Source organism: Schistosoma mansoni, chromosome 2 (genome assembly GCF_000237925.1).
Source record: "Schistosoma mansoni strain Puerto Rico chromosome 2, complete genome".
NCBI classification, from domain to species: Eukaryota; Metazoa; Platyhelminthes; class Trematoda; order Strigeidida; family Schistosomatidae; genus Schistosoma; species Schistosoma mansoni.
In genome coordinates, this window is record NC_031496.1 from 16,937,825 (window position 1) to 17,082,003 (window position 144,179).

Here is a 144,179-nt window from a genome sequence, read left to right on the forward strand (position 1 = left end):
GTTCTGATGCTCCTCTTCATATGCTTGTTTGCTTCCATGTATTCAGCTTGTGCCTTGGTTTTCTCTGTTCTTGTTCGGCTGATATTGATTCCTACCTTCTTGTTCCTCCTGGTAGGAGATCAGTGCCCGAAAATTCAGTCGACGAAAACGTTATTCTCAACAGTAGGTCTATGATGTTGTTGAACAAAAATGGAGATAGTGAACATCCTTGTCGGACACCACTTGATGTTGCAAAATCAGATGACAGTTTGCTATAAGCTCTGACTCGACTGGGTAAAGAGCCTTCACAAGTTTTATGTACTTCCGAGGCACACCTTTGAATGACAGACACTGCCACAGAACCTCTCGGTATACAGAGTCAAGTACTGCTTTTAAGTCAAGAATAATTATCATTGTCGAATACCGATAGGCATGTCTTAATTTTGAAATCCGAAAAACTGAGTAAGTAATCGATACAGTCACTACCAGGTCTGAAGTCAGCCTGACTTTTTCGCATTTGCAATTCACGAGTCTTTGTTAGGCGCCCGATAATTATTGAGGCTAGTGTTTTAGATGCTATATCAGTCAAACTAATCCCTTTATGGTTATCACAGGATGATTTTGACCCTTTCTTATATATTGGGACAACCAGTGGTTGTGACTAGTCAAATGAGATTACGTCGAACTCCCAGAGTTTAAATAAAATATTAATCAACCTAATCGCTAAAATTAGACCATCATATTTAGAGACCTTTAGAGTTAATCCATCTACACCAGCTGCTCTTCCTCATCTCAGATTACCTATAGCTCTTTGAACTTCAATTCGATTCGGAGGTCCCATTTCAATGTTCCATTCAGGCCATCTTAGAATGGTGGGTAACTCTAGAGTAGCGGAAGACCACCCATCGTTCTAAACGTCTGGGCTGAGAGCAGATAAGAGTGTCGTCTTTTTCCGAAATTGTCTCGCTTACACTTGACTTCTTAATTCCGCTTTCTTTTATTAGTCTAAAGAGCTGTCTTGTGTTATCTACAGACGCTGTGTTTTCCACCTCTTTTGATTTCGTTGCCCACCACTGCTCACGGTCGTTCCCTAGACTTTTGGTTAATCTAGGTCTGATTCGTTTTCGTTCTTCATCGTGTTCAGAGCCTGATGGGATGAGTTTTCGAGAATCCATCAGTGAAATAGACTTGGAATAAATCCATTAGTTTTTTGTAACCCTTTGACTTAAATTACTGAGAGATGTCACTGCTGTTTCAACAGTTGTTCGTATACCTTTCCAAGCAACATCTGGGTCAGCCTTGTTTTTTAGAACTACCCAAGTGTGACCCCAGTTGTTCCTGGACTCTACTCTTGACTTTCTTGTCGCTCAGTTCAACAGAGGTTACTGAAAATTAAGAACAATATTATTAATGACATTAAAGAACCTGACGTGAGCAATACAATTGAGACGGGAAGGCTATAATTAAGAAATGTAAAGTATGGAATAACAGTATGTTCAGAACTTAGAGGAAGATAAAGAACTGTTATCACTACAATCGGGTTTGGTCCATGATGTTTAGTTTCCAACCACATTATAACTATAGCGAATCAGTCAACTAGAAAGTGTAGATGACTTGGAACAGCTCTTCAACTCTATGGCCTGATTACGTACCTCTATTTGGTTCCATCCGTTGAGCCTGCATTTATGCTCTCTAGGAGGAAGAAACCAGTTAGATTTTCCAATATATAATTGTAATACATGTAGTCCAATCTGATTATTATGGTTACGGTTAGTAGGCAATCACTTTATAGAAACCATAGTAGTAAAAATGGTTTTGATAATCGGAGTTTCAACTGAAATTAAAATTGTTTCTCTAAATAACAAACAAGTGAATATGTTACAAAAAGGCTGTCAGGTCAACGAAATTTCAATTTTCTCAGCAATATATTTAGATGGCGAGCCAGAGGTTGGCATTGCCAGATACTAGACATGTAGCTTAGGTCTCAGATTTGCGTTAGATCAACAAAAATGTAGAGAAATAAAGTCCAACAAGACTATCAATCACAGTAACATGTAGATGCCCATAGTTAACTATAACGTTAATATATTGGTTTATGTGAATTTTCGTTAGATATACTGCCTTAAATTCGCGGAAATATCTATTGTTGATCACTATTCTTGTTTGAAGGTCTTTGAGACATCGATAAACAGTGTTTTCCAGAAGGAAATTTGTCCGAAAAGGTTACTAATGCCAAACACTTAAATTGTTTACTGTTATTAATAACGAAATTGAACAGCCAATAATTTTTTGTTCTAATAAAAGCAACATCGTTGTTGGAGTACAGATACATCCAGTAGATATTTACTAAACAAGATGAAATGGACATCTAAAGCGTCACTAGTAATCACTACTTCATCAACCCTTCAATGTTGTTCGTAGAACTTAAGCGAGATCGGGAATTTGTTTCAAAACATCATATTACGTAATATATGATAAAGTTCAAAATAGTTAGGTTCATTCGATTTTGCTGAAATCTAGTCAGTAACTTAAAATAAGTTTGAGATTACCGTGGCGAAATATATAAAACCCGTATCAAGAAGGTAGTTACCATAGTTGAGGTGACATTAGCGGAATACAAAGCTTCACTGCTTGAATGCTAAACAGACGTTAAATTACAATAAGTTTTATTTGAGTCACGACTGAATTATCTTTCACAATTTCACCAGCATATCATCTCAACAATGTTCAAGCTAGACAGATGTAAATAAATACTCAATATTTATTCATCATGGTATTCGTAAAGTCAATTAGTATGGTTCATGTATATGGGCTATATTTTATGGATATCTTAACAGTGCTATTGAAGTAATAACTTGATACAGTGTGACCACTAAATGTTATCATTATCATTACTAGTCGTCAAAGAAAACCGCAAAATGATTACTTCATAATATCATCACATAGAAAACATTTTATACTAGTCAACAGATGAAAAACTTACTCAAAAGACAGAATTGTGCCTACACATCAATTTCTGAGATAAAGCCCTCATTAACAATAAGGTTTCTGACCCCTTTCTCCAATTTATGAAACCCAACGATGTAGGCCTGGATAGTAGGATACTTAAATTCATGTATCTTACTAAAGGATCATTTTAGAGAATAATCAGCACTAATGAAAGAAGCCAAAACTTATAACGCTGAAAATAAGGAGAATGAGATCTTTATGAGCAAATAAAAGGGCATCTTATCTACGTCCAAAGCAAAACAAATTACTGTTTCAAGTGGTCAGTTAGAAATTAGATCTGTACTTTGCATATCGTATGTTGCACTATAAATAGATTGTTTTCACTAAAGTTTTACTCATCTTAATTTATTAGGCTCTCACGGTTTTAATAAAGCAATCGTATAATATAGAAGGGAAAGGAAAACCATATCCTAAGATCTTTTCCATGGTTGAAGTGTGTACTATAAATTTTAAAAGTTTGAATACAGGATCTAATTAGCTTAAAAGGATGTGGATTACTATGCTTCTTAGACCGCCTTGCAGCTCCATGCAAACTGATACAAATTGCTCAAAACTGAATTCTGATTGGCTACTTTCAAACCACCAATCGGACAAGAGGAAAAGGATTTGGATTTCTCCTTATGAATTATGGAACCTAAAAATAGCTAAAACAAGGTTATTTTAAAAGTTTCATAAATTCACTGAAAAAATGAACAAAACTAAGAAGTTAAATTTAAACGTAATTTTTGTAGCCCCTCTGTTATTATCATTATTATTACTACCTTGTAATACAACACATATTCAAAAAAACATTTCTCAAAGTTCATCTACGTGCCAATTACAACTAGAATGTATCGGAGCTAGTTCATCTGGATATGGTCGTGTACGCATACCTGTTCGATCAGCTCGAGGGCCAGCTGGACCAACAGGGGAACAAGGAAATCCTGGACCACCAGGTCCTCGCGGAGAAACAAGTAAGTTAAAAGAACGTTTAATGATGTGCTATTAAATTATCCATGAAAGTGAACTGCAATTTGAACGCCTAGATCTCAAAGCAAATATTATAGGAAACACTGAGATATGTCGCATCTCCTATGTTTTTAAAACCGACACTTCAAAAAAAGTTATCTTTTCCTTGCTTTGACGCCTTTACCAGCCAATTTTTAAACCATGCATCTAAGAAAAAGTATAAATTTTAAACGCTGATTATCCTGGTGATGATTTAATAGATTTACAACCGAAATTTCAGTCTTTATACATGAACTTGCAAAAATATAATGTTAGACGGTTTTCTTCATATTTATAAGTGTCTGGAGCTTCACAGAAGAAACTATAGTCACTTTTTCTGGAGATTGATCCAGTTTAAAAATCACGCCTGAATTCTGATAAAAACAATATAAAAATATGAATAACGATTGTTTGTAAACAACGTTTCAATATGTGTTAGTTGAAGACATACAATATTTAGTAACTTAAACTAGTGATTATACCGAAAATTAGTGAATTTCATCCATCAATGAGAACTGAACTGATATCATATTAGCTATCACTCAGTAATGAATCAGAGTGACTTAATTTTACATGCCGCAATCTACAGTAAAACAGAAAAGTATTCTATTATTTAGTAAATTTATCAAGAATGCTCAAACACTCTTAAGTATGGAACATAAAAGTCTGTGAAAATGAAGAGATGTTGCATAATTTAATCAACTAATAAAAATCTATCAAAGTTTCAAATGTTTAATGTAGGTTGTTTTATAGCTTAAGAGGTCATAGGAACTATTCAGTGTAGAAATGTAAACGGTAAGTGTCTTCTTTACAAAAAATAGAAACCCAGATTGATATAATGAATGGCACTTACGATTTATTAAGTTAGAAAGAGTGCTAGGGTCGAAGTGTAACATGGAATTGATCATGACTTCTGTACACAGAAATCAAGTGTGGATTGGAAAAAATATCACCTTGGGCTACCTTAATATGTATTTATCAGTTTAACTGCTTTTGTGTAGACAAGTTTTGCCATACAAAGCGTTCACTTGACAAAAGACTATTCTAGCACGATAGTGCGTGTATATTTAAACGGGACTTCAAGTCAATCACTACCCCATTCCTCAAACATATAGTTAGTTCTGATTACGTGCGACTGTCAAAATCATCGTTCAAGACTATCTACAAAAGAAATGTCTAAAGAACATGTAAATCAGTGATTTATGGACAGCTGTAGCCTTAATAATCGCAAGGTCGAAAGGAACATTTTCTTCATTAAATTGTCTACAATTCTTTTACGACTCAATCGGCTTATTTCATTATTTGATACAGATAAATTTAAAACAGTACAGTGTCACACATTATCAAGAAATTCTTTATCGTTAGCCACTGGAATATATCCGCGACCGTAGCCGCTACCTTGGTATAGTTGTCAGGCTTACCTATCGTTATGACTAAATCGAGCTGTATTGGCCGAAATACATGGTCCTTTATGTCCAGCAATCCCAGGCACATCGTCTGGAAAACGGTAAAACTAAAGGCAGCAACTCAAGGTCTGAGGATGAAGTCGTACTGCAGACCCATAGTTCTATTTCATGAAGACTGACAAAATGAAGAGTCTTTTGACCGCCTTAAGCAACAATGCAATTATGTTTAGGATGCAATTCATGACATCTAATTGAAAGATGTTACTTCAGCATTAGCTTGCGTCATCTGAAATAATGATAGGAAGTGAAATAGTTGAACGCACAGACCACTTTGCTCATCTTGGAAGTCTCATCAGTGCTGATGGTCTGGTGTCCAATCAAATCTCAGCACAGATTTAGAAGGCTTGATTGGGTTTTGGCAACTCTAGTCACTTGTGGTGTTGGAAAAATATTCGTCTTTCAAATGCAGGAAAACTTATCAGTTTGCTCCGTTCTACTTTAACCATTTGAAACACGGCCATTAAGAGTAGAGAACATTCGTAGGTTACTGGTACTTGATCATAGTTATCTTCCGGTAAGCAATGTTTGGGCTAGGAACAGGGTACTAGGTAAGGGTGGGAAGTCGATCGAAGAGATAGCAAACCTTGATCAACTGAGGCGTTTGGGATATATGTTGCGTATACCATTCATCACGTACCTTGACGGGCGATGCTATGTAGTATAGGAGTAGGATGGGAGAAAGCCATGGGAGGTCAAACCAAAACTCATAATCTGTCCACAAAGTCATTGACAGGTGAACTATGCAATTGGAACAGATGTAGACTTCCTGGTTGCGATCCGCGTGATTGTAGTAACCAGTGGTTACAGACGTTGAATGACACAGCTGAAAATCGTTTGCAATGGCTCAGATGCACCCATTCTGCGTCTTCCCCCAAATTCTGAGATTCTAAATTCCCCATAACTTCTTTTGTATTTCTGTGTTATGAATTTGTACATCTTAATTTGTATCCTCGACACTTAATCTTTTCTATCGCCACTGGTACTGTTACGATCCTTACTATTCTGGAACTTTCCCTACCTATTCCATCCTACTGTACTAATCGAGCATGATAACTTGAACCAATGTACACGAATGCCTGGCTCTACATTGCATTTGACTGATTTTAATAACTGAATTAAATCAGAAAAATTATCAGTAATCGTCACAATAAACGATATACGTCAGGGCAGCTGAAAAGTATACGTTTTCTTAAAGTCATAGACAAGTGTTATTAATGAGCATCACAGGATCTTATCAAGTGTTTCTGTTGGGATGACGCTGCAATTTTCTCGCAAGCGACATGACAAGCTCGTGGGTCATCAAGGAGCATTTCAACCAATCAGCGATTAATTAGAAGTTATGTGAAGTTATTTTACTAAAATAATGAAAATAGAAAAGTCACATGTGGAGATCCTGATTGGCTGATTAATACACTGCTACTATGTTTAGCAGTATTCTAGAACTTTCAGTAAAAACTCAAGGACTCTTAAATTACTATAAAATCCCTATATTTTCTGTACATAAAGGAACCCTGTAGTAAAGCGCTTCCCACACACTTTGTGCCTTTTCTCTGGTCTTCAAGTCGGTGTATAGTTCTAGCTCGGGGGTCACGAAACTAGCTTAGGATCTGAATAAAGCGCTCAACTTACAAGACGTAACAGTTTCCTATTATTTAACACCATAATCAATAATTATATAAAAATCGGTCTAGGTATTCACATATTTTATTTCTTTTATAAGACTACTCTTAACACTAATTTAATTACTAGAATTAAACTACAAAGATAGAGTTAATGGGAATCATAGAATAAAATATTGACTTCATTATCTACTAAATAAACTTGATTGTAGAAATATTTAATGAATTCTGTCTTGAAATTTGATTGGTTGTTATTTAGTTTTCATTAACGACTATAAAGTTAATTATTAGTTTAAAAGTACAATAGACAAAAATGTTAATTAGCTTAAATGAAGCCTCTTATTTATATGTATATTTCATAACTCGTTGTTACCTTAGTGACTCGAAATTTATTAATGCAAACTAGGCTAGTATATTGTTGAAATTGCATAGTTAGTTATTCCACACAAATATATGTATTTAATTCTTGGTTCCTTCAAGATCTTTTGTACAAAATTTAGTTTGTAAATAATTAAACATTATCTTGCTAAATTATAGCAATCAATTTAGATGAATAAGCATCAATATTGTTACTATAAACCAGTAGTTGAAATTGGGTAATTTTTCTAAAAATAATGAAAATAATTTTTTATATATAGTTGAGATCATGAGTCAATTCAAGCTAGACCACCATGGAAAACCTGGAAGCACTGAACAGCCGTTTCGTCCTATTGTGGGACTCCTTAGCAGTGTGCGTCCACGATCCCGCCTCGCAAGATTCGAACTCAGGACCTACCAGTCTCGCACCAGAGCACTATATCGATAGACCACTGAGCCGACACATCCAACTGTGTTAATGTCTAACTTCAACTAATCCACGAATTTGAGCAACCATTTCAGCAATGTCTTCAATAAGTTGATATCTTCCAACAGATCTTGTTGAACTCCACTGGTTACTGCTTCTCATTAGAACTGTAGGAAATACCTCATGAAGCCAGTCACTAGTGAGCATATGATAAGGGGGTTTTCTGTGGAGATTTTAAGTAATTTTTACGTATAGTTGAAATCATGAGTCAATTGAAGCTAGACCACCGTAGAAAACGTGGAAGCAACAATGTAATTGTTAAGTGATTTAAATTGACTGCTTACTCTTTACTATGTTCCTAAGGTCTATATCAACATAAGTTGTAAGTATTGTACTATCAAATGATATCATATCAAAACCGGTCTCATTTTTTTCAACTGAAATTTACCAAAAATCTTTATTTCTTTTGTCATTTTTTCCACAGAACGGAAATATTTAGTTTTTATATTGAACTTTTTTTTCACATCTGTAAAACTTTGTCTTTTTTGATTTAAAACAAACTTTTAAGTATTATTGAAGAAAAAAAAAGAGACGAAAAAGAAAGTTAATCACGCGAAGAAAACATAATCATTCCCGGTTGAACATTAAATTTGACACAAGTACATGGTTATAAAGTGTAGAGATAATAATAATAATAATAATATTGAATAAAAGATTCTCCTTCGAGATAAACTGTAAAGCTTAAGAAAATCATCTTTTTTTTCTGTCTCAGTCTAAAAAAAAGGTTTACAAATAAAAACTTGTTTATTCATCCCTATCAATATGCGCATAACTAGATTGGTTGACTATTTGTTGTACAATCACTGATCTTATCAATAACAATATTTATAGGTTAAATAAATGTTCTAGTAAAACAGAATTGTATTTCTTACTTCTATAGTATAGAAATGCATTTGTATACATTTACATACATGCAAAATGTACACACAATATATATATATATATATATATATATATTTAAATGTTATGTATGATTTACCACTATGAGATAAACAATAAAAAATGACAAATTTTGACTAATGCTTTTGTTTCGTGTTAGAAACTATCAAATTCTAAGTTGAAAAGAGCAGAAGATAAATGCACACACATACACATATACATATTTACTATTTTCATTGGAAATAAACTTAATTTCATTGTATGAGATAAATTTTTCGGATAAAATTCACTTCTCTGACTTATTTTTTTAATATTTATAATTGTCAACTTCCCCCTTCTTTTTGAAACGAACAAAGTTATACGAAAGGAATTGATGTACAAATAATCAAAATCAGGGTATAATTAATATATTTATTCTTATTGTCAAGTTAAAACAATAAGATAATCTACTAGGCAGACTATGTGGTTAATATGATGAAATATTGAAGATAGATTTCAATAAGGAACAATATCAACTGGAGAACTTTTTAAAAAAATTAGTAAAAATGGATAGCTGTTTTGGTTCTGATTTGAGATCTATCTTTAGCTTAAACTGATAAATCCAGACTGGATCGAAGTTGATATCTCCATGTTACGCGGAGAGCGAATTATCTGCAGATAACTGATTTGAATCGACAACTGCATCTCTGTGCTAATGTGGTATGGCAACTCGAACTGATGTACGTACGTACGCAGTTCTACGTTGTGACTGACTGAGATGACTGATTTAGTGACTATGTTCTTAACTTGTGACAGTGAGGTCATGACATGATTTGGTTATTACCTCACTGTTTATATTCTTGAACTCCACTAATCAAAAACTTGTTATTATGACTTAAGAAATCTTCTTGCACGTAACTAATTAGAGGGGACACAATTGTTGTTTGGTATGGGGGTTTGCGAAGATAAGCTAATTCTGAGGATGTTTTTCATTAGCGATACAAAAACTCTTATAAGTTTTAAGCTTCGTATAAACTAAATTATTTTTTTCACTAATCTAAGTGGGATGTGTTAGCAGTTTCAGATGAACAAAATCCAACTAAATAAGGTGCTAATTACAGTAGATTACCTAATTCAATTAAAGAACCACATCAATAAACTATGGTAGCAGTTTTTTTCAAAAAATAAACCTATTTCAATGATAAATAAATGGTGATAGTTACTAAATATTTTAGACATGGTACGTGCAGTATCGAAACAGTTTCTAAATCTTTCAACCAGAATAAAAAACATTCGAATAATCCGGCTATTTGAACAGTAATAAGACATTTATGATTTACTTTAACCTGTACATATATTCTAATAGTCGACTGTTTTATTGTAATGGTGAAATTAGGAATGCAAGATAAACTCCATAGTTTTCATCTTCGAATTATGAATGAAATACTCAATTTCAAGCATTTCACTTTGAATAAAGGAAGAACAGAGATCATAGCAGAGTTATCTTCAGTTGCTTAAAACCTATTTTTTTTAAGGTCAATAAACGATGTAAATTTGCCAGGAGTTCATGTGTATTTAACTCAATCAAAACGACTTAAGTTCATGTTATTGGTCAAGAAATAAGTTATAAATTTGAAGTTAGGTTTTTATCAAAATTTCGATGAGTGCTTTGCATAATTCACATAACTTAATACTGTTTAGTGCTATAATTACCTTAGTAAGTGTGAGTGATCAGTTATTGGAGTAGTAATACTTCCACAATATAAGGACCAGTTAAAATCTGGATATACTGATACACAGAACAAAATATCGATTAAAAAAATATACACATTCTTTCTTAGTAGTTGCACTAATCTAGAAGCACACGACACTTTATTATTGAACATGACTGTTATCACTAATCCACACAATCACTCGAAGATACTAATGAACACACCTTTAGTGTCAAATACCACAAACAAGAGTTAACATTCACCGCTTATGCATTAAATGAATTCGATTATGTTTCACTAATTTCCGTCTAAGATTGATAGATCATTCAGTTGTCGTGGATATTGGGTTATTTTTGGTGAAGAAATCAAGATTACGACTCATATTGTTGAGATAAATAATTCAATTGTAATACGTAGTGCTTTCCAATCAACATTAACGAGCAGTACATAGTAGAATTTACACAACATATGCTCTTAAAGTACTATATCAAAATATCATAAAACTTATCACCTACATGACTACTTTCTCCGAAATCCTCTCGTAAAGTATCGTCTATTATCACCACTCCAACAAACTTTGGGATTTATGAAGTATTCACCAGTTCCGTAGTCTATATAGACCTTTTGCATGTGGTTTCTTACACTATATAATTATGAAATCTGTAACTAAGCTTCTAAATTTCAATGGTTTCTCGATCGGTATCAATTCTTAAAATAAATCAACTTGAATTAAACATTAGCAACCTCATAACAAAATAGCTATCGCCCCGAAATTCAGACGTACTACAAGCATAAAATTGAGACTCATAACACGATTTTATTTTCATATTGATAGTTTATTTATCAGCTTTTTCGCCTGTAGTCATCAGTTAAGAAATAACGAATTCAGTAATCACCGAAAGGTCACCAAATTGCAGCTAAATAGAAACGGGATTCAGATGGCTGAAAGAAGCTAAGATATCACATAATCTCAGTTCATTCTGTATATCGCAATTCACTGATAGAATAAACTAGACTTTGAACGTACTGCCAATCGTCAAGTGTTCGTAATAACTAGAAAATTGGTGATAGCTCGGAGATCAGGTTACATGCCATTTAATGAAGCAGCTAGAAGAGTTACTGTCATGTGTTTCAGACCATAATTAATTCTCCGTACTTAGCAAATTACTATTTGGATATCAATTTATCTGGGTTTCAAAGTGATATTTTATGTGCAAATCAGCGATCCACAACATTTTGGCACCCAAGGTTCGGGAACAAATGATTTTCGAGTTTCAGAAATACGTTAAGATAGCCTACATCGAAGTACGTAGAGCGGAACCCCGAACCGTGTTTAAACAGTTGAAAGTTCAATATTCACATCACAAAATCTGTAGATTTGCGGCGAAGCAAATCATACATATACATAAGGCTAAAGAAGACTGAAAACATGACTAACTGGTTATATTACATGAAGTTCATCACATAAAATTAGATTTTAAAGTAATTAGTCTTACATTTATAAATGATTGATTTTCTAAAATCTGGATTCCTCTTTCGGCTTTTATGTTCAGAAAAGAGGGCTAGTACGATTTCGAGTAATTCGGTGAAGGCTATTGCGGTTTCTATAGAGAGGATAATTGAAATATTCTATAAACGTTGAGTAACAAATCTTTGGAATATATAATTTTTAAAGTTCAGAAATTTTAACAATATACTAGTTATCTATCATTTATAACCCAGTTTAATTACTATTTATCATATGTAACTCTTGTCTGTCTTCAAATAAACTTTTTTTAATATATTCAGGCAGGTGTACGATTACTGCAAAATGGTAAAGTTGTGTTACTTTCATGGTGTGAAAGTACGTTTTGGGCAACTGTAACTAATCAAGCTATTATTCAATTAAATAAAAATGATCAAATATGGTTGGAATGTAGAGATGAAGCTTATCGTTTACATGGACATATGTATAGCAGCCTATCTGGTTATCTTCTTTATCCTCATGACATATAATCGTGACAAAAATGTTGAACCCAATATGACAATCTTTCTTTTCTTCTATGTATAACTTCTGTTTAGTTAAACGTTAACTATTCAAATAATTAATCAGTAGTATGATCTACAATCTTTTATTACATACTTATGTAATAAATTTTTGTTACTACATAATAACTATACTTTTATTGGACTCATTTTTTTGATAACAAATAAAATGAGTACATTAATCGACAGACAAGTCATTAAAGCATTAAACAGAATAATCAAGCGATAATACTACAAAGATGTGAGTCTTATGAATACATTGAATAGAAATAAGTCTAGTATTTTTATGTTTTGTATCAGTCGAATATAAAATCATTTAAGCAGCTGTGTAACATCTTCAGTTAGATAACCGAGAGATCTATAATTTCACTCAAAAACTTTTGCAACTATTAGAGTAGAAAGCAGAGTACTCAAAATATTTGAAGTTCATATACCTATTTTTCAGGGGTAAATAAAATCCACAGGAAAACTACACTATAACGAGAAGTCAATCAGTGTAAAGATAGCGACTTTAGATATTTTGGACAAAATTTAAAAGTAGTGCCAATTTGTATCCAACTCATAAAAAACTTTGTAAAAAGTACCTTTCTTTATTGCACACAATTTAGAATTGATGCCATCAACAGTGAAAATGTCATGATGACGAAAAGGAACTACAAAAAGTGCTTAACCCTGATACAGATATTATCTGGAAAATAATTTTAACAATGATTGGTTCCTTCCTCTTAGTCTGAATTAAACTCAGTCATTACTGATGTACTGAATGACAAACACTCCTAAATCATGTAAACTGATTGGTGAAATAGTTAAGAATTTTATTTATCAAGTAGTAATCTCATAACAACATTTCAACGATCTTTCAATGATTCTGTACATAAATATTGCGATAGTGGGAAAATACATATGCGTGAATTGAAAGTCATGGACGTAAACTGGTCTTTTTCAAATGAATGAGTTATATGACGATAGAATTTCGATTTTGACAGCCTGTTTACTCATGAGTATATAGTCTTTATGCTATTTTTAGAGTTAGCCAAAGTCGTCAGTATCGTATACTTTCATTATGTATACAAAATAGTTTCAAGTTGATTTATTTAACATCCTTTAAATGAACAAAACAACCTCCTTTAATGAAAGTAATCATTGTCAACATATGAAATAAAGTAAATGATAGATATTTATTAAACTGTTTCTTATTTTAAGCAAACATTAAAAGTGACGGTTGAAATACAAAGTATTCTTAGATTCGTCAGTATGAGGTTGAATTCTTTTAAGTATGATCAAATCATTAATCTATGACTGCCTTCATTATACAATCATTGACAGTAATTATTAATGTTGCTACGGTAATAAACTTCAGAGTGGGATATAAGAACTAAAGACGTTTAATACTTGTTATCTACCATAGGAAAGTGTAGACAATTCAGTAAACTGGATTGTGTTAATATACTTTAGTAAATTATTGAATAAAATAATAGGATCTAAAACAAAGTACATATAAATAATTATCTTATATTGATGGATAAATAGCTGGAAACATTGAATACAAGCATATGTTAGAAAGTGAAGACATACAATTGCACGACTAAAACTCCCAAAAACAATCTTTTACAATCCTTAACACTTTTACATTAGACAGGTAATGACAATTCGTCGGTGAAAAATCTTTCTATGAATAAGCGGATATTTGAATACTTAAAAAAAAGAGAATGTGACTGATAAAAAAGGTGGAAATTGTTTAACCTTGTTTATACACAAATTAGGAAGCAAAGGATGTTATTTAGACAATTTTTACTTTTTTTATATCAGATTGTGATGATAAACACCACAAAGGAAAAAACAACACGGTTTACAATCCCTACAGGATAACACGACGTGTCAACCACCACATCATTAATGGTTGAATGAAGGCAATCAGAAGTAGTAAATATAATCGGCGTTTATTACACTCAGATGGATATGCTTCAACATGTGGAAGAATTTTGAGTTTGAGGCTTCTTATCTGAAAATAGTAAAAAGGAAAAACAAAAAACAGGGTAAATTTACAAACTGCAACAGTCATCGGTATAGAATGAACAATATAAAATGAGTACCTAGAAAAAATATAATCGTAGATTAGTATTTGGTGTTCTCTAACTTTGATACTCCATTATGAACCATTTATTTTTAAGCTTAGTGGACTATTTACTTACACCTGTTAGGTTCCGTGGAGCACTGACTACCAAGAAATTCTACAGCTAACTCTGTCCTGAGCTCTGCTTCTCAATTTTTGTCAATTGCTATTCATTTCCTTCGTATCAACCTCAGATTGCCAGAGCAATGTGTTCTTTGATCTGCATCTTTTCCTTTTACCTTGAAGATAACGAGCTATGGCTAGTTCTGTTTGATTATTTCCTCAGTGTATATTCTATCCACCTTCACCTTCCTAATTTACTCTTGAAATAAAAGCCGATTTGTTCTCTGTCATAGTAGATCGTTGCTAATGATGTTTGAACAACGAACATGGAGTATCTTGCATAGATAATTGTTTACAGATGGCTGTACTCTTTTGATGATGGTTGTAGTAATTCTCCACGTTTTAGATCCGCACAATAGAACTTTCTTGAAATATGTAGTAAAAATTATAAATTCAGTTTTGACTGACAGTTCTTCTCAGTCCTAGAAAAAATCATTTGGCAGATTAACTATCACTAAATCCATATAGAACTGAAGTATGTTTAGGTTGTATAAGTGTTTGAAGGTTAATAACTGAACTCTCAGTCAGTCAATCAAACGTAAAGTAGAACTGACACAAGTGCATCAGTCCAAGTTGCCGTACTGTATGGGTACAACTAGATAGAATTGTCAAGAACAATACCAAAGTATTAAAAGTAATACTAGTATTAGTGCTTATAGAAAAAATTAGGGATAAAAGATACGATTCTAGAAAATATGAAATTGTGGGATGACAAAAAATTTAAGATGGTTCAGAAATTTAAAATTTAAGGATAGACGAAGAGTGAAAGCATCTCAGCCTTGTTACCTCAAGTCTTTAACGATTGCTTTCGATAACCTTGTGGACCCCCACTATATAGTCTGCACCTGTCTACACTACAATCAGTCGCTTCACTGACTAACTTCATGACTTGGTTTGGCCATCTTCACATTTCTTTTACATTACTTCGACTACAGCCAGAATTTCACGTTAAGGTAGGTGGTTCAGCATACATAATATGTATTCCAATCATTTCAATTGATGAAGATTCGCTATTTCACCAACAGATTTCCCATTCTTAACTAGTACCCTACGCCTAACATCAGCACTGGTCGCTCCGTAGCTCAGACATACACGAACAATGCTTCAGAGATACTTATGACCAAATACCAATAACCAACGTATATTCTCTATTTTGAAGACCATTTTTCACAGCCACAAATTAAAACAAAACGAACTGTTGACCGGTATACTTATCCTCTACTTGGGAGATGAATATCTCGCCGACGCTAAAAGCGGCCCAAGTTGAAAAAAATATAACAGAAACTTCTGAACCCGTGGCGAGATTTCATCGGGCACCAACCCAAGATAAGTTGAGTGATCTACACCCTCAACCACTTTGCTTCTAATCGCTTGATGCAGACTAGTCCTAAAACAATATCTTGCATTTAGTGGGGGAGAGAAACGCATCCACAATGTGCTTGAATTTTCGCTCAAGTTCGTCAGAAGACTATGTATTTCATATTTGGCTTTTGAGAACTGAGCGTTTTTAAATTGATTAAACACATAAAATGACGCATTCACTTGGAAATTCAAAAACCGTAGTTTTAGCTTTGTTAGTTTCTTCTAAGTGAGCCGATATCGTGCAGCAATAGTAAACGATGCATACACATACCTTGTCCTATGGCATGTGTAAAAGGTTTGCCTAGCACTCATTTATATGGATTTACAAGTTGTGAATCTTCCGATGTATACACCATGCTAATGACATCACTAGATACTGTTATACAAAATCTCAAGAACAACGCATCGTGACGGTTAGGAGAAGTAATTTCCAATATTGAAAAAAACAATTTCCCTTGTTGAATAAAAATGAGTAAATTGCTTACTTACTTACTTACTTACGCCTGTTACCCCTCGTCGAGGAGCATAGGCCGCTCACCAGCATTCTCAATCCAACTCTGTCCTGAGCCTTCCTTTCCAGTTCACATTCATCCTTTTCATATCTGCTTCTATTTCCCGGCGTAGTGTGTTCTTTGGCCTTCCTCTTTTCCGCTTCCCTTCCGGATTCCAAGTTAGGGATTGAGTCGTGATGCACATTGGTGATTTCCTCAATGTATGTCCGATACACTTCCAACGTCTTTTCCTAATTTCCTCTTCAGCTAGAAGCTGGTTTGTCCTCTCCCATAAAACGCTGTTGCTGATAGTATCCGGAAAATGGATGTTGAGTATTTTGCGTAAACAACTGTTTATAAATACTTGTACCTTCCTGATGATGGCCGTAGTAGTTCTCCACGTTTCAGCTCCATACAGTAGGACTGTCTTGACGTTCGTATTAAAGATTCTGACCTTGAAATTGGTTGAGAGTTGTTTTGAGTTCCATATGTTCTTCAATTGTAGAAATGCTGCCCTTGCTTTGCCAATCCTCGCCTTTACATCTGCATCCGATCCTCCTTGTTTATCAACGATGCTTCCCAGGTACTGGAATGTTTCCACCTCTTCCAGAGTTTCGCCATCAAGTGTGATTGGGTTGGTGTTCTCCGTGTTGCATTTGAGAATCTTGCTTTTTCCTTTGTGAATGTGGAGGCCTATCGATGCGGAGGCTGCTGCTACACTTGCTGTCTTCATCTGCATTTGTTCGTGTGTATGAGAGAGGAGGGCTAGGTCATCTGCGAAGTCTAAATCATCTAATTGATTCTGAGAAGTCCATTGTATTCCGTATTTCCCTTCAGATGTCGAATTCTTCATAATTCAGTCAATCACTAGAAGGAAGAGGAATGGGGAGAGTAGACAGCCTTGTCTGACTCCGGTCCTTACTGGAAATGCATCTGTCAGCTGTCCTCCATGCACCACTTTGCACTGTAGTCCATCGTATGAGTTTTGGATAATGTTGACGATCTTCTGAGGAACTTCATAGTGTCGAAGAAGTTTCCATAATGTTCTCCTATCCACGCTGTCAAACGCCTTCTCATAGTCAATGAAGTTGACGTATAGTGATGAGTTCCACTCAACTGATTGTTCAACGATGATCCGTAGTGTCGCAATCTGGTCTGTGCACGACCGATCCTTACGGAATCCAGCCTGATGATCCCTAAGTTCGGCGTCTACTGCGTCTTTCATCCGATTCAGCAGCACTCTGTTGAAAACTTTTCCTGGTACTGATAACAAACTGATGCCTCTGTAGTTCTCACATTTGCTCAGATCTCCTTTCTTTGGTATATTGATGAGATATCCTTCTTTCCAGTCCGTTGGCACTTGTTCCTCTTCCCAAATCTTCTTGAATAGAAGGTGAAGCATATTTGCAGTTATTTCAATGTCTGACTTCAGTGCTTCTGCTGGTATATTGTCAGGTACTGCCGCCTTCCCACTTTTGATTTGTCTGATGGCCATCTTGACTTCTTCGATCGTTGGTGGAGTGACATCTATAGGAAGGTCAGTGTGGGCTGCTTCGATGTCCGGTGGATTCAATGGGGCTGGTCTATTCAGCAGTTCCTCGAAGTATTCTGCCCATCTTTTCCTCTGTTCTTGAATCTCAGTGATTGGCTTGCCTTCTTTGTCCTTAACTGGTCTCTCTGGTTTGCTATATCTCCCTGCTAATTTCTTCGTTGTATCATATAGTTGTTTCATATTCCCTTCTCTTGCAGCTTTTTCCGCCGCCGTTGCTAGTTCTCCCATGTATTTCTGCTTGTCAGCTTTAATGCTTTTCTTCACTTCCTTGTTTGCTTCTGCGTAGTCTGCTTGTGCTTTGACTTTCTCTGCATGTGTCCCACTGTTGTTAATTGCTAGTTTCTTGTTCTTCCTTTCTTGAATCTTTTCCAGGGTTCCCATAGAGATCCATTCCTTATGATGATGCTTTTTGCAACCCAGCACCTCCTGACACGTTAAAGTTAGTACTTCTTTGATCCCTTTCCAGTTGTCCTCCATCGTAGTTTCTTGTTCATTCAGTAGATTCTGTAGAGCTTGGAACCTGTTGTTGAGAGTTATCTTGAATTCGTTGAGCTTGTCAGTATCTCGAAGGAAGGTTGTATTGAACCTTTGTAGTGCTGTTTGTCCAGTTGTCCAGTGTTTCTTTAGCTTCAGTCTCATCTTGGCCACAACCAGGTGGTGATCTGAAGCTATGTCAGCTCCTCTCCGGGTTCTCACATCTTCCATTGATCTTCGGAATTTTTTGTTGATACAGATGTGATCTATCTGGTTCTCTGTGGTTTGGTCCGGTGAGATCCATGTAGCTTTGTGTATGCGCTTGTGTGGGAATATTGTGCCGCCTATAACCAATTTGTTGAATGCACATAGGTTTGCAAGTCTCTCCCCATTTTCATTTCTCTCTCCTAGTCCATGTCGTCCAATTACATCTTCATATCCTGTGTTGTCCACTCCAACTTTAGCATTTAGATCGCCCATCAGGATGGTGAGGTCCTTTCGTGAGCACTTCTCTATAATTGATTGCAGCCTTTCATAGAACTGATCTTTATCATCGTCGTTGCTATCATTGGTGGGTGTATAACATTGGATAACGTTCATTGTGATCCCTTGGTTCTTTGTTCTGAATGATGCTTTGATTATCCTGGGTCCATGAGATTCCCATCCTACAAGTGCATTTCGGGCTTCTTTGGACAGCATTAGAGCAACTCCCTGAGTGTGTGGAGCATTTTCCCTTTCGTGACCGGAGTACAGCAGCATCTCTCCTGTACCTAGCCTTTGTTGTCCAGTTTGTGTCCAATGGGTTTCGCTGATTCTGAGTACTGCCAAGTTGTATCTTCTCATTTCCATTGCTATTTGGCTGGTCTTTCCTGTCTCCCACATTGTCCGGACGTTCCATGTACCTATAAAAAGTGTTGCTCTGGTTGTTAGAAGGTGCATCGGTCTCGTGACTTCCGAAGAATTTCGGCTTTCATCATAAGGCGTCGTAATTCTTCATTCGACTCCCAGGGCAGAGTTTAAATGGTTTGAATTATTTTTTCTGGTTAGCGTTTTTTTAGCGAGTTAGCTTTTCTACGGGATGGGGTCGCTAACCCCATGCCCAACCCTCCTCCTTTACCCGGGCTTGGGACCGGCAGTAACTCTAGAAGAGCTACAGGCGCAGTTGAGTAAATTGTTTAAAATCACAGAAATATAATTTTCGCTAGTTTTAATCAGGTTTAATTTTTTTTCAAATCATTGTTAATAGAAAGTGCAAGTTAATGTTGACACATTATTAAAAGTAGCAGTCAGTCAGTCAGTCAGCGACAACGTAGGACCAGGCACATATATGCATCGGTCCAAGTTGCCATACCTCGTTAGCACAACAAGATGAACACCGGATTCATAGAAGTAATTAATTTAGTGGTGGTAGTATATAAAGAAAGGTTGTATATAAGGATATAGTATAGGAAGGAAGAGAGATATGAATCAATTTTAATCTCATAGTTTAAGGGAAGATAAAGAGTGTATACATCTACGCCATTGTGATCGATTCTGAGCCATGTCACCTAGAGTCTCCAACCATTGGTTACGATAGTCACGCGGACCCCAACCAGGTAGTCTGCATCTGCCAACATGGCTCAGGCTAGAAGTTAGTGACTTCAAACACTGATGCCATGTTTTAGTTTGACCGCCCCTAACTCTCTTCCAACCATCCCCAATACTAGTCATCATAGCGCGTCGTGGTAATCGGTGTTCAGGCATACGTAACACATGGCCCAACCATCTCAGTCGATGAAGATTCATCACCTCATCAACTGATTTACCATCGTTCCCTAATACCCTGCGTCTAACCTCACTATTACTTACCCGGTGATCCCAGTAGATGCGAGCAATATTTCTAAGACATCTGTGGTCAAATACTAGTAACCTACGAGTATCTTCTACTCTTAATGGCCATGTTTCACAGCCGTAAAGTAGAACAGAGCGAACTGATGCGCAGTATACTCGTCCCTTAATTGATAGACGGATATCTCGTCTTCGCCATAGGTGACGTGAGTTGGCAAAAGCCAAACGAGCTTTTTGAATCCGTGCTGAGATTTCGTCAGGATTAAAAGTAGCACATCTCAATAAGACTTTATTCGCTGGAAATCAATAGAAGAGATTATTACAATAAAAACTTTAACACAAAAATCCATAAGTGAACTCACGAGGAAAAATGCCAATGCTAAACTAGTATACAGTAAACTAAAATAATAGCCTGGTCGATCCAAACCAATATAACTAATCAATACAACTATCATGCTATAAAAAAGAAAAGAAAAGTTGTAAACAAAAAGTTGGGACACTGTAAAATGATCGGTAACATTACCTCATACCACAAATTCAGATTAAACAGGTCTTGTTAGACAGATTTAGGTAATTTAAACAAACGACAGTGATTTTAATTGTTTGAAGATAAACTTAGGGAGGAGGATTCCGAAAATAATTGGTCTCATGTTCATGTTCAGAAAAGCTAGCAAGATTTCAATAAGTCGAGGAAACTTATTGATAATTTCCACAAGATGAACAAATGTTGGGTTATCATATACCTACTGCAAAACACTGACAAGTCATAGTGAAATACTTGTTATCAAAACTACTTCATTTGATGATGAGATAAATATATTAATATACAGATTTTTTTAACATCTTAAAGCATGAGTTTTGCCAGTAAGTCAATCCTTTTGAATTAAAGAACACTAAGTGTTCAAAATCCACGATGAACTTGAGATTACTAAAACAGTAATTTAACTAACAAAACAATATATACACGGGTATATTATATCCGAAATGAGAATAGTAAGCATCTTTATGTCTAACTGATATCATCTTTATAATTATGTTTATATGTATATGTTATATGTATTAACATATTAATATTAGTAGTGGAGCTCGGGTGTCTTTTTCAATAACTTCGATAATCTTAACCTTGAAATGTCAGAATATATTTTATGCATACCAATTCAACAATACAGATCTAGCCAAGTTTTTTAAAATTATAAGTCGACAGAAAAGACGAGTGTTAGTTTTGTCACAGAATGAATAGTTGTAAATGAATATCATCTAGTGATATTCCCCTAATCTCTGAGTATTATGGTGAATAATAAATGTAACCTTTTCTAAAATAATACTTACTAACCAAGCACAATTTCATGTGATGGGAATTTCATAAGTCTTTGAAGACTGTTAATAAACATTCAACCAACCAAATAGACTATCTAAATGTTTCCGTCTGGCTGATAGGAGTTTAAATGAGCTACACGTGATTTCGGTTACTGGCAAATGTATCTGTATTTTTCAGGGCATTTAGACCACGGGATATCTTAGTGCATTATTAAGACAAACAACTCGTTAAAAGTTTATTATTAAATTCGATGATTATTAACAGAAAAATATAAACACAATTAATTATAGACAGAAATAAATAAATTGAAACACTAACCTGACAAATTTATAACCACAATAAGCAACTATATCTAAATAAGAAATATTGTTCTGAATATTGAGGATGTACATTGCAAAAAGAGATAATAAAACTTCAAGCAATAACCAGCCAAAAGCTTCACTGGATAAAATCCCAAGGTACTCAGGTGAAAAACGACCTTGAAATCCAAATATAACACCACTCAGAAGTATGTATGTGATGGAAGCCATCAGAGGAATATACAAATCAGGAGCATTTATATCATCTCCTGGAGGAACCGGTCCCACAGGATCATAATTTACACCCCATTTCTATTAAGTGAAAGTATTTAAAAAACAGTTTAAACGAATAAGTTACATATATCCAATAATGAAACCGATCAATAAAAAGTGAATAAAATGTTCAGTTGCATACATCATCCGTACATATAATCTATTTGGTTATGAGCCATTCTTTTGAGGTCTGGTAACTTTATATTGAGTTATAAAGACCAATGAAAATGGATGTCAGGTTTTACAATGAACAACTCTAATTAATTACATCCGCCGGATAAAAATACTGATTTTCACTTATTTGGGACATTAGGCCACTTATACTGCCTTCGTTTTTTAATATGATTCATGCTAAAAGCCCGACCATATTTTGATTGCATCTACACTGTTTTTTTATACTTTGACGGTGAAGCAGAAGCGACTGAATATGGTACATGTATTTTAACCATATTATTTATAAAATGTTTGACAATATTGGGTACTATATACTGTTACCAAGCAACACCATAGGTTCAGATGAATGCGGTCAGAAATATTCAAACTTTGTCTTACAGATTAGGACTACCATTGAACATGTGTATATAGGTCCCATTGTCAACGATTTTAAACCGTAAGAACACCAATTTTTTTGACGGCCAATATGATTTCATACATGTGCACCTAAGTGAAGTGCTGGCTAAGTGGTTAGTGTGTTCGACTTTTAGTCACAAAGTCTCATGTTCGAACACCGTCTAACCTACTTCGGTTTGGGCAACCGCGCAGTATCATCAGCCATCATACCTACAGTGTGGCGCATATACAAGTACCTGGTGAATGAGTCAATCTAAGCATTTTAAAATACATACACTACAAATGAGTTTAAAGCAGAACGACACTCGTTTTCTGGATTCGAGCGTAAGCACTAAGTAATATCCTAAGAATAACGTTATTAACCACTTGTTCAACTGGGATCAATAAACACACCCCGATGATCTTGAGTGCTGTCAGAAGTACGAGAGCGGTTATCAATTCCCGGTTTCCAACACCGCGGGAGCGTTCTTCTGGAGGTATCTGAAAAAGAAATTGGATTAGAGGTGGTCTTAGCGACCTGAGAGCGTGACCGTAACGCCCAAGAGACAGTTGCTTGGGGTCGATCACACACTGCCCTTTTGGGAGTAGTTTTCGTGTTAGCTCCGTACTTGTTGGGACCTTACAGACAGAGACGGGAATCTGTGGGATAAGGTGAGGTGTGCATTTTTAGGGTCGACCTTTTCTAACCTCACGTTTCCTTGTGGGAAGGCAGCATCGCTGTCATGATGGTTGTCTGAAGGAAACACCTTACTGCTGTCACACCTCTATACAGCTAGCAGTACGACTTCGCCCTCCAACCTTGGGTTTGCTACTTTTATTCTTACTGCTCTTCAACCAACCTACCTGGCATGGTAGGACCTTGAGGAACGATTGTTCCATGCAGTATAGCTTGATTGGTTCATTACAATAGACAAACCCGACCACCACATCAAGGTAGCAGCAACGGTCGGGCCCAGAGAGCTGTAGATTCGATGTTAAGTAAACAGTACATCAATTGGACCGTTATCATTTTCCTCGATGTTTAACCTTGTTACATCCACGCAAATGGGATTGATCATCGTTACCAACAGTTTAAGCATTTGATCTCAACTCTGCAGATACTAACTTGCCTGTAATACTATAAATGAAAGCGTTAATAAGGCGAATATTTCTCTGTGCAGCTTTAGACGACGAATCTTAAACCTGATCCCTATTAATCCTTTATATTACTTTCTTGGTTAGTCGGGATGTAATTGATTTGAAAAACCGAAAACAAGGTGTCAAAAATTTCAACAACACCCATTTAATGGATTAAACTATTAGGTATGTAAGCTTAATTGATAACTGACAGCCTGTGGAATGAAGTCAAATAAAAAAACATATTTGAAGGTAGTTATCTGTTCTTTAATATAAATGATAGGTTATGTCAGTAATCATAGACATTTTGTGAGGGAACCTACTTAAAGGCTTCAAGGTATATCTATATTAAGATTATAGATTACATAAGTCAGTCAGTCATTAACAAAAGAGATTGACAGAGATTTACGTTGGCTGGAGATACCATGTCATTTTAGCACGAGATAACAATAACAGGGTGAACAGCAAAACAGATTGAAATAACGTACTAGGAATGACGATGAGAAAGCCTACGCATTGAAAATATGGTCCAAAAAATAGATTACATAAATGGAGGGATTGCACCTCGTCAGTTGGTCACAATGTAGAACCTTGTACATGTACACTTCAGTCCAAGTTGTCATACGCCATAAGCAAAGAGAGAATAAATTGTCAGGCCCAAACAAAGAATAGTAGACATAGTAACATTATCAGTGATAATAGGAGAGATTAGACATTGGAGGTACGATTCGAAAAGAAAAAAGAAATTAGTGAAATGAAACAAAGAGTTGAGGAATTTAGTATTTGGGGAGAGAAAAGAGATGGATGCACCTAAGCCATCGCAAACGATTTCGAGCGATGTCATCCGAAGTTTTTAAACATTGGTTACAAAAACCACACAGATCTCAACCAGGTAGTCATTATTTATTAGGTTAGTTAAACAAATAAACATTGATACAAGGAGGTACTAAATATATATGCGCCACTTCATTCGATTTGTTTGAGAACTGGAATATTGCTCGAGCGCTCAAACCGAAGCAGGTCTAATCTATAAGGCAGTTGAGCAATATCAGGAGATGCAGTCCCGTGGTAGCCGGCGATCAATAACAGGTTAATACACCTTTTGTTTCCTCAGGATCCTGAAGCACACGTGCACCCGGGTTTTCCATCTCCCCTGGGTAAATCCTCCGTATCTATCATCCTGGTCAGAGCGCTGGACATTCGCCTTCCGTCCTCTCAACTTTGTAAACATCTCAGTCGCGAGAAAAACTTTCCCAGTAATGGCAGTATACGCAAGGCTATGTAAAGACATTTCGAGAGGTGGAGCTGAGTCTTTCTGCCCTCAGCCATACCAGGGCATTTCGGGGTAGTCAGATGTGATTACGTCCACTTCCCAGATTTAATTAAGATTTCAGTCAATCTAACTGTTAGGACTGGACCACGAATTTAAAAATCTCAGAAGTTAGTCTACCAAGCCCTGATGCTCTCTTTCGCTTTCGATTGCTTATAGACCTTTTAACCTCACTAAAAGTTGGGAGGCTTGCATGGCTGAAGGCCAGTTGATTTGTTTCCTAAAATGTTCTCCTTATCGGTTCAATCCCCTAGATTGAAAGCAAATAATAACCCCGTCTTTTTTCGAAATAGTTTCACTGAGATGGATTTTTATTACTCGTTTCCTTGATAAGTTTAAGTAGTTATCCACTGTTACCTACTCATCTCTTCTGATTTAGCTAAGTACTACGACCATTACGTAGCTTTTGACCAACCTACGTTTAGGCTGCCTCTGCACATTTTCGTGTTCAGGACCAGACGGGATTAGTTTCTGAGCATTTGTCAGTTCAATGGACGCAGCTGAAATCCACTGATTCTTCTTAACCTTCTGGCTTAAGTTGCTAGTATATATCACTGCTGTTTCCACAGCATTTTGGATATCCTGACAAGCTAATTCGGGATATGTATCACTTTCACGGTTGATTAACTCGTTCTATAGTTGTTTCTGAAATATATTCATAACTTTTTCAGTATTAAGTTAGGCTCTAAGGGGTTTCCTTGTTATGACGTTTGTACGCTCAGTAAGATGCAAACAAATATGTGCTCGAACTAAAGCGTAATCCGAGTCCGAACATGGTCTTAAGAATGAGCGACAGTCTATGATCGAGCACCTGCAACGATGGCTAATGGCACTGTGATCTGTTTGAGTCCATCGATGAGTCGATTGTGGAGGTTGACACATAAGACGATGTATCTCCTTATGTTTCAAGTTGATGTTTGCCAAAAATAGGCGGTTGCCTGTGCACAGTTGTGACAGATGGGAGTCATTATCTGTTCGCTGAGCCACAATATCGTAAGATCCACCTAAGTGCCTTTCAGTTTGGCTTAGTTTATTTAACTGAGCGTTAAAATCACACGCCACTATTACTACATCGGAGCGATTAGATTTTTGAAGGTTAGATAGCTTCCTATAAAACTCATATTTAACTTAATCCGAACTGTAATTAGTGGGATCGTAGACAGACGACAAAATGGCAACAGTGTGTGTCACTATCTTTCCGAGTTCTTACTGTCTCTTTTAGTTGCGCGAACAACTGTATATTGAAATCTAGTCTGGAATGGCCTGTTCTTCTCATGAACTTAATCAAGTACTGGGAAAACAAATATGAAAGTTCTGAGGTGAGGTGGTTTAGAATTGATCGCAACGGCGTGAATACATCTGCTCATGGGCAATCCTTAGATCCCGAGTTTCAGAATTATTTCAGATCGAATTCAGATTCAAATTTATAATATTATTCCTTAGACGGTTGGTCTTTACTAATATTATTATTGTAACTACGAGCACGTCTATTACTTAGGAACTTATCTTAATTATTTCATATAGCTGTGCTGTGGTTTCTTGGACCGATATACACATGTATCATGTTGCACGTTTCGTATGACTGACTGGCCAACTGACGATAAGCAAGAAACAGAATGTTATATGGGTTAGTATTAGCATTTTATTGACCGTGTTAACTGTAAACAAAACGTTAAAGAAATATCTGTTACTCATCAACGTTTCAGATAAGATCTGTATTACGGGTAAACGTTTGCATAATTTGAGTATCATCCTATGTCAGTTGTACTGGATAACAGCACAAAAGCTTTTTCTTATAAAAAAGTAATGAGATGAAAACAGTGTTTGAGAAAGTCCTAAACAAAGTTACTACTTATCTCTATGTCTACTGCAGACAAATCATACTCAGAGAAATCAAAAATTTCGAACCACTAAAAGGCAATAAGAAATAAAGTGATAATAGATTGTCACAAATAAATCGGATATAAATCGTGAGCCCTAGGTGAGGTTATTCTCTACAAAACAATAATTGGATCTAATGAAGTCCTAAACCTTACAAGTGAATTCTCCATCTTCATAGTAACTGCTTTGAAATGTCAGATAGTTAATGTAAGAAGAAATGGTCAGTTTCAGTCAACCGTCGGAAACAATATTAACAATCATAAGTCATAACTAGAGTGTAGCAACCAGAAAAATACAAAATAAACAAGAGCAGTACTTACTGTATGAGCAAACGGGAACAGGATCAGCCCGATCTTTTTGGCAACGTATGAATTATTGACAGAAAAGTAGTATTTTATGCGGAATCGATTAACATATTGGTCAACCTGGGAATGATTAGTCTTTAAAATCAGCTTACATTCTTATGGACAAAGTTTGCACCTTCATCAAACATAGCTGACCCATAACGGACAGCCAAATCGGGAATAAACTGATTTTGGATAAATGACATCCCAGTATTACCATTTGTACGTGGTGCAGCAGGAATATATTCCTGACTGTTTGGCTGGAAGTTGGCATAATAAGGAGCTTATAAAGTGTTAATATTATTATCAATGACAACATACTTTCTGGGTAGTTTGGAGGGTATCCGGGATTATGATAGGCGCACATGATTAACGCGTACACCGCGTCACGCAGTTTAGGCGCACTAATTACAATGGTGACCAATTTTTGATAGAAGGCAATATGTCGACGTCTGATTTTCTTAAAATCTTTCAGAGGTGAATAATAGTTCGAGTATTTTAAAAAGTCTGTTTGACTACTCGACTGTCATAACAACACTAGAGCGCGAATAACGATGTCTAATGTTAGCAATGATGAACAAGTTTCTAATGAAAATGAGCTTGAGAACGGTGAATTTGTGCTGAAACCGAATAGATACGCATTTTTCCATGCTAAAGGCTTGTTACAAAGATGCAATGAAGGCGGTTTCAATATGTCTGTCCACAAGTTGATTTCTAACTTATCCTACCAAAATATTTTTAGTTATGACCATTTAGTCCAAGTCCTGTGTAGCATTTTAAAGGGAAACAGGGACAACTCACTTGTAGAGTTGGAGAATCTTAGTCGCGAGATTAAAAGGTTTAAATGTTCAGCGGACTTGCACTTAATAAGACGTGTTAAAGAGGTTTCTGCTGATCTTGACTTAGCGTTACGTCGTCGGTCATACTTCACAGTTAGTTTCGAGTTGTGCAAATTTGAACGCTTTTTTAAATTCATCAGGTTCCTTCCAAGGAGGTTCGTGTATCTGAAGTTTTGCCTGATTTGTCTAAACTTTTCTTTGCTTTGGGTCAAGCAGGCATAGGTTTGTCTTATCATCTCAACAATAATTTTTTGGAGTAAGGCTTCCCCCAGGAAGAGGTTGTCAATCTTTCCTTATCAATTCGATCGTTTCTAACGAAAAATTCGCCAACTTTTATCAGGTTTTGGGGAAAATATTTAGGAACTTCCCGGAATTACTACGTTTTAGAGGTAGAAGAACTAGGAGCTGGTGATAAGAATATTTATCCACCTGACGCTCACTCCAACTTAAGAGATAATGAGAGTACGGCACGATCAGATGTAGAACTCAGCGAAAGATTGGCAATTCTCGATATGGATCCGCTTCCAAAGTCCGAATGGAAACCACAACCACCAGTACCACCCGAAGAACACGGAAAAGGCACCAATAGAAAAACATATTTCGTTTGCAACGTTTTAGGCGACGATTGGGTCAGATTGCCTGATGTTACTCCAGAGCAGGTAAATTTTTCCAAACATGCTATATAAATGCTAGTATATTTGTAATTTCTTTATTCAAATTTACGATTACACTTAATTAAAACTTGTACGAATACAGCGATGATACCAGACAATTATGTTTTTCAAATAAGGTATAAGACCATTGTCTTTTCTGCAAGTGCCAATCAAACATCATCTTCGGCACGCATTGGACTAAAAATTTAACACAGAAGGAACAGGACCAGTCATCAATGATCACTTAAATTGTAACTTTTATTTAAACATGATATCCTTTGCTTTTCGTGGTAGAACTCAATATGACTTATGTAATGTTATGTTTTACGCACACCTTACCCTTGGATAATACCAAAATTCCTCACTATTTACAGGAATTATTTACGACTATTGCGACCTCGAGGCACAACTCCAATCTTAGACACGAGACCATGACTGTTATTTGTCATACTGTCAAGTTATCTACCTTCGAATCTATTTTTTGTGACAAAATGTGGATGAACAATTCCTTTTTAACAAATTTCTAGTCAGTCCTTCATATAAGTAGAACTTATTGCTGCAAATAATAATCAGTGTCAAAGCTTTATCCCAGGCTTTCAATATATACGCTAAATAACTCCATAGAAATTTAGGCTTACTTTTCAACCATGTCACTGAGTAACCTGAGACGTTTCCTATATTCGGGGTTGCAACCAATGTAATTGACAAGTGATCCATCAAAATTATAAGGTAACAAGAGTTAATTGTAGTACCCATAATGCATACATCCCATAGCATTTCCTTGTAACCTTTAACAACTTTTTATCTCCAAGAATTATACATACATCTCACGATCAGTTGGGAATTTGTCAGACCATTCCCTCAATAAATGTACTCTCGTGTTAGATTCATTTATAGCCCGTTTCTAGATTGTTCTTGAAATAATAATTGTGTTTAGTCGTGGAACATTACTTCCTCAATGGTTGCTGGCGCATCGGTATTAGTAGTATAGATAAATACATGGTCTCGTTTAAAAAAAGATGTTTAATTTTGGAGTCAGATCAACTATCGAATCGTCTCACCAATTGCTGATCTACGAAATGCATGCAAAAGAATTACCGATGATAATAACTTAAACGGTAAATCAGGATTTTGATTACTATACTGTTTGGCAAAACCAAAAAATCGTTGTACAATAATCGTTTCTTTCCCTTAAAAAAACCTTACCACTTTGAAATATTTGGCACAACTGTCTATTAAATTTTATTTCAATATCAGAATTCTTCTTTCACTTTCTTCTGTATTTTCGGTGGTTAAACTTCATACACTAGATGAAACAATAGACTCTCGCAAGTCAGACGGTTTCTGAAGACAAGAATTCTCGCTGATTACTGACGAAAGTTTACAAATTGCTTTGACTCAACGACATAAATATTGATCATTTTTTTAATATCACTAATTGCTTGTGAAAGTCCAAATGTCTAGTCTACTCAGCATTTTGATGAATAATAATACGTACAGTGCAGATAAACTATAAGTGTGTTGTACATTTCGTGTGTTGGATTTAAATCATTTTCCCTCTGAATGTAGGTAGAAAACTGGCAAATCATATGATCTAAACTATCATTTTATTAATAAGTAGTATCAGTTGAGAAGAAAAGTTTGTTTTTTCTATTTTTACGATACTCGATAGACAAAATATTTCCTAAAAGCAGCAAATTTTAACTAGCGTTTGAGTGCTACGAATTTTTACCAAACTGTGTACTATGTTGTAGAACAACTACAAGTATAGTGTTCTAAACCCTTAGATTGTCACCAGCCGGATGATAAAATACTTTTGTACGGGTGATTTGGAAGCGGAAATTAATACATTCCCGACTTTCCCTGGAGTTGAAAAAAATTTTCTTCGAGCACAAATAGCACGAATATCTGGATCAACTACAATTTCTCCAATAAATTATTATCAATTTAACGAAGACGAAGAAGAAGAACAAACAGAGGAAGATGCTTTAAGAGAAAATTTTATAGAAAATCCTGAATATGAGCCAATGACTATTTATGATTTGACTGACCCTACTTTAACTAATTGGGTTCATCATACAGCTTATATATTACCACAAGGTCGTACTGTTTGGTACGTTTCAATTTTTTCACTGTATATGTTTGCGAACGAATCTACTGGTAACTGATTAAATTTCTGTTTCAGAAAAATAAGTTAGTTTTGTAACTGCAGACGAATATTGAATTTATTGGTGATAACTACTTTCCTTTTTGAGTTAAGTTTAACGACGTCTCGTTACTAAAACACTCTAATATTTACCGAAATGGAAAGACATGTAAAACAGCACGTAATTTGTTTTTTGAATAAAGTAAAAATTATCTACAAGATGTGTACATAAATACACCTATGTATGAGTAATTTTGCCAACAAGTCGTAAACAGTAATATCAGTGTGTGGCTATCAAATTGAATTCCTTCTTGATGTACAAACTATACTTGATAAAAGACATGTTGACAACAATTGTAGCGGTTTGTGTCTAGCCATAAAGTACTTTGTGTACTAGGAGCATACAGACTAGTATGATTAAAGATGGTAGGGAAAGAGAAGAACTAAAGTAAAGGTGAGTCGACGACCCAGCAAGGGCACACAATGCACTTACATTCAATATCGAAAGTAATTGACAACGATCAACAATAACACAAGCTTCAGACTAAGACAATCTTTGAATCGAAACTGGAAGCAAATCGTTCAACCTGCTACACATTCTTCTTCTTCAAACATATTTATGTTATTAAAAGTCCCGTGAACCGGTGAAAAATGTGTTTTGAAGAAAGGACTACCAATAAATCTACACTTTACATGTAGAACAATTTAATAATTCACCCTGAAATTAATTACAGAATACATGCTGATTCCTGAGCATCATCAGGATTATGCAGAAAGCAGTGTTACAAGTGAAGGTAAGAGATATAATATTCAGTGATTTCAAATTATGCGCTTCATAAGTAAATTAAATCGACCAAGGATAATGTAGGCGCACGACAGCTACAAGAAAAAGTAGCGCTGAATGTACCGAATAATACCGTAATTTGTAGTTATGTCCAAACGTACTCTGGTAGCCCCAAATGGACTAGGACTTAAAGACTGTAAAATACCGTGAACGCGTGTGAGTACATTTTATTAGCATCATAATAAAGCTTGTAAATGTGTACTTATTATTTATCAGTCAATACAAATACTGCAACATTTCCACATCTTTGAGTAAAAATGAATTCTTTCTAGTTTATAGTTCACGCTGATCAGTGAATTCACTTTTCTTAACTGCACTAAACCATGTAAGTGATAAAACATAAAAAATGCATTTAAGTTGTTTTTATTTACTTACCCATGCCCGTTAGGTTTCGTAGAGCACTGACTCAAAACGTACTAAAGAAGTAGTGAAACCCTCTAGTTTTGTGAGATTTCGTACAACACAGCGCAGCTTTCCTCAAAACATAGCTAATAGCAGATTGATGGTGCTGATGTGCAACCATAAAGTCCCGTTCTCCGTTAAATCGAAAGGTTAGACTTAACAGGAAGTAGTACCATCCACATATGTAAAGTAGAATACTCATAAAAAGCCGTGAACTCAGTCTCACATAGTAACCTGATATGGGTGAAAAAGACTATATTATGAACATCGAGACTAGTTAGAACCTCCAATTAAACTGCAATACTGACCAGATTGATCTAAAACCCTGATCGCGCACTAGCCTCATCCCCAACCCTTCTTTATCTGGACTTAGGACTAGCAGTAACCCTGGGAGGGAGCTAAGAGAACTTTATTGAAGTTTCAGAAATTACCATAAAGTTCATCCAGAATTATATATATATACACTTAAAAACGTTACTGAACTCAAATAAGCTGCTTTGGTCTTTTATCAAGTGAATCAAGCTTTAATTCTGAAGAACTCTGAGCTGATTTAAATATATATCTGCGAAAATTGAATTGTAGCATATATATTGTAAATTACCAAACAAATTAACGGATTCCATATCAAATTTATCGAATATAAATGAAGCAATCAAATAAAAATAACCTTTACCTACGTACCATAACTGAAACCTGGAAATTATTGAATTGAAACTTTAGAATCAGTAGGTGATCCTAGAAATCTACATGATTTCCCTTCACAATTCACTTTTTAAGCAAGAGAATGTACCAATCAATGGCTAGAAGCTATAGATAAAACTGCTAGAGTTTTAAAAGCAATTGTGTAAAGATATTCACTTCTCTTCCCTACTTATTTTTCCTTATTTTCATTTGTCTATTTTCAAACTTTATTGTGTTTTTGACTATTCGTTACCTCAAAACGAGGTAAGATAAACTAATGTCCCATCGTATTGATGAATAAATTCTTTAAGCCATGAATGACACAAATTGAAAGGATGAGATTTATCTCTAAAATACTCAATACCATAGTTTTACTTGTGAACTACTAATGTATGATGTCTGCATATTTTTTAGTTTCATGAAATCCTACCTATTTTTTCCTGTGAGTAGTTTGCACAGAATTTGAACCCTTTAATGTACAGTCGAACTACTATACCAAAAATATTTACCGTGTCGAAAATTCTGAACCTCTGTTAATTAAACAGTGCGCTATCATTATTCGAAAGTGATGATGTACAGTAAAGTTCATTAAGTGGAACTTTTGTGGCCGATTGTTTGACTCCATAATGAACGAACAACATCGATGTTCATGAAATACCGATCCTGTTTACTTCATATATGTTCTGTCGACTTAAAACGTTTAGCACAACACCTTATCAAAAGTCAAATTCGAATTGTTTTTAAGGGACGTATATTTCAAATACGCTAGTGGTGAACGGCAGACAAACAATAAAAGATGTGACGATTTCACAAAGCATTTCAGTTCGTTAATACACCGACTGAGAACCGTGAGGTGACACTTTAAATTAATCATGTAAGAAATACAGGAGTCAGATAAACGCGTAATTTCTACATACACTTATAGAAAATACGATCAAGGTTATGCGTGAGTAAAATGACGAAGATAAATTTATGAATAACAGAATAAATGAAAAAGTCAGGATAATTGATCTTTCCAAAAATAGAGTAAATCATGCAAGCGTGTAGCATTAGTAATTGCTAGACAGTATACAATGTGAAAGCAAAAGGAACCCAATTATTATTTTATTAAGAGACAAATAAGCGTTCAAATTATGGTTATTCTTAAATATTTAGGCGTACTTAAAATGCTAAAAATTGCCTTCAACAAGAACATAAATATGATTATCATAATTTTGTTCATAAATCAGATGAGCGAAATGCTGTTGAGACGAGTAATATACAACTTTATTCAAGATTTAATAACTATTTCACAGTATTTTCATTGCTATAACGCATTAAAAGTACCGGTTTGCTAAACTTATATCCATTTAATTTCTCGAAATCTACGCATACATATATCCATATCTATGCGAGTGTTGTCTCATTAGCTTCTAATTCCACTGATAAATATTTGTGCCCGTCCTCCTATATCAGGTTGAATACAGCAATCAAGACAAAAGACGAACTAGAGGATGAAATGTCTGAAGATGAGGAAGAAGAGCCTGATGAACCTGAACCCGAAACAGGGCCTCCGTTGTTAACCCCATTATCAGAAGATGCAGAAATTGGTGGTATTCCACCATGGTCAACTCGTATTACTTCACAGTTAATACCTCATTACGCATATGCTGTACTATCATCTAATATTTGGCCTGGTGCATATGCATTAGCACAAGGCAGGTAAGGAATCAGAATATTTTTAACTAAGTTTTTAATGCTAAAACACAATTTAGCTGATAGACTATAAATATATCAAACTGTCCCATGGATTTCTGAAGTCAAATGAGTTTTTCTTTCTCTTTAACTTACATAAAATAGATTTATTTCTTTGATAAGAGTTTTACAAAAGGATAGATACGTGAGAATTAAAGTTTACCGAGGTTACCTGAATATCTATACTTTAAAAGCATCTGAAAATATCATTTTAAGACGATAAATGTATAGCAGAAAAGTATTCGAAATTCAAATTATTCAACATCAAGTTATGTTTATTATTAACTGTAAATAAATAGTCACTTTGAGTTTATAAAGTAGTAACAAAAACCAGCATTCGACATTTGTATGTGTGTGACGAGAAAGTCACAAGTAGATTATAGGAACAACTGAAGTCACACTTAGGTAGTTCTAAAAAACGAGGCTGACCCAGATGTTGCTTGTGAAGATATACGAACAGCTGTTGAAACAGCAGTAACATGTATTAGTAATTTAAACCAATGGATTTCTTCTAAGTCTATTGCACTGATGGATTCTCGAAAACTCATCCCATCAGGCTCTGAACACGATGAAGAGCGAAAGCGAATCAGACCTAGATTAACCAAAAGTCTAGGAAACGACCATGAGCAGTGGTGGGCAACGAAATCAAAAGAGGTGGAAAACACAGCGTCTGTAGATAACACAAGACAGCTCTTTAGACTAATAAAAGAAACCGGAATTAAGAAGTCAAGTGTAAGCGAGACAATTTCGGAAAAAGACGACACTCTTATCTGCTTTCAGCTCAGACGTTTAGAACGATGGGTGGAATGATAAGTTTGTAAATTTTCATCGACTGAGATGGTTGGGACACATGTTATGTATACTTGAACATCGATTACTACGACGCTCAATTCTGACTAGTATTGGGGAAGTTTGGAGGAAAGTTAGGGACGGCCAAACCAAAGCGTGGCATCAGTCACTGAAGTCACTAACTCCCAGTCTTAGCCATGTTGATAGATGCAGACTAGTTGTTTGGGGTCCGCGTGACTATCGTAACCAGTGGTTAGAGACTCTGGGTGACATAGCTCAGAACCGATCATAATGGCGTAGGTGTATACACTCTTTATTTTCCTCTAAACTATGAGATCAGAATTACTTCATATCTTCCTTTCTTCCTGTACTATATTCTTATATGCAATCTTCATTTTATATATTACTACCATTGAAGTAACTACTTATTTGGTTCTGGTGTTCATCTTGTTGTGCTAATGAGGTGAGGCAACTTGGACCGATGCATATATGTGCCTGGTCCTAAGTTGTAGATGACTGACTGACTAGTCTTTATCAAAAATGTTAAATAATCTAAAGAAACATTGAAAATCAACGAACATAAACATCACTTTCTACTTAGTGTGATATTCATCGGTAGAGTGAATTCACAAAGTATATGAAACTGAATTCAGTACCATCAGTTCTTGTACTCTTCAGTAATAGAACCAATAACAATTGGTGTAATCTGTTTGTTAACAACGAATATCATAAATATATACATGTGAAATGGTACTTCACCACATAAATTTGGTAGTGATTTCTACTTCTACTTTATAAAAAGTAAAAAATACATTTGAGATCATATATATTTGATTAAATAATGCAATACAAATCAAGAAAAGTAATACATATACATATTTATACATACAAACATACGTACATGGAAAGCAATAAATATTGAAATACAAATGTGGATGAAACGGAAGAACATTTTATCATGTATGATCAGTGCTTCAATTCACATGACACTAACTATATCCAGCTCCTGTATGTCCACAGAACATTTGAGGTGGTTTTATTTAGCTAGCATAAGAGAAATGAACAAAACTAAACCCATGCGAATGAATTATTGAACCCAAAAGAGTACATTTGTGTATAAACATGTTTTAAAACCCATTAGGAGTATTTAGCAGTGTGTAAACGTAAATTTTAAGCAAGCGTAAAATAGTTTGTAGCTAATTTTTACTTCTTACTGATGTGAGATTATGAACAGAGTACTGCTGAATATCTATTTATTCCTAGTCTGGAACTGCTTAGAGAAAACGCACCTACAGTTCTATATTAGGAAGAACCTTAATGTTTGGAAATAAACACGACATTTAAAGCTATATGACCAGAATCCCATGTTTGTCTTTTCCAACTTCAATCAGTGTATGATGAAGTAGGAAATAGCTATGAAATTTTTTGTGAATTTCAGCATTTCTTCGTTTGATATCATTTTCCAATAAAAATAACTGCCTTCGAAAATTATCTAACAGAAATGAGTAGATTGTGTTTTTAAATGCTTGCAAAATTTGGTTGAAAATTAATAACATTTTAAGAAATATCAACACATAAATATAAAATAGAATTATTAATAATTAAACCAAGAACTTTAGCTCTATGCTAACGGGTTTGAATGGCGTGAATTCGTCTAGTATAATTGACTAGGCGACGTAATATATATCGACATAATATACGGTGTTCGAAATAACTCATAAAAGTTTCTTTCTTTTTGTTTCTACAATGTTAAAAGTTCTATACCTGCTACTTTCCAGATTTTTTGCAAATATCTACGTAGGCTGGGGATTAAAATATACTGGAATGACTTTTAGTCCTCAAATAATACCAAAGCCATTTGAAGAATTTCCTTCAGGACTAGAAATCACAGAGGTTGACGATCCGACACCTGAAGAAGAAGCAGCTTGGAGAGCTGCACAAGCTGAAGCTGCTCAACGTCAGAATGAGGATCAAGAAGAGGAGGAGGAGGAGGAGGAAGAGGAAGAAGAAGAAGAGGGTGAGAGCGGTGGTGATGATGATGATTAAAAGACATATCACTTACCAATAAATTCATTATCTCATTATCCCATGTATATTTTTTGAGAAAAGTAACCTATACACAAACTTTTTAATTCAATCTAACCCAAGTAACTGATTTCGAAAAATCAGTTTTATTAGATGATTACTATAATCAGTGATGTGTGATAGTGAAAATAAAATATGATTAATCGTTGAGCGTTGGCAAACAGACACAACCTCTCATTGATTTCTACTTTGGATTCACTGAAGGTGTCTGCTTGTAACTGTGGTGAATATAGTATTACCTAGTTTATACTCTGGTTCTCTATTCTGGGTTATGAATCTTGGATCTCATGTAACGTGACTAGTTTTAATAACATATTATCATAGTATACGTGGATGAAACAATCACACAATCCGTTATATCAATCTATCAACCAATAACATGTAAGGAATTGATGAGTCATAGAAAGTAAACTTATAATTGGTTCAGTAATGTGTTCCTACCTCTCTTAGAGAAGATGGTATACTGCGTTTGAAGGAAAGCGTTCAATAACTCACTGACTAACGGTGTGCTACAAGGAGCTGTTCTTTCCCCTTTACTTTTCTCTTTCTTTCTACATGATCTGCCATTTCCCACATAAAGATCTTTTGTTAAATATGCGTACTATCTTACTGTATATATGCCGATTTCCAACTCCTTATATCACTTTGAAATGAATGAGTTCTTGTCTCTTATTGAACGATGGTCTGGTGTTAATGGTCTCACACTTAGTTCGTCTAAATTTCAAACTCTTAAATTTAGCCTGAAATATGAACAGTACCTAAACACATTGTTGGAATCCCATAAAGCTTGTATTGTTGGAGATTCTTTAATAAACAGTGTCAAAGTTCATTAATCTTGGTGTAAGTACTTCCTCTGATCTCAATTAGTTTTCTCACGTTTTATTGATATCGAAGAACGTTTCCATCTGACTTACTACATGAAGAGACTGCATGTTTTTGACATTACTCAACATTTACACTTTCGATTTGTAAATCCCTATATAGAACCTACTATTCTCTACTGTTCTCCATTATTCTTCCATGAGCTATTGAGTAAAGGCTTTGTTGTATTGGGGAGAGTGCTGAAGTCAGTTTGCAGGGTGTAGGGTGAACCTTTTGAAGACACTTATAATATGATTATGGATAGACATCAAACTCCGCGTGTAGCCCTTCTAGAGCTACTGCCGGTCCCAAGCCCGGGCAAAGGAGGAGAGTTAGGCATGGGGTTAGCGACCCAATCCCGTAGAAAACTAACTCGCTAAAAAACTGTTAACCAGAAAAAATAATTCAAATCATTTAAACTTTATCCTAGGAGTTGAATGAAGAATTATGACGCCTCAGGATAAGGACCAAGATTCTTAGGAAGTCACGAGGCCAATGTCCCTTCTAACAAGCAGAGCAACAATTTTTATAGGTACATGGATCGTCCGGACAATGTGGGAGATCAGTAAGACCAGTCAAATCGCAACACAAAAGAGGTGATACAAGTTGGCAGTACTTGGAGTCAGCGAAACCCATTGGACCCATGCTAGACAGCAAACGTTAGGCACAGGAAAGAGGCTTCTGTGCTCCATTAACAAAGAGAAAAATGCTCCACACACTCAGGAAGTTGCTGTGATACTGTCCAAAGAGGCACGAATTGCACTTGTAGAATGGGAATTTCACGGATCCAGAATCATCAAAGCACCCTTCAAAACAAAGAAGAACGGAATCACAATGAACGTTATCCATTGTTATGCATCCACCAATGATAGCAATGACGATGGTAAAGATCATTTTCACGATAGGCTGCAAAGCGAAGTGCCCAAGAGAGAATCTCGCCATCCTGATGGGAGACCTAAACGTCAAAGTCGAAATGAACAACAATGGATATGAAGATATCATGAGACGACATAGACTAGGAGAGAGAAATGAAAATGGGGAGAGATTTGCCAATCTATGTGCGTTTAACAAAGTGGTTATAGGTGGCACAATATTCCCACACAAATGCATAAACAAAGCTACATGGATCCCAACGGATCACACTACAATGAATCACGTCGATCATATTTGTATCAATTAAAAATTCACAAGGTCAATGGAAGATGTGAGAACCGGGAGAGGATCTGACATGGCTTCTGATCACCATCAATTGAGCAAGATTCAAGAAAGGAAGAACAAGAAGACAGCACTTAACAACAGCCGAACGAAAGCAAAGAAAGTCAAGCCACAAGCTGAATAAGGACCGGGGTCAGACAAGGCTGCCTACTTTCCCCCTTCCTCTTTCTTCTGGTGGTTGACTAGATTATGAAAACCTCGACATCTGACGGGAAACACGGAAAACAATGGACAAGTTGGATGCAACTAAGCGATCTGGACTTCGCAGATGACCTGGCCTTTCTATCCTATACACTTGAACAAATGCATGCCAAGATAACCAGTGTAGCGGAAGCCTCTGAATAAGTAGACCTCAACATACACAAGAAAAAAGCAAGATCCTCAAATACAACACGGAGAAAACCAACTCAATCATATTTGATGGAGAATCTCTGGAAGAGGTGACAACATTCACGTACCCAGGCAGCATTATCAACGAACAAGGTGGATCTGATGCAGATGTAAAGGCGAGGATTGAAAAAGCAAGGGCCGCAATTCTACAGTTTAAAAATATATGAACTTCAAAACAACTCTCAACCAACATTAAAGTCAGAATCTTCAATACGAACGTCAAAACGGTTCTACTGTGCGGAGCAGAAACTTGGAGAACTACTACAACTATCACCAAAAAGGTACAAGTATTTATAAAAATTGACTACGCAAGATACTGAGTGTCCGTTGATCGGATACTATCAGCATTAGCATACCGAGTGAGAGAACAAACTAGCTTTCGGCTGAAGAGGAAATTAGGAAAAGACGTCGAAATTGGACAGAATATGCATTCCGAAAATCACCAAACTGCATAACGAGGCAATAGCTAACTTGGAATCCTGAAGGGGAACGGGGAAAAAAAGAAGGGCAAAGAACACAGTGCATCGGGAATTCGAAGCAGACATGAAAAGGACGAATGGCAACTGGAAAGGATTGCCGAGGACAGAGTTAGATGGAGAATGCTGATGGGCGGCCTTTGCTTCTCCACCAGGGGTAAAAGATGTAAGTAAGTAAAGACAGATATCTTAAATCTTGCAAACTCCTGGCAGGTGTTATCTTATCAGATACTAACCATCCACGTCATTCATATCTTTTTTCTTGTATATCTTTTGGTTGAACAAGACACTAATACATTAGAATCCGTGCACTCAAGCAATGATATAGAAACTCTACAATACCTTATCTAGGATATATACTGTGCGATGAACAGGTTTTAGAACGGATCAGGTCAATAACACGTTTCTCGTTGACAAGCCGTTCGGACTCAAACCTCTGAAAAAACCTTTCATTTAATTCCAGGTAGTTTATCTACCTAATTTATGTATATATGTGTGCAGTCATCGTTATTTTTTCGCCTTTTTCTTTTTTGTAAAGGAAACTTGTGCTGAGAATCCTATATTGTACCAAAAATACAATATTGAATAACGCCAATAACAATAATAATAGTGATGATAATAATAAACTGAAGTTATATAAACTCCAAATATTATTGGAAACTACAATTATGTATGAAGATTTTATTACTTCAAGGTAGGTTTTAGTCACAGAAGGATATCAGCTGAAGAATCATTATTTCACAGTAAATGCGTTCAGACGAAAATTCTGACTTACGAAATTAACTGAGTCATAAATGAGAAAACCTCCCAGTCACGTTAGATTTTGGACACTAAATGTAGTCTATCGAACAAGTATGTCACAAAAAGTCTGTTACGCAAAATTTATTTTACAGAAATCTTATCACCCTCCAAAGTACTCTTCATATGTGGCAGTACACTACCCACATCTTTTTCTATTGTTCAAAACATCCCTGAACACCATCAGCAGTCAGGATCTTTTTCTCTTAGCACATATTCATCTCGTTTTCACCTCTGAATGACCATTTTAGATCTCGAGGATGAAAATAAATCTAATTCTAGTGGTTTAATTTAATGATCTAGTGTGGTGATCAAATTATCCCAAGTTTTTAAAGTGCCCCTTCTAGTCATTTATGTTGATGAAACAGATCCTGATTTTCTTGATACACTCCATGAAACATTGCACAACTAAAGTGGTGCATTAGCAGTCTTAGTTTTTCTTGCCCAGTTATTGCCGTCACAATAGTTCATTACAGTTTTTGCACAGTAACATTCTTATTACTCCATATAGCTTATTGATTCCACAGACTAAAAAAAACTGAAACTCATAGATTAGTGAATAAATAAAGACCAGTTTAAAATTGGAAAATATTTTAACTGGATTGGTGTTGTATACAGTGGTGTACTAACTTTCAAAACTTACACTCAATTCAGAGTGCCGTGATTCTAAAACATTTGGAAACTTTTGTAAGCATCAAACCAATGTGGAATTGAGGTAAGGTGGTGGTTGGAGGTGGTCAACAGGAAACCCTGGACCCGGGTTTCGTGCTACTTGGCACTCGTCAGCAAGGTGTACCTGTAATCTTTGAGGGAACTGATGCTCCCTGGCGGATCCAATCCCGTGTCACTCAGCTTCACAGTCAGAGACGTTACCACTGAGCTATTCGGGCCGCGACCAACCTCCTGTAGGACTGACACTGCTTGCACTATATATATATTGAGGTAAGGTGGTGGTCGATAGCATTCGATCAGCACTAAGAAGGACTTGACATGCATGACATTGATCACCACCCAGTGATCAATCAATTGTGACTATGTGGAATTATTAAACATTTGTATCGTAAAGATAATATATCGATGCATTAAATAGCACTTTCTCTTAACGTATTTGATGGGAATTACTTAATGGGAATGCGAAATAAGAGGAACTGCACGATGGCGCTAGAGTCATAATAATCATTGGTAATATTAGTTGAACCGAATTTCCGATACAAAATATTATACTGATAAGGCAATTTATGACGTGGTTGAAGTAAACCATGAATAAATGTGATGCGTAGAATAACTGACTGACTCTTTATGGTAAACAGCTGTCACAATTGGCTAGTGAATTTACAGTTAGCAATATTAGGAATACGTGTAAATAATTTTAACAGGCTTCAAATAACAGATTTATTTTTAAAACAATCACTGAGATAAAATAATATTCAGCTCTAGTTTAAATAGCTACGCGATACTAACAAAGTATACAAGCTTCATTTCTGAATAAAACAAAAATCTGATTTTAATCGAAGATTCAAAAGTCGTACATAGAAAGGAACGATATTGAAATATGTCATAAATGTTGAATCTAGAAAGCAATTTTGCAATGTCAACAAACTAGTCTTATTGCGTGTATATGAAGAATGTGATTAGCAGATAGATTCACGTATTTTTTTAAAAAAAGTAGAGATGTGGACTTAAAGATCCCACCATTTTGTTTACAATCCGAGAAATGCTTGATTCCCTTCTCTATCTACCCTTATTGTTTAGTTTTATCAAATTCCTCTTCGGCAGAATAACAATATCACTAGATAGTTCATAGTCCAATAACTTATAGTCAATTAGAAAAATGGCTTTCTCTAAATTAATTCGGTATGAATAGCTATAAGGTCTTCGTGGCATACTAATATACTACTTCCTGAGTTTATGAACAATTAGAGGGATTGATACTTTTCAGCTGATACTTATTAGGAATGTTCGCAAACTTTCAACATCACATTACCTATATGTCAGTAGCTCTTACTTATTTTAAAAGAATAAGCGAATCCTATAGCAATGAGGAACACGTTGCATTACATTAACTTGTGTACTTTTATAGTACACTAACAGACTATAAGCTATTGATTTAATTATCATTAAATTAATGTTGTTTGGATCACGCATACACAGTTAACTACAATGACCTTCATCATGATATCTATTTTAGTATTAAATGGTGAATCCCAATGAACAAGGTTTTGAAAGATTGTTAAAAAATATTTGAATTAACACAAAACAGTATACATTGATTACTTGGATTCTAGAAAATAAGCTTGCCATGTATTAGTGGTTTGCATAATGCCCAGAAAATCATGGAAATCCTTGCACGACAACTTCAGTGTTGAGCTTTATTTTCAATCCAAATCTGATGAGCTTGATTGTGATAGGTTGGTACGTTTTTGTCAAGGTACAATGTTAAGTTGAACGTTTCAGTATATACCGAACATTTTACATAATAATACGTATGCCATACATTATAACTGAGGACTATGCAAAATATGGAACTAGTAACCACACAACGCTACACTACGAAGTTGCTCAAGCAAAATTTAATGAACTTCACATAGATTTCTTTCTCAATTCTAAACGTTTTGTTTACACTATCCGACTATGAACAATATATTGCATCAGGCTTTATTAAAAAGGTAGTCTGTACTCAAATTCATTTTTAGAATATATCATCCGATGGAACTTGACAAATGTATGAATCGAAATGTTTAATGATTCTCTCAAATTCGATAAGCTTCTGGTCCTAATTTTTATAATTTAGATACACTGTTCAGAAGACCATTTATGAGTGTTCAAAAATTCGAAAGGTAAAACTACGTTTGAAATATCACCTCACAGACGGCAAATCTAATGTTTCATTAATTAAAATGTGGAAAATCACATGCTAGTCATCACCTAGTATAACACTTAAAATATATTTACATCTGTCAGTAGTCTTGTTAACAAGTATAAGATAACAAAATCACCAATTAAATAACCTCATTCGTTAGAATAACATCTGTTATTAAACTATTTTAGCTGAAATAAGTTGTTAGAATGAGACAATCGGAACCATTTTTATCACTAATCAAACCTAGGAAAGACATTTACTTAAATCCAATCAGTCTCATAAGCAATACAACAGCATATGAAACCTTCATAAAATTCAGCAAATCATAATAATTATTATCAAACTAATTCGGCCAGTAAATTTACATAATATCCGTGAATATGTTCAATATTCAGTAAATACTGATGTTCAATAAATGAATTCACAATGTTTTCGGACAATTATTATTAAGCGTCTAAATATTTAGTAAGCACACATATAATTAATGAGTCAATCTGAATGAATCCTATAGAAATGTCTACCAGTTACTGAGACATGATGATGTAAAGATATCCGAGATATCCTGAAATGATTAGAGTTCAAGTTATCGCTACATTTAATCTCTTCCAATTTTAACCAATATCACGAAACTCATTTATAACTCTGTCTCAATAAACTATTTTTTCATTTCACAAGCATTAATGAAATCAGATTATAATTAATGAATTTTTTTTCATTCATTGACTAAACTAGTACAGACAATATAAAGCACTTTTTTTTACCGTATACGGCAATGAAAAGAGAAACAAACAATGACAATACAGTAAACTTTACTTATTTTATTTCTCTATTTTACAATAGAATTTAAATGGAATCAAATGCATTGAAGATATGAGTTACTTTACCACTTGAATATGTCTATGACTCATTAACAAAAGAGAAGTGGATTAAATAATTAAGCCTGTTTATCTTTGATCAAAATGTGAAATGTAAATAATGATGAAAAATTCTTAATGTGACGAAACAAAAAGAAAAATAATAACATAATACCATAGAGAATATTGACATATAACATGGATAGGGAAATGTGCTACGAATAATAGGATTAATCAAATAGTATTACTCTTCTTCAATAGAATATTTATTTTATTTCAAATGAAAAATTATTATTCATATAAAAATAAATATCTTCTATCAAAAATAGTTTTTAGTAGACAATGAATTCTCTTGATGGATTTACATTACAGTAAAGTACACTCTTTGGGATTAGTTACTCTGCAGTTTTTTCTTGAAAAAAATGTGAAGTATGTAATTAGAATTTTTGGAACAGAAAAAGGTGAAGTTTTAATTGAAACTAAGTTTACTAGTCTAAAAAGGATTTAAATAGGAATCGAAATTTCTCAACACAGAGACGACAGTACACTAAAAGATGATAAAAAGAAATAAAAAGACATCGAAAAATTAAACAAGAGGGATATGAGTTGAAGTAATAAAATTAAATCTCAGAACAAAAAGTGAACGAATATAACCACCTATCATTGTAATCATTGATGATTGGATCTTATTCTTACATAACCGGGAGATACTGAGCAGCTATTTTGTTCCAGTACGGAAATCATCGAGAGTATTCATCTATGACTCTGTCACAGGGGATTGAACCGTCTTTCGGTTTCGCGCGCGAACACTTAACCTGTAGACCATTAAGCCGAAATCCAATAGTGTAGACGCCTAATAACTTCATTCAATTTGCTATGTTGAGCGACAATTTTTCATCACCTGTGATGGATAACTGCTTTACATCAGACATGATTGTACACTACTATTCACGGTTTCTTACTAGGACTTTAAGGGTTGGCTCTAGAAGTTAGTGACTAGTGAATGTGAAATTATTAGTAGTACAGGGATTCTGTAGAGATAGGTTAACTCTTATAGTTTACACCGCGGAATCCCAAAATAAGACAAAACAGTTGTTCAATTATTTTCACTGGTGGTTTATCTAATATCAGTCCGTGATGTAAACTACGAAGATTTGCCACTCTCTACAAAACTCCTTTATTCACATCAATAAGTATAACAATTATTCGATTTAGTACCAACTCATCCGCGGATTCGCCTCAATAGTTCAGTTTTTAAGTGATTTTCGATCGACCATATATTTTTATGCATCATCTATCAGTCAGCCTATTATTAATCATGGTGACAACCAAAATGTGCCCAGCCCACCCCTCTATAATAAATGATTGGACCAACATTTCCAGAAATCCCCAATTAGTAGCTTATTATGTTCTTTCTTAACCGAGTTTCCTCCCAATGAGGACCATACCAAATATTATATTTTCCTAATTCTAGTTAATTAAATCTTGGAGACAAATTTTCAAGATAATGGACTAATAAATATTCCAGACTAATGGTATTAATATGAAAATATTGACGACTAAATTATACTATAACTTTTGATGTTGAAACTCACTTCATATTAACACAGTTATCTAAGCTGTTGCGTGTGTCACAAATTGGTACAATACATCTAAAATACTGGCAAAGTCTGAAATCGGTTTCGCGGATAAAGCAAAATCAAATACTACTTTTAATTACTGAACTCATAAACAAAAAGAAAGGAGAATTAAAACTTGATATTAGCTGACAGATACTAAAAATTAAGCATTGGAGTGCTATTTCATCTCATGCTATCAGTACGTATCAATAATTCAACATGATATCATAAATAGACGACGAATATCGGTTATGATAAGCAAGTTAGATTCATGCATTTTGCCCCAGTGACAGGTAAAAAGACAGAACTAATCAATAACACGTGGTTTAACACGAGCATAATAACTTGAAAAAAGATGATACAGAAAAAAACAAACAAACCTCACTGAGAAACCAGTATCAACTCCTCTTAAAAATCAGTGTTGACTGAACTTGTCACCTTATTACTATTGATTGAATCCATAATGCAGGTACTGGTAGATTCCCTACTGCAGTGACTGACTGTATCCTTTAGTTTTCTAGATGCACTTATTTTAAGTATATCCACAGTATCTTTTTTATCATCTTCATCCAATACAAATTGGGTAGGACTAAGTCGAAAAGGATTTTGAACATAAGCACTCAAACGTTTAGATGCAGCTAATACAAGACCAACAAAGAAAATCGATGGATGAGTAGGTCGACTTGTATATTCAGGATGGAACTGAGTAGCTACGAAGAAAGGATGTCGAGTAGGACATTTATTTTCAAAATTCGAATCGTTTTCAAATTGATGCAAAGGTTGTAATAGCTCAATGATTTCCATACGATTGCCAACTTCTGCATCTCGACCAACAACAATAAGACCTGATTCTTCCAGTTGATCTACATATTTTGGATTTATTTCATACCGGTGTCGATGACGCCCATCAAAGTAGGGTGCATTAATTAACCGATGCATTATACTATCTGAACAAAAGGTTTTCGATGACGTGTTCGAATCATTCGCTCTACATTCAGGTGAAACTTTTAATTGTGAATCTAAGTGAGCACATATAAGTTCTGAACATTTGTAGGTACGTTGAAAGTATGATTTAGAAATTTCCGATAGATACAACAATGTACGGCGTCGACCAAGTCGCATTGTTCCACCCATAATTCCGGGATTATGTTCAGGCATCTCAATGATCACTGGATGAGTGGTATTTGGGTCGAATTCGGTGGAATTAGCGTCCTAAGTACAAGAAAAGAACAAAACACAGGTCAAAATATCATACGGAGCAACAACAATAAATAAATAAGATCAGTATCAATCAGTTATAGATACTGATAGCTGACATAAATATGTATCGCCCTGGAACCCCTCTGGAGGCTACTTCCGGTCCCAAGCCCAGAGAAAGGAGGAAGGTTGGGCATAGGGTTAGCGACCCTATACCGTAGAAAACTAACTCGCTAAAAAAACGCTAACCAGAAAAAATAATTTAAACCATTTAAACTCTGCCCTGGAAGTTAAAAGGTCTTCATTTAGAAGAGTTATGACGCCTCATGGTGAAAGCCAAGTTCATTCGGAAGCCACGAGGCCGTGCCCCTTCTGACAACCAGAGAAACCACTAATTTAGGTACATGGAATGTTTGTGCAATGTACGAGACCGGGAGAGTCATCCAAGTTGCTGCAGAAATGAAAAGATACAACCTGGAGGTGCTTGGAATCAGTGAACTGTACATCTTGCTCTGGTTGCTTGTTGAGAAATTTCAAGGCATTTTTATAACAGATTTGGGGACCATTGAAATCTCTTCGTGTTGCACCATAAACGGCTTTAGCATCACCATCAATCAAGGTCTCATCACGCAATAACCTACAAATCCGGAGTTTTTCACAACCATCAAATCGTTGCATGAATTCTTCCTCAGGTTTTTGATTTTCCATAAGCTCAAGAGCCAGTAAGTCCTGATCCCCTCGGTTTATATTTGTTCTGGAGTAGTCCCTTAAATTAAGAGATCCCACTTTCCTCGAGGTTGTCTAACTGCCCAGTCCAAAAAGATTTGGCAAGATGACATCAGAGATATCTTGAGGCATAAGGTGGTTACCTAAACCTATTATCATACTCAGAGAGGATTCTGAGTCCGGGGCTTTCGAACTCCTTTACCTTACGAAAGACTTAAGAGCTGACATTGTGGCCAACTTTTGATTTCTCAGCTAGGATTAAGAAATCTTTCTTTTCTTCCTAGATATTAAGCTGTTTCATACATTTAATTTTGTTCCATTCATCCATATTTACTAAACTTTAGTCACAGTTGCGTCGTATAAAACTCCGCCTGTAGATCTTCTAGTGTCACTACAGGTCCCAATACCGGGTAAAGGATGAGGGTCGGGCATGGAGTTGGCAACCTCATCCCATAAAAAAAAACACGGTCACAAGGCGAGAAATGAGATCGGTGATATAACAGCAGTAGTTGGTGAAATTGAATGTGGTGTCTCATTCGTGTTTAAAACTTTTCGATGTAAATGTTATCTCACACATCGTCATAATTTAAGTTTCATAGAAATTGACTGGATGGAGGAGGTATCATTGAGTGACATGCCACTGAATTTTATTTGTTCAAAAATTTCATTTTCAACTCAGACAAGCAGTAGTGCAACAATAGACTTTCCCATCAGTCGCCTAAACTAAAAAAATAATCATCGAGCGTTTGTGAAATCAGTACATATATAAGTGTATTTATTCTACCATTGTCTTCGGGCTTTTTGAGAGTATACTTCTTCATTGCATCGGTCCTCAGTGTTTTTACTCCGCGTCATTGAAATTGTTTTATTTATTTATGGTAGCCGGTGACCAACGATTGGTTCATATGTCATTTGTTCCTTCATCATCCTCAAGTCCATGTATACCATTGGTTTGGAATCAGGGTTTTCCCGATTCCTATGTGAGTTCTCCGTGTCCGCCAACCCGGTCAAAGCGCCGGACATTCGCTTTTCGTCCCCTCAATTTCGTAAACAACACCCCGCCTCGAGAATACAGTGAGTAGAACTTCTCTGGCGGTGATTGTATGCACGTGTCATGCGAGAGCGTTTCGAGAGGGAGGGCTGACTCTCCCTCGGTCGTACCAGGGCATTTGAGGGTATGGAAATTGTACTTGTGTACAGCTACTTCAATTTCCGGTGAATTCAATGGAGCTGGTCTATCCGAGTGTTCCTCAGTGTGTCCTACGCATACGTTGTTCTGTTCTTGAATCTCAGTAACTGTCTTCACTAATCTGTCCTTGTTTGATCTCTCTGGTTAACTAAATTTCTTTTTCAGTTTCTTCGTCGTATCATATATGTGTTTCATATTCCCTTCAATTGCAGCTTTTTCTGTCGTCTTTGCTAGTTCTTCCACGTATTTCTGATTGTTGGCTATAATTCTCTTCTTCACTTTCTTGTTTGATTCTGTGTATTCAGCTTGTCACTTGACTTTATTTGGTCTTCTCCGGCTGTTGTTAAATGCCGTCTTCTTGTTCTTCCTCTCTTGAATCCTGTCCAGGGTTTCGGTAGAGATTCATTCCCTATGATGATGATCGTCGCGGCCCAGCACCTCCTGACACATTGGAGTTAGTGCTTCTTTGATCCTTTTCCAATTGTCTTCAATAATAGTTTTTTCTTTTGTGAGAAAATCTTCTACGACTTCAAATTTGTTCTTGAGGACTATTTAAATTGGTCGAGTTTGTCCAAATCTCGAAGAGAGGATGTATTGAACCTTTGTAACGCTGTTTATCCAGTTGTCCAATGCTTCTTTAACTTTATTTCCATCTTGGCAACCACCAGTTGGTGGTGATTTGAAACCATGTTAGGTCCTCCTCCGGTTCTCACATCTTCTATTGACCTTGTGAATTTTTAATTGATACAAATATGATCGATTTGGTTCGTTGTAGTGTGATTCGTTGAGATCCATGTAGCTTTGTTTATGCATTTGTGTGGGAATATTGTGCCACCTATAACCACTTTGTTAAACGCACATAGATTGGCAAATCTCTCCCCATTTTCATTTCTCTCTCCTAGTCTATGTCGTCTCATGATATCTTCATATCCATTGTTGTTCATTTCGACTTTGACGTTTAGGTCTCCCATCAGGATGGCGAGATTCTCTCTTGGGCACTTCGCTTTGCAGCCTATCGTGAAAATGATCTTTACCATCGTCATTGCTATCATTGGTGGATGCATAACAATGGATAACGTTCATTGTGATTCCGTTCTTCTTTGTTTTGAAGGGTGCTTTGATGATTCTGGATCCGTGAAATTCCCATTCTACAAGTGCAATTCGTGCCTCTTTGGACAGTATCACAGCAACATCCTGAGTGTGTAGAGCATTTTCCTCTTTGTGAGCGAAGGTGGCAGCAACTGATTGTAAAATAAGTAAAATAGTTCTGAAATGTTTGGTTTAATTCCTAACACTTGCAAAATGGAACTCTTCGTGAATGTTATTTAAACGCTAAACAATGTGGGACTAGAACAATGAGTGGTTTATTATAAATATTAAGATGAATAGCAGTAAACTTCGGCAAATAGTTTGCCATATGACAAGGGATGTTTAAGATGGATACGAAGACATCATGAGACTACATGGACTGGCAGAAAGGAACGAAAATGGTGAGAGATTTGCAAACCTATATGCCTTCAACAAAATGGTCACAGGCGATATCATATTCCCACACAAACGCATTCACAAAGCCACATGGACTTCAACGGATCACAGTACACAGAACCAAATCGACCATACCTGCATCAATACAAAGTTCAGAAGGACGATGGAGGACGTGAGAACCAAGAGAGAATCTGATATAACCTCAGATCATCACTTGCTGGTCGCCAAAATGGAATCGAAACTCAAAAAGATCCAAAAAACGGTGCGGGACAACACCACAAACGTTTAATACGGCTTTTCTGAGAGATAATGACAGGCTCAAAGAATTCAAGACAGCCCTCAGAAATAGGTTTTAGGCCTTTCACGATCTACTCACTGCAGAGGGAACTACCATGGAGAACAACTGGGAAGGGATCAAGGAGGAAATCACTTCAACATGACAGGAGGTTCTGGGTCACAAGAAGCACCACCACAATTAATGGATCACTGTTGGTACACTGGATAAGATTGAAGAAAGAAGGAACAAGAAGACAGGAATCAATATCAGCCGAATAAGAACAAAGAAAGCCAAGGCAAAAGCCGAATACACAGAAGTAAACAAGAAAGTGAAGAAGGGCATCAGAACCGACAAACGTAAATATGTGGAAGATCTAGCACTGACGGCGGGAAAGGCTTCAAGAGAAGGAAACATGAGACTATTGTATGATATAACAAAGAAGCTCGCTCGAAATTATCGTAAACCAAAACGACCAGTGAAAAGCAAGGGAGGCAAAGTAATCACCAACATTGAAGAACAGCGAAACAGGTGGGTAGAGCACTTTAAGGATTTCTTAAATTGACCAGCCCCATTGAACCCACCCAACATCGAAGCAGCACACGGAAGCACAGGATAGAGTGGACAGCTAGGATGCGGCTAGACGATCTAGACTTCGCAGATGATCTGGATGTTCTATCACACACGCAACAACAAATGCAGAAGACAACTGGTGTAGCAGCAGCCTCAGCAGCAGCAGGTCTCAACATGCCCAAAGGGAAAGGTAACACTCCAATACAACACAACACGCATCAATAGAATCACATTTGACGGAGAAGCTTTGGAGGATGTTAAAACCTTTACATATCTGGGCAGCATCATTGATGAGTACGGTGGAACTGATGCATATATAAAGGCGCGGATCGGCAAAGTAAGAGCAGTATATCTACAATTGAAGAACATCTGGAACTCAAAACAATTGTCAACCAAGACCAAGATCAGCATTTTCAATACAAATGTCAAGACAGTTCTACTGTATGGGGCGGAGACGTGGAGAACTACAAAAACCATCATCCAGAAGATACAGGTGTTTATTAATAGGTGTCTACACAAAATACTTCGGATCCGTTGGCAAGACACTATCAGCAACAACCTACTGTGGGAGACAACAAACCAGATCACAGTAGAGGAAGAAATAAGGAAGAAGTGTTGGAAGTGGATAGGACACACATTGAGGAAAGCACCCAACTGCGTCACAAGGCAAGTCCTCACATGGAATCTTCAAGGCCAAAGGAGGAGTGGAAGACCAAAGAACACATTACGCCGAGAAATGGAAGTAGACATGAGAAGAATGAATAACAACTGGATAGAACTAGAAAGGAAGGAACAGGACAGAGTGGTCTGGAGAATGCTGGTCGGCGGCCCATGCTCCATTGGGGGTAACAGGGGTAAGTAAGTAAGTAAGCTGTCTTAGTTCAAATTGGGTCATAGTGAGAAGAAAACAACGAGATGTGAAGGAAAATAATTAAATTTTGGTGACAACTTACCATTAGCTGGAACTCGATCAATACTGTTCGAGTGCACAGCATCCAGGCTTATGTTTCTTTTTGGTACGCTTCTCAAAGATAAACACGATCATAAAACTTGTTAATTAATACACTGAATTCCATCTTCCGGTAAAGAAATAAAACTACAAACAGTAAACATTATGTCTGCTTGCCTATTAAAGCCTTATCTACACGTATGAAGTAAAAATATTTTTCTCCGTTTGTTATTCCTGGGCTTTAATTAGGAATCGCCTGGTTATCAAAGCCAGTAAATCAGACTTCAGCGACTTTCCGTCTTGCTAAAAATTGTATGTTGTATATTCTCACCGCCTTAACAATCTCTCTGGAATTTACTCACTGGCACTTCTTGAGATCATTGAGTTGACTATTTACTAACCTACAAATAAATTTTCTTCGATACTACGAGTATCTGAGTGATGACAGCGTGAGTTTCCAAGTGTCTATCGGCTTGGTAGAGGCTTACAGAATCTATTCATCTCTTCTCACTTTCTAGATAAACGTTATCTTTTTGATCAGCCAAGAGCCAAGTTAGTTTTCTCTCAGAATCTCTCTTGATGTTTTCATTTTCGAATCGAGAGTGAAGGGGGTTTTTCAAGTGCATTAAGGTTCACATAGATGCATACTAGCAGCTTGAACATGATAAAAATGTAGAAAAGATCAAATGTATGAACAAATTAACTGACAATCATCTGACAAGTCTGTTTTAGAAGCATTTATTGGTTTTAAACCAAAACCCTATGTACAAAGGCGACACATACAAGCTTTCATTCTACCATGGTTCTGATACTTAACTTTTAATGCTAAGTAAGACAGCTGTTAGTACTTCCTTCTAGTTTTTATAGTTTTTAATTATTATTACTAACCAAACGTTATTTTTACTTTTACTTCACCATTCGAACACTCCTCAAGTAAGCACCAGTGTTGCTCAATTATTAAATAAACTCAATAGTGTATAGAATGATATCGTAATGACCCACGACGAAGAAAATAATAAACGACTGTCTTTTTTAGACATACTTTTGAGTCGGAGGGAGAGCGGAGCTATAAGACGGTCACTTTATAGGAAACCAACTTGGACTGGTCGAAATTTAAATTTCCACAGTTTTTGTCCATTGCAACACAAGCGATGCTTGATTAACTGCCTCCATAGGATTCAAAGAATAGCGGTTGGAGAAAATGTTAAACTGCTGATTGACTCACTAATATCAAATGGTTATCCAATAAAGCTTATAAACAGGTACGAAAGTCAGTTAATAACAAAATCTCTCATTCTGATCCAAAGATTATTGTTTATATCTCTCGACCACTTAGAGATGAATCTAGCAGTATGATTTTAAGACAGAGACTAAAAGCAGTCATCGGCAAAAAGAATTACGCTGCTAAACTGGTTGTAATTGAAAGGATTAAGCCCATGATTCAAAACAGACTTAAACAATGCACAGACGAATACGTCACATCATATTGCATTTACAAAGTTACATGTTTTAAACGAGAATAATTTCTTAAGGGTATGAAATTTATTTTAAAAACCCCACCCCAACCATTAATATGTACTATTTTCCCACCAATCAAAAGCGTGATTTTGACCGGCCAATGAAATGCACATTTTCGAACTCATAAGAGTAGCGAATTCGGTCAGGCAATAACAGTTTTAGTCAGCGTTGTTGTCTGTCGCGTCTATTTCAAATAGTAGAGCTGATCTGATTTTCAGAGATATTCGTCGGTATATGATTTTTAACGGAAGAGGAACTCTTGAGACAACTGAGAACTTATGAGAATGTGACTTTTGGTCATTTCATAATACGAGACAGTCATCGAAATCCAGATGATCTGTATATAAAATATGTATGCAGAAGGAAAAGTTACACTGAGCGAACAACAAACTCTCAAGCGACACAAGGGGTTTGCTTCAAGGTAAATTCTTTATCCATAGGTCTGGACAACCTACTGGTAGTGGTTGCAAATCCTATTTATTTGTTCGGCTGATAGAAGGCTTTTATATAGTATTAAGATGGTCGGTTTGTCATAATCACGAGCTGCTGCCCATCGCTTATGAGAAAGATCCTAGCTTTCGTCGTTCGAAAGCTGAGCAGGAGAATACGATACGTCCTTTATTAATGTCCGTAGTTTCAGCTTTTGTTGTCGTCAATTTTGTGTATGCAAATTACAAGAAAATAATAGCCCAAGATGTTTTCAACAAGCGACGTTTATTCAGACGATGGAAACTTTCAGATCAGTGTAACCTTGATTATTATCACTACTAAGTAGGTGATTTTGGGACGTTAGCTACACATATCATTGAACTTAGAAGTGCAGCTGAGGTCCATCGCGAAGTGAACGGTTGTCTGGAATGCTACTTATTTTCAACTGTAGATCATAAAAATGTAGCTCGTCGATCTTCCCGATTGCTGGTACATACAAGCGCAAAGAGGAAATTTCTTTATACGAAATAATGTCACTGGATGTCTCCATAAAGGCAATGGCAGCAGCATTTGGATTTCTGGCCAGAGAAACTTCCAAGGTGATTAGCAGGTTCTTAGTCATCGTTCGAGACAGTGTCTTGGCAGGAATACTTGTGGGATCTTTCATCAGTGACGACAGTGCATCTAACAACTTTCTTGGAGCGCATCACATATTTGGAATACATATAATACGCAATGTTCTTCGGCGGGTACGTTTACCGCGTTTAGCTAGTAGCTTACTCATAGAATATCTCATCTGAAACATTCCAACTTTCTCTTCGTCCGACGTGTACTAAAAACGCTGAACAGTAAATACAGAATTACTCCAGTACGTAAACTAGTGTAGATTCAACTCTTACATGATATCCAAGAAGACAGTCCGATATTTTTTAATTACTTACAAAATGGCCTTCTTCACAAAAAGCAAAAGCGGACCAGAGAGTTCAGACAACGAGGAACGCTGTTAATGCAGAATAACACGAACTTAGTGGAAAAAAAGTACACGGTAATGAAAATGTACAACATCAATCGTAAATGTTCAGTGTTGCATTATGCGTTTCATCTATTTCTAAGGAGTGATTACTGGCTGCATGCTAGGTTGCATGAATAAGGTAGGAAGTGTATAGAGAAGTTGTGTTCTACAGAAGTCCGGAATTATTGGAAATAAGGAGTCGTATCAGTCCGAAAGCATGTCAGTTACTGAAAACCGAAACGCGTACAGGGCTTCGCCAAATAACAAGATTATCAGAAAATATCTTTAGTCATAGATCACACTGGGAGGTATAATGTCGATACGGATGTTATGGAATGCAACTGATCTTTTAGATGAGAAATGCAGTTACCATGTCGAATTCTTACCAACTACGCTCATCAGTTCAGTGAACTGATCAGCCGAATCAGTTTTTGAGAAATCTGATGGGTTTTGTTCAATGAGTGTTTTCAACAACTTGGTCTGACTTTGGCTAAGCTAAGACTTTGAGCTCGACAGTCTAGGGAATAGTTTATAATTTTATCTGTAGGAAATTACTTTAAACAGTGACTACATAATCGGTCTAGACCACATGGTAGGAAAGTTAGACCAAATCAATCACATGAGTAATTTTTGAAAAAATAAAGAGTAGAAATTTATGAATTTTATTCTTCATCACCACGCTTCGTATGAAACTCATCAGCCACACTTACAAATTTCAATGTTTGTGTGGACATAGGGAGGAGTAATCGAAAAATGCAATCAAGGGTTATGGAACATGTGTCTTGATGGCTTCAAAATCAGCTCATGTCAAATGTTCCGATCAATTTGAGAATTAGAAAACCAGCACATAATTGACATCAATACAGCTTTTAAAACGTTGCATAGAAATTGTCAAGGACGAATTCTTAGCTTTATAGAAGCATTGGCGATTCGCAAATGTGAACCCCCTTTGTATGTACAGAAACAATTAGCCGTAACCCTGAATTTGCCCCGGTAATCCTCAAGTCATTTCATAGCCAACTTTATCTGTCTCTAAAACGTAACCCCAGGACCTATCGGTCTCGCGTGCGAACGCTTAACCTCTAGACCACTGAGCCGGCATCCAATGGTGTTAATGTCTAACTTTAACTAATCCACGAAATTGAGCGACACATCCAAGGTTTTCCATGGTGGTCTAGCTTCAATTGACTCATGATTTCAACTATGAAATTTAATACTTTGTTTACTTGAACTTTCATTTAACTGACCTTTATTAATTTTCATATAAAATACCTTGACAATTATGTGTGACCAGACTGTTCGAAATGTATAGCGCAAATACAAGTAAATAAGCTTTCCAATCAAGTGTTCGGATGACAAGAGTTAATACAGTCAATAACTGTATGGATGCACGTAATACACGATATATAATTTCGTTAGTATTAGGGTAAATTGTAATCTTTTCTTGGTTTTTGTTTAAATAAATGACTTACTTTCCAACCAAGTACATTTCTGGAAAATTCAATTACAGCACATTGGAGGCCCAAACAAAGACCCAAAAACGGCACACCCCTTTCTCGACAGAAGCGTATAGCAGCTAGTTTCCCGTCAACACCTCGCTGACCAAAACCTCCAGGAACAACAACAGCATCGGAGCTACTCAAAGTGAGCCAAGCTTGATGAAATGCATCTGGACATACGATACGAGTGTTTTCTTCGAGATCTTCAGCACACACAAGTGAAAGATCCAGTTTTAAATTTGTATAAATTGCAGCATGACGAAGAGCCTGAGAAATGAACATAAAGACAATAAAAACCAGACTAATGTGAAACGAAGCGTAGTTGGATATTGATGTTAATGAACCTTCTCCTGTTTCTAAGTTAACTTCATTTAATTTTGATCAACTGGATTATTCGATGAAGATTCAGGAGGAAAGTACGTAAAATCATAATTCAAAAATGCAATCACTGTCAGTTTTAAAAGAAGAGGAATAACAGCTGTTAGATGATACGAGGATGGAGGACAATCTTTAATTCCGTAAGTTTGGTATTTACAATCCTGTCAACCCTGATGATGAAATATTCACTAACAAATAGCTAATACATTGAAGCTAAAGTCTTCGTAGTATCTAAAGTCACCAGATGTTCAGTAATCGGGTATCATTTTGTACTGATTAGCCACACATCGTCTGATAATAAATTACATTTACTTTAAACAGGAAGAATGTATTAGTAAAATCTCAGCGAATGGATTTGAAGTAAATCCAACGTTTCCTTGGAAAAGCTTGAACCAGATTGCCAGGCGAAAGTTCTCATATATTTACATTTACTTTGTTTTTAGATAAAAAATTATTTCCATTAAATTGATGAGTACTACGGTTGTGCAAGATAAGTTGTTGATTGCTTATCAATTTAACGGCCTTACTAACACAAGAAAAATCAGTAGCTTAAATTACATACGTGAAAATTGTATCAACCCATATTGTCTAGTGATTAGCATCTTACACAATATTTAACAATCTAATCAAATAAAATTTAAGAAATTCAAGACCTGAATACGGTAGATGAAACGTTAACTAAATCCATGACGTAATGTACTGTTTTTTTTTCTTGAATACAGAATCCGGGAATTTTACTTCGATTCCAGAGAGATTTGCATTAACTGACCTCGAGATTTTATACATGACCTTTCGCTGCCAGTTATTGGTCGACCACAAAGGAAATTCACACGACAAACCAAGGTCGTATAGTAAATTGAAAGTTAGTGCGGAAGAGGTATTTAAATAAGAGTATTTACCTAACGAGGTGGCAACTCATATATCTAATTGTACGTACCCATGTATCAGTTTTTTGTATAATGACTCAGTGTATATAGTTTCCTGGGCAGTTTACCCGCTCTTAATATCTAGTTTCATTAACCAAATGTCAAAAGCATAAACAGTTGTAGATTATTTTAAATTCGATCCCACAAATTACTTCATTACCATACTGACACAGGGATTTTACCAAAATATATTTGATGAAAAGTAGAAAATTCAAGCGAAAATGCGTAAAAAACTGAGCTTTCCGTCAGCAAAGCTATCGGAATTTATTTTACGAACCGATAATGGTGATCGTCTGTTGCAACTATGCTCAGACAATCGTTTATTTTTAGCAAGCACTAATTTTAAGCATAAGGAGAGACATCGTCTAACATGGCGACCACCTTCCACAAACCAACGATGGACTCAAATAGACCATATTGTCATCAGTCATCGTTGGAGAGGCTCAATAGAAGATTGTCGCTCGTATTGGAATACTTGTTTAGACTCTGATCACGATTTAATACGAGCGCGCATTTGTCTGCGCCTCAATGGACGCAGGAAAAGTACACTAAGAAGACCCATTAGGATTGAACTGGAGGACGAGAAAGCCAAATGCGAATTCCAGAAACAACTGAGTTCACATCTAGGCAGTTCTGTAAACGAGACTGACCCAGATGCTGCTTGGAAAGACACACGAACAGCTGTGGAAACAGCAGTAACATCTATTAGTTATTTAAACCATAGGGCTCCAAAAAACCAGTGGATTTCTTCTAAGTCTATTTCACTGATGGATTCGCGTAAACTCATCCCATCAGGCTCTAAACACGACGAAGAGCGTAAACAAATTAGATCTAGGTTAACTAAAAGTCTAAGGAACGATCGTGAGCAGTGGTGGGCAACGAAAGCAAAAGAGATGGAAAAGGCAGTGGCTGTAGGCAACACCAGGCAACTATTTAGACTAATAAAAGAAACCGGAATTAAGAAGTCAAGTGTAAGTGAGACAATCTCGGAAAAAGACGGAACCCTTATCTGCTCTCAACCCAAACGTTTAGAACGATGGGCGGAACACTTTAAGGAGCAGTTTAGCTGGCCTTCAGCTACTGCACAACTACCCACTATTCCCAGAAAACCTGAATGGAACATTGAAGTAGGCCCCCCGACCCTACTTGAAGTTCAAAAGGCTATAACTAATCTGAAACGAGGAAGAGCAGCTGGTCCAGATGGATTGGCTCCAGAGGTCTTTAAATATGATGGTCCAATTTTAGCGACTAGGTTGACTAATATTCTGGCCAAAATCTGGGAGATGGACGTAATCCCATCTGACTGGTCACAATCTCTGATTGTCCCAATATATAAGAAGGGGCCAAAATCATCCTGTGATAACCATAGAGGGATTAGTCTGATTAACATAGCATCTAAAACACTAGCCTCAATAATTATCGGGCGCCTAACTAAGACTCGTGAACTGCAAACACGAGAAAATCAGGCTGGCTTCAGACCTGGTCGTGGCTGTATCGACCACATATTCACCATTCGTCAAGTTTTAGAGCACAGACATGCTTATCGGCGTCCGACAATGATAGTTTTTCTTGACTTAAAAGCAGCATTTGACTCTGTAGACCGAGAGGTTCTGTGGCAGTGTCTGTCATTGAAAGGTGTACCTGAGAAGTACATAAACCTTGTGAAGGCTCTTTACTCGAACACTACCAGTCGAGTGAGAGCTTATGGCGAACTGTCATCTGGTTTTACAACCTCAAGTGGTGTCCGTCAAGGCTGCCCACTATCCCCATTTTTGTTTAACTTCATTATAGACCTGTTGCTGGAAATAACACTCTCGTCGACTAAATTTTCAGGAATTGATCTTCTACCAGGAGGTTCACTTATCGGCTTAGAATACGCAGATGACATAGTCCTGTTTGGTGAAGACGCTGACAAAATGCAGAGTCTTCTGTTGGAACTCAGTAATAATGCCAGGATGTTTGGGATGCGTTTCTCCCCATCCAAATGTAAATTGTTACTCCAGGACTGGCCTGCGTCAACACCTGAACTAAGGATAAAGAGTGAAGTAGTCGAACGCGTCGACAACTTCACTTATCTTGGAAGTCTGATCAGCCCTAATGGGTTGGTGTCTGACGAAATCTCAGCACGGATTCAAAAAGCTCGTTTGGCTTTTGCCAACTTACGTCACCTATGGCGAAGACGAGATGTTCGTCCGTCTATCAATTAAGGGACGAGTATACTGCGCAGCAGTTCGTTCTGTTCTACTTTACGGCTGTGAAACATGGCCATTAAGAGTAGAAGATACTCGTAGGTTACTAGTATTTGACCACAGATGCCTTAGAAATATTGCTCGCATCTGCTGGGATCACCGGGTAAGTAATAGTGAGGTTAGACGCAGGGTATTAGGGAATGATGGTGAATCAGTTGATGAGGTGATGAATCTTCATCGACTGAGATGGTTGGGCCACGTGTTACGTATGCCTGAACACAGATTACCACGACGCGCAATGCTGACTAGTGTAGTGGATGGTTGGAAGAGAGTTAGGGGCGGCCAAACCAAAACATGGCATCAGTGCTTGAAGTCACTAACTTCTAGTCTTAGCCATGCTGGCAGATGCAGACTACCTGGTTGGGGTCCGCGTGACTATCGTAATAAGTGGTTGGAGACTCTGGGTGACATGGCTCAGAATCGATCACAATGGCGTAGGTGTATACACTCTTTATCTTCCCTTAAACCTTGAGATTAAAATTGCTTCATAACTTTTTTTCCTTCCTATACTATATCCTTATATACAACCTTTCTTTATATACTACCACCACTAAATTATTTACTTCTATGAATTCTGTGTTCATCTTGTTGTGCTAACGAGGTATGGCAACTTGGACCGATGCATATATGTGCCTGGTCCTACGTTGTTGCTGACTGACTGACTGACAAAGATAGCCCAGATTGGTATAAGCCGCTCTAGCTTTCACTATACGTGAATCGATCTCATCACTCACGCTTTCACCAGCACTTATGCAGCTACCTAGATACACGAACTTCTCAACTACTTCAATCTGCTCACTATCCAGGGTGAGTACAGGATTAGAACCCTGCCAGTCTTGTGGAAGTACTTTGCACTTCGAAGGTACAAAGCACATACCATACCTACGGACACTTATTGCTAACTGATTAAGTGAGGATTGTATGGCTTGGGTATCATAGCATAGTAAGACAATATCATCCGCATAATCAAGGTCGGAAAGTGTTTCTCTAAACAACAGGTCTACAACACCATTAGAGCTGCTCCAGAACGTCGTCGATGGCAAAGTTGAAGAGGAATAGTGAAATTGGGCAACCCTGTCTGACTCCACTGCTTGAATAGAACAATGGAGAGAGATGGTCGCATGCCTTCATTGTACCCGAGGTGTTTGTAAATAGTGACTTTAAGATGTTGATAAACTTCTCAGTCACAGCCCTCTTTAATAGACAATCCCAGAGAACAGTCCTGTCCAGCGAATCGAAGGCAGCCTTAGTGTCAAGAAACACTAAGATTGTTGACCTGTGATAAGTATGATGATGTTCTAACATTTGGCGGAGGGTGAAGATATGACCAATATATCCTGGACCAGAACGAAAACCAGCCTGCTCCTCGCGAGTCAATTTTTCTTGGGTTTTGAACAAACTACGAAGTATGACGTAAGCCAATAGTTTGGACGCAACAGAAGTAAACTTAACCCCCGATGGTTGTTACAGAGAGGACGTGAACCCTTTTTAAAGATAGGGACAACTATCAACTGATTCCACGGTGTTGGAACATTCTCTATTTGCCAGACTTTTGCAAACAATTCAGTTAGTTCCTTAACCAGAAAGTCTCCACCATCTTTAAAAAGGGCCAAAGGTAAGACATCTGGGCCCAGTGATTTGTAGCACTTCAAGAGTTGGAGTTCCTAGCGGACTTCCGCCTCATTAGGTGCATCAGTCGTCATAGGCCATGGAGGGCAGGACGGTCTAATTGGTGTTTCCAGGGCAGTAGACCAGTTGAAATGCGTTTCATTTGTTCCTTCAGGATCCTGGAGCCAATGTGTACCATTGGTTTGGAATCAGGGTTTTCCAACTACCCTAGGTGAATCCTCGGTGTCTACCAACCCGGTTAAAGCGTCGGACATTCGCTTTTCGTCCTCTCAATTTCGTAAACAACACCCCCGCCACGAAAAGGCAGTGAGTAGGACTTCTCTGGCAGTGGCTGTATACGCGTGACCATGTGAGAGCATTTCGAGAAAAATGACTCTCCCCACTCTCGGTCGTACCAGGGCATTTGGTGGTCTGGTAATAGTATTCCGACACGAGACAGTGAGTTTTAAGCGTTCTTTATGCCCTAACGCTTCAGGCTGGGCTATTTCGTTTACTACCCTACATATGTGTTGCATGCAGTATAAGCTATATTGCTATGTAGAGCTGAAGGTCTCATATGAGACCTATTGAAAATGAGTGAACTATGGCATGTAATGAAGTGAAGATTAATATAATCGGTTTTCAGTTACAAAAGTTACAAAACTACGACAATATAGTGAGAAATCACTAAGGGAAATATAAGATTAGTACGGGTATTAGTAGTATCAGTAGTAGTAGAAACGATCAAGGATAGAGAAATATGATCTAAAAAAAGTTATTAACGAAATAAGAGGTACAAAATAACTCTAAAACTCATGATCTAAGGAGGGCTAAAAAGTGAACGTATGCGAGTCATGTCACCTAAAGCCTCAAAACGTTGGTTACGGTAATCAGGTGGGGAGTAGTCTGCACTTACTTATACCTTTCAATTCAACAGCCAATGACCTCAATTAATAATATCACGTCTTGGTTATGCCGCTTCCAGTTTTACTTTAACTTAATTCGATTATGTCCGGAATTCCACGTCAAGGTAGGTGGTTCAGCACACATAATACGTTTTCCAATCATTTCAATTGATGAAGATTCGCTATTTTGCCGACCAACTTCCTATTCTTAACTAGTAATCCAGGTCTAACATCAGACATCGCTCACTCGGCAGCTCAAGCATACACGAACAACGCTTTAGGGGTACTTATGGTCAAATAGCAGTAACCGACGTATATTCTCTATTTTGAAGACCATTTTTCACAGCCACAAATTAAAAGAAAGAGAAATGTTGACCTGTATACTCGCCTCGTAGTTAGAAGATGAACATTTCGTCTACACCGCAAAATATAGAAAATTAACAGAGCTTTCCGATTTCGTGCTGAGGTTTGGTCAGAACACCAACAGACCTAGGCTAATTAGACTTTGAAGATAAGTGAGGTTGTCAACGCCCATGAACGTTGATATAGACCAGTCTTTTGCACTTAGAGGGATAAAAATCCAATCAAAACATGCTTGCATTGTTGCTCACGGTGATTAGTAGACTACTTTGTTAGTCCTTACTCAACAGAACTAAGTTATTTGAGCATTCCAAGTAAACACGTAATTCCCCTGACCTAAGTTTTGTTAACATATGCATGACATTTTAAAAAAGCAATAGAAAATAATACATTAAATTACCTTTAACAATGACAAATAAGCATCACTAAATTTGGTATATTTCCCAACTATAGCGATACGAACAATTTCCGATGCCAGTTCCATTTGACGAGTCAATGCTTTCCATTTCCCAAGAATTGGATATTCAATGTGTAGTTTAGGATTCAAATGGAAATGCTCCAGTAGAATCGAGCATAAATTTTGATCATTTAATCGTAAAGGCACTTCATATAAATCACTAACATCTAAGGAAACAATAACCTGTTTTACAAAATGATAATATAAACTTTTTAGCTAAATAAGCACATTTGAAGCAATATAACAATGTTCCAGAGTTTGAAAATGAGGTTAAAAGCCATCAGTTCATTAAAAAACAAAATATTGAAGATTCGTTTCTACTGCGTGAAACACATAAAAAGTGATCAATTCAGTGTTGCCTTTAAATATCTATTACTCAGACCGTGATGTAGTTTATATTCACTTAATAACCAATTATACTCTTTTTATATGATTATAGCTGCTATTCACAATTACAGATTTTCTTTACATCTCTAATCATCATTCAGAATGTGTGTTTTAGTCATTTCTTCTGACTGACGATACGTATTTCCTATTCCAACACTATTTGTGTTAATTTATGTTTTAAGTTTTACTTGTTTCAATGCCACAGTACTACAGAACGTGTTTGAAAAAGAAATGATACCAGTTACTAGTTATTTTAGTAATAAAAAATCAGTAAGTAAAATACTGAAGCACTTTTTGATTCTTTACGAACTTAAGAATAAAAGATATTAATCATTGAAGTATGAAGTAGGACCAATAAGTACTTTGAACATTCTACAACACATGTAATTCACACACAATAAAAGAACTATAATGTTTAGTCAGACAAACCATACAGTTTAACTTTGTTATGAATGGGTTTTTTCTGTAGTCATTGTTTATGAACGACAGTAACAGTATTTTATCTTTCAATACAAGTAAGCAGCTGAAGAGCACATATGAAAATATAATAAAACCATAATATTCTGCTCTAATCATTATTTTTATTCCATTTTAGTCCTACTAACTTTACCTTTACAGACGCGGATCCAGTCACATATCTCTCAGACCTATTACTAACTAATTTCTAGAAATGGATTACTGTTAATAATGCTGTAGTGAACGAGAACAAAAGCGGAGATAATCGAATGTATTTAAATACAAAATTACAGAACATCTTAATAAAATCTGAGAACCATACAGTAAATACTTCATTTGCAAAATGTCGATCAATCGTCTCAGACTTCATGGTTTTTCTCGTTTTTACACCAGTCATTCTTTGTTATTGCTCTCTTTTCTTCGATCTTTTTAATCTTCTCCCTCCAGACATTTCAATTCCTATTGGTGATACATACTACTTATATATGTCGATATCAGTAGCACACACCACAATGCTACTACTAATAGCATATTAACTAAACTAAAAATGAATGCAAGGCAACATGAAAAAAGAAATCTTTATATAAGCACGGGAAAAGTTTTAAGCAAAGTGAATTGTGAACTAGGATTTCATAATCATTGTAGCTTTTTCCAGGTAATTTAGAAAATATTAATAAATAGAAGAAAATGATTTGTAGTAAGAAACTCCGGTTAAGCAGGAAAAGAAATTTCAAAAGGATTATGAAGTACTTACACGTTCTACTGCAACTTGACTAAATAGGCTGATTTTGTTGATGACACTAGAGGGTAGCGGTGAACTACAACGACACATAAGAAGGTCTGGATGTAAGCCGCAGGCACGCAGTTCACGTACGCTTGCCAATAAATCCGATACAAAATAGAAAAAAATATAGGTTAAAAATTACTTCGCAATATCTACAAAGAAATCAATGTTTCTGTTTTAAAAAGTTTTTAGTTTCCTAAAACGTAATAAATAAACAAGAAAATCCTTCCGCGCAAACTAATTGAGAAGGATTTGAAGTACATAATGTAGCAACATATTTAAACGGTGAGAATTTATCTCAATTACCAACTTCGTATTAGGAATCGTTTGCCAATCCAACTAATCTTACGTTATCTGAATCATACATACGGATACGAACAATCTTTCTAACGTACAATTCTACCACATAACGTTGAATTCAGGATAAATTTTCAATACGACCTATACGAAAGTTTGTCAATAAATGTATAGGTTGGATATCATTTAAAAGTGTGTGAAATCAAACAAGTTTAATTTTCTCATACAGTTTAATTTCGACAAAAATGTCATGTACAATATACGATAGCGTAGCTATATACTATATACTTAGACGACTTATGCCCAACGAAAGGAAATAGGCGTAAATAAGGAAGTAAGGATTATACACCTGAACCTCGAGGGATTTGATTATTAGTTGTTTAGTGTAAGTTATATTATCACAGATTGACAGTGATGAAAAAATACATTCAAAATTATGGATTATGGGAAAGTTATTGCATTTTACTTTGAATATCTTCAGTAGCACATAAATGGAACAACTAGTGATGTTCAGTAAGAAAAAAGCTACTTAGATTACATTAATTAACAATGAAAACCACCAGTAGAATACTTATGGATCCATTAATCACTGGTTATTATTAATCAGTGTTTTTATTCGATACCCAGAAAAATAGAAAAGTATAGACTTTTGACTAGGTGAATGATTAAATATCAATAATTTACAACTAAAATATAAATAAAACCACATGTAGCAAATATTTAGCATCACTATAGTCCGTAAGAACGAATGATACCACCTTTATTATACTTAAGAGTACTGTTTAGACAAATGCAATTTTAAAAAAGCAAAAAAAAAATCGGGATCAGAAAAGTTACATTCTGTTAACAGGGAATAGGATAAGGAAAAAGATGCTTTAAGAGAGACTGTTAACGGTTAAAAGTAAAAAATATGCAGTACAAAAAAAATAATAAATCGACAACGTTCACCTATAACAGCAAACCAATAAGTATAGGTTACAGAGAGATTTTATCATATCCATTAGAAAAAGTAAATCTTCGTAGAAATAAATACCTCAATACCGTTTAATGAACAAAACAGCTGAAAAGAAAAGATCGAAAAAATTTATCATATGTAGAGAAAATAATCTTCTGGTAAATATCTACCTTGACAGTTCCCACTCAGTTTTATTAACTGTAATATCCGTCATAGCTGTGAGCTTAGAAATTATTTGCTGTTTATGCAACTTAGTAAAGATCATACTCGACCGTCGCTGCTACCTTGGCGTGGTGGTCGGGTTTGCCTATCGTAATGAACCAATCAAGCTATACTGCATGGAACAATCGATCCTCAAGGTCCTACCATGCCAGGTAGGTTGGTTGAAGAGCAGTAAGACTAAAAGTAGCAAACTCAAGGTTGGAGGGCGAAGTCGTACTGCTAGCTGTTTAGAGGTGTGACAGCAGTAAGGTGTTTCCTTCAGACAACCATCATGACAGCGATGCTGCCTTCCCACAAGGAAAGGTGGGGTTAGAAAAGGTCGACCCTAAAAATACACACCTCACCTTATCCCACAGATTCCCATCTCTGTCTGTAAGGTCCCAACAAGTACGGAGCTAACACGAAAACTACTCCCAAAAGGGTCGTGTATGACCGACCTCAAGCAGTTGTCTCTTGGGCGTTACGGTTACGCTCTCAGGTCACTAAGACCACCTCTAATCCAATTTCTTTTTCAGGTGCCTCCAGAAGAACCCTTCCATGGTATGGGCAACCGGTAAAAGATAACCGCCCTCATATCTCTAACAGCACTCAAGGTCACTTACTGAAAGATCATGCATTTGACATTGAGTTATATGTTCAGCAAGAGGGTCAGATTAAAATATTTGGCTCCTTAAACTAAAGTAGACAATGTTGGGTTCGGATACACAAACTAGTTTCAGAGATGAGTTGTTTGACTACGAGACTACATCTAAAGCTTACACTGAGGAAAATTTTAGTGGAGTTAAGTTCTTTGAGTTGAAATTTATTTATGAAGTATTTTTAGCCTTTCTAGGGAATATCTTCTGCAAGAACTTCAGACAGAAGTGAGTTACTAGAATTTCTCTACATGTGGCTAACAGCTCTTTTTGTGAAAATTATCTGATTGGTTGTTGTCAACAGAGGTCTTTTCATTGTTTGTACATTTGCTCTGATTGTCTTCCATCTTGGTTTAGTTCTTAGTCTTATGGTTATTTATGGGTTTTTCCAAGTGATTAATAAATTGGATCCATTTCAATATCCTCATCGATTCCAGATTGACCTAAGTGCCAAAACTATAATACTTACCTGATCCTTTATCTACTCTTTTCGTCTATGAACGGAACATTTCTCTAGCCGAATGTGTATCTACAATTGTCTACGTGCATTGGTATGAGAGAAGACATGGCGTTACCTGTGACAACTAATTGTTCATGAATATGATGATGAAGAGGACGGCCACTTTGCTTGATTTAATGTTTCTGACAGCTATAGTAGTTTGTTTTATACATGATGTTTAGCTTTTCCTTAGTCATTCTATTTTTTGGTTTGCATAAAATTGATTGAAGTGAACTTGATGGCTTACGAATGGCCCTAATAATATGGTTATGATTTCCGAGAATCGAGCTTGATAGTTAGGTTTTAATTTTATTGGTGCATGAGTCCAATCGCTTATGTTAAATAACATGTAGTTATGTTTGTTTCTGCGTACGAACACTTTAAAAGTGTCAATTTTTTTTAGAAAGAAAACACTTGCTGATCAGGTTCGGTATCATTTGATGCCGGTTCAGGATTGTCAGTAAATCAGACTTGTGAGTAGTTATTAGTTGAACAGTTACGTAGTGGTTAAGACGTCATACCTTTGACTGCTTAGTCTTAAGCTTAGACCCTGCCCATATAATTTGGTGTGGACAACCGGGTGGCTGTACCATTAGCTCTCACACTTGGTGTGGCTTATACTCACTTATCTGGTGGATGAGTCAATTTTATTTTCGTGGATCGTTTACTGATTAATAAGCTGTTATTCGTTTTAATAACCAGAAATATCCTCGGAACTACCAAAATTCACTACCACAACAGAAATTTACCTGAACAAACCACATAATCCCTTATGAAATTGGGCATACGATGTTAAACAGGTCGAACTCTCGTTTCTTAGGTCCTAGCACTGGTCCATAATAAGGAAATAAACTAGATAATTATTGCTACATATATTTTCATCTGTCCTAACGAAAATATAGATAAAATCAAGTGTAAAACGGTTAAAAACCCGACGTTTCCGGTGTGTAATCTACCACATATATATGATATATATTTATAAAAGTTGAACAATACTATACTAAGCTAAAAAATAAAGTAGAAACTAACTTGGGTAGGTTTGGTTTTAGGCTCTCCAACAGACTGAAGCTGAGGTACTAGGCTAACATGTACGCAACAGAAATTGACACTTCCCACTCGAAAAAGCATTTGTCTGAAGGCCTCAACATACGGCATAGATTCAATATCGCCGATAGTACCACCAAGTTCAATGATGCATACCTCTGGGTTTGAACCACTTTCATCAACTGGAATCCGAGAAACATTTGTGACCCATTCAATAATAGCATCTGTGATGTGCGGGACGACCTATGACAAAAACGATGAATTATAACAATTTAAAATATACTAATTCGGAAGGAAATAAATAAATCTTATGTTATTTAACTCAAAATACAATAAACTCATTTATGACACATAGTTTCGTGTAGTGAATGATATTCATATGATGGAACACAGGTCAATTCAACCAAACAATCCATTTAACACCGAAAAATCACCAGACAGTCACACATTTAAACTGATAAAATTAGAAACTAGCATGTTATTGCAATGATTGATATCGCTACATCTCGACATAAAAGTAATAAACTAAACTGAACTGCGAGCAGGAATCGGGAGGGAAAAAACAGGGACAAAATAGTAAAACGATTAGGTTTTAAAGGAGGATGACGATAGTATATGCACATATATATAAGTCAAAACATTTGACGAAGCATTCTTACTTGTACTGTTTTCCCAAGGTAATCTCCACGACGTTCTTTTTCAATTACTTTTTGATAAATTTTTCCCGTTGTGATGTTATTATCTTTGTTCAATGTTATATTTAGAAATCTTTCATAATTTCCCAGATCAAGGTCAACTTCACTTCCATCATCCAGAACGTATACCTCTCCATGTTCAAAGGGGGAGAAGGTACCAGCGTCAATGTTTAGATAAGGGTCAATTTTGATACACGTAACATTCCATCCGTATGCTTTTAAAATAGTCCCAATGCTGCTGGAGATAATACCTTTACCGATCCCGCTAATAACCCCACCAGTAACCAAAATATATTTCACCGTATCCTATCACAAGTTAACAATAAATAAATATTATTCAAAAACATCATATGGGACATGTTCTAGCCCTGACTAAAATGAAAAGACTACAGAAAAACTAAGATTACATTCTGAAGATCCTGTCAAATGTTGACGATATATGTCCTGAGTGATTTTGATTGAGAGTTGAGAAAGAGTTGGAATAAACGTTCCTAAATACACCTACAGATACTTAGACAGTCACATCGAACAGCAAGAATTCAATTATCACGCCAGACTATAATATTAGAGTTTGATAAGAGGAGAGGTATGTGGGACTGGGTGTTTTCCGTGGGGATTTACGCGTCTAACACTCGCATCAATATGCTGTGAATTTCATATTGAGGATAGTTAAGTGGTTATGTTTTTAAAAGTAAAAATTTAATTATTTGATTCATAAAATTAATTATTGAAAGCTAGTTGCTGTTTAGAGCTATAGCTATTACAAATAGTGTTTTGTGTAGTCAAAACATTCGGTATTATGGTTCCCAATTACTATGTGTACTCGATCACTGCAAAATTTATAAATAAACTAAGCCCTCAAGCCGAAAAACAACAGAAACAGAATACTTCCCAGTATGCAATTCGGAAAAAGTCTATTGTCTGAAGAGATACAAAGCCTTCAGTCAGTCAGTCACAACGTAGAACTTCGTACGTACGTACATCAGTTTGAGTTGCCATACCACATTAGCACAGAGATGAAGTTGTCGATACAAAGCCTTAAAGTCATGCTTATGGGTACAACTGTTTCGATTTTTTCCAAAAGCCACACATAAGGCATGGTACAAATTTTACTCATATTTGTTCACTCTAGTATAGACAAAACAGTGTGGAGAATCATGAGTCATAAATAAAAGCCTTTGAGTTAAGTTTTATCAATTCGTATTAATTTAAAAATTAATAATATATAACGCTAACTAGGAACTTCATTATTGTTTACTGTTACACATAAAAACTCAATAAAGCATAAAAATAAGAAATACTCCACACAAAATTTAAGGATGTAAAGCTTTTTAATCGTTGAATTACAGGCCTTAAGATGAACAAATATCACAAAAGCAGTGGAACTGAATAAAGAAAGAACAAATATCGCAGCGGAATAACACGAATTCACTTATTTCGTGGATTCTCCCCAGCTGCTTACAACCTAAAACTAAAACATATATACATATATATAATTAAACAAGTGTACATACTTTACATCAGGAACGTCTAGAATAAACTGAGTTAAAATGTGAACATAAAATATTATTATAGTCTCCTGATACGAAGTAAGTACATTTGTTGTTTTAATGATAATTACTTCAGTTTTACGTTTCTTAATCACGCCTAATGCTACGTTTGCTTATTGGACTTTCAGGCTGAGAATATGACTAGGATTTGAACAAAATCTTTCGATAAACAGAAAACTACATACACATCGAAGTACCAAGCTTTCCTTTTATTTCCTCTAACAGTTTGAGAAAACCTCCCAAAATTAATATTCTAAGGTTCACAAGATTGGAATAAAACCAATAAAATGGTTAAATTAAGGTCTCATAGTTGAACGTATTAACTTAGCATTCCTACCATACGTAAGGGATGACAGTGATTATTTTTTGGACTTACTGAACTAGTAAGTTTGTATGACTTAATTTTTTCTGGGATTAACAGCTTTTTTGTCAGTAAGGGACATAGTGCAAAGTCGCAATGTGAGAGATGGTCTCCCATTTAAACCTTTTCACCGATAGCTTACGACATGAACAACTGGTCTTATGGGTGTTTGTCTAGACAAATTTACCCAGAGTTTAAAAAAAGTCAAAACCGGAGGCGAAAATCTTAAAATCGTCAAAGCTACTACTTCTTATAAGAACTTTCTCTACTTCACAAATCGGTACAAACGCAAAAATATGTTGCACCACCTGTAAATAGGAGGGATGAAAATGACTGACCATCAATGAAGGTGACCTAAAGTAATGAGCAACAATGCGACTGTGAGATAACGAGAATCTGACAACCAACACTAGACACTAGTAGCGCGATATCCAAATGCGTTGGTGATATTGGACGGGCACGGTGAAAAAGTCAGAGTCTTTCAAAGCCACCCGCCGTTTCGTTTTAACGACCTTGAACGGCCTGACAAGAGGCGGTCATTCTGCATTTCAGCTGTTGAGGATCTGTTGGGTGTCCATTGGATTGCACGAATATCAGGTTTTCTCATATGTAAGTGGTCTTTTGCTGCAGAGACACCACAAAATCATTGCGAAGAACATTTATTTAGTTCTCTCTGGCTCGTAGTGCACACTTTGGACCGATTGTTGCTTCGTAGCTTCTCAATCTCCCCATTTTGGGAAAAATTTTGCCCGGTTTGGGTAAATTTTGGGGATAATTTCGGTCTAGGACATCCTGTTTTTTTTCTGGAGGCAGAAAAAATTGCGAGCAGATGCTACCTACAGCGTGGATAAATTATGATATGCATGTGTCCAAGCCGTCACATGCTACTTGCATACATAAGATGAAGAACCCTTGCACGTAAGCTCGATCGATTATGAAATATAAACTATATAGTTCATCATATTCATAAACATCGCAGTCGATGAAAGATAAATAACATTCACACGTTCCAACAATAACAACAATTTCACTACTCAGACGAAGCAAACAGTGTGTACAGATCCAACGAAGCCAATTTTTACTTAAGAATCACCAATAAGTAGGTGAAACTGTACTTTCTCTAACGCTTGTCTTTGTTTAATATTCTTTAGAATAGAAAATATGGATCGGAATACAACAAAGTATGGAGACGTCACAGGAACTGTTTACTATAAGTTCGTTTTAGTAGTACTTTATCTATATATACAACTTGTAAACTGGTTTTTCTGCATCAAATGTTACTGTTTCTGTACCTGTAGTAATGATACATCAATAGGCTTTTGCCCAATTTTTATTTTCGTGTTCTTCATAGTTTCATGGGGAGATATACCGATAATCATAACGGATAACTGTTTGTGAAAATTAAAAAAACAACTTACTGATTGCTTTATAAGTATCCGTTTCCTTACGAAAACTTGTAGTACTGCATCACTTTAGATGTTCCGCTAGAATTTTGCGTTGTGTGCATAAGTTTCTTCACTGTGACAGTATATTCGGATGAATTTTTGTAGTGGCATTGTTTCCTAACCACATGGTCTTCGAAGCCAAGCATATAATGACTGAAAGGATGCATATTCAACATGTAACATTTGGAGGTCGGCGGTGGTGGACGTGGAGACATTCATTCAATCGGATGGCATGGCTCAGCCTTGCAGATGTGCCCGATATGTGTAACTCACTATTATTCACATTAAATATATTATTCTATCCCCGGCACAAATGTGTTCTTCAGAAATACTAATTATCATTGTTAATTGTCACGATACGATGAGTCAGTGTAGACAATGATGTAACTTCCACGTAAGATCTTACAGACTAGGCAGTCACATGACAAATTTACCGTTTTCGGATTAGGTCTATTATCAAAGTAGTGTTAGTACCGAACTAGACAGTAACTATACATCCTAACAAGATTTATAATGCAAAAAACTGTACATCAAATGAATGAACGTGGCAGTATTCAATACAAAACACAGTTATCGTCAACTTGTAAATTGTTTCTCCATATAATCTTCTATATTCAGTAATTCGCTAAGTTGTTCACCTGCATAGACTTGATTATTAGAAAGGTTTGAGTCTTTCAATTAATTGACAGAAGCCATAGATTGAATGCGAGAAAACATATGAGGACCTTCTCAGCTTCATGCAATTCTGAAAAGCAACAAATAAATCGTGAATCAAACGATTAAACCTCATTATTAGTATCAAATTCAATAAGTGAATGAAATAGCAGCTAACAGGATGTACCTATATGTGTCTTGCTTGTTATAAACAGTGCTCTTCACCTTCTAACCCTCCTAGAATTTCATCTAGTTATTTGGTGTTGACTAACAAACTACAGGCACCAAGTAACATGGCTAAAAGACCTTAATTATTAATATGAAATCTGAGAAAAATCTAGTTAAAACGTCCATAACACTATTAGCAATTCACTGTTTACATATAATAATGAAATAACTGGCAAGGACTATTTAAATATTACTCGCCAACATGCATTAAAATTTTGTTTATGACCTGGTCAGTGATTTCGGGTTCTGTTTACAGAAATTTATTTGTTAACCCCATAACAGACACATCATAAACTAGTAATAACCACGATATGTTTTAGTTACCATGATCAAAACAAACACGCATCGCTTTACGTACGAAGAATATTTGGCCAATTTATGTGGCACTTACAGTCATGTTATACACAATTCTTGTATATGTTCAGAGAGCGAACTGAAAAAGGCCCTCAACGTCAATTGTTACTCATATGATTTTTCTTCTTCAAACACCTTATACAAAAATGTGTTAGTTTAGTCGAAAACGACTATACTTATAATGGATAGAACTGTTTACGGCTGCATATTAGTAAGTTATATAATATTCATAAATAGTTTAACTCTCAATCTCTTCAACATACATTTTATCAACAACTACTAACACCCATGATTAGGGAGGTGAGCCATAAGCAGATGATTTTAGAATTCACTTTTACTTGAAACTCTGATTTTGGTTTATTTTTGGCTTGATAAATGGTGAATTTCACTTGCCTGAGTCTGCATTGTTACAAATAACCGAATTGGGCTTACTAAACATTCACCCAGGTTGTGAGCAACAAATACGTCAAGCTACTAGTAGATTGTGATAAACGCTATGTAACAAGCACAAAGATTACGAAAATTGACGTGTGACGGAAACAACGCTGTTAGAAGCTGATAAATAACGACATCCAAAATCCTCGACAACTTGTAACATGCGAGTGAGAACAAGTGGCATGACTTCTTGACCATGCCAAATTGGACTCATTCACGCCTCGTGATCTGAGTAATTGCAAACAGTTTCAATATATATCCAATATCCTTGTTATGGGCTCAGATAAACCAATCGATTTACTTGAGCCTGTTTCTCACTGTTTTAGTACGGTTGCAAGTCTCCGATGGTGTGGCCACTCATTTTTGTCGTTATTTGTGGGTTGCATATCATGTTACTTAAGTATAAGCGTTTGTCTCAAGACAGTAAAGTTTTTTAGAACACGACGCTATCGATTTGCCAGGTTAGGGATTTATTGGATGTGATGCGAGGAATATTGAAGAGGCGAAATTAATATCAAGAGAAGACGGTTGCTTCAGATGGTAAATAAATAAATAGGTCGATTAAGTATTGATGCAGATAGTGTAAGCAAACCTAAGCATGAAAGTAAAAAGGAAACGGAAATGATAATAAGCGAGGTAGGAAGAAGTTAATGATACGTGACGATGATTTTAGTAGATAATTTACGGGACAGTGTTTTGAAGCGGGAGACGGTCATCCTTGTGTGAGTACATGTCTGTCAAGTCTCCCCTGAATTCACCTACTGAGTGGACTGTGATCACTTTTGATAGGAGAGCACTTCGAATAGGGGCAACTCTTGACAATAAAAACTAGGAACGTACCTCAGTTTATTTTCTTCCATGCGCAAGTCTCCTAAAGATGCCTCGAGGAGCATGGTGGTAATGTTCTGATAGAATCCTCGTACTGAGGTGAGTCGGGGTACTTAAAATGTTGTGTGTTGTATAGTTTCTGGTAGATCCGATTTCATGTCACTCAACTTCACAATCAGGGACTCTACTACCTAGCTATCCGGGCCACGAATGACGTCCTGTAAGACTAAGATGCATTTACATTTTCAGGGTCAAATCCACAAGGAAGCTCCAGTTCCTCAAGATTACATGCGCACATTGCTGACATGTCTCAAACGGCACGAGACCTGGACCCAGGGTTTCCTGTTAACCACCCCCAACTATTTCCTCATATCTCAACACAGTGCACGCGATGTCGAATCACCTTGACTAACGGCCACACGGAAATTAGATTGATGGAATCTGGTCTTCACTGAGAAGGATCTGACACACCTGACACTGGTCACCAACCAGTGATCAATCAATTGTAAATATGGACCAGTATTTGTCCAGGTGTCCCATACTTTAAGACTACTGGAAGGGCAGGACCAACATTTCCTTATCAAGTGTTGTATTTCTTGGAGGGAGTTGTTTGTTTCCACATATTCCTTTCTTTGGTCATAGGCCTGTCTTTTCATCACCGTCGACACTGTTGTGAATAATGCCACTTATCGGTAGCAGGCTGAATCTTTCCTAACTTTCGCTTTGAAGAATAGAGGGAGCAGGCTGAGTCCACTATTTTGAAAGTTCCTGTGACTCTAGTTTGTTCTTCAATAGGTCATACACTGGCATTATTTTGGCTTTTTAGCACTGCTTCAAGGTTTCAGGGCGGATATTTTGATGTTCTGGTGACTTTCATGTGCCCAGTGATATTAGTTTGCTTAGTACTAACCTGGGACTTGGATGAGTATCCCACAGGCCATCGATTGGCACTAGTGTTGAGGGGTGTTTCGCAATAGTAGGTTCTGGTTCAATAAAATCGGCTAGGTTGGCATTAAAACTTTCTGCTATCTATAAGTGGACGATTTCTTCACGGTTTGACCGTTTAAAAGGACAGAGCCTGTAATTATTAGGTTTTCGTCCGACGATAAACTCGTGAACATATTTGGAGTCAACTTGTACTTCAGCGGCTGGCTCGGTCTAGAAGTATATCCTGTCGCTTCGAACTTCGGCATCTCATCTATTTCCCCATTTCAGGTAAGAGCCACTGTTGGAATTTCGTGGGGAAGCTTTCCATTCGTCCCAAGCCCTAAGTTTTGCTTGTAGTGATCGTTCCATTTCGGCCTGATATGACATGTCCTCTTTCCAGGTATGCATTTTGGCCGAGAAACGTCACACAGGATAGTGTTCTCAATAATATCCCTCCCTATTTCCCAATGGTCATTCACTGTAAGCCTCACCAATCTTGTGATCTTGAGAAATTTTGAAGATACTTCTTCATGGTCGTATAGTCTACATTAGTGTAGCGAAGTTAGGGTTCATTCTCTTCCCTCCAAAGTATATCGCTCGAGAAAAGTTACATATATATCCCTATTGGTTCTAGAACATTGACATCTTCGACCAAAAGATAAGTCTGTTATATCTAGAGCTTTAAATTCTTGCTATGCCGAGTACTCCTAGACTACTTGAACGATCGAAACCACAACGTCGAAAGAGAAAAGACTGAAGACTAGCAAGTAGGAATGTCATGCTCAAAACAGTGCCAAATATAGTACAAAAGTCTCATGTATTTGTAGTATTTTGGCTGAAAGCAAATCATCATCTCCGACAGCCAATAGACACATAGAGGATCCTTCCTATTCATCTAATAGGGAGGCTAGACGTCGAGATTCTGGAATTTTTTTCTAGCGGCGATTGGATGGAATGTCTTCGACTCTTTCTGGGCTTCCTGAGGCTTGCTTGAGGTTGCAAACAGTCATCAACCGAATCACGGCTTTAGCTTGGGTTTAGCCAGAAATGATATTATTATCGAGGGCTTAGCAACGTGCTATAAGAACCCAGACACAGACTGGAAAACATTAGAACATGGTTACAAGAGCCTTAAGTAAAAGTTGCGATACAATACAGCGCGAAGGAACAAATAAGTAACGATAACATTCAACAAAACACTTTGAAAGGATTTTCAGCGTATTCGTTTTGTCATGAAAACTTTGATTTTGGAAGTTTTTCTCCACCCTGTTTTATAGCATCACCTGTATGGTTAGTTAGTTCTGAACATCTAGTGTCTGTGACAAGTGGCTTATGAAACCACACTGTGGAGGTTGTATCCTGCTGGCTGTGTGTGTTGAAGTCTATGGCTATGTGTGTCTGACCGTACATCAAGTGTGGTAGTTGTAATAGTGCCTTGCTTTCATGGTATTGCAACATGTGGGGGGGCAGCATACTCCTCCAACTACGTATTAAGTGCCGTTCGCATTTAACTAGCACCAGAACAATCTTATTACCTGTGACAGCTGGTTACTATGTGATAAAGTAGTTCTGAGCTGGACGCTAATGTATACCTCCTTCTCCGTGTTTTGTGTACCTTATTACATAGGAGCAGTGTCATACTTTGCACTCCTACTTAGTCTCCTGTGCTATCGGGGAAGATCCATATTTTACCAAATACCATGATCTTTAAATCAAATCGAAAGCACGTGTTTCTGATCTCTCACAATTTGTTCTTCAGTCTTCATACGTTGCTACGAAGGCACTTGATGGTTTGTCTCACTGATTATGCTCTACTGCATCAGCATCTGTTTTCTGCTTTTCCAATAGATTATTGTTTGAAAGAGACTGACCAGTACTGTGGGAACTGGTCGCTGCAGGTTATTGCTTGTGTAGAATGTTCCATTGTTGAGGTAGTGGCCTCAGTGCCCTGTGTTGTATGTTTTTGATCGAGATCAACTGACACTAAGGTGTATTGTGTTTAGCCTGTCTGACGTTGTCCTGCCGAAAGGGGCAGGGTCCCAAAATACCTCACATGACTAGGGAGATAATTCCTCGAAGTGTGCAGAGTTTCAAGGGCCTTAGTTAAGTCTTTTTGTATTCCAAAGCTCATGCTCATCAAGCGTGGGGACTTAATTGCTATGGAGCGCAACCGACGAGAACTTTATGGTACGCTGAATACCTAAGTGGCTCGAAGACATATGCCACTGTATAGCCAATGCCACTCTCGTCCACCATGTCCATGAGCTTCCTTTATACTACCACCCATCGGTCCGGGCAATACGCGAACAACAATACGGGTGGACTCCTGGGTGTTCGCTGATCCTCTAAAGGCCTCTCTTTCACCCTTAGACAATAGTTTCTGCGATCTCTGTAAGATTTCTTCCGTAACGTATACGCAGGACCAGATTAGGCCTGTTATTTTGGCCGTATAGTTAAGTGCACTAGTATTGACCTAGACCTAAATCGTACAGACCCAGCTTCAACAAAAATCACATTCGAATTCTGAGTCGCTGGCTTTAACAATCAAAGATCATGTGACGCAAAGATGGACCACTAACTTAGTTACTGCAAGCTGGATACACTTGAATGCCTCAGTATCCTTGATAAAATATGGAGTGACCTATTGAATTTAACATCCTACTTGAGATAAAATATCCCGAACATACCTCCGTTAGAAAACTTGAATTCTCGATAGAATAACTATAACATTCGGGGCCCCTCAAAAATTCCTCACTGAAATTCGTAGTTGCTTTCTTGTCGTTACTGTGCATTACCATTGGACCATTACGTTCCTGTCTTCATGAATGAGATGTATCGCTGTTATTATAATTGTTACCATTGTTGAATACAATGTGCACTAGCCCTCTCTTTTTATAATCAATTTCCAAATTTCAACATTTGGACAGTCCAACCATTTTGTCTAATTCGGCTTGGAGAACAAGATGGTCAACATCACTGAGTATAACTTCCTAGACTTGATCGTTATCTTCAAACATTTAATAATAATATAATAATAACAATATATTTCTGCAATAGCAGGTACACGCCATTTTTACAGGCATGATCTACAATTTACAACATATACTGGTTCACAGTATGCATCCCAAGCAAGGTTGTTTAGTAATTAAAATCTATAAAAGTTGATAGCAGTTCATTCGTTCAGATATAATGTGTTTTCATAAGAATAGTTTCCAAAGGGGCATGGCGTCCACGTTACATACCAGATCCAATCTCGATAAAAAGTGTATTAGGGTTTCGGTCGCGCTAAGTATTTATGTAATGCAGCTTTTTAAGTTTATAGTTGTTATAAAGTAGGCTTGTGGAGCGCCTGGTTCGAACTATGACCTTGGGAAAGCGCGTTCATCGAGCTTGTTCCAGATGTCAGAATTTACATAGCTTCACCCTCAGAGCAAGATTCTGAAGAGAAAAAACAGAAAAGGAAACCGAGGAGCAGCAAGGCATTTGGATATGAACGACAACCAATGCTTAACATTTATTAGTGGAACAGATGGAGGTATGATAAATTATTAGATGAAATTGATACTAGCTCATGTTGCAAGAGTGAAGTGTGATTAGGGGCTCCAGAGGAGAGAATGCAGTAATAAAGAACAATGAGTTGTGATATTTATCAAGGTGGAGTAGGTTCGAATGAAGGAGGGAAGTCAAGGTTGGAATGAGGAAGAACAGAGAGTGCATATAGAGAGTAGAGTGTTGAGTAAAATAACAACCATATCCTTTACAGTCTGTTTTTTATTTTTTTTATTTTTATCATCCGATGCCTGCCACACAGTTTTCATGTAAAAGTCCGAGTTAGCATGTTAAAGGTTGTCTTAGTAAAATAGTTAATCCAGCACAAAAATTAGAAACATGAGTCTGAATGGTGAGTTTAGGAGAACAACCTCAATATCACAGATTGATTGACTTGTTCTCATCCATAAAGAGCCTGATACAAACAAAATGTTCTGCCCCACAAACATGGGTGGATTAAAATCATCGCCCTCACCATCAGTGCTTGCTGGTCAGTAACTCCACCTTCCCTCCTTTTGTGATGTTAGGCTCATTTACGCTTATTTTTTGGATATATATCATACCTCACACAATGCTCTGTGTTTCACATCCTGTTGGAAAACACTATTTCTATAAGTACCATTTTACAAGCTTATCAGACAGTTACAAATTATGGACTGTGGGTAAGGCTTCGATGCAATGTTTTTATTGACTATATAGTAAAGTGTAGGTTATGAATCAGAGTATAGGAATTAGGAAGGGTATAGTGTAGGATATTTGTTTACCATAGTAGGCGAAAAAGTTAAGATTTATATTAGTTACAGATAAGGTAAGATAACGAGTGGTGAAATAATATTAATGGCAAGGCAACATAGTGTACAGATGAGTAAAAAGCTGATAAAGAATAGACAAGAAGTAACTCTCACTAAATTCGCGCTGAGGTTATTTTGTTCTATGCTAACCGGTTGATGGGTGACAGGTTCTGTGGTTGTACGACCACTGGCAGTAGGCAGTCGATTGTGCGTTTCTTCTGACGTTTTAGGGTATTTATAAGCATCGTTTAGCGACCGAGTATTGATAGGTCCAGTGAGTTGCCTGTCTACTTCAATTGAAAAGAATTAGGGAGGGGAAAGTATTTAATATAACTACAAAGTAAGGAAATAAGGCAATTTAGTCTACATATGTAGAGAGCCTATGATTTCTGTGTGGGACGTGGATGTGTTCGTTTGCGCCAGATCAATGCAGGTGAGGGCTTGATCAACGAGTCTTGCAAACGTATGTAATTTGTCTGCCGTGCGTATTTCAGAAGGAAGACTGTCGCATATCAATGCGTACATGATAAGGAAGAAGTTTTCCCGAGTTTTTGATCTGAGTTTTTCAATTTTGACAGTGGATACTTTGTCTCGAAGGTTGTATCCATGTGAGTCTTGGTAGAGAGCTATATTACATGTGGAATAAGTAAGGTTTTTAAGGAGTTTGAAATAAAGAATTAAGTTAGACCTAAGCCTTCTTTTCCAGAGGGGTTCTAGTCCTAAGATATGGCATCTGGATTTATAGTCAGTGAGTTGGTCGTTCTTAAGTATTTTGCGAGTGAAGTCTCGCTGTATTCCTTCCACCTTAAGTATATCAAATAGGCGTAGGTTGGAAAATAAGAACGAGCAGTATTCGACGATTTGTATCAAGCAGTTTGTCACCGACATATCCGACTGAAGATCTCATTACCCCCACTATAGCCTATCACTTTGTGACCATACAGTATCAAAGCATGGTAAAACTGTGCACGGACAAATCTTTGATTTCGTGACACGACCGATTCATGTGTTCAAACCTTTTTAGTTACAACGACATTGCTGTCTGAGTTAAAGAGATGAGTTACATTGCGTACCCTCAACACTGACATCCTTAAACTTTGAAAATTACTTTCAAAGTGAAGATCTGAACTATCGATAGTGGTTAGATGAGCCACTTCACAACCTGGAGTTGGAATAAAATTTATTAAAAGAAGTGTGATCAGATATGAAAACAGATAATACTCAACAAGTGTCTGATAGTTTGTCCAGACTTCTGTTTACCTACAAGTATCTGCTATTACTATGACCTCAGTCTCTGTGCCATTCAAAAGAAAACTAGGGATGTGCATATATTTAAACGTATGAGGAAAAACTTGAATGTTTCGTGACTTTTTAGTGTATAAGGGTGAATGAAGGCATTCTTCTGTAAGTCCTACAAACTGCATGACATTGAGTAGTGATTTAGAGGAGCCACAAAACGATGCATCACATGTTGTGAATTCGAACGCCAGTGTAAAATCCCTTTTGACATGTCCGTGTAGGGATATGAAGAGAAAACCTCTATGTATGTCTTTCCTTTTGATTACTCCCACGTAGTTCCATTGTATGTACAGCTTTGCTTCACTGGTGTCTATACTTGCGTATATCAGATCCCCCTATGATGGGTGATTGAAACTGTCATTACTATCTGATTTAAAACGAACTCGTTGATGTTACTAAATTTCTAATAACTCTTTTAACTCTGTCTCACTTATAACTGTTTTATGGTTGTTTTCAATTGAGACTGCCATATTTAATTCGTTACTTTGTGGATCGATCGCGTCCGTTCTATGGGGTTGATTCGGAGTCTCGTTCTCCGTTTGTTTGAGGAACGTTTAATATTAGTGGATGGTAGTCAATTTCGGTTCTTTTAGAATTATTATTTTCTAGTTGATCTCTCATTCTTCAGGCTAATTGAACTGACAGGAACATTTTTCATGAGTGAGTTTTTTCAAGTGTCTGTATCCGTTTAACATTAATTTGTGCATAAATTTTATCATAGTAAATCATCTGCATCTTATGTACCACATTTTACCCTCTTCACGTAATGGAAGGAAAGTTTTTGGCTATGATCGTCTTTGAATTTATTGAATTGGAGACAGCTTTACTGTTAAACTACCAAATGTGTAGTCGCACGTGGGCAGTCAATGTTGAGCCTTGACAGTCATTAGCTCGACGTTTTACGCATACGAATTCTCACTCACGCCGTTTCGGATAAAAAAAGTAGCTTGAATTTTTCCATGTTTATCAACAACGTGCTCTCAGATTTAACTTCGCGTACACACGTTGATAACTTCCTGAATACCATCCCTTCGTCGCCTACATTTAGAAGTCAAAAGACTCTAAAAAAATGATATCACTGTGAACCTACACATCGTCCGACTCGGGACCCAAATATTTAACTTTCACAGAAAAGATACCGACACCGAAGGTATTCTACTACTGGCCTGATTTGAAAATAAAAGTGATTTTAGAGCGCTTCTGCATAAACTGATAATAATGCGGGACATCCCTCAGGTTTCCTTGCATATTGAGTTGATAATCTGAACACGTTTCTCCTTATCTGGTCGACTGTACAGCAGAATCAAATAGATACTTCCATATCAAAACATTCACATAGTCACCAGAGGTGGGAAAAATCGAGGTCAGTCCTGAAACTATAGCACACAATTTCACCGGAAAATAGGTTATAAACTTTTGGTTCCTATTCAACTGTCGGAGCATCCCTCGTATGCCAATGTGAATATAATCTACTCTATTTAATGCTTAACTCCTGTAAACAACGCAGCTTCCGGCGGCTATTCGCAGGTCACCAGTATGATCGAAGGATCCCATTGACAGTCGAAGATCTCTCTACGAAGACACCTTCACTCCTCGTACTTCACATTCGCACTGCAGTGAAAGCAAACGCCAACTGGACGGCATCTTAAATTGTCCATGACACGACCTTTTGACTTCCAGGTTATTTGATAGATCTCTCACATTAAATTATCATAAATGCAGCATAATGCTAAATTTTGTCCAGAAACTCAATAGTTTCAGTTTAGTTCACTTCATCCCTACTCGACCGAATCAACCAGTGATTTATATTCATCTTTTTTCACACGACTGCTTTCCGTAAGTATAAGCATCTGGTCCCTACCGAACGCAGATGGCTGTTCAAATGCTGTTTATAGGTGACAAGCTCCTTCGGTGTGAACAGATGGATGGTAACGTCATGAAGGTCTGTCGATTCCACCAGGAGGGGAGGCTCGGATCACAAAACCCCTCAAAATAAGTAGTTTGTAAACGTTCGACATTGGTACTGATCATGTTTGTTTTACTGGACACTGACAAGTTAGTTATGTTCGGTTACGTATCACTACTAGATAATGTTTTGAGCTTCATCTGGTATTCATTGCCAGAACAGAAACCCCACTTTGTTATTTCAACGCGCAGATCATGTGCAACCTTCTTATAAGGCGAGATCGGTTTACTATTGGTTGTAGGAAGTAATTTCCTACAGGTGTAATTCTAAACTATTCCCTATACTGTCGAGCACCGAGTCGTAGCATAGCCAAAATCAGGACAAGAGAGCTATTTGGCCCGATAAACTTTATCTGTCTTTAAAACGTGGATTAACATGGTTAGTATACAAAGTAAATAATACAGTTTATTAAACAGGGGAAAGGAGGGATAAATAAAATACTAAACAGTAAGCAGAGGATAAGGAAAATTATTAAACAAAGAGAATATTGTTTTATAATGAACATAAATTTTTCATTGGTGAATAAGCAAGGGATAGTCATACAAGGTCAAAGAAATTTGATGTGATGGTAAGCGTCTCATATTGTCATTGGTGGGTTCGTTTAATGATTACACTTTACACTCCCCCCGTGATGCACACCACGTCCATCGTTATGGGTTGTCTTCATTGTCGTCGGATAACCGGCTTCTTCTAGTAGGCATAGGCCTCGTACATTCCTAAAAACTTCTTCGTCTGCAGTTCTCAACTTCGTTGTGCGAACTTGTCCGTCAGGGCCATAGCTTACCTGCTCGATACTGGCTTTAGGCCATAGACTTTTACTTGCTTCGATGTTACTAACGAAAAATAGGTCATTTAGTTGAATATTCTTTTGTACTTTCAACCATTTATCTCTTGTTTGGAGAGTCAGCAGATATCCTCTTGTCCATCTATTCCAAAATGCGGTAGTTAACCTCTGAGCTATTTTCCATCTTCTGTTGCATAATAAAGTCTTATTCTCAGAAACATGGTCGAATGGTAATCTTTTATAAATCAAAAACAATTTATTCGGATTAGGAGCCTCTAGGATGCCAGGATCATCTGTCATTTTAACTAGTGGTCTGTTTTTTAATATCCTTTCGTTCTCAATCAAGGACGTTTGTAAAGTTTCATCACGTTTTGAAATAAAAGCGCACTTAAAATTCTTGTAGTTAGGTTTCCATGATACTTACGAATTTCGAAACATAATTCGTCTGTTAGGACGCTCCACTCTATTCCCAGGTTTCGTCTACTCGTGTCATTGAACTCACAAACGGTAATGTTTCCTTCAGTACGGTCTTCCTCTGGAATGGGCTCCAACACTTCAACAATATTATTAGTCCATTTAGTCAAGTCAGATCCTCCTAAACATGGGATCCTTTTGAAATGTGAATATATCAGTTTGGCTTCTTTTATAGTATCCATACTTATCAATAAATCGTCCACATAGAACTGTTTCTTAGCTGCTTGTGTAAAATACCTGAGTAATTTATCTTGATTATCAGAAATCGTCTTCCGTAAAGCAAGTGTGGCACAGCATGGCGATTAGGTTACCCCAAAAGATGAACTTTCGTTCTGTAGACCTCTAACTCCTTTTCCAAGTCCCCACCTGGCCACCACAAATACCTGAGAGCATCTCGATCATGTGGCGGAACTACTACTTGATGGATCAAGATTTCAATGTCCGCCGTAGGACCTATTGGTTGTTGCCGAAACATGGCGAAAAGGTCTACTAAGTCATGAACTAAATCATGTTCAGAATATAGATTCTTGTTGAAAGAAGTCCTAGAATACTGTGCTGCACAATCGAACGATATTCCTTTATTGTTAGGCTTTTTGCGACGGAAGACAGGGTGGTGAGGAAGATATCAAATTCGTTCATCAGCATGGTTATCATTAACCTTTACAGCATAATCTCGTTCTATATACCGAGTCATGACACTTAAATAGTCTTGAAGCAACTTCATATTCTGAATAAGTCTCTACATACATTTATGTAGTATGACTAAATGGATCTTTGAATTCAGTCGCATATAAATTTTCAAAGTTATCCTCCGATTCCTCCTTAGCTCAAGAGTAATTCAGAACACGGTTGCTTTCACGGGGTTCCTCGTAAGGGTTTAACAGCGTCCAACCTAATAGGATACTCACAGCGGACGGTTCATTCATTCTTCTAGTTCTTATATCTTTCATCTTGTTTACGCCTGTTGTATTACACTTAATCAAGAGTTTGAAGCTCTCATCTGCTACTCTCGGAAATTTTTTGTCCTTTATGTGGGACCAGGATGCCATCTGATGTGTTATTGGCACAGCCATGTACACCGCCGGTAGTTTTTTGACTGTCAACACTTTCTGGATCTTAACGGATGATGAAACACATAGCGAGTGCAACTCTATATCGACCTCCTTGCATGCCAACGGCGATTCATTATTAAGAGTCTTTAAAGATACAATTTTAGGTTTTCCCTCAATATCCAACTTATTAGCTGGATCATCTACAATGAGAGAAGTATCTACTCCACTATCTGAAAGAGTGCAAGTTTGAATAATCTCATGTTGTAGTAATACAGGAACTATGGCTAACACAAATACTCCCGGAGCGTAATTTTTGCGCTGACCACCGTCTTTCGTTACTCTACATTGATAAGCGTTGACGTGGACGTCCTCGACAGCGTTTGTTCGTTCCTCCGGCTTCATGTGAGGCAAAATATGGTGCCAACAACCACACCCTCAGACCGAGCACGCTCTTGGTGACAGGCAGTCTTTTGCTACATGGTTTGCCCTCAGACAAGCATTACATTACTTGTACTTAAGAACAAATTCTTTCCTTTCTCTCGCATTCTAACCTTTAAACTTCTGTCATTGATCTAAAGAATGATTACTTGAGCACTCTAAACAGGATAAACTATGTAAGGAAACATTGTCACCACTAGTACTCGCATATGATAGTCTTGCTGGATTGTAATCTTCACTAATTTTCCCCTTTACAACACCGACATCCTTATTGTCACCATTACTACCGCGGCTGACAAGTAGGCCATATCTGGCATTAGCTATATCGGCTTGTTCCTCTACAAACTCAGCCTATTTTGCCACTTCAACCAACTTGCGAGGGCGAGAATACAATTTTTAAGGATGAACTGCTGATATTAAGGACAGCAAGCCTTTCATTTTGACACATTCATCCACATAGCTGAATATTATTTTGGGAATATTGCTGATATCAGTTGAAGATTAAAAAATTGGTTCTAACCCCATATCCTAATACTAACTCATCATACTAATTTTTAACCCTAGGATTCGGAACCACACTTCGACCTCCGAACAACAAGGTACTGAACCTGGACGCACTGGAAAACCTGGGAAATCAATAGCGGTTTGTGATGACTCTCTCGTAATCATGAACCTTAAAAACAAGTCTGACCTTCACCTCAGTTTGCAGGACAAAATAACAGGATGCTCTGGGGAGAATTAAGCAAGAAGCTTGAACTTCCTAGAAAAGAGCCTTTGATGGTCACACGGCTCACTCGGGGGAAGGACTCTAAGCATCAAAATCATCCGAGGCTACTTCATGCAACACTCAAGGATGCTTCCGACGTAGAAGATGTCACTAAATGAAATCAGAAGGGAACGTAAGAATATAACCTGACATACCGTATTCTGAGGCAATATCATCCGAAACATCCCCAAAAAATCTCGCGAGAAGTCTTTCCGCGGAAGAAATATCATTGTGAAAGGTGTACCTGAAAACACGGACCCTGGTCAAACAAACTCTGATATTCGGGAATAGAAATTCCTCACGCCATCCTTGAAGCTTAAAAACATGCTGATTTAACATGTGACGAGACTAGCCAAGCGAAGATTCTAGACCCCGGCTAATGAAGATAACTTTCCCATCCTCCCATATGGCGGCTGCGACTCTGGAAGCATTTTGTGCCAAATGATGTCGGTTTCAAACTGGAATCCATATTAATCCGGTTAGGCCACATGACACCAGGATCAAGCACAAAGGCAGGTTGGGGCTGACAATTCCACTTGTGGACTGTCTTGATCATAAAAAACGTGTAAAGAACAGAACTACCAACTCGGAAAACCTTGTATAGGTAGGCTACCTGTCCATTCACGTAAGGCTCATACAGACAAACAGGCAGAAGCTCACGCGTTTCAAATTGAAAGCATAAACTGCTTATACATGGAAGCCGCGAGTTTATCAAATAAAATTGATGAGCTGCGGGAACTTAACAGTGCTAATAATGCTCATCTGATAGGAATATCTGAACTTTGGATATCTTCTCAGTTTACGGCCCAGGAAATAACAATACCTGGGATATCTTTGTTTTGCAACGACGGAACAACTTGAATTGGGGGTGGAGTAGCCTTATACACACGATCATGCCTGAAGGTACACCAGGTTCACAACAAAGAGTTTCTCAATGTTGATGAATCAGTATGGTGCTCAGTAAGATTGCCTACCACCTCGAGGTGTCTAGTTAGAGTCATCTACACGAAGCCCACGGCCAACTTGGTGTACGACAAACGTATGCTGGAAGGATTAACACGCTCTACGTGTCTCGGATTCGCTCATATCCTGATTCTAGGAGACTTCAATCTTCCTAAAGTCAATTTCGCGGAACATTGGAGGTGAAAACTCTACTGAAGTTCGGTTCTTTAACCTCATTGAGGATCTTGGATTATTCGAAAATTTCAAGTCGGCAACTCGTTGGAGGAACAGTCAGACACCGTCGCGCTTAGACCGGGTATTTCCAAATGAAGAAGTAGTCGACAACCTCTCAATTCTGGCTCCCCTGGGGTAGAGCGATCACGCCATTATATCATTCAGTTTTGTCAGCAAAACTGAGCTAAGATATCCCACTAGCAACAGACGCTGGAATTTCAAACGACTGAACGTGTCAGTTTTACAGGACTATGTACAACAGGCAGATTGGGATTTTCACCCTCAGCTTGAAGTGGATTTTCATTGGGATTTCTCACTGCATACGCCCTTACGTGCTACTAAGCATTCGGTTCTTCGAACGGTCCACAAAAGCTGCAAGCAACGTACAATTATCAAGAACCACACTCTCTGTTTGCTAAGCCACAAAAGGCGCTGTTGGACAGAATACAAACGAACTGATAGCAATGGCGCGTACAGGCACTACAAACATATAGGGAACATATGCACAAAGGCAGTAAGAGAAGACAGGCTTCAGTACCAGATCAAGCTTATCGATAAATTTGTCTCCAATCCGAAAAGCTTATTTCGTTATTCAGCTTCTCTTCAACAAGCCAAAACTGAAGTTTCCCAACTGCTAGGTCCCAATGGTCCGATCTATGACGACGGTAATGCCGCTAATCTTTTGGCTGAACAATACTCTCGGAATTTTCAACTGACCCACATCAACTACACTGATGTAAGCTTCGTCTGCAGCTGTACAGAAATTTCCAAAGTGAAAGTGAGATCTGGCTTGGTTTTCAGTAAACTGCAGCACCTAAAATTGGACACTTCTGAACCGGATATACTGAGGGAAGCAGCTTCAATCCGGGCAACGCCGCTTAGCATGATGTTTTCACACTCAATAAGTCAAGACAAATTTGGAAGCTGGCTCACATCACATCAATTTTCAAAGTAGGTCGACTCAGCGAACCTTTTGGCTACCGACCGGTGACCATTCTCTCTATATATTCTAAAATTATGGAGTCCCTGATATGCGATGGTATACACGACTGTTTATTATTCTTAAACTTCTTCTCACCCCAACAGCATGGTTTCAGGAAGGGCCACTCTTGTATAACAAAATTGCCTATTGAGGTGGACAGATGGACAAGCATCCTTGATCGCAAGGAGAAGGTTGACATCATTTACCTTGATTTCTCAAAGGCTTTTGTCAGGGCCAACCATGTATAACTTATCAATAAGCTCAAACGATTGAGTGTCAAACCGCGTCAAATTGACTGTTTGACTACATATTAAAAAATCGACATTTTAAGGTCATGGTTAACTTCAATTTCTCTCGGGCTATGGGATGTCTAGTGGGGTCCCCCAGGGCTCAATACTAGGACCTCTTCTCTTCTTCATTTATATAAACGATCTACCGCAACAAGTACCCTCTGACTTGTTGCTTTTTTCTGATTATGTAAAACTTTTGAGAGAGATACGCAACCAAGAGGATATACCGGCACTTCAGGAGGACCTGACTGGACTTCAAAGTTGGGCAGACGACCGGGACTTACCTTCAACACTTCAAAGTGTAAAGTATTCCATTTGCGATATGTTGCAGTTACAACTTAGGAAACTCTTCCCTAGAAGTATTTCAAAACGAAAAAGATTTAGGAGTGTTGATACCCTACGACTTGAAGTCGTACTCTAACTGTGACAGAAACCGATTTCCAGCAAACCTTGCACTGGTAATATTGAAGCACATTTTTGACCAGTTTGACGGAAGAACTTTCCACATAATCTTTAACAGTTTTATTCGTCCCCATGTAGAGTACGGAAACATAGTATTACCTCCCTCCAAAAGGATAAGGACACTCTGGAGCGTATCCGACGGCGAGCCACGAAATCTATTCGGGGACTCAAATTCAAACCTTATGAAAAGCGCCTCAAATCACTTAACCTTTACCCGTCAAAGTATAGGCGTCTTAAAGGTGACCTTCTTATGACTTACAGTATCCTTAACACTTCTGGTCATCCTCTTAAACATCTACTTAAGCTTAATCACAATACTAACCCAAGGGGTAACACCCATAAACCGGAGACCCAACTTAGCAGAACGGACTGTAGACATAACTTCTACTCCGTAAGAGTTATCAAATGCTGGAATTCACTGTCGACTGAGCTAGTCGAAGAGACTTCTCAGTAGTCTTTTAAGAGGAAACTTGACCTATTCTTAAGGACTAAGGATAACATGTTATTATGATTTACCAATTTCTTTTTTTCCTCTGTAATCGTTAGTATACCTGATTTCCTGCCTGGAGGTATTGATGATCCACTGCTACTAGACACGGAATCCCGTTAAGAGGAAGCTTCTTCTATTCCGTCCACAACCATTTGTCCCATTTGACCCTGGTAATTTGATGAGTTGCTCCAAGGTCATTTTAGCGCCGCCCAAAGGTCATCTACAGATTATGGTCTGACCATAATTTTAGACGATTTTTCGTTCATGTACAATTTCTAAAAATTAACCTCACTCGACCAGATGTGTTAAGTTAAATATTTCACTTCTGAATCATTTTTTAGCTCGCTGTTTGTTCATAGTCTCTGTAGTCATACATATGGATTCAGCAGTATCGCGTAATCTTGTTTAAAAACTCTGAAAGTCTGAACGACGTTATTGTTAGTGAAGTGACTCTGAAGTAAACACACGCAACCAGCATAAAATATGGTATGTAGTAATAAATGCCATAAAAAATAATTTGACTTTATTAAGATGATACAACTGGTAGTAATTAAACCACCACCGACTGCTCCGATGTGCGATGTTTCATGGTGTAGGAGTAAGTTGGGAGAAAGCTAGGGTCGGCCAGACCAAAACATGACAAAATCCATAAAGTCACTGACAAGTGGACTGAGCCATGTTGGTAGGTGTAGACTACCTGGTTGGGATCCGCGAGATGATAACAACCGATAGTTAGAAACCTTGGATGACATGGCTCAAAATCGTTTGCAGTGGTGCATGTGCATCCACTCTTTGTGTTCTCCCAAATTCTAATCTTCTGAATTCTTCATGTCTTTTTTTTCTTTTTTCTCTTTCCAAGTTTATTTCACTGAATCATACTTATTGAATAACATCTAACCCTAATCTTTCCTATTACTGAATCGACAATTGTATCTCTGTGCTAATATGTTATGACAACTCGAACTTGTGTACATGTACGTACGAAGTTCTACGTTGTGACGGACTGACTCATAGTAATTAAACTGAACAGTCCATTTCTATTTCATTGGAAGTCGAATGACTTAAAACCCTGTCTTACAATTGCTTGCATTTTAAACAACTATTCTTATTTATTAGTGCTTGTTGTTTGTACATGAGTTTATCATTTCTTCGTGATAATTTGTTTCTTTTCGAAATCAGTTCACTAGAAGGTTTTTATCAGTAGTTCGTTTACGTAAACAGCATTTAGTCGAACCCACTATCTATCAGTAGTATATTCATTTTAGCAACCAAAACGTGTCAATCACAGAACCTAAAATACTTTATTCTAACAGACTCTACAAGTGTCATTTATTTATTTATTTAAACACATAAATATTGGTACAAGGAAGCACCAGATACATATACGCCACACAAATCTCATTTGATTTGTGTGAGGGCTGTGTTACTGCCCAGGTGCCCAGACTGAAGCAGGTGGTTTTCTTAGGGGGCCACACCCGGAGCCTTTGACCTAAAGGTTTAGTCCACAAGGCAGTGGAGCATCGTAAGGAGATGCAGTCCCATGATAGCCGGTGACCAACAGTTGGTTCATACGCCATTTGTTCCTTCAGGATACTGGAGCCCATGTGCACCATTGGTTTGGAATCAGGGTTTTCCAACTCCCCTAGGTGAACTTTCCGTGTCCACCAACCCGGTTAAAGCGCCGGACATTCGCTTTTCGTCCTCTCACTTTTATGAACAACACCTCCGCCACGAGAAGTCAGTGAGTAGGACTTCCCTGACAGAGGCTATATATTCGCGTGGCCATATGAGAGCATTTCGAGAGGGATAGCAGACTCTCCCCACTCTCAGCCGTACCAGGGCATTTGGGGGCCTACAAGTGTCATATTCTAACCCAACTGGAAAACTTTAGTGTATAGTATCTAGATAGGGTCTTAGTTTTATTTGCATTTATCGCTCATTCACCCCTATTTCAGGTCAACTGACGGGCGACTTACTGGACTAAATGAAGGAGCATTTGCCGATCCGTAAAAATACACACATTTACAGATGGTAAATAATGCGTGAAGAATTATCTCAGGTACCTTTCGTTAAAAGTAAATCAAACTTTCGTGTAGAAATTACATTCTCTTCAGGAACGCAAACGTCTTATGTGTTCTCGTTCGACGAAGATCCGAGAAGTTGAATTAAAAAGGAAAATAATTAACGATGGTTAGTAATTTCTCAGTATAATGACTAGAGCTGTTCACATATAGTTCTAGAAATTGTGCCAAAATCATCAGCGGCTGCTGCATGCCTCCGTGAAATTGAATTCGAGATAAATAAACAAGATATAACTGTACGACCTTGGAAAAAAAGAAAACTGATGAAGTCAATAGATTCTACAAATAAAACGGTATAATAATTTTTTTTCCACTAACGATAACACGATAGTAAAATTGATTCATCCTTTTCACCAATAGACTTGCTTTTTTCCGTCAGTAGTTATTTTTATCAACACTGCTTTTACTTTTAGTGAAGTTCATGTCATACTATCATGCTTATATATATATAATTTTATTTAAACACATAAATATTGGTACAAACGGCACCAGACATATATGCGCCACACAAATCTCATTTGATTTGTGTGAGGGCTGTGATACCGCCCAGGTGCCCAAACTGAAGCAGGTTGTTTTCTTAGAGGCCCACACTCGCAGCCTTTGACCTAAAGGTCTGATCCACGAGGCAGTGAAGCATCGTGAGGAGATGCAGTCCCATGGTAGTGTAGCAAGCCCATTCAACTATTGTATTATTTGTGTGCTCTCTGTAATCTTAACATTTAATCCACTGTAAATTTTATTTGTGAGTCTGATTGAGCGCATGTGTCTGCACATCAATCTTTAATCTATTCTCTCACTGGTTGTAAACAAAGATAATCAATAAGTTATCCACAACTCATTGACACTCATAAATATATATGGATTTTTTAACACCTGTGGACACACACATACACACTTGTTTTCCTGGTGTGCTTGCCTTCTGTACGCTTGCGGATTTTTACCGAGCTTCAACAATAAACTATCTCTATAACTGGTGTTCAGGCTTTCGAATAATCTCGAGTAAACCCATAATTCTACTAGAAGATTTAGCCTGCATTAAATATTCAGTTAACGGGATATTATTTATTTATTGGAATCAGATATAGAGGAATTAATCCTCTACAGTAGCCGGTGACCAACGATTGATTCATACACCATCTGCTTTTTTAGGATACTGGAGCCCATGTGGACCATTGGTTTGGAATCAGGGTTTTCCAACTCCCCTAGGTGAACTTTCCGTGTCCACCAACCCGGTTAAAGCGCCAAACATTCGCTTTCCGTCCTCTCAATTTCGTAAGCAACAGTGATGCCACGAGAAGACGGTGAGCAAGACTTCCCTGACAGAGGCTATATATTCGCGTGAGAGCATTTCGAGAGGGAGAGCGGACTCTTCCTACCCTCGGCCGTACCAGGGCATTTGGGGGCCTATATATATATATATATATATATATATATATATATATATATAAATACAAAGCATTTTAAAGAAATATAACCATCAGTGCCTATGTTTGTCTTTTATTAACAGTCAAAGCTATTCGATTGTTTGTGATTTAAATATTCAGTCAGTAAATAGTCATGTATGAATTCCTGTTCATTCTAACTCAGATTATCATCAAGGTAGCATTTTCACACCTTGTATGTCACATTTCTTCAGTATTTCGATACATGACTCCACACATATCAAGCTTTAAAGTCATATAGTATTTTATTAATACAAATTTCACATTATCGTTATTGGTTTTCATACTGTTAGGTAATAGTTTCGGTACTTTGGTGTTCACTCGGTCCGATAGTTTAATTTTTTTCTCACAGCTTCGTGTATGTAGTATTTTGGTTTTCAACTTAGTGTCTTCAGTCAGATTTACCGTTTCTAAAACTTTTTAAGCTTTCCTGTTTATTTTAGTCACACCTTATATTGAGTATCTGACCTTCGCAACATGGGATTTTGTAAGGGCAATACTTTTTAAAAAATGTCGGTGAGTTTCGATAGGTATGAAACCCAGTTTCATCTATTATGGTTTTCCTTTTAGATAAATCAGATACTCCATCCATTGTCAGTGCCTGTTTACTAAACTAACTGTATGACTTTTCTTATCCAGACTCCCCTCTCTTCAGTTGTTTTGAACCCATCTACTTCTAAAGATCTAAGTCGTATTCATGCCGAAAGTTTACATAAAGGCACTTTAGAATGGCGTTTGAACCACGCAATCGACAATGGACAGATTGACCTAGCAGAAAAGATAAGTGACTCTATTGGAGATCGTGTAAGTTATATCATGTGGTTTTCCTGTTACTTCTGTACTCTGAATCTCATTTTATGCAAATACCCTCAAAATGTAGGTTTTTAAGTGCGAGTTCGGACCATGAATTTATTCATTTCCTCCAATTTTAATTAATAACTATTAGGGAACTCCTTACTCTAGTACTTCACTGTCTTGTTTTAAAATTATTAATATATAGATGCATATATGTGTATATATACTCATGCCCATTTAATCCAATTAGGTACATCGCGTAAATTCATACGACTAGTTTCTCGATAAATTTGTGAATTCTTGGTGTAATAATGATATTCAGCGTTTATTTGTCTTATATTTATTCTAAAGCATCTTCAAAAAAGCGCGTGAAGTGGTTGATGCACTTAACTATTTCACTTCCTATCATTTGTTTATGCGTTGAGACGGACCAGTTTTAAAGCAACATTTTACATTTAGGGGTAAAGAATCTCACCCCAAATAACTGCGGTCGCAATCGATTAAGATAGTTCTTATGGGTGTTTGTGGTATCCTATCCCTTTCATTTATAAGCAATATATTTTAGTGTGTCTAGTTACCAGGCTTTTTTATATTTATCACCAAAGTGTGCGCATATCCGTAAAGTTTTGTTGATATGTCTATTGTTGCGAAACACGATCATCTTACAACTTAAAAACTTTCGATTGAATACTCAAGGACATTTAGTAAAAATCAGTCAAAAATCTGTGTCGGTATGTATTGACTTTAAAGTTGTTTGAATAACTCAGTGCTCATCAGTAGTGCTAGGATCTTCGAAATCCACCCTCACAAATTCTTGAGTGTTTGGCAACAAAAGTATTTTTATTCAACAAAGTCATAAAACTCAATTGAAACCAACGTGTAGAATAGTTCTAAAATATTCGGTGGACTATTATGTCTTGTGACCCGTTAAGTATCACGTGACAAGGTCACTGATCAGAATACCGACTTCAATTACTTTTACCCCTGTGCTAAACCAATGATATGTCAAACCGCACTAGCAGCCTTGAGTCAACTGTGAATACTTATTGATCCTCTATATAGTAGCTTCTCGCCCGTTCTGTCCAAAACACAAATATCAGCCTCCACTACATGTATCGTATATATCAGTTATAAGTAGACCAGGTGGCATCATACTGTAAAATGAAAAATAATTATACATGGTTGACTAGAAACATAACTGTATCATAACCCAATCATAGTTGCTACATTGATGTGGTAGTTGAGCTTGCCTGTCGTAATGGCCCTATCTAGCTATACTGGCTGAAAAAACTCCTTTAGATCCTACCATGCCTGGAAGGTCGGGTGGGGGAACAATAAGAATAAAGGCAGCAACTCAAGGTCCGAGGTCAAGGTGTACTGTTGATCATGATATAACGGATGGTTTACTATATTTTCCTCTCTACACGTTAAGATAATATATTAATGAGACTAATCATGTTATATCAAAACCAGGAACAACAATATGGATGGTATTATTTATTCAATTATATAAAATTTGTATCTAATTAATTTTATTCGAACAATTTGACCAATCAGTTCAGTAGTGATGTATTTATGTTTATTAGAAATGTGAAACTCATTTACCATTTGTAGGCTTATGTATTAGGTTTTCAACCATACTGCTATTACTATTCGGTCGCTCAAATCGATCTGCGTTAGTTTTGAATCTTTTTAGAATGTTTGTTGAAAGTCAAGCATTTTTAAACACTAAAATACCTCTGGAACCTGCTGCCGTCCAAGGGTAATATGGAGTTTACTTACTTCATTCACTAAAAGCAACATTGTGCATTAATTCATCACCTTGTAGTAACCATAAATATATGTCCCTCAGAAAATGAAGCCACATTTCTTATCTGTAGCGTATGTTTATTTCCTTGAAAAGTTAGGCCGAATCTTGATCAATAGTGTGCGCCCGTCAGCATTTCTCACTTGTCATTTGGCCTATGTCTGATTGACCCAGCGTATCCACTGTCTGTAGTACTGATCCTCAGTTGCTAAGTTCTAGAAGATTACTCTATGCTTATCAAATACTTTATTCAGAAAGTATAGCTGGTTCAACAACCGCAATGCATTCATAATATAATCTATTTAAGTATAAAAATAATTCACTTATTCTCATCCACCTCGATTTTTCCTCAAACCTATAGTTGTTTTCTACAACTTCCGACAAAAATATTCATTTGACTTTGGGCAAGCAAGATGAATACAAAGAGGAATTAAAAAATCGGCGACCTGTTTGGCTGTAAGTTTATGTTTTATGCTTTTAAAACGGAACACCACATCTGTAACTGTTTATCTGTATATTTTTGTTAACTAAGAAAGTTAGTGAGGTTGATTTTTTACGGGATAAAGGCTTTTATTACAGCATCAATAAATGTAAAATCGAAAATGGATACTCACTAGTAGTATTGTATAGTAACAGTGACCCCATATTATGAATTTACTAATGTTTAGAACCTCTGCCTAGTACATCTTGACGGTTTGATTACTAAAGTCAACCGATTGGATACACTGAACTCCTCATTCACATGATAGATGGATGGCTCATTTCCTCAGTAATACAAATCGTCTCGTCAACACACACCAACTCACATCACTTGTTGCACTCAACTGATTGTTCTATCTGGAAGCTTATTTTTGAAAAGCTAAAGGGAAATATATACCACACAAATAAACCGCATATACGTAGTCATCACTTTCTTAGAAGCAACAATTGCGTGTACGCGTTAAGTCCTTATAGACGACTAACCCGAATTCTTTTGATGAGATTTATCGCACAGGAAGTAAAGTTGTCCATATCCATTTGATGAAAAAATCAGAATAAACTCTACTCGTGATTAGTCAATACCTACTCCGATCTTCATTATCGTTAAGTTAGACACGAGAAATCTTCAAGATGGTCAAACCAAGTCTTTTTGCCAGCTGATCATCAATTATCATCTTTTGGTTTAAGTTGTTTGCACGAGTTCTCAACATGATAATGATATTTAAAATGTAAGGGATCATTTGTCGATAATTTAAACGTCATAGTTCAGTAAGATGGATGCTGAAATTTTCACATCATTTTATACTCAAGTACATACATTTCATATAAAAGATGTATTGCGGCTAGCAGCAAAATACAAGACACACATTTCTTCTTGTTTGAGACTCGTCTTCTGAATGTACGTGAATCGCATGCATCCGGCTGACGTGCCCCAAGCGAGACGAAACGATCGTTCTGGATTCTAGTTCTAGCCACAACCCATCTATTCAGTAAAAGGTTGTGAAAGACGTCTATATCGAGGCTATCCGCTCAGGGTGTGTATATGCCAACTAAGACTAATAAAAAATTACAGTCAAGATTTATCAAAAACGAAATAATTCAAGTTTTCTTTAATTCTGTATAAAAAAATTTGTTTATTCAGTCCTTGGCTTACCCTTCTTTCTAGTTCGTGCCTATGTTACTTATTTACCAAGTACAGATTTATATACGAACGTGGGAACTACACTTTCTGTAAAGCTAGTGATACTATCGGGTTATTTGTACTCGAAGAATCGAACTTTTTGTGTGACCTTCACTTAACCAAAAGTCCATGTATAGAGTTTTATTTGATTTAAAGTTTTAGCATTTCAATTTCCTTAACAAATAATTATTGATGCAAATTTTAAACAGATATTTGAGGCTAACTCTGTACAAAAGAGCAGTTTGAAAGATATGCATGACAAACAAATAAAAACTAGATTCACAGTTAATTACTGTGTTCATAGATATAATCGAAAAAATGAGCTAAGTAGTATGTTTTATGAAGTTCGTAAATAAGAAAGCTGTAAAACCAAGGATTATGCTTTCCAGCTGCATTTTGCGGCATATCTCGCATTAATTTGTCACTTTTTGTATTGCCTAATATTGAAGAACAGTGGACGGTTAGCTTAGTGTGTCAGGCTACTTACGCTAACCAGAAGAATTCGATCAAATCTGATTGGCGCATGGTACTGTATGATTCTCAATCCGTTTATGTGATGAATATAGCGTTTTTCAGATCAACAAGTGCTTAGTACATCCATTTTATGTCCTTATAGGAATAATTCATAAACATTGTCTTCGTAATTAGTGTACCTGACGTTAAATAAGAACAAAAGTCTTTATAATGTGTTGTTTTAAGCAGTCTGCTGTACATATGTATGGATCCAGTGCACACTTTGTAATTGAGCATCGGAATCAAAGAATATATACTTTTATTAGTGCTATTCTCCCTCTAGACTGCTTCTTTGTTTGTTAACTTATATTTCGGCACCGCTTCAGTCATTCTGTAGGGTACTCTGTTATATCCGCGATGTTATTGCTGATACTTGAAAATCGGGAACCAGTACAATTTACATACCCCCAAATGCCCTGGTACGATCGAGGGTGGGGAGAGTCAGCTCTCTCTCGAAATGCTCTCACATGACACGTGCATACAACCACTACCAGGGAAGTCCTACTCACTGTCTTCTCGAGGCAGCGTGTTGTTTACGAAATTGAGAGGATAAAATTCCTATATTTAACGTATTCACAGCTTCCTGAGGAAAGCAAAATCTTTTGTGTTATTTTCCAGACCACCCAATTAAATTTTAAACATATCTTCATATCTCTTATACCAGACTTCGAATATAATATCATTTTCGGGATCAGAAATAAAATTAGTGATTTGAAGTACCAACCTTCCTTAAAGTGTCTTCTAAACATAGACTATCATAAGTGAATTAAGTATCGCTACCAAGGTGTGACTAGATAGTTTTAAATGAATTAAGCACTAGGCAAATGGTTTATAATAAAAAGAATAAAAATATGTTATTAATATCTATCAATGAGTAAAATATAAAATTTCTGATATTTTGCGACCTAACATTAGTCGCTTATTCAGTTTACTATTCATTAGGATTTTACAAATATATTATTATCTTATTATTATACGTCAATTAGGATGAAAAAAACCATTGAAGGGTAAAGCCAATTAAAAGCACAGAAATACTGATAACAGATTAACTGGAAATACTCTACCAAGTTTTTACTGATTTATCACAGGTACATCCTCTGAAGTCAGTAAAAAGGGACTGATTAAAGAGAACTTCGCTATTACAAATCATTAAAATTTCATTGTCATTTTGGAAACTGGTAATTAAAGTAACGCCTCATTCATGATGCTTTCAATCGAAGTTACACGCTAATGTAATATGATATAGTTAATGACATCTGGAAATAAATTTTAATTAAGCATTATTTCACTTTTGTGTATACTTATTTCACGAAAAGTTGAGATAAATAGACAGGTTGTTGGATATTAAATTTTTACTAACTAAGATGGATGATTTCGTTTACCATATTAAGACTATTCTGATCAGACAGGATAGAAAGGCAAGACAAGATTTTTCCTTAATTCAATGTGAAAACTGTTCAGAATAATATTCGTTTTATTTTCAGTGTAACAACTCTCCCAGCATAAGATTGGTTTCATTTTCAGTGTGGTTTTTATTCAAGATATAATATTCTTTGTATCGACAGCATTCGATTTTGTCATGATTTCATATATGTGATTTGTGTAAAAAATTTAGTTAGTCAGGTGCACATATCGATATGTGAATAGATGTGTGTTTTCGTCTAGGATCGTTGTGTTTCACTTGTACCTGTCATTTGTGTTCTTTCTTCATGTCGTAGTAACCGTAATGGTATCTCATTTTCAAATGTAACTAATGAGCAACACGGATACTACAGAGCTTTTCTCTTTAGTGTTTGTATGACCTGTTCCGATCGTAGGTAATTTACATTTAAATATATTAAAATAATTGAACAAAGTATATGTATGGTAACATTTTCAATTTTTTAATAGGGTACTATACGTTGATTTATCAAAACTATTTAGAGCACTTTTACAATATCGAATGGGATTGTAAAACATTTATTTACTGTCATAAATGTTTTTTTAAAGGTATGTAGCTTTCATAGCTGAAATCATGAGTCAATTGAAACTAAACCACCATGGAAAACCTGGAGGCACTGGACGGCTGTTTCGTCCTATTATGGGAATCCACAGCAGTGCGCATCCACGATCCTGCACTCGCGAGATTCGAACCCAGGACCTACCAGTCCCGCGCCAGAGCACTTAACCTCTAGACCACTGAACCGGCATCCAATGGTGTCAATGTCTAACTTTAACCAATCCACGAAGTTTGAGCAACCGTTCACCAATTGTTTCCAGTGAGTTGTTATCTCACAACAGACGTGGTTGAACTCCTCTGGTCACTGCTTCCCACTAGAACTCCGGGACATGTATCTTCAAGTCAGTCATGATTTCAACTATGAAAATATTGAAGTCTCCACAAAACCCATTCTGATTATAATCATATACTCTCTAGTGACTGACTTCAAGATACATGTCGTGGAGTTCTAGTGGGAAGCAGTGACCAGTGGAGTTCAACCACGTCTGTTGTGAGATAACAACTCACTGGAAACAATTGGTGAACGGTTGCTCAAACTTCGTGGATTGGTTGAAGTTAGACATTGACACCATTGGATGCCGGTTCAGTGGTCTAGAGGTTAAGTGCTCTGGCGCGAGACTGGTAGGTCCTGGGTTCGAATCTCGCGAGTGCGGGATCGTGGATGCGCACTGCTGTGGATTCCCATAATAGGACGAAACGGCCGTCCAGTGCCTCCAGGTTTTCCATGGTGGTTTAGCTTCAATTGACTCGTGATCTCAACTATATAAAATCTCCACAAAACCTTATTCTGAGTATGTAGCTTTATAGAGATCTTAAAAATCTATTGAGTACTAATTGGCATAGAGACATTTCAAGCCTTGTTATGCTTCCACTTTACTTTATTGTAAAGTGTTCAAACCTGTGGACAACATCTTCACTTCTCTTAGATATTTGTCTGTGTGCTTACGTAATGCTAAGGCATGAAGTCACTCCTGTGCAATTTCCGTATTTTCTTTTTGTATGATTATATTATTTGGGCAACTAGAAATAAATCAATGTTATCATGCTTTCCTCGTAGTTAGAAAATGATCGTAAAGTGGATATTATATTATTTAGAACACTGTGCTTAATTCATTTTGAGGACTGTGTCATGCATATAAGTGGTAAAATATCTAGTTATTTTTAATGGATCATTTTTTAGTTATTGTTTGATGTAGCGATGATTTGTCGCCGTACTGTATGATTTTACTTGGAACTAACCATTGATCAATTACAAATGAATTCAAGTCGTGAACGAATATTGTTAGTTTCAGACTATATTAGCTTGTCGAGCACTATTTTAACAGAAACCGCCTGGTGAACATTATGTTTAAATGAAGGGATTTTAGGAATCGAAATTCTCTTATATAATCATAGTTTTATTTTTAGTTTTCAGGCTAAAGAACGGTGGGAAGCGAAGTCCAATATGTAGCGATGTAACTACCGCATCCAACGACATTGGAGATTATACGGGGATTTTTAAAAGCCAACTGTGCTTTTATACTTTGATAAATTTCTAGGGAGTAACTCACTATTTTACGCATATTTCATCATATTCTGTTTAATAACACTTATATACATAATGCCCAACATTAGATTCTTTTTACTTAAAACATCAGTTTTATGCTCCATGATTTCATCATTCACTCTTTCAAAGACTGGACTGTAGATTTACGTAACTACTGAGTTATGTTGTTCATATCTACAAAGGTCAATGTATTACGTTCGTGATAATCGTTCCCTCTAATACATAAAAATTCAGTAGCCTGTGATCAGATATTGAAGTTAATTGAGTTATCGTGTTAGTAATGAGAATATTTCATGTTACTTTACTTGTGGTCATCAAATCGTACACTCTAAGTAGATATGATACCAGATAAATCATACTTTCGTTATTAGATAGGTAAACATTATACTGCTGTTTGTACAGACTTGCTCACAGTACGTAGCGAAGTGACTAGACGGATATATACTACATCTAAAAGAAAAAATACAGATGGTTTGACCCGACTCATTTATCCTGAGTAGGTTGTTTTTCATATTTTAAACTTCTAACAGACTGTTACTTAGCTATCAGTCGGAAGTGTTTCCGGATTCTACACTTTATCGACCGTTTCAACATAAAATCTGGACTATCTAAATGAGCTTGACAACCTCCTGAGATGTTTTCATGTGTGAACAATCACGTGCGAATCCTGTTATACCAGTAGCCCCTAAATGCCCAGGTACGACTGAGGATGAGGAAAGTCAGCTCTCACTCTCCAAATGCTCTCACATGACCCGTGCATACAACCAGTGCCAGGGAGGTTCTACTTACTATCTTCTCGAGGCGGTGTGTTGTTTACGAAATTGAGAGGACAAAAGGCGAATGTCCGGCGCTTTGACTAGGTTGGCGGACACGGAGAATTCACCTAGGGAATTTGGGAAACCCTGATTCCAAAGCAATGGTGTACATGGACTCTAGTATCCTAAGAAAACAAATGACGTATAAACCAATTGTTGGTCACCGACTACCATGGGGTTGTATGTATTCGGTGCCCCTTCGTACCAATATTTATTTTTTCAAATAAATAACTATACCAGTGGGATTCAGCCAGTATACCTCGATGTCTGTAGATAGCCTAGTCTTTAATTTAAAATAAATATTTAGCCCCTCAACAGGTTCTTTCTTAATATTGTAGCCTATTTGCACTATGAAGGATAGCTATATATGTGAATCAGTTTTACCTTGTTACGATACTCATGATTAACAATTCTAGTTTGCGTTTCTTTCATGCATCAGCAAGATCTAGAATTTATAGTTAATTTCCAACGTGTCATCAAGATATCGACCAAATTTTAATTTATACACCACCATGGCGAACTTCTATCCGAAAGCTTGAAGTGTCTACTAATTTATTACGGGGACGTGTGCACTGCTAGAATGTATTGTCACTATTTACCCTTGAACTACCTACTAATGTTTCCAACGAGTTAATGACATCCAATCCTGTCATTATTGCAATTTCGGGGGAAATAATTAACCTGTTAGAAATAGCGCAACATCCGCCTTTTGAGATTTCAAACTAACATCTGGATCATTTCTGACATCATATAAAAATAGACCTTAACACCTCAGCTTCACATATCGATATCTATATTGTTTGGTATCATTTACTACTTCTATAACGTCTGGATTCCTTGCTAAGTATAGAGAACATATCAGCTTATTGATCGAATTTTCAAGAGCATTTATTTTCAAAGTAATACATCAAATTAATAAAGAGTAAGCTGACAAGAATACAATTCAGATTAAGAGGTAGCAAGATAAATGCTTCGAAATAAACACACAAGATAATCAATTGGACAAGTTATAATAGGTAGACTAACAAATTTTCATAAACTAAACACATTTGTACACTAAGAAAGACAATATACACAGTACTGACATTAGAAAAGGTTACGGTACGTCGTCACTTTTTTGATAACTGCCCGGATTCGATTAGGAAATCTTCAAAATCAGCTGCTTGTTCTCCATCTAGTTCTCCTAGCGATTCATCAGAAAGATTGAGTTTGGAACCGATTTCTTCACATACTTGGTTTGATTCCGTCCAATTTTGACAAGTGGTGTTTTGAATAGCAGCCATTTCGGAAGCGTACATTAGCAGATCTAAAACAGTAGAACGGAGTATTCTTGTCGGTAACTGTTCTTCGACTAGTAATGTGCGCATCCCAGTTAGGCACCTATTTATTAACATGGAGAGATACGATGCAGATGTGCAGTCTGTAGACGGTTGATAAGAGTCATTCTCCCGATCATCCAAACTACAAGTACGTTGCCAGGCACCATTAAGGACTCTTACATTTACGCTCGCTAAAGCGGAATTGAAATACATAAGTCCGTGAGAAAAGCCATCAAATAACTGATACAACAAGCTATGCCAACTGGTTTCAGATAAAAGAGCGCACGAGGCATCTAGTAAGGACAAGCCGGTTTCGTTAACTTCAGAGTTTTTCACTCTAACAAAATGAAGTTGAAGTTCGCAAACAGCATCCACAAGTAAACAAAAGTCTATGCAAGGTTCAATGGGCGGAATACATACGTAGGATTCACAATCATCAGAAGAATTTAGATTTGTAATAAGATATCTGAGGAACACAACCAGACCAAAAAGATGATCGGTTGGGAAGTCCATTGGTTCTGGTTGAACATCACTGGACTCCACATTCATCCTACAAGATGTGGTGGAGTCAGACAATCCGTTTTCTGAGCTTAGCATCAAAGACTTCAAAGTGCTTCCGGACAGAACTTCTTGAGTCATCAATTTAACACTTTCCAAGACACCGGCTTCCAAATCATTTCCCTTTGTATCAGGTAAATAGGCTCGCACATCCTTAAAACACCGAAATCCCAGACTGACTCGTCTAACATTTGTTGTAGTCAACTGGGCAAGGATTTCTCCAACCAAATGAGATGCGTGTGCTAAATCAAGCTCTGCGATTGCTTTAATCTGGAGTTAAGGAAATAACCCAACAAAAAATATTACAGTGGAAAGTTGAATTAAATTGTTGAATTGCTACCCTACCCAGTAAAATACTTTAATTTACTGGGTAATTATTATTTACTCAAAGATAATAAAATACACTGGATGGGTGGCGTTAATAGTTAGTGCCTGACTACTAACAACCTCAGTTTTTCTCGCTGTATTATTTGGTTTAACCACCAAAGCAGAAACTAGTCTTCTAGTGGCTCGAAGTGAAATACATAAATATTTGCTTGTTAAATCTGCTTTTACGCTTGAATTGTAAACTTGCAACAGGAGCAATCACGTCCAGTCACATATTTACGAAAAAGATTACACGAAAGTTAGGTATGTTTCTGAAACTGCTATGTTAAATAGCAAAACAATAGACTAAAGAAATTAATAGTTGACAAATTACCCTTTGGATAGTATGTGACGTTAATATGACTTCCTAAACATTTTATCACAATAACGAATCTGCGTCACTTGTTCGGGGATATTATTTAGTCTACTAAAATAACTAGAAACCTTGAAAATAACCGAATAGAAAAATCCACATCAAATAGAACAACTATTGAAGTGCCCACAAAAAGGAAAGTGATACGCAAGAGGCAAAACCAAATGACTATACAATGGTACTAAAGAATCTCAATGTACGTTATTACCAGCCATAAATAATGGGGTACTCGTAAAGTATGAGTGAGTATGGACATATGTTACTGAGTTATCCAACTGGTTGCAAACACTCCGTATGTAAAAACTAGAAAGGTTAGTTTGCAATGCGACTTGCCTATGCTTTGAAGTTTCATAACTTTCGATTACGTATTTTGTTCTATTTTAATCTTAAACAATATAAGTGGAGATAAATCATGACAGGATACTACCTAACTCAGGACGCATTGCTGCATGACAGTGAAATAGGTAAGAAGAGGTTTAAGAAAAAACTTTAGCAGTAAATAAATTCAATTTACATAGTCATTGATGCTTGGTATGATCAGTAGAGGGGACAAGCTTTTTGGTTGATTTATGTGAGAGCCCTAATGAATGTATGTGCGTTAACGTACCTTACTATCCTATGCCTTATAGATGGTTTCTTATTACTTTTAGTATTGAAAAATCACTGCCAAGTGGACTGAGCCATGTTAGTAGGTGTAGACTATCTGGTTGGTATCCGCGAGATGATAGCGATTGGCTGTTTAGAGACCTTGAATGACATGACTCAAAATCGTTTGCAATAGCGAAGGTGCATTTACTCTTCGTGTTCTGCTAAATTCTAATCTTCTGAATTCATATTCCTAGCTTTTTTCTCTTTTCAAATTTATTTCACTGGATTACACTCCCTGAATAACATCTTCGAACCCTGGTCTTTCCTATTACTGCTTATACTCTTACTACCTCTACCACTATGGGATTTCAATCGACAATTATACCTCTGTGCTAATGTGATATGGCAACGCGAACTGATGTACGTACGTCTGAAGTTCTACGTTGTTGCTGAGTGACCAAATGCTAAATATCGAAACCAGTCTACAAGGGTTATTCCTAAACTTTCCACATGTCTGTCTGAATTATTGCCATTTAGGATCTCAATGCTTTAATTAACAAGTATACAGAAGTTAAATGTTAGAAATACGTTAAACCAATTACTTTCTGGACGTAGTTTAGTCCTATCGCACACTGCAACACTACAGTACTTACCGTTACTACAACTATCTCTTAACCTGACAGTTACATCTGACCCTCGGTAGTTATGTGCTGATGTCCGACAGAATTAAAGAGTTGGGACTGAATTAATTTTAAAAGGAATCGGCGCGAAGAAGACCAGTCCCGTTTGTCCCAGTTATTTTACTTTGGAATAAGTAAGGTAGAAACGACAGGTGCAATCATAACAAGCGGGCAATAATAGGAAGAAAAATGGTGAAATTCACAATGATGAAGAACCAGTACGGGTATTATCATGCTGTCTGACTTTCGGTCTCCACCTACGAGATATATATATCTTAAAGATAATTTTGCACGTTGTCACAAAATATACATATTCATATATATACCATATCACGATATATTCCACCCTTTTGAAAGAAAACTACATTTCGTCACTTAGATCATAGATACCGATCTTAAGTACCTTCAAGATCATACAAACCTGTTGATATATGCAAGGAAACGTCATGACCCATTAACTGAGTTACATTTATGTAGAATGCATCGATATCAAGCTACCGAAAAGGAGGACAAGCACTTAGGTTTAAATGAAACGACGTTCGGTGTTGATACCGCTTGGCATTACTCATGTGTGAAGACAATTAATTAATAGCATTGTTAGATTACTCACTTTTCTTATTTGTGCTTGAACCTCTCCTAGAGGTAAATTGAAAATATCCTCAACTATAGTTCTCATCTCTGACAAAGTTCTTTCTTTTATAACTGCCAATGGTACAAACTCCTTTGCATTTCGGTCAAGTTTTGAAGATACTGGTTTGCAGTCAGACATTTCTAAAAAAAACTACATACATTAGAGTATCTCAGTAAGAAACATTCAGAACAAGAAGTGCGAATGAAAATATATATTAAACAAATCAGAAAGTAACATATTATGCGGGAAAAGTTATGATTAAGTCCATATTATATGCTCTAACGAAAATCTTCAGCACTAAACAAGCCTTTTGCTCTTTTTAAAATAGTGTCTTTGCTGGCATCGTACGGAATATCACGGTTGGGTATTTCCAATATGGCCGGTATGGCAACATTGTGGGAGTCTATAAGATGACGAATCATTTCGGCAACATTTTGTACGATTAAGATAATAGCAATATCATCTCGTCCTACAAATGTTCGAAACACATCTTCAACATCAATTAACGATGTGTTTTTATCAACAACAAAGAAATTAGGTCTTCGGTTTTTATCAACTTCCCCGGTTCCACTAAGCAGAAACCCGGTACATGTGTCTTCATCTCCTATTACCGCAATTAACTTCCCACGAGCAGCGGAAACAGCCATTCGCAAATCAACTAATATGAGCGCTGTAGATCTCACACAATGTTTGTACTGAGAAGTAACGTGTACAAACAAAGGCTTTGTTAGCTCCAAAAAGTGGTTTCATAAGTTTTAAACTTAATGAAAATGTGTTCATTAGTTCTTTTATTATTATTTTATGGAGAGTCAATTGAATCACCCTCAGGTTTCGGGTAGCAGAAATTACAAAGTATCAGTACTTTGAGATATGTCCCAAAATTGAAACGTATTTATGAATATTTTGATATTTCAGAAGAAACTAAATATTTATACTTAGGCGTTGATTTCTACTAAGGGATAATAGCCTGTACAGGATATTAGAAGGAATTCTGAGAGTAAATAATGATGATTGTCTCAGAATAAGGCTCCTACCCTACTTAAGATGTCATGGAACTAAAGTGGATTATTCGTACTTGATGGAGAAGAAGTTTTCCCGAGTTTTTGATCTGTATTTATCAACTTTGACCGTGGATACTTCGTCCCGAAGGTCATAATTATGTGAGTCTTCGGAGAGAACTATATTCCATGTGGAATAAGTAAGGTTTTTGAGGAGTTCGAAATAGAGAATGAAATCGAACCTAAGCTTTCTTTTCCAGAGGGGTTCTAGTCATAAGATATGGCATCTGGATCTGTAGTCAGTGAGTTGGTCGTTCTTAAGTATTTTGCGAGTGAAATCTCTTTGTATTCTTTGCACCTTAATTATATCGGATAGGCGTGGGCCGGAAAATAAGAAAGAGCAGTATTCGACGATGGGTCTTACACGGACTTTGTAAATAATGATTTTAGTTTCGTTTTTAAAGACATTGCGAAGAATGAAGCCAAGCAATCTCCGCATTTGAGATGAATTAGTTGAGATATGTTCTGAGAAGTTAAGACTGTCTGAGTAATGTACCCTTAGATCAGTTACTGATGTTAGTCTGGGCAGTTTGTTCTTGTCAAGTGCTAGTTTTATTCTGAGAGACGTGTCTCCAATACATAGTGTGATGTTTAAACAAATCAATGATTTCTTTGTATTGAGGACTGTTGTAATTTCGAATTCCAAATACAATACATTCGTTCTTGCTCATTTAATACTTCTTGATTAAATTGCGTTATTCCTGGGATTACTAGTTTATACTACAATTCAAATACTTCTGATCATCATATTGGCGTCGCGATTGAGCCTGTGATGGAACGGTTGGATATAAATTCAGGTTTTAATGCTTTTGAGGAGTACAAGGAGAGTTTCAAAATCTGGGCTATGACCAAGGAAGATGATGAAGATTTTAATATTGTAGCCCATTTCCTTACATTCATCGGAAAAGAAGCATACAGCCTTATAAAGACTTTAGCACTTCCAGACAAACCGATTTCACTCCCCTATGCAACTCTCAAGCAACTACTGTTGGATCATGTAAAGTATACAAATTCCGAATGCGGTAAGAAAGGAAAATCCGATAAAATGACTCGTCAGAACATCAGGAATTCCACTTCTTCAAATAGTCGTCGTAGTTCGATGCGTAATCAAAGTTATTCAGATAATACTTCATTGAGTTGTGAGACAGTCCATGATGATGAGCACGAGTTTAGTAAATGCATGTTCTGCGGCAAGTTTCACCCATGTAATTCATGTATATTTCGTAATTCCAAATGCTTTAAATGTGGTAAAACTGTACACATTCAGTCAGTTTGTAATACCATGGTCCATTTCGCTGAAAGTAATGCTAAGATGGATGCTTCTAATGATCAGTTATCTTTATCTAAAAATGTTATAACGTCATATAACAGTCCAGAGTTGAATGAAACCCAGAATCATTATGAGACAAAAATTTTTAGTCAACAATCTTATCGGATTTCTCATGCTATTGTGCCAGATATGGTTTGTCGTAATAATTCACATACTTCTGATGAAATTTCTTACAACTCTGAAAATAATATGTTGAATGAGTCGAATCGTGATGAAAAACCAGATTCAGTCTTGGATGCTGATTTTCCTAATGATCCATTATTCTCTAATGAAACTCTTAATGAATTCGAGGGAAATATTTCAGAAAAATCAAATTCTGATGTCACATAAAATGCTATTCATCGTCACAATGGATTTATCTCCAGTGATATTTTTAATGAATGTGACAAGTATGTTCCTAATGAGTCGAATTCTAGTCATATTTCTGATGTTATTGTATCAGATATTGCATATTCTCACGAACAATGTTTGTTGAGTAGAATCCCTAGTCAGTGGTATAATGAATCAGAGGGAATAGTAAGTTTACCTGAAGCAATCAGAGGACCAGTGTGCCCAGATGTAGAGTTTGCACAGTCAGAGAATCCAAATCAAGTCCAAGATTATCCTAATGAGTATGACGCAGGTAAATGTTTTCCATTCCATTGCTTCGCAGGTAAATCAAGTCTAGATTAATCACTTGCGTTAATTACATATATCAATGCATATCTATCTGTGTATTCTAATATGAATAACAAAAAGAATATGTATCATAATTTTTATTCAAGTCAAAGTCACATGGTGGAATACCTCAAATTATATATCAGTGTTTATCCCCGAATACTCACATGTAGTAAACGATGCGTGAGATTTGAGATAATGCAAATCGGTAACGTCATATTGGCTAAAACATTGCGACGTAAGGACCCAACATTATTTCGTGGGGGAGGGTATTGTTGAAAGTCTATGATGCGAATTCTAAATATTAATGGTTTCACTACACGATGATTGTATACAATTCCAGAACCCAGGTGATCTAGATAAAACAGAGCCTACATTCAATACACTGTCGAACAGACGTAAGATGAACTTAAGAAGAAAACATACGATCGATTACAGACATTTACACTCCAATTTGAGCTGTGGAAGATCTGATGTTTAAATAAATCAATGACTTCTTTGTATTGAGGACTGTTGTAATTTTGAATTCCAAATACATCACATTCGCTCCGGCTCATTTAATACTTCTTGATTAAATTGCGTTATTCCTGGGATTACTAGTTTATACTACAATTTCAAATACTTCTGATTATCATACATAGCCAACTCCATTTCTCTGTGCCGAGCTCTAACCTCCAGCGTTTGCACCAGTCGTTTACCATGTTGAGTTCATGATGGATTGTTTGCATATTACTAGGTACATAGCAAATGTCAGATTTACAGATGATTTTTAAGTCATCAGCGTAGAGGTAGGTCTTACCTGTAGTAAAGCACTCGCATATATTGTTGATGTAGATTATAAAGAGCAATGAACCCAAGGCACTACCCTGCAAAACACCAGTGGTTATTGGTCGAGATGTAGATGTTGTAGAGTTAATCTTGGTTATTTGATATCTGTTTGTGAGGAAAGACTTGATCCATTGCAATAGGGGGTTTGTAATTCCAATTGACCGAAGTCTGTTGGTTAGAAGATTATGAGGTGCTTTATCAAAGGCTTTCTTTATATAGAATTATAGTATAACCACTAGTTTTCTCTGGTCACGTATGCGAGTAACCTCGTTAAAGAAGTCTATCAGACATGTACTGCAGGACATTGTTCTAGTGAAGCCATTATGTGACGGGTCTATTAGATCTTCCTTAAGTAGGTGATCAGATAGTTGACTTTGTATCACTTTTTCCATTATGCGTGATATAACTGGAGTGATATTTATAGGTCTGTAGTTTTTGAAAAGGTTTCTCGGTCCTGATTTGTATTTGGGAAGAACACACGTTATCTTCCAGGCTTCGGGATATGTACCCGCCTCTAAAGATAGTGTGTATATTTTGAGTAATAACGTCTGTTTATCCGGTCCTGACATTTTATGGAGGATTGACGGAATGTCATCGGCACCAGAACTAGCATTCGGCTTAACGGTTTTGATGGCGGTGTGTATAATCTCAATATCAACGTTTGTGGTGCTAAGACAATGTTTGCTGATCCACTTTGTGTTAAGATCTGTGGCATGAGTTGTATTCCCGTTGTGGGAAAACCATTCACGTAACAGTTCGCATATGACGGTTTAGTCATAATACGTCACGCCATCGTGCGAAAATAAAACTCTTAAGTATTGGTGGAAAATTTTACAATGAATCGGGTCAAAAACATGTTTCAACTTCACCGGTGCGTGGTTTGTTTTGAAGGCATTTCAATCACATTAGATGTATGACTTCACACCATAAGGTACCTATACTCGTAGGTCTTTAACAACTTCAACACCTTTAGAGAGGCGTTACCCGAAATGTATGTATGGTGTGCCACATGTCTCAGATGGACTAAATTACACTTTGAAGGGTTGAAAAGAAGCCAGTTATTATCCGCCAAGCTTTGAAGTCGAGTTAGGTCTTTCTGAAGTGAGTGCTTATAATCCTGGTTCAGAACTTCTCTTCAATGTTCAACATCGTCAGTGCACATTAATAACTCAGACAATACATGCTGAAGATTATTTACACAAAATCAGACGGAGTATAGGTCATGGCTCTGAACTCTGAGTGACTTCAGCAGGACATTCTGTAACCTTATAAAAAGTAAACTTCATCTTTATCTTCAAAATTCGGTCATCCAAGGGTTAATTAGACTTTCTAGCACTATAATTTAGTTAGAATCCTAAAATGGAGACTTTGAACAGAGTCTACTTATCAGAATACTAGCTTGAAGTACAAAGTTGAATAATTACTGCTCTGAATGAAGATCTCAAATTTATTGGACTGGCTAGTAATGCGATAACTGCTGGTATCCAGAAACCCTACTGCCCCGAGACAAAAACACTCACTCAAACTACAAGATGTACAAATCCACAAGTAATTAACACACTGACTAGAATTAGTACACTCCTGTGGATAGACTGTCACAAACTGAACATAAAAGAATACCTTGAGTTGTACCGAAACAACAAGAAATCAATTAGTATATACAATCACATGGCAAAGATATTGGATATAAGAGGTGCTTAAATTAACTGTAGCGTCACATTGTGTGCGATGTCCTTTCAGAGGAGCTACTTTTAAAATGGACTTAGATGAGTGGATGTTTTGTGTCAAAACTTGTAAATACCTTCCAGAAAATGAACTCAGAAAATTATGCAGCTACGTTAGTGAGTTGCTGATTGAAGAGTGCAATGTACAGCCTGTTTCTTTCCCTGTTACTATATGTGGTGATATTCATGGACAGTTCTATGATCTTTTACAGTTATTTCGCAGAGGGGGCAAACTTCCTGACAGGAATTATATTTTCATGGGAGATTTTGTTGACCGTGGTTATTACAGCCTTGAAACTCTCACATTTCTTCTCGTTTTAAAAGCCAAGTATCCTGCACGAATAACATTATTGAGAGGAAACCATGAAAGTCGGCAAGTTACCCAGGTAAAATCTATGCTTCAACAGCCTTTTTGACCATGTTTCGTTAATATTCATCCCTTTTAATATGATCAGTCTATCCGCTTGACCAAGAAGTTTTGTATAAATGTAGGAGCAAGCTAAGCAATTTCGGTGAGACTATAATTTATGGACGACCTTTGAACGAATCTTAAGTAATCTTAAGAAATATTAACCAATCAGTAAACAGTCAGTATAGAGTAAAAATATATACAAAATCAAAGAATTAAAGTGGATACAATTTTTTTATATGGTCCAAAAACTATTCAGGGTTAGAATGATGAAGCACTTAAAGATCTATAACTGTTGATAAAGTGGCCCTATTACAGGGTGTGAGCGTATGTGTGATTATATCGGCCGAATGTTTTTCCTTCAAGGTCGAAAAACTAATGAGAACACTCAATCAACGTAGAACTTCGTACGTACGTACATCAGTTCTAGTTTCCATACCACATTAGCACAGATATGCAGTTGTCGATTCCAATCTCATAGTGATAGAGGTAGTAGAAGCATAAGCAGTAATCAGGAAGATTTGGGTTTGAAGATGTTATTCAATAAGTATGATTCAGTGAAATAAACTTGGAAAGAGAAAAAAGAAAAAAAAGACATGAAGAATTCAGAAGATTAGAATTTGGGAGAACACAAAGAGTGGATGCACATGCACCATTGCAAACGATTTTGAGCCATGTCATCCAAGGTTTCTAACTATCGGTTGTTATCATCTCGCGGATCCCAACCAGGTAGTCTACACCTACCAACATGGCTCAGTCCACTTGTCAGTGACTTTATGGATTTTGTCATGTTTTGGTCTGGCCGACCCTAGCTTTCTCCCAACTTACTCCTACACCATGAAACATCGCATGTCGGGGCAGTCGGTGGTTGGGCATACGTCATACGTGTCCCAGCCATTTCAACCGATGAAGTTTCGCTACTTCATCAATCGATTTGCCATCCTTACCTAGTACCCGTTTCCTAACAACTGTATTACTTACTCGGTGGTCCCGGGATTTGCGAGCAATACTTCGATTATTATTACTATTTATTATTGGTACACATAAATATTGGTACAAGGAAGCACCAAATAAATATGCGCCGCACAAATCTCATTTGATTTGTGTGAGGGCTGTGGTACTGCCCGGGTGCCCAAACCGAAGGGGCCACACCCCGAGCCTTTGACCTAAAGGTCTATTCCACAAGGCAGTAGATCATCTTAAGGAGATGCAATCCTATGGTAGCCGGTGACCAACGATTGGTTCATACGTCATTTGTTCCTTCAGGATACTGGAGCCCATGCGCACCATTGGTTTGGAATCAGGGTTTTCCAACTCCCCTAGGTGAACTTTCCGTGTCCACCAACCCGGTTAAAGCGCCGGACATTCGCTTTTCGTCCTCTCACTTTTGTGAACAACACCGCCACGAGAAGGCGGTGAGTAGGACTTCCCTGACAGAGGCTATATATTCGCGTGAGAGCATTTCGAGAGGGAGAGCTGACTCTCCCTACCCTCGGCCGTACCAGTGCATTTGGGGGCGCAATGCTTCGACGACACTTATGATCGAATAATAGTAACCTACGAATATCCTCTACTCTCACCGGCCATGTTTCACTGCCATAAAGTAGGACGAAACGAATTGCTGCACAGTAAACCCGTCCTTTGGTTGCTAGACGGATATCTCCCCTACGCCATAAATGACGCAGGTTGGCAAAAGCTAGACGAGCCTTCTGTATCCGTGCTGAGATTTCGTCACACACCAGACCACAAGGGCTGACGAAACTCCGGAGATAAGTGGAGCGGTGAACACGCTCAACTACTTCACTCCCTATCATTAGTTCAAGTGCCGATGCAACGCAATCCTGAAGTAACGTTCTGCACTTCGAGGTGGAGAATCGCATCCCGAACATGCCTGCATGGTTGCTCATTGTGGTCGGAAGACTGCATTTTGTCAGCATCTTCACCAAATAGAACTATGTCATCGGCGTATTCTAAGTCAACAAGTGAGTCTCTCGGTAAAATTTCGACTCCTGGAGATTTACATGATGAAAGTGTTATCTCTAAAAGCATGTCAACGACAAAGTTAACCAAGGATGGAGAGAGTAGATAGCTCTGACGAACACCACTTGAGGTGATCAATTCTGACGACAGTTCGCCATAAGCTCTAATTCGACCAGCTGTGTTCGAGTAGGAAGCCTTTATAAGGTTAATGTACTTATTTGGTACACTTTTCAGTGACAAACACTTCCACAGAACCTCACGATCAATGGAGTCAAATGCCGCTTTAAGGTTGAGAAATACTACGGTTTTGGGGCGTCTGAATGTATGTCTATGTTCTAGGACCTAACGTAGTGTCAATATTTGGTTTATACAGCCACGTCCAGGTCGAAAACCGGCCTGGTTTTCTCTAGTCTGCTCTTCACAAGCTTTGGTTAGGCTTCGAAGTATTATTGAAGCCAGTATTTCAGACAGTATATTAGTCAAATTGATTCTTCTGTGATTGTCACAAGAGGACTTTTGTCCTTTCTTATAGACTGGCACAATTAGTGATTAGGACCAGTCAGATGGAATTACGTCCAGTTCCCAGATTCTATCTAAGACCTCAGTCAATCTTGCTGCTAGTACTGGACCGCCATCCTTAAAAATCTCAGGGGTGAACCTGTCAGGGCCTGCTGCTCTCCATCGCTTCAGATTTCTTATAGCTTTTTCAACCTCGTAAAGAGTTAGAGGACTTACATCAACTTGCCATTCAGGTCAACTGGGGATCGTGGGTAACTGGAGTGTGGCTGAAGGCCAGTTGAACTGATCCCTAAAGTGTTCTGCCCATCAATCCAATCTCCTGGATTGAGAATGAATGATATGTTCATCTTTTTCCGAGATAGTTTCGCTGACAGTTGGGTTCCTAATACCGGTTTCTTTATTAAGTCTGAGCAGTTGTCTGCTGTTACCTATTGCCACTGCCTTTTCCATCTCTCTTGCTTTCACTACCCACTACTGTTCGCGATCATTGCGTAGGCTTCTTGTTAGCCTGCGCTTAAGCTGACTCCGCTCCTCGTTATGTTCACAGCCAGATGGGATGAGTTTTCGAGCATCTATCAGTGCGGTAGATGCTTCTGAGATACAGTATTTCTCCCTAACCTTATGGTTTAGTGTACTAGCACATATCACTGCTGTTTCCACAGCTTTTCGATGTCATTCAACGCTGCCTCGGGGTGAGCACAACTTACTTGGCTGCCTAACTGTTTTTCTAGTTGTTCCTGAAATATATTCTTAGCTTGGCTATCATTAAGTAGAACCCTCACAGGCTTCCTTGCAGCGTCTTTCCTACGTCCAGTAAGACGCAGACAGATACGTGCTCGCACTAGAGCATGATCTGAGTCTAAACATGTGCTCCAGAATGAGTGACAGTCTTCTATTGAGCCTCTCCATCGGTGGCTGATAGCGATGTGATCTAGTTGGGTCCAACGTTGGGACGAATCCGGTGATCGCCATGTTAAAAGATGTTTTTCCTTGTGCTTTAAGTTGGTATTTGCAAAAAACAGGCGGTTATCTGAGCATAGCTGCAACAGACGGTCGCCATTATCTATTCTTTGAGCCAGGGCACCATAAGATGCACCCAGGTGTCTTTCCCTTTCGCTTAGTTTACCTTTATGAGCATTAAAGTCACTAGCCACTATTACTACATCAGAGTGCCTAGCTTTTCAGAAAAGGTCGGAAAGCCTTTTGTAAAACTCATCTTTTAGATCTGAGCTGCAGTCAGTGGGAGAGTAGACAGAGACGACGAAGAAGCAAAGACGAGTGTCCCTATCTTTCCGAGTCCTTACTGTTCCGTTTAGTCGAACAGCGCACAGACGACTGTCTACTGGGATCCAGTCTAAAAGAGCTAGTTCTGCCCCAGGACTCAATGCTATACCTACGCCAGCGAGGCCACGGAGAGCAACATCAGGGCTTTCAGATATACGAAGTGTGAATCGAGTTGGTTGTTTATTTTGACATGGTGATGTCGAGTGGATGACGCTACTCGGATCTTGTATGCGCGTTTCGGAGATGCAGCACACATTGATGGTGCGGGATTCTAAAGTCCTAGCTAAGGAGACCTGTTGTCCTATTTGGCACAGTGTTCGGACGTTAAAAGCTCCTACATGTAGTTTGAAGCGTGGTGTGAGGCCGGTCGCTCACGGTTTTTTCGTGGGAGCTTTTTGACGTTAGCTCTGTTCTTCAAAGGGCCTTACCGCCGGAGATGGAAATCCGTGAGGTAGGGTGAGGCGTGACATTTTTAGGGTCGACCTTTTCTAACTCTTTCCTTTCTTGTGAGAAGGCAGCGTCGCTGCAGATGCTGGTTGTCCAAGGGAAACACCTTACTGCTGTCACACCCCTCCACAGTCAGCAGTACGACTTCGCCCTCAGACCTTGAGTTGCTGCTTTTAGTCATACCGTTCTCCAGTCGACCTGCCTGGCATGGTATAACCTACAGGAATATATGTTCCAGCTAATATAGCTCGGTTGGGTCATCACGATAGGCAAGCTCGACCACCACGTCAAGGTAGCAGCTACGGTCGGGAATGACCACTCGCTCGTTTACCGATGACACTTCCATTGAATCACCGGCAAGTGAAAGCCAACGCCTCGACGCAGTTAAGGCTTTTTCAAAAGACGCTCGAATAAGTTGAGAAACCCTCACCTCTTGGACTGGAACAGGTGACGCACTTTTGTCCTTCTCAAACTAAAACTGATTAGTGGAATAGTATTGTTGGTTGTTCTGTCTATAAATCCATTGCTATACTCTTAGCTTTCAGCCTGTGTAGTTCCTTTGTTTGTATTTGTTCCTAAGTATCTGAGTTTCCAGTTGTACGTTTATAATTTCCACGTTTGTTTACGTTGGATATACACTAATGAAATCATTTGTAATCGTAGTAATTTTAGCGACAGGTAAAAATCCGTGACGTATTTGTGAAAAAAATAGCCGCAAGATGATAGACAATAGAGCGCCAAAAATTGAGTCGTTACTTTTTATAAGAATTACTACTACGTATTTGCCTGATACTCTTGATGATCTCATAGAATAGTAACGTAGTTACTATTTCGAGTTACCACAAATAAAGCGTATTCACCTCTCACTCAGGGTCAAACCCCTCTTCACCTCCAAGTTGGGCGACTGGGCTGTATGATTATCCTCTTTCACGTAAAGTGTGTCTCATATCCAAGTAAGTACCTGGTGGATAAGTTAATTTGAAGCTGTACTTTTAGTATGAAAATTGAGACTATACTCATCACTATTAAATCATTCCTGCTCACCAAGAACACAGAGCCTTATCGATTCTAAATGATTGCTTGCTATTGATTCTTTACATTTGTTTCGATAGTAGTAATGAGAGCTGAGCTCATTATGTTAAAAACCGAGCACTGGAAAAATCTAAGCAAGTTTGTAGAGACGTTATCTAGCTCTTGAAAGATATGAGTATGAGATTAGGTAGTTCACTATTCGTTAGAGTTGTCCATAGCGATGTGACTGTGTACATTTGACTTCTGACGTTTTCAAAAACAATTAGTTTCTGGATAGAAAGTCATAGAAAAGTATTCCGGTGAGACTATAATTTGTGGACGACCCCGAGCGACGCTAAAGTGACCTTAAGAGTGTCCACCTAATGACTAGACCAAATGAAGATTATAAACCTTTGTGAGGTATTAGAATTATGATTTACAGTTGATGGTTAAGGTTAGGAATTAGATTTAGGGTCTTCATCACGAACTGACATAAGCTATTATACCAAGACGGTATTTTGCCAAATGGTTGGATGAATTTCGCACCAAAATCTAGGACGTGTTATCCTTTACCTGATTGGTTCTCCTATAAATCATGGTCTCGCCAGTATTTTCGTAGGTCTTTAATCATAAGAACTTGATTTTTTCGGTGTCTATCTCTTAATGTGAGAAATGAGTTGTGTTTTATCAATTCTTTATATTAAAACGTTGCGATTATTTAGCGCATACTATGGAACGAATCCCATCAACCCAACCTTTTATCCACAGGCTTAAGTCTTTTTAATTAATCACTGATAGGTAAATGTAGATAGAAATGATGTAAGAGTAGTAGTATCACAATCAAACTGAGACTGTCACAGTTTCGTGAGCCTGCAAGTGCTGATGATGTAATGAACTAGAACAACCAATTATATTTTGGTACGAAATTACAGAATTTCTTGGTAAAATTTGAGAACTATACATTGAATACTTCGTTTGCAAAATTCCATCATGTGTCCTTCACGTTATATATGATTCTTCCAAATCACAACTTTTTTCTATTTCTGTTTTCTCTTCAACCCGATCTTCTTAGCCTTCTACTGCCAGGGTTTCCACTTCCGATTGGTGTTACATACTACTTGTTTCTGTCGACATAAGTAGCACATACCACATACTACTGCCCAAATAAAGTAGTGAAAACTGAATTTCAATGAAATCCGACTCTGTGTGTCTTTAGATTAACATTTATGTTGTTAAAATATTTAATTATGATCCCAGGTATTACCTTATTAGCTGCCTTTTCGAATTCATGTTTTTGTTTAAGTGCTATGGCTTCTATGATGAATGTATCAATAAATATGGCAATGCAAATCCATGGCATTATTGTTGCAAAGTCTTCGATCTTCTTACTATAGCTGCATTGGTTGGGGAAAAAGTCCTTTGTGTTCATGGAGGTCTGTCACCTCAAATCAAAACACTCGATCAAATCCGGACAATCGACAGACATATGGAAATACCCCATGAAGGTCCCTTTTGTGACATTTTATGGTCAGATCCTGATGATGTAGCTCAGTGGGCTGTCAGTCCGCGTGGTGCAGGATACTTGTTTGGACCAAAAGTATGAATATTCGATTTCCTAGATATAAGTAAAAGTTTGCGTTTGGATGTGCTGGCACATATTTCCATCTGTTTTTTCTTCTAATTAATGCATAACTTTCTAAAGTGTAGCCCATAAGTGGAGTAATATTTATATCCACACTATTGCATTCATTATCAAGTCAACAACGTAGTTCTATCATTCAGATAGTTCCATACATAGTCTACACTTCCATACATCATTCAGTCCGACAGTCAGTAACTCCATAGCCTAATTCCACTTTTCGGCTTGCCCATTCTTGTTTTATTTCCCAACCTTATCATCAACTGATAATTCATTCCATAGTAAACAGTAACTTTTCATCCATAACACAACATTCGCATCTTAACCAGAAGAGGTTCAGGAACTCATCTCATTACATGCGAACTGTAATTCGAAATCATGTTTATCCTTATGAAAAACACACTTCCCCCCTAACGACATTATTAAGCAGCCTTAGCATTATTGTGTGGTTTGATCACTTTTTGATAGGTAGCTAAGTAACCCATCTATGCCATAAGTAGTATAAGTTGAAAAGTTCTAGGGAAACCCTATGTTTCGATAGCGATATTTTGTCGGCATTCAGACTATCAAGTGCATTGGTCTATACTCCATTAAGTCTTTTTCTGCACCTTGATTAAATGTTGGTGCAGATTAGCCTCGGAGTATCATTTTATATTACGGAGGTGCATAGATCATATCAAACGTAAATTTTCTCATTATCTTTATAATACTCTGACTATCATTTGCATTCTATTAGTTATTCATTACATCCCTAGATAGAAAACTATTCTGGACAGTTTGAGTCACTTTGACTGGTATATTTGTGACTATGTTAAACAGGATTGGTATTAGTTGCAATTTTTACCGTATATTACTCATCATAAAGAATACGGCTCAAGATCAAGTGTAGAAAGCTGTGTCGTAAATAAGTTACACTAAACTGCGGTTAATGATCCCCTGGCGACCATGAAATTTGCTTAGTTTGCTTTTATTTCCTTTTACTTACTTACTTACTTACGCCTGTTACCCCTCGTCGAGGAGCATAGGCCGCTCACCAGCATTCTCCATACAACTCTGTCCTGGGAAATCCTTTATAGTTGTTATTCATCCTTTTCATATCTGCTTCTATTTCCCGGCGTAGTGTGTTCTTTGGCCTTCCTCTTTTCGGCTTCCCTTCCGGATTCCAAGTTAGGGATTGAGTCGTGATGCACATTTGTGATTTCCTTAATGTATGCCCGATCCACTTCCAACGTCTTTTCCTAATTTCCTCTTCAGCTGGAAGCTGGTTTGTCCTCTCCCATAAAACACTGTTGCAGATATTATCCGGCCAATGGATGTTGAGTATTTTGCGTAAACAACTGTTTATAAGTACTTGTACCTTCTTGACGATGAATGTAGTAGTTCTACACGTTTCAGCTCCATACAGTAGGACTGTCTTGACGTTCGTCTTGAAGATTCTGACTTTGAAATTAGTTGACAGTTGTTTTGAGTTCCATATGTTCTTCAGTTGTAGAAATGCTGCCCTTGCCTCACCTTTACATCTGCATCCGATCCTCCTTGTTTATCAACGATGCTTCCCAGGTACGTGAATGTTTCCACCTCTTCCAGAGTTTCGCCATCAAGTGTGATTGGGTTGGTGTTCTCCTTGTTGTATTTGAGAATCTTGCTTTTTCTTTTGTGTATGTTGAGGCCTATTGATGCAGAGGCTGCTGCTACATTTGCTGTCTTCATCTGTATTTGTTCGTGTGTATGAGATAGGAGGGCTAGGTCATCTGTGAAGTCCGAATCGTCTAATTTATTCTGAGATGTCCATTGTATTCCGTGTTTCCCCTTAGATGTCAAGGTCTTCATAATCCAGTCAATCACCAGAAGAAAGAGGAAGGGAGAGAGTAGACAGCCTTGTCTGACTCCTTTCTTTGGTATCTTGATGAGATATCCTTCTTTCCAGTTCGTTGGCACTTGTTCCTCTTCCCAAATCTTCTTGAATAGAAGGTGAAGCATGTTTGCAGTTACTTTCATGTCTGACTTCAGTACTTCAGCTGGTATATTGTCATGTCCTGCCGCTCTCCCGCTCTTGATTTGTCTGATGGCCACCTTGAGTTCTTCGATTGTTGGTGGAGTGACATCTATAGGAAGGTCTGTGTGTGTTACTTCGATATCCTGTGTATTCGATGGGGCTGGTCTATTCAGAAATTCCTTGAAGTATTCTACCCATCGTTTCCTCTGTTCTTGAATCTCCGTGATTGTCTTTCCTTCTATGTCCTTGACTGGCCTCTCCGGTTTGCTTTAAAAATGTTACCTAATTTAAACTATCCATCTTCGCTTACAATGCTTGTGAATTATGGCTATTTCGAGGTAATACGTACAGTATGCACATTTGCCAATTAGAGACTGACCAGTTACAGTCCTAAACATCAATGGGAACTTTTAACCTCGTAATAGCATTGACACTACTGCAGGTTAAATTAGGATTTACCTGTTCAATTAACTGGTTGTCGTGTCTGATGTTTTGTAGTCGTTTACACTCATCTGTCAATGTCCTGAGTGTGACGTTTGGGTCTTGATCCAAACGAGTTAGAAGTCTGGTTCTAATCTCAGCATCTTGTGGTGACTGGAGAGCTTTGATGAATATAAGGCATTTAAATTGATCTTCTGTCAACGAGCGTAACTTGAACTTTTCACATTCTCTGTTGACGATGTCTGCTAGAACACCATATTCATCGGCTTCTCGATTCACCAAATTAAGACACTGGTAGCGAATACTAAACAATGAGGAAGATTCACCGAATATTTCTGACAGCTGAGATACTGTCTCCTCGAAACTGAGCTCTCGAGGTAACTTTGGTAATATATGATCAGCATAGCGTGCATGTTCATGACTTCCCAACTTGCGCATCAACAGTCGAGTCTTCCATGCGTCGTCTTGATTACAGAACTCTATTCTAAATGTGTCTTCCCAACGCTTGAACCACGTGAGAAATGTATTGCCACATTCGGGGTCATAATAGAATTCTGGGATGCTGCTGGCAACTGCATCACAAGAAGAAGTACTTGTAGTAGCATGTGAACTCGAGTAGTGTATGTTAAGCTGTTGCGTCAAAGTTTCTAACAGGCGCATTTGTGCGTCAAGTTGTGCTTGCTGTTGCTGTAGTATTCGGCTGAGCTGGTCATCTGATATAGGCATTTTGAATGAATTTATCCCATTCCCGTCGCCACTGTTATATTTGTATTTTTTGCTATATAAACGACCCAGCTATTCCTATTGCTTAGTATTCTTATACGATGACACTCGACAAGACCCCAAAATCAGAACACGTTGAACAGGAATGAAATTGTATTCAAAATAATAATAATAAGTGAACAGCAATCAGCAATCAATAGTTTAAATATCGTTCATATATTTATAGTATAAGCATAAGAAGCTTATCGATTTTTCTGCAATAATATGCCCGGGCTGATCGGTTTAAAATTAACCAATCAGCGCGCAGCAACACCATCATGCATAAAACATGCTTAATCCAATCTATATCCCACTAACAGTATCATATATTTGTCTCATATTCCCTTCACTTGCAGCTTTTTCCGCCGTCGTTGCTAGTACTCCCATGTATCTCTGCTTGTATGTTCTAATGCTTTTCTTCACTTCCTTGTTTGCTTCTGCGTAGTCTGCTTGTGCTTTGACTTTCTCTGCATGCGTCCCACTGTTGTTAATTGCTAGTTTCTTGTTCTTCCTTTCTTGAATCTTTTCCAGGGTTCCCATAGAGATCCATTCCTTATGATGATGCTTTTTGCAACCCAGCACCTCCTGAAACGTTAAAGTTAGTGCTTCTTTGATCCCTTTCCATTTGTCCTTCGTGTTCTTTCAGTAGATCCTGTAGAGCTTGGAACCTGTTGTTGAGAGTTATCTTGAATTCGTTGAGCTAGTCAGTATCTCGAAGGAAGGCTGTATTGAACCTTTGTAGTGCTGTTTATCCAGTTGTCCAGTGTTTCTTTAGCTGCAGTCTTATCTTGGCCACAACCAGGTGGTAATCTGAAGCTATATCAGCTCCTCTCCGGGTTCTCATATCTTCCATTGACCTTCGGAATTTTTTGTTGATACAAATATGATCTATCTTGTCCTCTGTGGTTTGGTCTGGTGAGATCCATGTAGCTTTGTGTATGCGCTTGTGTGGGAATATTGTGCCGCCTATAACCAATTTGTTGAATGCACATAGATTTGCAAATCTCTCCCCATTCTAATTTGTCTCTCCTAGTTCATGTCGTCCAATTATATCTTCATATCCTGTGTTGTCCACTCCGACTTTAGCATTTAGATCTCCCATCAGGATGGTGAGGTCCTTTCGTGAGCACTTCTCTATAATTGATTGCAGCCTTTCATAGAACTGATCTTTATCATCGTCGTTGCTATCATTGTTGGGTGTATAACATTGGATAACATTCATTTTGATTTCTTCCTTCTTTGTTTTGAATGATGTTTTGATTATCCTGGGTCCATGAGATTCCCATCCTACAAGTGCATTTCGTGCTTCTCTGGACAGCATTAGAGTAACTCCTTGAGTGTGTGGAGCATTTTCCCTTTCGTGACCGGAGTACAGCAGCGTCTCTCCCGTACTTAGCCTTTGTTATCCAGCTTGTATTCAATGGGTTTCGCTGATTCTGAGTACTGCCAAGTTGTATCTCCTCATTTCCATTGCTATTTGGCTGGTCTTCCCTGTCTCCCATATTGTTTATACGTTCCATGTACCTATAAAGAGTGTTGCTCTGGTTGTTAGAAGGTGCATCGGTCTCGTGACTTCCGAAAAATTTCGGCTTTCATCATAAGGCGTCGTAATTCTTCATTCGACTCCCAGGGCAGAGTTTAAATGGTTTGAATTATTTTTTCTGGTTAGCGTTTTTTTAACGAGTTAGTTCTTCTACGGGATGGGGTTGCTAACCCCATGCCTAACCCTCCTCCTTTACCCGGGCTTGGGACCGGCAGTAACTCTAGAAGAGCTACAGGCGGAGTTTTTATTTCCTTTTGTCAAACAATAATTAATTTTCGACCAACTTTCAAACCTGGGGTCCTGGAGTCTATTTTAGTTAAAGTGATTACTTTTCGGAAGTTGGCAGAAACATTTTTGTTATTTCCATCATGTGACAGTGATAGTTTGTTAAGATTAACCTGTGAAGGAATTTTTTTGTCATAACCCGACTAATACTTCAATTAGTCTAATTAATAGAGGCAACTTAGGTCTATATTAGCCTAGTGTATTAGTTGGATATTGGTTATTTCGTGAAGTCAGTAAGTTGGATTTGTTGCTTGCTCGCTACATATTTTAGTAAACAGGAAAAGTAATTTGTTTAGAGTATACTCATGAATTTCAGCACACTATTTGTTTTGTTACTGTGATGTTGGATTGATTTAAATCATTGTATATGAAAATCTGAACATGGTGAGTTTATTTTGTTACAAAATGATTGTATTTTTTCGCTAATAGTCTGTTTGCCTTATATTCAGAAGTATACATTTATATAAATCTTTCCAATGTTTACTACATTTTCCAAATGTTATAAAGTTTTTTAGAAATAGCACTAAATACTCACTATTGTTATCATCTTTGTGAATCACTTTCAGGTCACTCATGAATTTGTTGAGTTAAATGGTTTAGAGTCTATTTGTAGAGCTCATCAACTTGTCCATGAAGGTTACAAGTGTATGTTTGATGGACGGCTAATCACTATTTGGTCAGCTCCAAATTACTGTTATCGTTGCGGAAATATAGCAGCAATTTTGGAGTTTCAGAGTCCGACACAATTTGACGCCAAACTTTTCGAGGCTGTACCAGATGAAGAAAGAAGCAAACCTCCTTTGAGAATTACTCCTTACTTCTTGTGACATAATTTAATTCAAAACCTTAACTTCTTTTTCCAGCATATAATAACTTTTTTGTTAATTCCCATTAACATTACGGTCTTTAACTGCAGCTAAAAAACAATGTGTTGCAACGTAAAAATAGGCAATAAAGTTGTACAGATCTCTAAGATTTTCATACAAAAATTCATGTATTCTTTTTGTAAATTTTTCAAATCAATACATCATTGGAACTAAAGAGACTCAACCTTGTAAATCAGTTTAAACGTTTGATCATCAAAGATACATTATGTTTTTATTTAAATACGGACTCAGTACACCACATAAAATATAACAATATTATGAATATACAAATTTAAAAAATGAGCACATAATGAGGACAGTCAGAAAGAAAAGATAATCATAAAGTACAGTGGACAGGTTGTTATAGCGTTTTTCCAATGTTTTGCATTAAAGTTTGATAAGAATGGATACAGGTAATCCAAGAGAGACAGTAGTCCTGTGTTCATCTACCCTGTCAATTGCTGAACGCTTGGCTCATTTCAGTTTAGACTTGATTGACAATTAAGTCTCTAAACAAAGCATCGCTGAAGACCTCGGGAAGTCAGGGTTGACTGTAAATTTTGGTTTAATATGAACAAAACTAAAGGATAAAGCATTTTACATTTAAATAGCAAATGCTTTTTTCTCATTCTCTGCTTTTAGAAATCCAATCTGCAGATTCTAATTTATAACTACAACCAAGTTCTTGTCCAGTCTATTTGATGAAAGTCATCCTGATGTTAGCATTATCTATCTTTGGTTGCTTTTAGGTTATAAGTCGTTAAGGTCTTTGCAGGTGGTATGTAGTTTCGCCACTCACTTATTACTGTAGTAGAGGACATGACTAACGATCCCCATTCCAGATGAAAACGAATGAGAGAATTCTGATTTGGACTGCCACTTCAGGTTTTCATTTATTTGTATGGATTTTTCACCTTTCTATTTCACTTAAACAATTATTACACTCTTCGAATATTAACCCACATTCTTAGGTAACACTGAGCCATTCGCTGAAAAATATCGGTTGTTATCATGCGCTACCATACAAAGACTAAGTTGCGTCAGATGATCATTTCTATTAAGCAACTTGCTGATGTGTATTATTGTTTGATATTTGTGAAGAATCCTAGTTTTTATCTCGAAAACTATTTTTGTGTTGAAAGAATCCTCATAATACTTCAAAATGAAATTATGTAAAATAGAAAATATTTCAAGCACATACCCAAAAGGAAGATACAGAGATTCTATAAAGAGGATTAGTCAAAACACCTACGTATCCACACTAAAGAGTGTATGGTATACTAAAATTATTTCCTGTATAGGTGTTGGTCAGGCTGAAACAATTTTAATTTACTGGTCCACTGCTGATTACTGAAAATATGACTTGGTTCCAAAGTATGGGTTATGATAGCATTGTAATCAGAGTCATGCTCCTGCTGTCTGTGCATGTAATAGGGTCATCACGAAAAACACAGTTGATAAGGCTGTGACAGTGTGCTATCTTTTTTTCACTACAAGCTTATTTTGGGTCTGAATTCTGGTCAGTCTCGACACTTACGTTTTATTTTTGAAAACGTACAGATCACAGGATAGTTACCACTGTCGAATGTCAAAAGCAAATCGACGATGTATTCATTTCCTGTTAGCTAAATCAATACGCTTTAAAAATACATTGACTGCCAAAGATTCTGTATGCTACTGAAGCTGAACCCAGCCAAGATACTACTTTGTAACAACGCAAATACTTTCAGTGGTTCTCCGACTGTCTATTTCAAAACGAAACAGATCGCTTATCAGGTTTTATTAATTGTCAATGGAGAGCATATAAAGACGATTTACCACAAATGGGATGAAACTCTCTCCAACGTAGATTTACATATTTGATCCTGAAAATAACCAAAGGTAAACTCAATAATCCTAATAACCAAAAATACCTCATTTTAACTTAACAACTCAGTGAGCGATTGTTCTGAAACTGGAGTCTCATGAAGAACATTAATACTTAACTGGACAATTAAAAGACAGATTTAGGCACACTCAGATGGTCAGTCCATAATACAGCGAAATGCGGGTTTTGAACCCCGCATCTGTTCATCAACAAATTATGGTTTGCTGATTTTGTTTCTGCTCTAAAGGTTCCACGGCTTGATAATCGTTATTAGTGTGAGTATAATATCATAGATATGTGGGATAAAGGTATTTCATATCCACGCAAGTTATTCTTCGAGGCACTTGCTCAAAAACATCAGAAATTTTTTAAAAGTAATCTATGGGGAAGTAAATTATAAGCAACGGGTAACACACCGGTGATCATACATTTCAAGAATTACTTTTCCAAAAACTTCTCAATTTGTATGTTGACCGACCTTTCATTTTTATTCTTACCATTGTACAACTCTTCATATGGGAGACGACTAAGGAAACGAGGTTTACCTTGTAGTTTAAAAATCCTCATAGAATATTCAAAAGTGGAAAATATTTAAGCGAACAATTGTTTTCAATATCTTCATCATCAAGCTCTACAGTTTTAAGTCCATATGTATAATATCTTACTAAAGCCAAAGTAAAGTATTCATTAATGGATTTGACAATGTTATGTGTTAAAGACGTTGAACGCTTGCATTTATTACGACATAAATGCTTCAGAATTGTGTTATTTGTAAATTAGGAAGGTCAGTTAAGTGTCGAGTCACAATCAGTACAGTAGTAATATAACAAAGAAATCGTATGAATAGTGGGAGAATTTCATCCTGTTAATCGAAGTAATAAGGTTAATAGTAATAATAATAACAATGTCGTTATGTGAATATAATATGTAATAAGAGGGGTGTTATCAAGGTAATTACGATAAAAAAGACTTCATGTGAATTGGGAAAGATTAATGAAGATATCAAGTTCCAAAGAATCTACCTCAAGGAGACGGATTATGACTACTTTTTATAGCTGAAGCCATCTTGATCAACTCCAGAAAACCGAACTTATGTATCTAGAATAGGTATGTCCAGCCCCTATGTTTACCTTGGCCTATGACTAGGTCACCGTATACCTGAACTTGATATTACAACCCTCCTACCCACCCCTCCCAACATTTTAGTTATCTTTATTAATCTTCACATTCATCTTTCCCAATTCACATGAAATCAGCATAAAGAACATACCTAGTAATCAATTTTTCTACCGCAAATTTATCATCCTGTTAATAAAATAGGAATTCTTCTACAAACCATTTTTATCATTTTAACCTGAACTTGCTTTCCGGTTAAGAAAAAATTAGTTTTTTTAGTTTGAAGTTATTATACCCTTCATATTAATTGGCGATTTGCATTTATCACTCCAACGTTTCCTAAAGTACTATTTATTGCTATTTCCTTAACTTTGACAAATGACATATATGGCATTTGATATATAAGCACGAAACTGAATTTCGACTTAATTTATAGTCTTTATAAAACCTACATTTTTTCGTTTCAATATTTTTCGGAAATGCTATTTCACACAAGTTTCAACAATATTTACAAAATCTTTGCGATATTTAAATTGGTTCTGTAGTAGTCAGAAGAATATGAAGTTAATTCTAAAGGAGAAGAAAAAACAGAAATGTGGAAATAATTTGATAGGTATGTTTACGAAACAGAATATCAGTATACGGTAGTACATGTATTACAAGGGGAATTTAGAATCAACCATTAATGTATTGGGTTTGGTGGTAGAATAAGAGTTCATGAATTAACATTTTAAAGTGACGCGACAAAGGTTCTAATCAGAAGCAGAGAAAGATTGCCAAATATTGACTTGTAGGTTTTATGTTTACGTAGTGAAAATAAAATGAATCTAGAAAATCAGTTTATTTGGACAAGTGTAATACGAAGTTTTCTGTTTTTTAATTAAAAGCTCGAGTTAAATAAGAATAAAATTTATGTCAAACAAAAAGAGAGTGCATAAAATCAATATCTAATGTCACAGGGTTCAATCATGATAATAAATATGAACATAAGCGGATATTCACATGAAAAAATCAAAGTGTGTTAGAAAAGAATTGATAATCGACCATTAATGTATTAAGATTTGGTGGTAGTAGATGTTCTTGCACAAGTTTTTATAGTATCGCTGAGTAGATGGAATAATGCGGGAATACCATTAGTTCCATTGTCATAGAACTTTCTCAGAGGAGTTCCAGCTTTGTTGATTCTTCTTAATATGTAGTCATTTGCGTATAGATGCTTAGATGTTTACACTAGAAATGTGTTAATGGAGATTTCGATTTCTTTCTCGTCGCATCCAGAGAAATGGTGGCTGACTAGTTCGCAAATAGTACCAGAATCGTCTACAATAGTACTGTTAATTATGAATAATGTGTTTGATAAAGTGAATTCGATTTCCCGCAAGATTTGAGAAACTAAAGTGTGGGTATTTCCAAGTTCTGCTGCCTAGAGCTTTGTTCTCCATGGTCGAAAGATACGTGAGTCGAGACTAATCCTTTCTGTCGATTGTGTATGCTCCAAAGTGCAATTGTAGTGGATGTCGAGTCGAAGACGGACTATGATCACCACTACAATTCGATTACGCGCCCAGAAACGACTTGGTTCCTTTGATAGCTCGTAAATCAGAAGGCTTTATTAATCCAGATCAAGTATATTTATTGGCGATCTCGTGGTATCGAAATAATACCGAGACGTGCCAAAGAGTACAGGCGAACAGGCAGTGCGTGAGCAAGTTCGAACCAAACAAGGCGGAGAGCGAAACAAGAAGTGAAACTGATACAGTTAAACAAATATAGTAAAACAATCTCTGGTACAATTGGTTACAATAATAATAATTGTTTCCGTTATTCCAATCGTGTTCTTATCGAGACTGGCCGGTCACTACAGGAGCCCCCCGCTAGAAAGGGTTTACACTTTCGATACGTAGCGGTTTCGTTCGTGGGACTGATCGCGAAACGTGCAATTGTAGGACGAAGGCGTTGGCAGAACAGGAAGTGATCGTTGATCCTCGAGTTGCCACCAAAAGTCTTTGACGTAGAACGGTACCAGAAGGAACGTACTGTGTTGATTGTTTGGATTAGCATGCTACACCAGAGTGGTTTGTATCCAGAATCTGAAGGTTGCGTTCGCAGAGGTCCGGACCAGAAACGCTGCAGACGTAGGACGAAACCAGATGGAGCCAAGGAACCAGATGCGACCAGGATAACCATATTCGGGACCAAATGTATATTATACGTATTTGGAGCCAGAGAGGTCGACTGAGTGCGTTGACTAGAGCGTGGGTGATCAGGCCAGCTTTCGCCAAAATTTACTGAAGTCGACGATACCAAAACGACGATGGTCGGAGGCGTAGGCTCGGGGTAAACAAAAAAAATTGAGAGAAAAAGAGAAAAGTGTAGCATTCGTGTAGTAGAGGGTTAGGGTCCTATACTGTATCCGCAGTTGGTTATGAGGTTAGTCGCGAAAGCATACGGGTAAGCGTACTCGGCGACCGGAACGTGAGACGGTAGTCTCGTTCGAACCTCGTGAGCCTGCAATCTCATCCGCAGTCAAGGGCGGTGTGGTCTGCTGGTCTGGACGTGAGACGAAAGTCTCGTCCGTAGACGGGGCAGATGACACGTGCTGTTGACTGGGACGTGAGAATGAGGTCTCAGGTGCATCTAGCGTGGGATCCGAAGTAGATGTAGAGATCCCGCTAGGAGCTTTGATGGGTCTAGCATTGGGTCTCGGCTTATCAGGTAGGGCACTGTCATCGATGTGTGCTGGCATGAGACGATCAATGCTGATTATTTTGACGCGGCCATGTCGATCAACCTTGAAGGTCTTTTCGTGACGGGAAATCACGTGAAAAGGGCCTTCGTAAGGCTGTTTGCTCAGATTGACCGTAAGTTGTCGTGTACCATAGTTAGGAATGACTGAGTCATCCGCAGCGCGTAGTCGAAGCATCGTAGCTTGAGACTTACTGTTACTGATAGGTACGACAGAAACTTGGGCACCTGTATCCACTAGGTACCTAGCGTTAGAGCGATAATCGTGCACGTAAAATAAACGGTCAAACTGAGGTGAAGGGCCAGTGAGTACGGCCGTATTTACTCACCGGCTCGGGAAGTTCCCGCCTTGTATGGGCAGGGAGCTCGACAATGACGGGCACCGGCCCCGAAAGCACGGTGGAACCAGCACCAACTCGAACTCGCTTCCGAAACCGCCTTCTGGCGTGGCTTGGAAGATGCCCGCTTGGGGCGAGTCGTTACGGCTTTTCGAAAATGTGACCTGGGTCGGGGGACGTAGGAGGCTGGCACATTTGAGCGGTCTCGGAAACTGAGACGAGCATGGATACATCTGTCCCTATCCCCATGAGCCGAAGGTCGTCTAGCATCGAAATCCATGTTTGAACGGGAAGTAGAGGCAACAATATAGTTGTCTTTGGCGCTAGCACGTGCTAGAATTTTGTCTGCTATGAGGGCCACCTTGTTCAGTGGGGTGTCCTCGAGCAGGACCGTAAGAGTTGGTTGGATACTGGCTGGTAATGCCTCGAGCCATAACTCTTTGACTATTTCGGAGTCGGCTGTCGAGTTTCCTGCAAGGGATTGCAGGCGCGTGCTAATAGAGTCCTCAATCGTTCCTCTCTTGATGGGAGGAAATATCGAAGGATGGCATCCTTAAGACTGTCGTAAACGTTCGGAACGTTCGGGTTGAGGACAACCTCACGAACAGCAGTTAAGTGATCCCCGAGCAATGATTCCAAAGCATAGGCGTACTTTTGCCTTTGGTTGGTTATGCGGCGGATCTCAAATTGAGATTCCAGTACCGCGAACCAGACTTCTGGATCATGAGGGATGAAAGGAACCGGTCGAAAATTAATAGCCTGTACCTCGGAGTCTATAATATTTATACTATTCTTATCGTTATCCACCATAGTAAGTTGCCAAGATATTATATATTGAAAATATCAATACGAATATATGCAACAGAAGTGGATAGATACACAGACTCACCGAATTGATCTGGGTTGGAAAAATGGCCAAGTTTGAACTGTGCTCGATGAATTGGGTTACCAGTTGTGGTTCACCAGATATTGTGCGTGTTCCAAATAGGGTTCACCAGTTTATAGTGAGTATTCCAAATACGGCTCACCAGTTTGTAGTGGATGTCGAGTCGAAGACGGACTATGATCACCACTACAATTCGATTACGCGCCCAGAAACGACTTGGTTCCTTTGATAGCTCGTAAATCAGAAGGCTTTATTAATCCAGATCAAGTATATTTATTGGCGATCTCGTGGTATCGAAATAATACCGAGACGTGCCAAAGAGTACAGGCGAACAGGCAGTGCGTGAGCAAGTTCGAACCAAACAAGGCGGAGAGCGAAACAAGAAGTGAAACTGATACAGTTAAACAAATATAGTAAAACAATCTCTGGTACAATTGGTTACAATAATAATAATTGTTTCCGTTATTCCAATCGTGTTCTTATCGAGACTGGCCAGTCACTACACAATCATGTTGTGATGCTGGTGGTGAGGTTGCTTTAATCATTCGACTTTTTTTGAGAGTTTTAAAAGCATCTAGACTCCTATTAGCGTTAAAAACGAACTGAATGTCACTTAGAACAGTGCAGTCAAGACAACACGACAAATCGCGGTATATGTTGTAAAATGTGATGTCAATGATTTTTGTGGTGAGTTATAATTCCCACTGTAAACATCACATGAAATTTCCAGTGCCATTCCAAATTTTTTTATTAAACCTCCTATTTCGTAGCTCAATTTCAGCTTTAAATCCTGATACTTAGTGGTCTGGTAGTGATAATTATTCAGTACGTTTCTATCGCTTTTCCTTAAAAATCGATTACTGACGTGGTATGTGGATGTGTTGAAGCTGATTGTAAGTAATAAGTCAAGTATATCATTTTTTGTAGTCGGCATTCGGACCTGTTGAATTCACACACAAAGTTATATTTTTTCAGCCAATGTGTTATATTATTCAGGTACTGAACTCGAATCTCATGTAGCGTTCGACAGACCAAAGCCTCCTTCAATGATTAATACTTATGTGATTTATGGAAACACTAGAAGATATGTTTTTTAAAAATTCGTAAAGTTTAGTTACTGATGGAGCGGTCGGTGAGTATATAGCACCGGTAGATACTTTTTCGATCTCCAATTTACTTTAAGACATGTGGAGTCATCCATATAGTTAAGGCATTTATTCTCGGGTTTACATGCTTAGATGTTTGAAGGGAAATAAATTATTGTACCCCTTTTATTGTGTAATGTCTATCTGACCGATATGAAATGCAGTTGTCTACGTTTAATCAGTGGTGAGACATAGATTATTAGCGTAATGCTTGCGTGATAAGTACAATTCTTGGATTTATAAGAGTTGGTAGTTTTCAAGATGATCACTACTGTCAAAGGGAAAATTGGCACTGAATAAAAGAATATGTAGCTGAGACGTGTAGTGAAGGGTAGGGTAGCAGTTCTGTGAGTGTCCACTTAATTGGCTAAGGTGAGAATTATTTTTCGAGGGGTTATATATTCAGTAATCCTATCATGCACTTACCGTTATCTTCTGAATAGCTGACAAAATCTCACAAACGTCTCCTTGCTGTTATTGACTCCAGGATGTGATAAGTACGGTAGTCATCTTGGAACCCGGGCCAAGATGGTTATCGAAGGTATCGTCGTGTGTAATTCAGGATACGTGTACACATGTTACATGTTCCAACGTTTTAATCTCAAGTTCTGTATTTTAGGATTTTGTAGTTATTTAATGTGTTTGCTGTGTTATTTGACATGTTTTTAGTGCTTTTCAAGATTAAAATATGTTTATTGAATGGTCGGTCATGTAATTTTTCCTTCGTTTTGGCCGTTGAACGTCTCACGACTATTTCAACTGAGTGTTGTACTAACGGAAATTTCGTGGTACTTATAAGTTCTAAACGCAAATATTAATGGTCAGATCTAAATAAACTTTTTTGAGTAAGAAGGACATCGTTTTTATTAAATTCACCTCAAACGGTTGCTTCAGCCAGTGGTGGATTATTTGTAAAGACAAAGGTTTTTTTCAAAATTGGCCTTCGTTTTATTACCTTAATAACCTGGAAATCATCGTCCTTGTATTACTTAATGAGTTTTTGCATTTAGTTGATGCGGTGTCACATCTCTAAAAATCATTTTGTGCATGACTACCCTCAAGAAAGTCGGAAATTCACGTGCTTTAATAGATATGTTGAAGTTAAGCTGTGTTTGGTAATGAAAACTAGGGTGGCGCTTTAAGTCCTGCAAACGTACATGGTACGTGTGTCATAAAGCTGGCTATTCAAAGCTTAAACTTCATACTTTTGAAAGCATTGGAGTTCAGTATATTGAGCATCATTGGAATTAAAGATGTCACCAGTATTCGGAGATTGACAACAAAATACAAGTAACATCATTTACAATCGAAAAGTGCCGACCCAGTTGTACTTACTTACGCCTATTACTCCCAAAGTAGCATAGGCCGCCGACCAGCATTCTCCAACCCACTCTGTCCTGGGCCCTCCCTTCTAGTTCTATCCAGTTTTTGTTCATTCTTCTCATGTCTGTCTTCATTTCTCGGCGTAATATGTTCTTTAGTCTTCCTCTTCTCCTTTGGCCTTCAGGATTCCATGTGAGGGCTTGTCTTGTGACGCAGTTGGGTAGTTTCCTCAATGTCTGTCTTACCCACTTCCCGCGCTTCTTCCTCCACCAGAATCTGGTTTGTTATCTCCCACAGTAACTTGTTGCTGATAGTGTCTGGCCATCGGACCCGAAGTATCTTGCGTGGGCAACTGTTAATAAACACTTGTATCTTCTGGATAATGGCTTTCATAGTTCTCCACGTCTCCGCCCCATACAGTAGAACTGTCTTGACATTTGTATTGAAAATGCTGATCTTGGTGTTGGTTAACAATTGTTTTGAGTTCCAGATGTTCTTCAGTTGTAAATATGCTGCTCTTGCTTTGCCGATCCTCGCCCTCACATCTGCATCTGATCCACCGTGTTCATCGATGATGCTGCCAAGATATGTTAAGGTTTTCACATTCTCCAAAGCTTCTCCGTCAAGTGTAATTCGATTGGTGCATGCTGTATTGTATCGGAGAATGTTACTTTTCCCTTTGTTTATATTGAGACCTACTGCTGCTGAGGCTGCTGCTACACTGGTCGTTTTCTCCTGCATTTGTTGTTGCGTGTGTGATAGAAGAGCAAGATCATCTGCAAAGTCTAAAACGTCTAGCTGCATCCTAGCTGCCCAAACACAGTTGTAGGGAGAGTGAAATGTCACTGAGCCCTGGCCAAATCATCCGGCGGTCGGGTCATTGAATATCGAACAGATCATCGATCCCCGTCTAGGTCAAGGACGACCGACGCGTGTCAGTTAATCGTATGCCATGGACTGGCCCATGAGGTGGTGGTCACACTTTCGCTTGTACCTACTTTAAATAATATATTTCTCTAATAACGTCACTCGTGTCATACGGTCTTCCAAACATTCACGTTTGTTTCTGATCGCGGTGTGACTTCGACGTCGGCCATTGGTCGCACCTTTTCTTTCCAACTCGAGTAGGCCCCTAATCATTCGACAGAGATCTTCGACGTTGATGATAGTTAAACGTTTCATGAAATGTTTCCCTCAAACCTTAGGAAATTATTTAGTATGCCGTAAAACATAACCATCCCGCACTCAAATTAAGATGGACTGCTTTCATTTCACAGTCCTACTTAATAATTCCAGAAACATTCTGTAATTGAATTGTCAGAAGTAGCGTTAAAAGCTAATGGAGATATTTGTACTTAGAGATTGCTGAGTTATCTATAACCCTGTACCTTTGTTCTGTTGTGATTGAAGTATTCACGGTCATATTAAGGATGAGACTCTCTGTGATTAATCATCCCCAACTGCAAAACCAGATCTAGTGAATGAATAGTGACATTCGGATCTGTTGTGTTCAAAAAACATACGTTCAGTTACTGGTAAAATGAACATTGGAAATAATGTCAAATAAAGCTGTTTTAAAGATGATAATATATGTATAAAAACTTTCGTTAGATATTCTTAGCGATCGTAAGCTCCAATTAGGAGCTGTAAACCTGAACACAATAATAGTCAGGACAACAGCAACAAAACGTAGATGCTGGCGTGAAAATACAGAATTTCAATATTACGGAAAAAAATTTCCTTGATGTAAAAATCTCAGCTCACATGACATGGTTCGACTTCGCTCTCAAGAAATTTATGAATCACGGGCTTGTAACTCTAATTTGCAGTCATCAAATAACAACACAGTTTGGAAGTTTGTGCCTGGGAATACCCACTATAAAAGCTTTGATGGGTTTCACTCTACGAGTTTGATATTAGGACTCTAAATTTGTGATTAAATAATAGATCTGATATTACTGAACGAAAATGTACTGAAGATTTATATTTTGACAAACTCCCTCATCATACACCAAATTTCAAATCCGTCCATTTGACTCTAGTACATTTTATTACTTGAATTAATACCTATCTGTCTAATAATTTGCCCCGAAACGATGAGAAATAGATTGTCAACTTTGAGCTTATATATTAAAAGGTGTATCTAATGCAAGATCTGTCCAAAACCTGCGACACAAGCAAGAGACGGTCCAGCGCTTAGAGACAAGGAGGGACTGTGAAAGCATGTACTGTATTTAAAGACTGAATAAAGCATGTGATGGTGTACAAGAAGACTGTCATTCCCTAGAATATACGTAGAGATCTAGGGTTTTGAGTGAAATTAGTTTGGGGTGTTTTTGGTATTGATAAGCTCAGACATGCGTATAAGAGGTCGAAAATACGAAAAATAAGATAAATAGACATGAAATATTGTGTAAACTACCGACGTGGATGATTTCTGTCGAATGATTGGAGGCCTAATCGAGTTGGACGAGAACGGTCGTGGTCAGCATCTAATGTGGATTACGCCTTCGACATATTGAAGTACAATGGCTGCTTTGAAGAATGAATAATACAAAGGACGATATTACGTAAGTATATTAGTAAGAATGAGTACAAGAATGTTAGTGAGACCACCACCGCATGGGCCAGTTCATGACGTATGATTGATTGGTGTGAGTTCGTTGTTCTTGACCTTGACAGGAATCGATGATCTCTCCGATATTCAGTGACCCAACTGCAGGATGATTTGGCTAGGGCTCAGTAGCATTTAACTGCCCCTACAATAGAGACCAAAAAGAAGCAAACTCGAAAATTGTTCTCAAGAGTGTCGAGAAAAAGGCTCACCAGTAAAGATTTTATTGATACGAAAAAACTGGACACAGTTTTATGAATAATGCTTTGAAGATAAGCCAGGGTGAAGTTGATAGTTGCCAAAGGTATTTTTAAAGCAATTTGCTCTATGAGTCGTTCGCCACGGATACATCAGATCACTGGTCGGTGATAGTGAAGTTATCATAAAGTTGTTTATAATAGCGCAGGAACAGTTTACTCTTGTAGATTTTAAACAAGTTACAGATTCATTCCAAAATTTATGCATGTAGTGAATATTTTGTTTTTCTTAACCACATTTGCAATTGGACAGCTTAAAGAGATGTATCGTTCGTCCTAGACTTGTGTGATTTAGGGCTAAGATGAATTTAACTAATTATTTTCCAAAAAATGAACATGATGCATAATGGAGTTCGACTTTGTTGGTGGGGTTTGAGATTGTTTGCAATACAAAACTTAGGGTAATCCTCAGAAAACTTACACTGTGAGAAATAATAATTTTTTTGGGATAATGACCACTGTCAAGAATACGAGAATATAATAATTATTGTATTTCGAAGTAAGTCACGTACCAGTTCATTGTTCCTGCTTCTACATATCCTTTTTAAATTGCCCTCGTACCTAAACTGAACGTCCTAGGAAGAGCGCCACCTTAAAAGTAAGGTCCTCTTTTATAACGGGATTGTGTTGACTGAATGGAATTATTTCAAACTGATATATGTCTATTCACATTTGTCTAATGTCATTTATATGGTATAGTAAGTGGCATGTTTTCGACAAAACAGTACTATTTTACTTCATTTCAAGATTCGTCAGTATTTCAATCTAAAATTCTTTGAACTTCTACACTAATTTCTGTCAAATTCCTGAATTTTTATTACGTTACGCGATGCCGCAATTTTCTGGTTTTAAGGAAAATCTTATGCATCCTGAAGAAGCCACATTGGAAAATGTAGGGAGATGACAGATACCTCAAGGGTTCCTCATGCCTGCGGTTTTTCCTCCAAATATCCACAGGCTTTAGGGAAAAGTATGCATTTTCACGTGAGTTTATGGAAAACCCTAAAATTCCTCAGAATTTCCACGATTTTTAGAGACTAGAACTAACTATGAATTAGTTTCCATAATTATCATGCTCAGAAAAATGAATCGGTACCTATGAAAAAGAAAAAGCGTTTTTTATGGCGTGTTGATTCATTAGTTAATGCTTTCGACTTTCAGCCACTAAGTCTTGTACTCGAACCTTGTTTCATCAACTTCCGTTTGGACAACCGGGTGGTTCCATTAGCCGTCACACTTCGAGTGTAGCTCATATACAAGTACTTGGGAATAAATATTAATTCTTTCCCAGGTTGAATATTCAACTTATAGTCTACGTCTTCTTACGTTTTTACCCTCAACTATATGAATTGATCGTAACGAAATCGTAAAAAACCAGACTGTATACTTATATGATCAGTACACTTGATTTACAATCGTGAAAATTGAAACAGAACAAAATTTGAATTGGATTTTAAGTTTCGCGATTAAATTTCGATGAGACCCCAAGACCGTACAACACAGACTACAATAAATCAAGAATCTTTTCATACGTGACAAATACTATGCCTCTTGAGAATTTTTCCTCGACTGTCGGTTAGATAGCTAAATGATGCGCTTCCACTTCGCCTCATCTTTGTTTGTCCTTACTTGATTATGTCTTTTGTCCAGTTCGTCTTAGTTAGTCTCCCTTCTCGTTTTTTGCTATCTGCCATCAATATGGGTTTAAATTGTTGCTCTAGGTTCTACATAATTTAGACCTCTAAATAGATTTTGATTTTGCTTCCAATTGTAAGTTGCAATCTAATTCCTCTGTGCTAACTGGGTTCCAAAGTTGATTTAATTGTATCTTTTTTAGCCTGGGGTATAAAGCTAAAATAGTTCGCCTGATCGCGAATTTTTGATTGTTACTTTTCATCTAAGATAATATAATGATATTTTTTCTTAGTACTGTGCGCATTGAGTCAAAATAAATGTCAGTTGATTATGCATCTAAGCTGTCCTACTATCCCAACAAAGGAGTTTGTGGTTTACCTGAAGTTCTCGATGATGATTCTCAATTAGATTTGAAACTCACTGAGCTTGCTAATTTGGTACGTCAATCCACCTACATAGTTGTGCATACTGGAGCTGGTATTAGCACATCAGTGGGTATACCGGACTTTCGAGGTCCTCGTGGTAGGTTTAAATTTTACGGTAGTTATTCCTTGAAGGTGTCTGGACGTTGGAAAAAGTTGGAAAAAAATCTAAACTTTCCGTACCTTTTGAAAAAGTGGTTCCATCACTAACACATCGAGCTCTTGTTGAATTGGAAAAACACGGTACTTTGGTTTTTCTGAAACCTTTCTTACGTCTGCAGATGTTGTCAAATTCTTGGTAACTCAAAATATCGATGGGTTGCACTTAAGATCTGGCTTTCCAAGAGACCGTTTGGCTATTCTTCATGGTGATATGTTTCTTGATACATGTAGTGCTTGTGGAACCTTATACGCTCGATCAACACCTTCAGGATCAGTGGGTTTACGTCAATCATCAGTTGTATGCACCTATTTGAAACATAATAAACGGTGTTGCAGGTATATCAACATACATTTATCTAACGTTAACAACAGAGGAAAGCTTCGTGATACTATTCTTGACTGGGAGGATGACCTACCACTTTTGGATTATAATCTTGCAGTCGAACATTCAAAGTTAGTCCTAAGATTTTAAAGTTGAGACTACGATTTTAAGAGTATTTTTCGAAGTTTATGTCACATCTTTCTTCGTTTCCAGAAAAGCAGATCTTCATATATGTATTGGCTCATCACTACAAATGTTCCCTGCTGCCGGTTTTCCTCTAACAAACGTTTGTAAGACTGTCAATAACAGGAATACCAACAATCGACCTTTCATTCGAAATGGTTATAAAATTGAGAGTTCAAAGAATCTTGACTCAAAACTAGTAATTATTAACCTACAGCCAACAAAAATGGATAAATATGCTACTTTGAACATAAATGCACCCGCTGACTTCGTAATGAAAGTATTATGTGAAAAATTGGATATATTGCTCCCATCCACATCTGCACTCAATGACAGTTTGTATTCATCAGTAATTGTTTTAAGGTGAGTTTGTTCAAACTGCTTATTTACATTGTCTTATACTTTTTATCAAATTTTTCCAGTAAATTGTCGTTTTGTAACTAGCTGATTTACACACTGCTCATCTTAATATTTTGAGGTGGCGAACGTTTTTAATTTAGGAAAATGATTTTGTTGAAATTGCTTTCTGTGAGCAGAAAAGTTTAATCGTGGAGCTTTTGTTATCCTCCTAAACAAAATCACAAACTACCGACGGAAATAAGTTATGAGAATTTCCCCACAAGTTACTAGCAGCTTATTCTGTTGGTTATGAGGTTGATTAGTTATTGCTAACACTTGTCTCCCTATTATCAGCCCATTTGTTTTGTCTTCCCTCTTGATCTAATTCTTGACCTTAAATTTTTCTATGATTTTTCTGGTTGGACGCTGAATTGGGTTAGTGAAATAATATCATTGGCTCACAATGTGAGGCTCAAAGCCGAGTAGATTAATCTGGTGATAGTGAGTTACATTGTAAATTCGAATGCAGTAATTAAGTAATTAGATTGTGAAATAAGTCTGATGGAAGCTCTTTGTCTTTGGTGTGTCTACAGAATGTCAAAGTGGAAATGTGATTACATGACTTAATGACAAGTAAAACAATGAATTCAAGTTATAAGCCTCTTGTTTCAAACTGCGAATCTTTGTACCTTCATTTAGAACTCGGTGAAACCCTTTGAAAATCTAGACGAACCTTTTGATTTCATTCTTGGAGAAGTAGTAGTATAACTAGTGTTTTGAGGCAGTATTTCTTAAAAGATGGTTATATTTACACCTGACCAAGTATTATTTTTAACTATTGTTGTTAATTAAAATGTGAAAAATTCCCATATTGTGATCTAGAACAACATACATAAGCGAACAATATTGTTCGCTTATGTATGTTGCTTTAATTAAAATTGTGTGTGGCTTGATATACAAAATATCAAATGTCCATAAATCTTTCTAAATATTTCTTTCAATCTTTTTTCTCAAGGTCAATACACTCCAATTTAAAAGAACCATGT

General features: G+C 37.2%; 13 protein-coding genes across 13 annotated transcripts in view; 7 read left to right on the forward strand and 6 right to left on the reverse strand.

Moving 5' to 3' along the window:
- Positions 1 to 3,645: 3,645 nt before the first annotated feature.
- Smp_023240 (gliacolin-related) lies at positions 3,646 to 12,623 on the forward strand. The gene is given in 3 exon segments (XM_018795893.1): positions 3,646 to 3,941; positions 12,263 to 12,288; positions 12,293 to 12,623. Coding segments are annotated over 3 exon segments (468 nt in total). The 5' UTR covers positions 3,646 to 3,676; the 3' UTR covers positions 12,470 to 12,623.
- Positions 12,624 to 13,937: 1,314 nt separating this feature from the next.
- On the reverse strand, positions 13,938 to 27,860 carry Smp_023230 (putative yip1 interacting factor homolog (yif1 protein)). Its single transcript, XM_018795894.1, has 5 exons — positions 27,686 to 27,860; positions 27,549 to 27,653; positions 22,078 to 22,370; positions 20,804 to 20,897; positions 13,938 to 14,501 (listed from the first exon to the last, which is right to left on the reverse strand). Exons 1-5 carry the CDS (start codon positions 27,776 to 27,778, stop codon positions 14,358 to 14,360), a joined length of 729 nt encoding a protein of 242 aa, XP_018650161.1. The 5' UTR covers positions 27,779 to 27,860; the 3' UTR covers positions 13,938 to 14,357.
- A 404-nt stretch (positions 27,861 to 28,264) lies between these two features.
- On the forward strand, positions 28,265 to 41,780 carry Smp_134660 (putative radial spokehead-l; the record flags this gene model as incomplete). Its single annotated transcript, XM_018795895.1, has 7 exons — positions 28,265 to 28,504; positions 28,552 to 28,633; positions 28,673 to 29,070; positions 30,852 to 31,177; positions 34,593 to 34,838; positions 37,439 to 37,617; positions 41,737 to 41,780. 7 exons carry the CDS (start codon positions 28,265 to 28,267, stop codon positions 41,778 to 41,780), a joined length of 1,515 nt encoding a protein of 504 aa, XP_018650162.1.
- A 3,357-nt stretch (positions 41,781 to 45,137) lies between these two features.
- Smp_134650 (putative ctp synthase) lies at positions 45,138 to 72,554 on the reverse strand (the record flags this gene model as incomplete). Its single annotated transcript, XM_018795896.1, has 9 exons — positions 45,138 to 45,746; positions 47,199 to 48,030; positions 57,643 to 57,936; positions 64,496 to 64,735; positions 66,150 to 66,270; positions 69,413 to 69,416; positions 69,813 to 70,074; positions 70,491 to 70,832; positions 72,453 to 72,554. The coding sequence occupies 8 exons, from the start codon at positions 72,552 to 72,554 to the stop codon at positions 47,227 to 47,229; spliced, it is 2,169 nt and encodes a 722-aa protein (XP_018650163.1). The 3' UTR covers positions 45,138 to 45,746; positions 47,199 to 47,226.
- Positions 72,555 to 86,998: 14,444 nt separating this feature from the next.
- Smp_023190 (hypothetical protein) lies at positions 86,999 to 87,625 on the reverse strand (the record flags this gene model as incomplete). The annotated part of the gene is made up of 1 exon (XM_018795897.1): positions 86,999 to 87,625. The coding sequence occupies one exon, from the start codon at positions 87,623 to 87,625 to the stop codon at positions 86,999 to 87,001; it is 627 nt and encodes a 208-aa protein (XP_018650164.1).
- Positions 87,626 to 92,035: 4,410 nt separating this feature from the next.
- Smp_100570 (hypothetical protein) lies at positions 92,036 to 94,207 on the forward strand (the record flags this gene model as incomplete). Its single annotated transcript, XM_018795899.1, has 4 exons — positions 92,036 to 92,059; positions 93,783 to 93,886; positions 93,924 to 94,017; positions 94,062 to 94,207. The coding sequence occupies exons 2-4, from the start codon at positions 93,866 to 93,868 to the stop codon at positions 94,205 to 94,207; spliced, it is 261 nt and encodes an 86-aa protein (XP_018650165.1). The 5' UTR covers positions 92,036 to 92,059; positions 93,783 to 93,865.
- A 1,394-nt stretch (positions 94,208 to 95,601) lies between these two features.
- Positions 95,602 to 103,574, forward strand: Smp_134640 (hypothetical protein; the record flags this gene model as incomplete). The annotated part of the gene is made up of 4 exons (XM_018795900.1): positions 95,602 to 95,880; positions 95,921 to 96,154; positions 98,314 to 98,408; positions 103,532 to 103,574. Exons 2-4 carry the CDS (start codon positions 95,972 to 95,974, stop codon positions 103,572 to 103,574), a joined length of 321 nt encoding a protein of 106 aa, XP_018650166.1. The 5' UTR covers positions 95,602 to 95,880; positions 95,921 to 95,971.
- A 1,997-nt stretch (positions 103,575 to 105,571) lies between these two features.
- Positions 105,572 to 109,138, reverse strand: Smp_023170 (hypothetical protein; the record flags this gene model as incomplete). Its single annotated transcript, XM_018795901.1, has 2 exons — positions 105,572 to 106,632; positions 108,980 to 109,138. The coding sequence occupies 2 exons, from the start codon at positions 109,136 to 109,138 to the stop codon at positions 105,595 to 105,597; spliced, it is 1,197 nt and encodes a 398-aa protein (XP_018650167.1). The 3' UTR covers positions 105,572 to 105,594.
- Positions 109,139 to 109,278: 140 nt separating this feature from the next.
- On the reverse strand, positions 109,279 to 109,694 carry Smp_023160 (putative vacuolar ATP synthase subunit f; the record flags this gene model as incomplete). Its single annotated transcript, XM_018795902.1, has 1 exon — positions 109,279 to 109,694. Exon 1 carries the CDS (start codon positions 109,645 to 109,647, stop codon positions 109,279 to 109,281), a length of 369 nt encoding a protein of 122 aa, XP_018650168.1. The 5' UTR covers positions 109,648 to 109,694.
- Positions 109,695 to 114,612: 4,918 nt separating this feature from the next.
- On the forward strand, positions 114,613 to 127,951 carry Smp_023150 (putative serine/threonine specific protein phosphatase). Its single transcript, XM_018795903.1, has 3 exons — positions 114,613 to 114,983; positions 121,551 to 121,844; positions 127,480 to 127,951. Exons 1-3 carry the CDS (start codon positions 114,630 to 114,632, stop codon positions 127,738 to 127,740), a joined length of 909 nt encoding a protein of 302 aa, XP_018650169.1. The 5' UTR covers positions 114,613 to 114,629; the 3' UTR covers positions 127,741 to 127,951.
- A 4,437-nt stretch (positions 127,952 to 132,388) lies between these two features.
- Smp_023140 (hypothetical protein) lies at positions 132,389 to 135,120 on the reverse strand. Its single transcript, XM_018795904.1, has one exon. It carries the CDS (start codon positions 133,139 to 133,141, stop codon positions 132,584 to 132,586), a length of 558 nt encoding a protein of 185 aa, XP_018650170.1. The 5' UTR covers positions 133,142 to 135,120; the 3' UTR covers positions 132,389 to 132,583.
- Positions 135,121 to 142,022: 6,902 nt separating this feature from the next.
- Smp_210340 (putative chromatin regulatory protein sir2) lies at positions 142,023 to 143,161 on the forward strand (the record flags this gene model as incomplete). The annotated part of the gene is made up of 4 exons (XM_018795905.1): positions 142,023 to 142,227; positions 142,263 to 142,370; positions 142,409 to 142,625; positions 142,825 to 143,161. 4 exons carry the CDS (start codon positions 142,023 to 142,025, stop codon positions 143,159 to 143,161), a joined length of 867 nt encoding a protein of 288 aa, XP_018650171.1.
- A 940-nt stretch (positions 143,162 to 144,101) lies between these two features.
- Positions 144,102 to 144,179, forward strand: part of Smp_210350 (putative chromatin regulatory protein sir2) — a gene marked incomplete at both ends in the record, with an annotated part of 32,069 nt that continues 31,991 nt past the window's right edge. Inside the window, one exon of the mRNA XM_018795906.1 lies at positions 144,102 to 144,179. This exon is cut by the window's right edge and continues 139 nt beyond it. Coding sequence (XP_018650172.1) covers positions 144,102 to 144,179 — 78 coding nt within the window.

What these genes read in the sequence shown, in the direction of transcription:
- Smp_023230 (XM_018795894.1), bottom strand. Translation starts at nt 27,778, where the DNA reads ATGTCATTTATCCAAAATCAGTTTATTCCCGATTTGGCTGTCCGTTAT. An exon ending in CAAACTTTGTCCATAAGAAT is followed by an intron (nt 27,654 to 27,685) that starts GTAAGCTGATTT and finishes AATCATTCCCAG; the next exon opens with GTTGACCAATATGTTAATCG. An exon ending in TGTGGTTATAAATTTGTCAG is followed by an intron (nt 20,898 to 22,077) that starts GTTAGTGTTTCA and finishes TCTTTTTTATAG; the next exon opens with CATGATAGTTGTATTGATTA.
- Smp_023150 (XM_018795903.1), top strand. Translation starts at nt 114,630, where the DNA reads ATGGACTTAGATGAGTGGATGTTTTGTGTCAAAACTTGTAAATACCTT. An exon ending in AAAGTCGGCAAGTTACCCAG is followed by an intron (nt 114,984 to 121,550) that starts GTAAAATCTATG and finishes TTTTTGTTTAAG; the next exon opens with TGCTATGGCTTCTATGATGA. An exon ending in GATACTTGTTTGGACCAAAA is followed by an intron (nt 121,845 to 127,479) that starts GTATGAATATTC and finishes AATCACTTTCAG; the next exon opens with GTCACTCATGAATTTGTTGA.
- Smp_023140 (XM_018795904.1), bottom strand. Translation starts at nt 133,141, where the DNA reads ATGCTACACTTTTCTCTTTTTCTCTCAATTTTTTTTGTTTACCCCGAG.